General features: G+C 30.5%; 6 protein-coding genes and 2 pseudogenes across 6 annotated transcripts; 4 read left to right on the top strand and 4 right to left on the bottom strand.

The window, feature by feature from the left end:
- The first annotated feature begins 6,910 nt into the window (after positions 1-6,910).
- LOC131848373 (protein obstructor-E) lies at positions 6,911-9,417 on the top strand. Its single transcript, XM_059198195.1, has 4 exons — positions 6,911-6,946; positions 7,152-7,314; positions 7,698-7,892; positions 8,318-9,417. Exons 1-4 carry the CDS (start codon positions 6,911-6,913, stop codon positions 8,536-8,538), a joined length of 615 nt encoding a protein of 204 aa, XP_059054178.1. The 3' UTR covers positions 8,539-9,417.
- A 1,824-nt stretch (positions 9,418-11,241) lies between these two features.
- LOC131848347 (protein obstructor-E-like) lies at positions 11,242-27,363 on the bottom strand. The gene is made up of 6 exons (XM_059198164.1): positions 27,193-27,363; positions 23,109-23,271; positions 21,380-21,498; positions 17,979-18,179; positions 17,043-17,238; positions 11,242-11,431 (listed from the first exon to the last, which is right to left on the bottom strand). Exons 1-6 carry the CDS (start codon positions 27,233-27,235, stop codon positions 11,275-11,277), a joined length of 879 nt encoding a protein of 292 aa, XP_059054147.1. The 5' UTR covers positions 27,236-27,363; the 3' UTR covers positions 11,242-11,274.
- Positions 27,364-32,528: 5,165 nt separating this feature from the next.
- LOC131848357 (uncharacterized) lies at positions 32,529-42,979 on the top strand. The gene is made up of 6 exons (XM_059198178.1): positions 32,529-32,696; positions 37,195-37,319; positions 37,793-38,102; positions 39,518-39,648; positions 41,847-42,069; positions 42,773-42,979. Exons 1-6 carry the CDS (start codon positions 32,594-32,596, stop codon positions 42,850-42,852), a joined length of 972 nt encoding a protein of 323 aa, XP_059054161.1. The 5' UTR covers positions 32,529-32,593; the 3' UTR covers positions 42,853-42,979.
- Positions 42,980-44,657: 1,678 nt separating this feature from the next.
- LOC131848359 (protein obstructor-E) lies at positions 44,658-60,914 on the bottom strand. Its single transcript, XM_059198180.1, has 5 exons — positions 60,797-60,914; positions 49,635-49,844; positions 48,880-49,068; positions 48,150-48,360; positions 44,658-46,706 (listed from the first exon to the last, which is right to left on the bottom strand). Exons 1-5 carry the CDS (start codon positions 60,840-60,842, stop codon positions 46,574-46,576), a joined length of 789 nt encoding a protein of 262 aa, XP_059054163.1. The 5' UTR covers positions 60,843-60,914; the 3' UTR covers positions 44,658-46,573.
- Positions 60,915-71,222: 10,308 nt separating this feature from the next.
- LOC131848378 (lipase 3-like) lies at positions 71,223-72,503 on the top strand. The gene has a single exon (XM_059198201.1). The coding sequence runs from the start codon at positions 71,223-71,225 to the stop codon at positions 72,501-72,503; it is 1,281 nt and encodes a 426-aa protein (XP_059054184.1).
- Positions 72,504-94,223: 21,720 nt separating this feature from the next.
- Positions 94,224-98,115, bottom strand: LOC131848377 (uncharacterized). Its single transcript, XM_059198200.1, has 6 exons — positions 97,863-98,115; positions 97,599-97,757; positions 96,698-96,880; positions 95,990-96,119; positions 95,215-95,375; positions 94,224-94,519 (listed from the first exon to the last, which is right to left on the bottom strand). The coding sequence occupies exons 1-6, from the start codon at positions 98,113-98,115 to the stop codon at positions 94,224-94,226; spliced, it is 1,182 nt and encodes a 393-aa protein (XP_059054183.1).
- A 2,746-nt stretch (positions 98,116-100,861) lies between these two features.
- LOC131848369 (thioredoxin-like protein 1) lies at positions 100,862-103,221 on the top strand (annotated as a pseudogene).
- Positions 103,222-104,555: 1,334 nt separating this feature from the next.
- On the bottom strand, positions 104,556-109,252 carry LOC131848352 (U4/U6.U5 tri-snRNP-associated protein 2-like; annotated as a pseudogene).
- Positions 109,253-109,628: the final 376 nt, after the last annotated feature.

Below are 109,628 nucleotides of genomic sequence, written 5' to 3'. Positions count from 1 at the left end.
CAGATCAAGCATGAAATGCGCGTTAGTTTATAGGAGCATATAGCAATTCTTTTCCTGGATCTATATCTATTTTGGGGTGGTAAATAACTGAATTAAACAAACACCATCCGATTTTCGACTCTAATATCTAACTTGGTATAATATGTATATATCTTCGTCAGAATACACCGGACTACATTAGTTCCATTTTAAATTTATATGGTTTGATCCTGTATTGAATCTAAAGAAATATTTTCTGATTATTTTTGGTTGACGCTCGACATAACGCTGTAATTCTTTTCTAAATTGTTTTATAGTAATACTACTGGTATTTATAAAAAATATGTCAGTAATTATTCGATCGCTGATTATCAATAATCACCAAAATCCGCAATTATCAAATTTTTCATACCATACTCAATCAAAAGGTAGTATTATTCGGAAGCAGTAGATATATTTGCTTATGCCTGTACATACATGTTGAATAACAGTTATTAAGTACTACCACAATGCAATATGCTATTAAGAAGTAAAATCGTGAACAAGGTTGAATGTAATCATTTAATCTCTATTAGCATCGTTGTGATGATTACAAGGAACAACATCATCATCATTTGTTATAACTTTTTCTTGCATGGTTAAGGTGTGTTTTGTTTCTCTAGTAGCCTCTTACAATATTGAAGTTGACTAATTGTCTCTCTAACACTCTAAAACCTCTATCACTATACGTGATAGAGTAAGAACTACCATCACAATTAAAAATACATTTATATAACTAGCATATCCTATTTAGGTTTGTATTTATTATAAAGCTTTATATCACTTAATTCCGATGTTATCTAGTTGTTGCAAATGTATCTTATGATTACAATTATTATTAATTATTATAAAAATCGAAAATATATGTTTTGCAAATAATTAATGATTGTAAAATATATTAAAAATTGGCAAATTTTATGAAAGTAAGTTAGCAAATTGTATCTATTTTGTATTATCTTGTATTACTATTAAAAACTAAATTTCAAATTGCATTAACAATAAAATGTCAATGAATATATAAATAGATATTAATTGACAATTAATATATTAATACTAATTAATAATAAAGATACGATTTCTTTTAAGACTCGTCCAATTCATATGGATGTTATAAAATGAACATATCCATTCATTATAAGCTATTCAGCTGCAGAATATTAGATGAATCTCTGATTTCCTCGGTTCCATAATGCGATTGCAAAATAGCGGAAGACGAACTCGTTTACGACCATTTTGTCTTATATAACACCGACGACAAGAGCTGAGAAAATTGTCTGGAAACTTCAGTAATAATATACAACATATAAAATAAAAAAATATTACAATATTAATGAAACGAAATGCTGTATTGTTTAGATGTATGCCGTAATTAAGTTTTATGAAAATCTATCGTTAATATTAATTGAATACAGCCAATATTTAGTTGTATTTACAACACTTTAGGTAGTGTTGTAATAAATAATATTAATAAATTAGGTAATGAAGCTTTAAACCAAGGTTACGCTTGCAAACACCCTATTACTTCCTATTCTGGATTATGCAGATACTTGCTATCTAAACCTCACCGAAGCCCAGTTGAACAAACTTGAGCGTCTTCAAAACGTATTAGATTCATATTTGGTTTACGTAAATACGACCGCATTTCACAATTCCGTACTCAAGTGGCTCCCAGTTCGTTCTCGCCGAGATTGGCATACTCTCTCTTTACTCTATTCTATCCTTTTTAACCCTATTACTCCATTATACCTTAAAGAATCTTTCACATTTCTCGGTGAGGTGCAGAATAGTGGTCTGCGAAGTTAACCTCCTGTTAAAAACTCCCACCCATACCTCTAGTTACTATTCCAAATCCTTCTCTGTACAGGCTGTGCGCCTTTGGAACTCGCTACCGCCCTCCATACGTAATGCTCAATCCTCAGCCATCTTTAAGAACTTAGTTAAATCTCACTTTCTCTCCCCGTAAATACTCTTATGTTCACTTCTTTTCCACTTCTATTGCTTCTTACATTTAGTATAGTGTGTTATTTGTGTATTATTTATATGTAAGTATAATTTTTATGTGTATGTATAATATATATATATATTATATTTTGTTACCTTATTTCCACTCCACGTGCCGCCTACTTTATTTTTATTCATACTCTCTTTCATAAGGTTGTCTGGAAGAGATTGCGTTAGCGATAAGACCGCCTTCTATACCTTCTTCTTTCTTTAATGTATTGTCATATATTATTTTCTTTTTATGTATCTACTTTTAACATTGGTGCAATAAAGAATTATAAATAAATAAAAATAAATAAATAAACATATTTTCTAGGTATTTGCGTTGCGCATCTTGCGTTTTAGGTCTTTTCAATTAAGTATGTCGGTTAAACTTTAAATACATGAAATTGACTATGACAATTTGTAAGAACATTATTACAGTAGAAACACATGACAGAACTCTTCTCAATATAATAATACTAATAAAAGGGGGTCCTAATTGTCGAATATATACATTATATATGTTCGACAATTAGGACCCCCTTTTATTAATATTATTAAATTTATATATATTATATATATATATATAGTAGTAAAGACATAGTAATAATTAAAAGAAATATAAGTAAGATAATGAGTCCAAAAATAGTAATTATTTATTATAATAATTCCTTTATTACAGCTATGCTTTTAGATTTTTGTAGTAATTAATAATAATAGTAATTATTTATTATAATACTTAAACAAGCAGTACATACAGAAATACAGTTGGACTTAGACTCTTCTTCTTTAAGAATTCAGCTAAATGGTTGATGAATACTTAGTGATCATAGATGATGTAATACATACATGACAATGATTTAATCATAGCTATCATACATTTTAATAACAGCTATCAACTGACTGTATACTCGATGTTTAGATCTGTAATCAGTAATCTGGTGAACGCACACGGGTATGTGACCGTCGTAGCACCGCGTACGCATCAAGGTTGACTACTAGTTACTTTCGCTCTAGTATAGCTGATATAGTTTAAAAAAATAATTGGCAATATACCGCTGTTAACAAATTTTTATTTCGAAAAAAATATTGACATATAAACTAATGCATATACCTACATACATACTAACCAGTTCTATATTTAAAAATTATAAAATTCTCAAAATATGGTAATCATGGTATACAAAAATATACATAAAATAATAGAATCATAAGTACTCCAATAACTTCAGTGTTTAGCACTATACCGTGGCGCTGTTCGTAAATTTATAATGAAATATCCCATGTTCCTTAATATAGCAATAATCTCTTTGGTAAAATCAAATTTTATTCGAATACTACCAGTTTATTCATGATTAAGTAATAAATACCGAAACTTATAAACTTTCACATTTATATCATAACATTATTAAGCCATTGAAAAATGCTGAATAATGGTGAATTCTATAATATTGAATGTGACCATATAATTGAGTAAGTGACGGTAAATCCCAATTATTGAAACTGCCACATAATCACAAGTAGATTAATAATAATAAATTAATAAATTTATGCATGTAACATAAGCACATATTACACTTAAGTATATCGTATTGAGGTTTCTTACTACGATAAGGTCAAGAAAATACATTAAGTTCACGTAATCATAATAGGCTGAATACTTTTAAATAAATAGATTATAAACACATGCTTGTATTCAGCACAGGGACAAAAATGGATTGTCATTATCGTGACAACTTGTAAGTACTTTGGATCAAATATATCCAAATGTTGTTTTATAGTTTTTTTCCTATAGGTATGTGGAATGGAATTAGTAATGGAAATAATATTTTAGCAATAGTCTACACCGACGCAGACTATATAGTAAATACTCTAAATAGATAAAATCTGTAGGGGTTTCTGTCGGGTTATCCGCAGTGAAATAAATATAGTGAATTATAAAAGTAAAATAGAAGACAAAAATCACACTCTTTCTAAATATAAAATTCTAGTTATATTTTCTATTAACAAAGGCCAGATATAAATTTAACAATAAAGTGCTGGTAAAATCCGTTTCCATTTTTGAGACTATACTAGAATAGATACCGTGAAAATGTAACACTATTTATTTAAGCCACGTTTTTAAACTAACGACAAATGAGTGTCAAATTTCGCTGCTTAGCAATATCGTGATAAATCGTCATATGTCTCGATTTTCGTCTTGTATAAACCCACGGCCATCTTTGCGACGTTTATTGTGTTGTCGCAAAAGTAAAAGTGAACGAAGTTGTTGGTACGATGGCCGAGATTGCTTGTGCCGTGACGTTGCTAACTGCCGTACTCACATTAAGGAACTACTCTATACTACACGAACTGACAACAATAGTAATAATTTAGATTATTCCATTGATTTATTTTGTATGTTTGTATACGTAGGTGGCACTCTGAGTCAATTGCGGCGATACCACCGTACTTAAGTCATTGAAGCTATAAAATGACTAGTGTAGTTACATATTACGTCCATAAAAAGTTTATATGCATCAAATATGAATTGAAGTGGGTATTTATTAATTTAAGTTGTTTGTAAGTTTATGTTGACCAACTATGCTATCGGCATTCTCTGCTAGTTTATGTTACTTAATAGTAACTAGTAATCTAATCCACATAAATAATTTGTGAAGCATATACAATAGAATAAGTTTAATAAACTAACTCTATTTAATTGTTTATGATTTAATAAGATGTTTACTTTGTACGATTGTGCATCAATTTCTCTAGTACATTAAATAAAGTATAAATCTTATATAAAAAGATCAGAGGTTTGGGTTTATGGCAGAAAGTAAATAAGTCATAGTTTCGTTTACCGTTAGATAAAAGAAAGATCCTAAAGATTCTTACCATAGAGTCAGACAGATTTTTTTTCTTTTTTACAGCTATCTAGTCCCACAATAAGCACGATTGTGTTATGGGTACTAGACAACTGATATAAATACATACATAGAAAGCATCCAGACCGGTACAAATAATCATACTCTTGAATGCAAATGTTTGCGTGTGAGGAATCGAACCCGCGATCGTCGGAAGTAAAGCGGTGTACTTGACTACCGAAGCCGTCGATAATATAACAAATATAAATTTATATATATATATATATATATATTTGAAAGATGTTTAATTTGTTTCAATATCCAGATCTGAACGTACGACCTCTTGGGTGTAATTGAGGATAGTAAACCACTAAGCCCCAATGCTAGATTATGATAACTGATTAAGTATCTACCAGCATATGCACTATTTCTTATTTACAGACTCTATTATACTCGCATAAACTTTATTACAGACATATGAAACGCTGAAAGTTTCCAATAACACAATGAAACAATCGATGTCTAATTGCCGCCGTTGACCTCGTGTGTCGATTACTCAACGGTCACGCTTCACGTGTGATTACAGCCTAGGCTGAGGTACCTACTATTACTACGAAAGTGCAAAGCCTAACTGTAATAGGGTCATTCTTTGACAGCCTCAGTTGTAGTATTTGATGAGATTGTTTAGATGAGATTATACGTTTACCAATTACCATGTGGTGAGCAGTGAGGATGTCTGCCATTAGATTACAAAAAATATATATATTAGACTGCAAATTGAAAAGAGAGTTCGAGTAATTAGTGTACCCGAAGATCTGCACGAGAAAAATTATGAAATATTTATTTTTTATGTATATGTTTCCTTACGATTACTTTAAAAAACGTCGTCTACGTTGACACTTATAATTTATAGAGAGAAATAGAGAGCTCAGATGTTACAATAGATATCTCAGTCTTATATGAAGGTTTTATATGCATTATAAATCTTTTCAGTAATAATTATTATATTATACAATTTTAAGTATATCTATATTATTATTTAGTCAGATATATCAATATTATTACTGTTGATAATTATATTAATTTTTTAAAAATTTTTTACTGTATAAAAACATCTCTCACAGTGCACGGATTTTGTTGTAAATTTTTATACACATTATTCTACAATTTTGAAAATGCCCTATTTACGTGTGTCTCTGAGTTATATTCTTCAGTTTTTTTAAATAATTCAGGTGAATATTATATAAAGAAGAAACTTTTAAGATTCAATTTCTTAAAATACTGTCTACATGAGTCAATGGGACCCAGACCGCAAATTGCGCGAATGCATAAAAGAGCTTTGTTGATGTAAGTTGACTTCGAATAATTAAAACGTAATTCGTAAATGCATATTCCGTAAGCGTCTGAGAGCATACACGAATTTATTAAGTTTAGAGCACAAATGTAGAAAATATAAAAATTTGACCGCATTTTCTTTAGTTCCTACCAATAGTATTGTAATAATATAGATAAAATTATACAGATGATGTTTTTTTTTATTACAGTACGTTAAAATGCTGTGTCCTGAGTTATAATAATATTATTTTTGATCAATATGGTTCTTAAAAATATTATACTTCGATAATTAACGTAACTCATAAATGCATATGCAGGTCATTTTTTCCGTTCATGATGTTTTTATTATTGTAGAAATAATTGATAAAGAATTTTCCGTTCAGCTTATTTTCAGATAAAGAATGTTCTTGGTCAAAGTCTAATCATATTAATTCTAAAATTTATCAAAATTTGTTCTATTTTGTTTCTGCGTTTAAACACGCAAATTTGCAATGGATAAACAGACATCAAATATTTTATACTTTTAGTATATAGATGATCACTTGTATACAATCATTAGTATTCGTATAGCTATAGTTTACATTATGAGAGAGAGATAGTATTATTCAAGTGCTCGTCATGTATTTTGCATAACCTTTTATGTCCTTCTTATGGCAATCGGTTCTATTGTATGTTTTTGTTGTAGTCACCACTTATGACATTCTAAAACCATTCGTTTTTTTTCTAACATGTGGCTCTATTCAACAAAACGGTACTATTCATTGGTAATTAATTACATAGTTGTGTTGGTCTGTTGAGTAAAGTAGAACTTTCAACTAATTTATTGAGTAAGAAAACATATATGGAGCCAACAATTGAATTGCACGTGAGAGATTTTCAACAAAATTCGATAAATCGGCTAATTAGGTATCGAATTATGTGCAAATTATTTAGACATAGTTTTAACGGCTATCATATCTTACTTTCCAGGCATATCAACATCCTGAGCTGTGTGACCAGTTCTTCTTATGTACAAATGGTACATTGACAGTGGAGACGTGTGAAAATGGTTTACTGTTCGATGGCAAAGGTGCCGTCCACAACCACTGTAACTACCACTGGGCTGTGGACTGTGGCGAGAGAAACGCTGACTGTAAGTCAATTATTTTTTTTATTTTCTTATGTTACTGTAAATAATAATTATCAAATAACCTTATAAAATAAGACAATTCACACAGCGTCATATAGAGGACTTTATAACTAGCTTGGTAAAGCTCAGCAGATCTTTTGTTATGGGTACTAGACATATATAAATACTTAGATACACTTTTTTAAGTCATAGAAAATTACAGATTAATACAAATAATAATACTCATTGAATACAACTGTTTGCATCGTTGTAGAATTCGAACCCGCGACTTTCAACATATACATGCAGTTAGTTTTTTAGTCCATGCTTTATGGCTTTATGGAGGAAATAAATAAATATCCTTTACTGTTACTAATAAAATTTGTAAATATTATTTTCTTACGCAGTGACGCCTCTATCTACACCCGGCTGTGAATATCAATTCGGAATCTACCCGGACAGTAACGAGTGCTCTACCAGCTATGTCAAGTGCGCATTCGGTATCCCTAACCAGGAGCCATGCACCCCAGGTCTAGTATACGACGAACGTATTCATGGCTGCAATTGGCCCGATTTATTGCAACCGTTCTGCAATCCTGAAGGTAATTACTTTATATTTTTCTCAGAATAGTTATGGAATAAAAGTGGAAGCGATGAATGATGATGATACAAGGATAGAGTCAATGAAAGTCAGTTACCCCAATTCAGTCAATGCAACCAGGGATTAGGAATGTTTTAAATATGTGAAGGTTTGGAGATTTAGATTGTTCTTCTGGAACGTGTAGGAGACATATACTTTCTTAAGTTTAAATCATTATAAACTTAAATAATAAGAGCACGGACTCAATATCTGTGGAAAGAAAACAAAACATTATAAACGAACATAACTATGCTTATACAGCGTGAAAAGAAAAAGTTTTTAAAGTAATTAAGTAATTTGCAATGATTGCAATCGTATGTGATAACAGTTAGTACTTGTAATAAATAAATTACTCTGTAATTAAGTATTTAATAAAACTGTTCACAGCGGTCGTCGGCTTCAAGTGTCCCACCAAGGTACCTTCCAATTCTCAGTCAGCCAAGTTCTGGCCTTTCCCCCGATTCCCTGTGCCTGGTGATTGCCACAGACTGATCACATGTGTGGAGGGTCAGCCACGGCTAATCACCTGCGAAGAAGGCAAAGTCTTTGATGACCAGAATCTGACCTGCGAAGACCCAGAAATAGTTCCAGGCTGTGGACACGCGTGATTCACTGACGTCGGTATTACAAGGCGAAAATAAGAAACAAGTCTTCCTCTTTTAGTGTTCAAAAATAGTGATAGATTTCCAATTTGGAGGTACTACGTCATCAGGAATTAATGAATGACTTCTTTTTTTTTAAATACACGGCCGCGTAAAATATTTATGGATAATGAATATAATGGAGTCCAACTCGTTGACCAAACCCCTAACCACTTCATATGTATATCTATAAGCAACTATAGACATATAACACCGCATTTCCATTAATGATATGTAATTTTATTTTATTCTATAGTATTTATGCAACAAAAAATATACATTTTATACGTCAACCAATGGCTACAAGATTTGTTGTGCAATTCTAAAAATTAACAATATTATGTGTTCATATAATATAAAACAGAAATGCGGTATTAAATTGTAATTATTCTGATAAAATTTAAAACGGCCAACTTCAATTCCTATCTCAATTTTTTTCGCAATACATATTGCATAATAACGAGATTTTTGATTCGTTTTTTATACAATTTTTGCTATTATCTTGTATTGTAATATATCTACCGATTGTTTTCGTTTTGTAATGCTTTAATTTGTATGTAATTATGTTTTAATTTAATTGCATTGTAAAATATTTGGAATGCTGTTTCCATTGAATTTTATTTATTTCTTATATTATATTTCGTGATCAATTAACGAATTCCTGTTTATAAACCTAAGTTGCCAAATATACCATGATCCGTGCGTGATATTAGTTACCGTAGAAATATATAATATATACTTATATGAAATATATGTACCTACATTAAAGTCATTAAATGAAATAGTTATATATCCTAAATGTATGTAAATACTACGAAAGTGTAAATAGAAAATTATTTTATATAAAAGAACGAAATGAAAAATAAATAATAATAAATAATTATATAACTGTGTATTATTTTAGGTAACACTGTAATTTAAACGACGTTGCTGACATTCTGAGTTCCAAAAAAAAACCAATTACTTATTAGAAATTGCAAATGATGCGCATAATTCTAAAGTTGATTTTAACGTGTTTCTGAACCAGTATATTCTTATTATTTTTAACCTAAATTTATGGACTAGTGTCATTTAGAAGAACGTCATTCGTGAACAAACTTTATAACGTTTGTGAAAATATGGCGCAGTAAACCGGAGGTACACTGTAAAAACTTGTTTACATTGGTACCTCAGTCATAACTCATAACTATTTCAGCGGCCAACCAGCTAACTTTTTAAGGTGTGTTACGATTGTAGGGTCAGATTAGGTGGCCCGATATTTTAGTCCTCTGGAATAGCAACGCCTGCATGGTATCACGGATTTCATATGATAACGTGATATTGCTGACTCAAAATAGTGCTGTTCGTATATTTAGTTCATTACCATTGCGTATGTGTCATTACAATTACATAAAAAAAAATAGGAAAAAATATTTAATTGATTTCCTTATTTCGAACACTGCCTTAGTATATATATAGGTTGTATCGCCGGCTTGCTTTCAAAGGGCGATCGATAATACTGGCAATCAGTAAAAAGTTTTTTTTTTGGAATTATATAAACTAGGTGGAGGGCGTCGATATTCACAACGCAGTTTTATACTTCTCTGAATATCATCTGTTCTTCAGTAAATTAGTACACATGTTTTCTGTATTAAGTAAATAAATAAAAAAAATAAAAATAGGCCCATTTAAAATTTTATACGAATAAAAATAATTTAAAATTCGAACTGTTTCCAGAAGAACAAAGTGTTCTTTATTATTAAATATGTTATTATTTTAAATACGAAAATACTGCATTAATATAATTGTTTATTATAATTAAAAGAGTACATAGCTATTAAACTATGCTACACATCGGCCGTTCCTGAGCAAATGTTGTTACTTTGTGTTACATTGATGTACTTTGGGATATTCAGAGATGACGTTCTTCCTAGGCGTACCTAATTACTCCTTTGTTTTACATAAAATCTTTTCTTTTCTATAAAATACAGTCCGCTATAAATTGTTTTTATTTATACAGATTCGTAATCCAACAGATATCCTGATTTTTCTTTAGTAATAAGACTGAAGCAGAGATAATTCATATGGATAACAAATTGAAGATATATAATAAGATATCATATATCTATATTGTTAGCTTCAATACATAAAGAACACTCGGTTGACTAATTTTTACTGACATATCATTCATATAAAACCATAGTGAGTCACGTGATATTGGTGGCGTAATAGAGTACCAATAGTAATAGAGATAAAGAGGCCGAGAACAAGGAGGGAGCGGGCTGCTTACTCTTTGTTCGAGGCGACCGAGACGACCAGACGTGAATGTACAGCGACGCAATTTATGTGGAGTGTAATTTGAAAAAGGAATAAATTAAAAGTACTGCTGCATCGACGTATCATTTCTGAAACTTCCCAATAATATACATTTTTCTCTGATAGTGTGCTATAAAAATAATTATAAATTTAAATACAAAAAATAAGTCCAGAGGTCTTATTCCAAAACCTAAATTAAGATTGTTTTAAAGTTCACTTATTTCTATGTAGGTCCGATATGAGCATGGTTTTTTTATTATGTTCATATTTTTCTCGATATTAAATAATATCATAATTTATCGTTCTTATTCAATTCGGAAACATTCCAAGAGTAGAAATTCATATTAAAAATGAAACGAATACATATTACTTACAATTTATTTATTAACCTAACTATATACATAAATATTACTCGTCATCTTCGATGTGCACTGCCTTGCCCTTACCAGGGCGTTGTGGCTTACGGCGGGACGGCTGAGATCCTAAAGGTTTAGGTTTTACTGTGGGTGGGTTCTCCAACGCATCGAGTTCGGCATCAGTGAGTTGACCCTTGTACCAATCAGCGCTGGAAATAGACATAAAATATTATAATAATTATATGACTCTGAAGAAATTTTTTTTTTTTGTGGGTAGACATACATGCAAAAGTCATAAAATTTTTGAGCTCCTCAATTTTAATTAATAAAAAATACAATTTATCATATGAATTAAATTTTTTCTAACCTGCATTTGGTTGACTTCAGTTACTATCTTTCTAACTAACTTTTCATCACTAACTTTACAATGGACACCACAGCTGAGCAACTTTTAAAAAACATGGATGACTTATCAACCTTGTTCAACACCCGAATGGAAGAGTTTGAGAAGGGCATGCAGCAACAGGCTCCGTCTTCCTCAGGTACTACGGTGAAAGGATTATCCGCCGATTTTGCCTCATTTAAAGCGTTTGTCTGGAAGAGTTTTGGACTTATCAAGGCACAGGTGGAGATGCTTCAACAGTCTCAAGACCGTCTGGATACCCATTCCCGAAGGAAGGTCTTACTTTTTCATGGTGTGCCTGAGACTTCTGGCGAAGATACTTCTCAAGTAATCTTGGAGTTGCTCAACAACAAAATGAAATTAGACAGTAGTCCTGATGCCATCGAGTCATGTCATAGATTGGGAGCTAAAAGGGAGGCTGCTCGGCCTGTTCTTGTGCGGTTCACATCTTTACAATCCCGTTCAATGGTTTGGAACGCTAAAACTATATTAAAGGGCTCCAAAACATCCGTTTCCGAGTTCCTAACAAGATCAAGGCAGTATGTCTTTGTTGCGGCTCGTAACCATTTCGGCATGAAGAAATGTTGGTCAGCAGACGGTAATATAGTTGTTCTTCTCCCTAACAAAGAGCGTAAGAAAATAACATCTATGGGTGAGTTGAAAACACTCATCTTGCAGCACCCTAAAAACTCATAAACAGCTAGTTATGTGTTGGTGTTGTGATGCTATTTAATTCGGTCGGTTTATTGTCACTATTTAATTTTTATATTCACTCTGGTTTAGGGTATATTTATATAATTTATGAATGTCTTGATTTTTGTTAAATTACCGACTCACGTCTATTATTATATCAGTTCTTTGTAAGTACAAATTACAATTACAAATACAGTTCTGTTTGTTTTGATGAACTGTCATGTCAACTGCATATGTCAATGTCAACTGACATAATAATATCTGTACTGCGTTTTGTTAGTTCTAGTCACTACATACATTTATTTTATTTTTTATTTTTATGATGGATATAGTCACTTGGTTTTCCTACTGTAGTTTTTGTAAACAACTTTTTTTTTTTGTTTTATTTGTATACTTTTTTTTTTTTTTAAACTAATATATTGTTAGGTTAGTTTTATGTTAAGCTCTTCTAGTCAACCTAAGCAGTTAATGAGCCAGCTGTAATTGTTCTTTTTTATTACAATTTGTATTTTATTATTATTATAATTTTAATATTTATATATATTATTTGTATTTCTTGTATTCATATATATTTATGGATGTAAATGATGATTACTTTTCTTGCTCTTCTGATGATTTTGACACTGCATCGAGTTTTAATTCTTCTATGTCCGATAGTAATCACTATTTTTGCTGACCACTCCAAATACCTCTCCCTTGTGCATATTAATGCTCAGAGCTTATTAGCTCATTATTCCGATCTTCTCACATCTTTCAGCGCCGGCATAGTCGATTGTATTTTTATCTCTGAGACATGGCTTAAGCCATCTCTTCCCTCCACCTGCTGTGCTATACCGGGCTATAAACTTTTTCGTAATGACACTACCTCTGGGGGTGGCGGTGTGGGGATTTACCTTCGCAGCGATTGTTGTGCAGAAATAGTCTGTGCATCTCAACCACAAATAACCGCTTCATTGGAATATCTCTTCATCACTACAACAGTTCATCACAAAAAACTGTTACTGGGTGTTTTGTACAGTCCCAATGATAAAATAGATTATTTTAATTCATTGGAGACTGTTCTTGAAGCACTGATCCCTCGTTTTGATCACGTAATTGTTATGGGGGATCTAAATACCTGTCTCTTGAAGAATGATGTAAGAACTGGCAAGCTTATGGGTTTAACATCTGCGCTTAATCTTAATGTTTTGCCCATGGCGAAACCGACCCATTACTTTCACAACAGTAGACCTTCCCTTATTGATTTAATTATAGTTTCTCATCCCCATACTACTATCTCTCACGGACAAATGTGTTCTCCTTTTTCTCAACATGACTTAATTTATCTTTCATACAACTTGCGTCCTCCAAAAAATAGGGTAAGGTTCACTTACTTCGAGTTTTTCTGCATATGGATCTTGATCGTTTGAGAGAGGATATGAGAAGAGTGGACTGGTCTCCCTTATTACTTTCGGACGACATTGATTCAATGATAGATATATTTAACTGTGAGCTTATAAAAATCTTCGATACCTATGCTCCAGTCCGGCCAGTACGCGTTAAACATGCTCCTACTCCTGTTATCAAGAGAAATATGGCCAAGCGTGACAGAGCTAAAAGTCGGTATAAACAAGAGAGATCACAATTTAATTTTTATAAAAAGCTCTGCAACAGAATGATGTAGGGATGCTAAACGCCGATACATTCATTCAACTATACAAAACCTTAATCAGTCTCAAATTTGGAAATTTCTTCAATCACTAGGAGTGGGCAAGTTTCTTTTAAAAGTAACTATCTTTAAATAAGTATCTTAGCAATCTCACTAAAGCTAATTCTATTTCAACTCTTTCAAGTCTTGCTCCACTCGATTGCCCTTCATTTACTTTCAGTGCAATACCAGTAGATGCTGTTAAGAAAATCCTTCTATCTTTTTCCTCTAAAGCCATCGGTAGTGACAACATAAGCCTTGATATGATCCTTCCTGTGTTGGATGACATTTTGCCAGTGCTTACTCACATTATTAACTTTTCACTCAGCAACAATGTCTTTCCATCACAATGGAAAAAGGCTTATGTCATAAAACAAGTAATCCTATTTCGTCCCATTTCTATTCTTCCTTTACTCTCCAAAGCTCTTGAATCCGTTGTCCATAATCAACTTTATACATACCTCTCCACCAATAACCTGTTATGTCCTTTCCAGTCAGGCTTCCGTCCCTTCCACAGCACTACTGGGGCGCTTCTTAATATTACAGAGGATATACGGCAGGCTATGGATGACACCAAATTGACTGCCATTATTTTATTGGACTTCAGCAGTGCAATTTCGATATTCTCCTTGGTGCCCTCCGTGCCGTTAACATTTCAAATTCTGTTATAGAATGGTTCTCTTCTTTTCTTTTCGGTCGCCAGCAGTGTGTTAGAACCAGTGATGGTTCCTCAGACTGGATTTCTCTAACTGCTGGTGTACCTCAAGGCGGTGTACTCTCTCCTTTACTATTTTCAGTGTTTATTAACAATATTTCTCGAGTCATTACTTCTCCCTTCCATCTGTATGCAGATGATCTGCAGTTATACCGTCACTTCTCCTTGTCGGAAGTGACTCAAACAGTAGAAGCTTTAAACTGTGATCTCTTGAGTATTCAATCGTGGGCTAGATCTTTCGGTCTCATTATTAATCCGTCCAAATCCCAAGCCATGATTGTTGGTAGTAGCAGACTAAGGTGCAAGTTGGATTGGTCTTTGGTACCCCCAATAATATACAACAACATTGAGATAGCGTACACTGACAAGGTTAAAAATTTAGGACTTATTTTGGATTGTACTATGTCATGGATTTCCCATGTCAACGAAATTAGTAGAAGAATACACTTTTCATATCACTCTCTCAAACGTCTCCAATATTTTCTTCCCTTCAGCACCAAAATTATGCTCGCGCAATCCATTTTACTTCCCATTCTTGACTATGCCGACGTTTGCTTCTTAGATATGACTGAGGAGCTTTTAAATAAACTAGAGCGCTTACAAAATTTAGCTATAAGATTTATCTTCAGTTTACACAAATATGACCACGTTTCCGATTTCCGCGCTCGTTTAAAATGGCTCCCAATCCGTATTCGGCATAATGTGCATATCCTATCCATGCTCTATAATATTCTTAATAATCCTAATGCTCCCGCCTACCTTCGTTCCCGCTTTCAATTGTTATAAAACCACTCGAGGATCCTTAAACTTCCTAACAGTAGAACTCAGTTTATGGGTAACTCCTTTTCGTTTCGTGCTGCTCAGCTATGGAATAATCTCCCTTTGGAGATTCAAAAAAGTCCATCTAGTGGTTCTTTTAAGAAAAAGTTAAAATCATATTACCTTTCTACTGCTATGTGATTAGTGTCATCATTGTATATATATCTTTGTAGTATTTATTGTTTGATTTAGTATATATTTATGGTTATTATATATTTATTATAAATGTAATTTTATTTGTTTAGGTATTCAAGTACATATTATATATTAATATATATATTTTTTTTTTATCTTTATGTATATTGTATTAGTATCTGTATTTTGGACATTATATTTTTATGTTTAGTTTTAATTATTTTGACATTTTCATAAAAAATATAATTTGCACATTTAACCCACTCAACACTTCCTATGCCACGCTCTATTGGGTTGAAAGAGATCTCTTTTAGAGATAAGTCCTCCTTTGTTAACATTAGCTGTAATTAATTTACTTATAAATGTATTTAAGTGCAATAAAGAAATGGTATACTTTGCTAAACGATAACCAAGATTCTATATCTACATATCTGATTCTTACAACAGCCTTGGTAGTCCAGCAGTTTAGTACACCGATTTATTTCCGATGGTCGCGGGTTCGATACCCTGCACGGTACAGACATTTGTATTCATGTATATAAGGGATGGTTATCGCTTACCACAAGTTGGTTCCTCAGCTTGTTTGCCATTGGAATGACATATAAAGTATTAAAAAATCTAAGATCTTTGTCTGGTATTAATAATATAGGATGATTTAGCTTCAATACCGGACAATTAAATCCATAGTATAATTCATTTATAAACAAAGAATTTCAAGTATACCGTTAGTTAAGTTAAAACAAAACATAAGTGTGCAATGTCACTATGCTTTGTGCATATTATCAACTAAATTAACCGTTACAGTAGTAACACCTATTAAAATTCAGAACTGCCTTTGCTTGACTGACATGTTTAATCATCGCTCAAAGATTGATCAATCTATTTGTATGTAGGTTTTTCGTATGTTAAGTAGTTCTACATACTTACATATTATGTGCAAGATATAGAAAGACTAATTTTATTTTTTCTCTGAATAATGATTTAGGTGTATATGTACTACATTTATATCCATATATTTAAATCCGACTGTAAAAGAAGTAGGTTCTCAATTTAAAAATCTATCTATACAAGTTATTATCTTTAGGCCTTTACCACGAAAATAATATCTAAATAATATTCAATGATATAAGAAAGAACGTTATGTAAGAGAAGCAATGGCAGACAAACCTCAATGCTTTGTCAATCAAATGCACTTTGTTTTTTATATTATTTAATCATTGCATTCATTTAGTCGCCCTAGTTGTTGTATTAATAAGTAATAATAAACATAAAGTATATGGAGATAAAAACCTATGCAAATATATCGACACTCATCATTTAAGCAATTAAAAATATTAGTGTGGTATAACATCATGTTTAATTTCTTACCATTCTGGAACTTTCCGAGCCCATTCGCATCTTTTGTGGACGTCGTCGAAGGCCTGTCCCAGCTTGCAGCCGGAGCGTCGGGGAGTGTTACCATTGATACACACGTAGAAGAATTGGCAGTCTTCTGGGTCTGCGTAACGAGGGTGCGTCAGCCCGAAGGTCTCATTCACGGCGGGACAGTCGAATTGGAATACCTCTGTAATACATAAATATTACATTAGCTCTAGATGCTAGACTGCTCATAAAAGAGCTTTTAGCCTACTCTAACTGTTAACCATATAGTTGAGCATTAGGCTTTTTCGAGCTATTTAGATTAATCGGCTCATACTATGTGGATGGAATGCAAAGAATGTGACATGTTATATTTTTACACTGTCACCATATATAAATACAGATATTTGACCGAGGTATATGTTCGCGCCTAGAAATTATCCTCCAGCAATACTTTACATTTTTAAGTGTTGATTATTCACTTTATACAAAGGCAATAAATGAGGGGCAATAAGTGAAGTACAAAGTATTTCTTTAGAATCGAAGAGCAACGTCTATTACTTTAAAATATAGCGATTACCATACATTTGCACACATTTTTCTACATCAAGTTCTGTTGATGTATGGGGACAATTGCCGCTAACCATGAAGTAGGCATTTGCTCATTCCATTCACATAAAATATATTACACCTTGTGATACTATGGAAGTCACAGCCCATTTTGTGACAGCTGTGGTGTGTTTATAAGCAACTGTTATTATTACTTCGCATAAAGTGGATCATTTACTTCCTCGCTATTCCATCACATAAAAAAGTCCTAAATATTTTTTAGTAATGAGAACAATTAGAGAATTAACCTAAACACTTAATTTTCTTATAGTTAGGGGATCAAATTTGAAACCAAAGTGGTAAGTCCTAAGAACTAGTCTACAATATGTTACACACCAGCAGCTCCACATCCCTTCTTTTTAGCTTCATCAGGCCAAGTGCAGATGCCAGTCTTGTCATTGTACACCAGTCCATCCGGGCAGGTGATCATATTGAACTTGCCGTCCACACAATAATAGAACTTGCCACACTCCTTTGGATCCTCATGTGAGAAATATCCGTTTTGACGTGGGCAATGAAGCGCCGGAATAGGTGTCTCTGCAAAAGAATTTGTATTAAGTAAATAGAAGAAAGAAAAACCTAAAATATATAATCATATTCTAATTTGTAGCATATAAAAATCTTCATCTTCATTATCAAACTCCTCCAAAACGACACAAATTTTTGACAAAAACCTCTAGGTGATAAGGGTAGCCCAATCCAGAAATTTTCTTAACTAGAAATAATTTATACGGGACAACAACGTTCAGTCAAAGGGTCAGTTTGCAGGTATTTAATAATCTCAGGATATATCTATCAATAGCTAGATTTAAGTCTCTCTTTAATAGCTTCTTGCACGTGGAGGCTCTATTATCAAAGTCAAGTCGATTTGATTGATTACTGTTAGGTAGTTTTGATCGAAATTTGATAAATTAATTAGTAATTGTAGTATTGGGTATAAAGGAAAAAATATGTTCTACTTATTGCTAATAAACGAGCCAACAGAAATTAACTTGCTTTAATTTATATAATTTTTTACGACAGTATTCTATGCAATTTCATATTATCACAGAGAAACGGAGCATCGATATATCGATCTATCAATATATTAAAAGGTCATTCATTGCTTTCTCTATTTATTTACTCAACAACTGTAAAGAGAATTTGTATGATTACTATCGAACAGTGCAATAATTTGGAGCACGTAAAAATTGTAAACAAAATATCAGATCGAGTTCAAATAAATATATTCATTACATTTAAATGACAAATACCTACAATTTCTCGTTCACAACACCTATACACAATAAGTCGCTCTCGGGCAACTCAAGGCCGCGCTTCCCTTGAGATTGGAAAGTTGTTTCGATTGATGCTGTGGTATACAATTTGTGGCGATGGGGCGCTATACTTCACAATGACACGTATCTTGTTCCGGTTATTGTACGTATAGTATGCATGACCTTTAATAAGATTTACTGCTATTGGTGTTCCCTTAGTTGTATAATAGTGTATTGTATATGCTTAAATTACAGGAACATGATAGGAAATAGTAATTTCAATTATAATTATCCTAAGAACATTCATAATAAATAATTTACTTAATTACGTTACGTTTGACAGCTATTACATATAAAATACCTGATGATATTGTCTTTTAAAAGTTTAAAAATAATATTTTACTATGTGACTGAAGCATTCGAAGGTTTTGGACGACGAAAAATCATAAATATTTTAAAATTACGAAGAAGCTTATACCTACTCTTGTTAAATTCTTTTCAAGTTACGTGAATATTGTAAATTAACTGAATAGTACCTACACTATCTATCATTAGGTACGTGAATTAAAAAAATAACTAAATAATAAATACTACTAATATAATAAATACTAAATATTAAAAGATATATAGATATATATATAATTAAAAGATAAAGCCTTCTATAATTTTACATGTTTCTAATCTATCTATATCTAATTTGTATAGAACGGTTGTTAAGAAGCGAAGAATATTACTCATGTACACAGTTTTTCTCATTGAACTATATTGATAAAATATAATCCTTTTTACTATTAAATAAAAAGAAAAACATAATGAATAAGTATAAGTAGATTTTTTCTAAATGACACAGACGGAGTGGTTCGCTTAGTATTATACGCGCATAACTTGTAAAGTTCACATTTTCAAAGAGCAACTTTGCCTATCTTTTAGAAATAATTTAAAGAGATTCACTTAAAGGTGACACAGTAAGTAATATAATGAAAATAAAAGTAGAATCTGACAAACGTAGATAAAGAATTTAAATGCATTTAAAATACGATAAAGCAGTGATGAGACCACATATGGACCGGTTTGAATATCTATAAATAATAATCTCGTATTTGTGATAAAACTAACAATTTTATATGTCTGATATCATTTAATGAAATAATAACTAAACAAGCAATCAGTTTTTAATGTATAGGTCTTTAATAAGAATTAATGTAATAATTTGCTGTGGGAATATTGCTATGTTTATACAATATTATAATAAATAGTTAGAATTGATTGTACACTAATTTAATTGTGATGCGGAATGTTGGGGAAGAGGTAAAAATATGTATAAAAAGTAAAACAAAACAATATCAATGTTCCATTCGTAACGTTCCATATTAAAATTTTATTTTTATATGCATCATTTGGCTATTTGTGATTATTACCAATTTATTATATATTATACATCATCATCATCTGCTTCTTCCTTATCCCATTTATTTAGGGTCGGCGTAATATGTTTTTCGTTTCCATTCATTATTATATATTATACATAAACTATATATATATATATATCATAGCTGTCCCGGCAAACGTTGTTTTGCCTTATAAAATAATAACGCTAAAAAAAAATTGGGGTTGGTGATAGAAAATTGAAAATTTAGGCTTGTATGTATTTTTTAATGACACATAATAAAAAAATATAAATAAAATATTTTGCCCAAAAAATTAAAGAAATATGTCAGGGGTGGACAACCCTTATCTTACTTACTTAGAGGTATGAAAAATAGATAGTAACCCATTTTCAGATCTATTGAGATATAAAATTTCATTAATATCGGCCATTTCATCCTCTGAATGGTATGGTAACTAACATTGTGACACGAGAATTTTATGTAAGATTGTTGCTGATATTTTCAATCAACAGAAATGGCCGCTCCTTTTATTGTTATCAATTAGAGTATATTCATTTATAGAGATTTTCGTGAATAAGTATTTACTTGTGTATTGAAATACAAGTTTCATGAATTTTTGGAACTGAACGGTGTATCCCCACTACCCCCCTAGGTAGTGGGGGGAGTGCATTACATATGTATTGTATATGTATTTTATATATACAAAAGACCTTAAAAATAAAGCAAATACCTATCATTACATAATATGTACAGTGTATAATGTTTACAGTTGTTCCAGTACTAACCCTCTGTAAATAATGTATTAACGTACGCAATGCACTCATTATTTTAATTATATAGATGTAATACATACAAACATATTTTTAATTTATTTATTTTAAGAAAGATTAATAATTACTATTTTTATATTAAAAAAATTATAATCTAAGAAAAAAATAAATTAGGCAATCAATTTTAACCGTAATTTCAGCTATAATTATAGGTATTTAATATGCGCAGGCGCAGCGTTGTCGAGATTTATTTATGCAGTGAAACAACGATACTGCATCAAGGTAAACGGTCCAGTTATATACTAAGGATATTATATACTTACGTAGCTTGGGTCGTTGCGAACAGTCAAGGTTGAAAGGCAAATCACATTTCTCTTCATCAGCGCTGTAATCGTTGAACACCATGCCGTCAGGGCAGAGTTTCTCAGTTATTTCGCCGTCTCTGGAATAATCATTTTATGTAATCAACATTTTTTTAAAGAAAAACACTATAGCGCTATCTAAACTCTGAACTTTTAGTTTCTGTTCCGGATAGTTTCTCCGGTCAGTTAGTTCTCCGGTTCTCAACGTCTCCGGTTAAGTTCACAATCAGTAGATTATGAACCCTGTTTTGCAGAACAAGCATAAAAGAAGAGAGCTTCCTCTCTTTCTTTGGTATACGAGTTCGTATTATTATAATTATAAAATTGTATAAAAAAATATTGAAACATGTATTTTTTTGTTGTCTAAATTTATTATTACAGCATAAAAATCTTGGTTTCCAGAATGGAAGCATATAAGATGATGTAAAGTCCGTCGTGTTATTTACTGAAACAATTAGATACCATTTCCATTAGGTGGGCCATCAACTTATTTGTCATTCTAGTTACATAAAAAGATTTACTTGCTTTAGATTTCCCTTGTAGATTAATACGAAAGGGATCAGTTATGTAATTTTTATTTTAGTTTATGTTTTTAATAAACTCGAAAACGAAGAATAAAGTTCACAAACGACTATTCCTACATTACAAATAGCTTACACAACCTTTTCACATTTGTTGAAAATAAAAGATTACAGTAAAAAATCGAATCCATATTTTGTACTCTGTAAAATTATTTATATATATAAGTTATCTCATACCACAAGGCGAAGAAGATGTATCACCCGAATGGAATTTAAAAATAAATACGTTCTACAAAATTCATATCTGCAATCTGTAATATCAAAAAGCAAAGGACATTAAACCAAAGAGGAAAAATGATAATTGAATCTCAACGCAACTCAAACACGTTTTCTTTATGTTGTATAAAAAAAACGTGTTTGAGTGTAAGTTCACATATCTATACCTAACCTTTATATTTAGGTATATTCAGGGATAGTATTGTTTTACTAATTTGTTTTTACCTAAATTTAACTAGCAGCTTGGCCAGCTTGTTTCGTTGTGTATATTTTAATACTATACCTTTCTTTACATAATTCTGGTTTTAATCACCTTCACCTTTAGGAAGTAGTATGACATATATTTTTTAATCAATATTTAAATTTGTGTCCAAAAAAGAACTATCTACATAAATAATTCATGTCGAACTTCAAAACCAAAAACATCATTATATATTTTAATAACACATACATTTACATTGACGACCTCGGTGGTCTAGCGGTCTAGCACACCGCTTTACGTCCGATGGTCGCGGGTTCGATTCCTCGATAACTTGGGTCTAGATGGCGCTGTGTGAATTGTCCTGGCATTATTATTATATTTATTACTATTAATCAATCAAGTACTTTCAGTGTGGTCACAATTTATATAAATTTTATCAAGATCATACTTGTTGTTTTGAGTTAACTTGAATAATGAGGGCGTCAATTGAAGGCGGTAATTTCGTGGCCTGTACACGAATACCTAATTATATTAAAATGCAGTTTGTATATGACTATACTGTTGAAGATACCAATTTATTCTTGATGGGAATTATTATAGGGTATATAATATTAATAAAAAAAAAATGCGAAAAATCCGTCGCAATAGTAGATCCAAATTTACAACATCTCATAAAGCTAACAATGCTCACCTGCACTGGTAATACTTGTCACACTGTTCAGCATCAGCGAAGAACCCGTCATCAGGACAGGAGTTTGTGATTTCAGCGTCACGTTCGGCATCGGCTGCAGCGCGAGCGGGCGGGTTGGCCGGCTTTTTTCTCGCATTCTTTGGTACCGCTGATGATGCTAATACTGAAAACAAATGTATACAACAATTTAATCATTTATTTATTTAATGTATTGCCGTAATAATCATAATATAAGTCTAGTTCGAACACGAAACACTGTGTTTTAGGCAAACTACTGTGTTCCATAGGTTCTGGTTATTTTATGTAAATGATATGACAAACAAACTATCTCTTCATCTGATGGTAAGCAGAAACCATCACCAATATACAGGAACTGCACCACGGATATCAAGTGACGCCAGTGAATGCTCATACATCATCGTCCCGTGAACTGTAAAGGGCAGCTGCGGCCAACAACATTAGAGTAGTCCGAAAAAAAATCATCTCATACATTGTTATTTCGGTGGACGAAGATGTTATGCCTCTATATTCTGTAATTTCACTGCCTTATCTCAGCTATTCAATTGAAACTTTTATTACTTACTACTGTAGCTATAGCTTAAAGTCATGTTTAACATGCTGTTGCTACAGCATTTTATAATCAGCATAATAATAATATGAATAGTACAATTTAAATCGCATCAATATTAACTTATAAATATTTTTTTAAAGGTCATATAAGGTCATATATACGCGCCCTTTTTTAACCACTGGTAAAAAATATTATAAAAAGATAAATTAAATCTCTCGTCTCTTGATGGCCGGTATTTTTTAGCTTATATTAAATCTTATGACCTTAGTAATTTTATTCATTAAATTACGTTATGTAATTATTGACCGTAAATAGTTGTTGTAGGTCACATGTTCCTTTATTATAATATAGTAAAATATAAACTTGCTAGCATTGAGCTAGACTGCGAACTCCCTGGTGTAAGTTAAAGTTAATCTGACCCACGTTTTATAGCCTCTTATTTAATATATATATTTGTATATATATTACTTTATATAAATACTTATAAATTAATAATAATTCATTTGTAAATGGTAAATAATTGAACGAGTTCCTAAAATGACAACACCTAATTATTATTACATAGACTATGTTACATTAAAATTGAATTATAATTCTTATATTTTTATTACATTTGCTATTTATTACAGCTACGTAACTACTACTTAAAGTTACTTCAATATTTTTGCAAAATGACGCTGGCTGGTTAGAAATATTCTGTTGACATATTTGACCAAACAATATTTATTGGTTATTTAAATTTCGAACATTGGTTACAGGGTAATGTCCGCACAACGGTTCTGAACGTCAATAAATTTTACGTGCTTCTTTTGTTGATATTATAATGCTGTTAAATAAATACTGAGTACAGTTTCGCAGGTATCGTTTATTTTATTACACAACTGCTTTGCAAATCTTCAATTGTAGCCCATTAATTTTACATCGGCATAAGTTGGACTAATAGGTATAATTGCTCAAAATACTTCTGAATATCCTGATTTATGATTATATAATTATAAGCATCAATTAAAATTCTCAATGGCATTAACAGCAGCAGTAATATTTTGTCCATAAGTGATCCATTACAAAGGTTAAAATACCACATAGTCCTTTTGAGATACTTTATACTATATATTGCTAGATTGAAATATGTCATTATAATAATTATAAATGACATGAATGACATTATTTTATAATATTAATGATCTCAGATCAATTATCATAAACAGATTGGAAATCCCAATAAACGTTTATGATGACTGGGATATCAATATATTAGTAATATACAACAAAATAATTTAAAATACGTAAATACCTAATTTTCTTATATGTCTCTCTCTGTTAATGGATATGTGTAATGAGGAGATTAGTCTACTCATCATGATGAGGTCGAAGGTATTAAGTGCTAAGTGCGTGTATTTATTTATCTGATTACACTACTTAATATTACAGTTATTACATTTATACTATAGGTAACATTTCATTTGCAAATATCCACCGTACAAAAGGGGTGTAGCAACAACTTGCGCTGGTTTCTCTATGTTACATAACCATATTTGCTGTCGGAACGCTTGAGTTTTAATAAGTTAATTTTAAGCAAAACCATTTATCGATCTATCTCAAATCTAGACTGATGAATGAAATGCAATTATAATATGAAATTGTATTCTATTACATATATTACGCAAATTACGCAATTAGATTTATTACTTTCAAATGAAATTCACACAGCATTAGGCTACTATATATATTTTTTATAAATTTTAAATAATCATAACTCCACTTCACCTATAAAATATATTCGCAGTTCCTACCTCCACTAAGTAACCCAGCATGATAATAAGATAAGACTAATAACTATTTATATTTTTGCTTATAAAAGTTTTTTTTATAGGTACAAAATATAGTATGATACAATAAAGCTATTAAAGTGTTACGTGTACTTAATATATAATATTTTTTTTATTACCGACTAAACTGACCTTTCTAATTTAAAATTCTTTTATGTTTTGTTTTACCTTGATAATTACACAATCTCCGTTCTTGTATTTGTTCAATAAAATAGTATTGATTATTTGGGAAAGGGATAATGGGTATGGTGTAACTATTAGAGTCTAATAGAATATTGTAGGAAGGTAGGGCTTGTTAAGACTGGGGACTAGTATCCCCATTAAAAGTAATGTAAGTATATGTTTCGTTGTTAAGTATATGTTATTGGACATTGAGCAAACTGGCCCGACTTCAACCTCACCTCATTGTCCTCCACTGATGTCTGCACTGTTGATTTTGAATTCACCCGATTAAAAATAGTACGTAGTAGCAATAGTACGTAAAAAATAGTACCTACTTAGTTTTTTAGTTTCTATATTATATTGCCATTATATATTCACATCACACGGCGTACCGTTTGCCTCAATTCTGCCACAAATTTTGTCTGCTTTCTCCAGGATTCTTCGTATGTAGATACTCTCATTTCTTAATAAGGTTTGATACGTTATATATTGGTGATATTTTGATAATAAGTACTATAATATATTATATACCACATTTAGTGATTTATGTATGTCTTTAATATATATATTATATATTTCTCTTTTGTATTCCTTTTTGTATACATAGTGAGTAAGAATAGGATTCCCAGTTACCACTTCTTCTAAATGTCTAGGATAACTGTCTGTATTTAGTTCTTCTATCCGTTTATTTATCGATGCACGAGTAGTAAAATTAGGAATAAAATACTATTTCATAGTGGTTTCATTAGTCAAGTAAAACTATTTATGATACTTATAATATCAAGAATTGATGCATAACAAATATACTATTCATTTAGTCTTTACTTGCAAAACAAATTACATCAACGAATACCTAATTACTTAGGAATTTACTTGTATACAAAAAACATCGTAGCCACTTGCTCTACAGTTGCATTACCAAAACTATCTAATTGGCACTTAGCATGTTATAAATATACAATTAGCAGCTCGCTAATTCCTCGAAGAAGTTTGTGTAAATTATGTACGAAATTGTGTCAACAAACTAATTTTTATACTATTAAATTAAGCAATAGTATGCATTATGTTTACATAAATTATGTATTATGAAGTGTTATCTGTAATGAAATGTGTTCACGCTATTGTGTATTCCTATATCTATATAATCTGGCAAAATTTTCGAAATAGATATCCTACGTTGACTTTTATTATATTAATTCAAAACTTAATTATATAGAGATAATATTTTGTAACATTATAATTTATTGATATTAAAATCATTAAGAATAGTAGTAGCTATTGCGTAGTATTAAGTAGTATATAAAAGCTTTTGGAATGACATATTTGTAAACGTAAATAATGAATATATAGATAAACGTGCGTTATTTTCTTAATTAATTATTTTAAATATTTTTATGTTACTGAAACTTTTGAAGTATTTTATTATACTTGTATAAATTTATGATCAAATATCCACAGAAAGCCATAAAATCTCCATTAAGAAAAGGACACTGTTATTAAAATACAAAAAAGGTCAACTCACCTACTAAACATAGAAGAACGACTCCTACGCACCGAAACGCCATCTTGTGTTGTGTGAAAACACTACTTATCAGTCACTTAACTTAAATGTCACTACTATGTGACTTTTCTAACTTATTTTAGGCTTGAATGACGCCCGCACCGCACTCAATGGCGCACTGACTTTAACACTTTTTGTCATCCACTCTTAGCTGCTCAGCGGCTCAGAGAAAGGTTACAGTATATCAGCATCTCATTCGCACCTACCTTATGTTGTATACAACTGCACTCTTCATTCATGAGCTAAAACATATGATATACTTCGAATCCTGTTATTGTTTTACGTGCGCAGCAAGAATATTAGCTTCTGGAACTAGAACTTGATTTGATTAATATAATAATTACTTGGGGATTTAAATTTAATTTATTAAATAAATTAGTTTATAATTCTTGACAAGTTTTAAACTTACCTATGCTGCAAAATTACTTGGAAGTTACTTAAATATGTTAATGTGTAATAATGAAATCTTTATTGCTTAACAATGGAGTCAAGTTAGTAGATTAACATTTTCAATTACCACATTTTAATTTGATTACCAATTTTAAAGTTATTGAACAGGCTATATTGGTGTTGATTCATAAACTTTATGTATTTATATTTTGTATGTACCTATTATATTACATAGAAACAAATTACGCCGGGCCCAAATGATAAATAGATATATCTTTAACTATATTTTAAAAAGATATAAAAATATAATAAATAGTACCTAATATCGATGTAATTTTAAAAATGTATTCTTAGTAAATATGTACATCACTATCAATAAATAAATATTTTATTTTTATATTGAAAAAAGTTGATTATCAAGCACAGAATTAAACTAAAAACATTACATTACTATTATTAATATATTCCAGCAATTTATGCAATATATAATTTAGATAACTATGAATTTAATTTACATTAATGAATGATTTATGCATTATAATTAGTCGCAGCCGGGATGCATATTGAACTAAGTATATAAATGATTTGTAAGTTATCACAGGAAAATACTAAGAAATAGTAGCAAAATAATTGTAGCTACAGGTAAACCAGGACTTAGGTAGATGGAATGAATAGAACAGAATAAACAAACAGAAGTCTCTCTTGTTTGGTTTGGTTTGATCTTAACTAAGATGTCTTAGTATATAGTACATATATGTTAAATATACTTCAGCTAGAAAAAACTGTTAATTAAATATAAGTTTATCTTATAAGTAAAAAAAAAGTAAAATAAACATTAAAGTTGTTAGTATTCTAATTTCCAGTTTCCTATAGTATAAATGCAGTCTGCATTTAAAAATATTTCCTATAATACTACACTATAATTTCATACCAATATGCATATATATTTTATATTTCGAACTTAATTAAAATTCCTCAGCAATCACAACATGAAAATAAATATAGGACGCAATAGTCCATACACTAAAAAATATGCGACCGTTTCGACTTAGATTTATAACACAAAAGAAAGGTATCCACAAAGTGTCGCGTGCACATCTTTCTATCTTCACTTTCATGCGCTAGAAAGCGTATGTACATATGTTGCACAATTGACAGTTTCTCTTAGGTAAATTAAAAATAGGAATATAGGGATTATTTCGTGGACTTACTAACAAAGGGCCTTTACTTCCCTTACTTTGTTGACTTCTTCCAAAAAGGTAACAAATCAAGCTGACTCGGTAATCATTGTTTTGCTCAATCATATTCTAACCAAAGTAAAAAAAATTGCAGGTCACTTATAAACTCAAAAACTTGCCTTAAAAGATAGACCAAATTTTAGTGACAGACAGGGAGCCAAATTTATTTATCCAAATTTTCATAGAAATTGAACATGTAATTTCAGAATTTATCCATTACAAACATTGTGGCCTGATTTTATATGTTGTATGTTACAATTAATTTGCCTTATTAATATACCTTTATAAATTAACAGTATACTAAATGACAGTACATATAAGAATATTCTTGCACGATTAATATTTCATTCCACTATAATTTTATACCAACGATCAAAATTATTTAATTATATTTTTAATTTGGAGACCATCCTTAAATAAATAATAAAAAAATCATATTCTCATGCATTGCAACTATGTATTAACATAATATTTTTACTGGCTTTTATGACTAACTATATAATCATTTGATTAAAGTATAAGCAAGTTCCGAGATGCGTACCTTTATCAGTTGTTACATATCGTGCGGCCGACTCGTCTTCTGTCAAAGATACGCACTATAAATCTATCCGCATGTTGGAATAAGAAGACTGGCTGACTTTACATTTCAGAATATCTATGAGTTTATAAATATCTGAATATATTTATAACGTAAATATGCGGAATATCAATATATAATATTTTTCTTATTTTTTTAATGATTGTTATTGTAGTAATAATTGAAAAAAAAACATACCTAAACTGAGACTAAAATATAGCATTAAATTATAAAAATGAACATTACTTATCATTATAAATAATTATTAGAATTAACAAAACACAATTGTTATATGTGTGCATCTCAACAAACACCAACAATATAAATTTCTTAGTCACAAAAAAAATTCAGATAGAAATATAAATTGACATACAAGGTTTTTTGGTATGGAACAAATTTGAACTCACGACCTCTTGGCTATAAATCAGGATAGTAAACCACTAGGCCACGACGATCACAATTAATTAAATAAATAATATTATTTAGATAAAGGTAAGTTAATAGCGGTGAGCGTTGGCGTCCTCTTAATTAAACTAGATATGTAAAATAAGAGTAAGGGAATACGCAAACTTGACGCGGGAACATATGCCAACATTGTGCTAGAATGTCCGCACAAAATTATGGTATTAAACCAATAAACCATAATTTTATGTCATTTTAAATTTATGCAAAGTAAATTTATTAAAAGTAATTTTAGAGTTTAAAAAATATAAAGTAAATAAAGTATTATTATACTTTTTATTTACCTATCCAAATAGCCAGTAATCTATGTTATCATCTCTTTAATATAAACAATAATATAATAGTATAACATCTCTTTAATATTAAACAATTTATTGCATTAAAACAAAGTAATAAATTAATATTTATTGTATTACCTATAATTTAATATATTTCTTTTCTTTCAAAGCTCTATTACATTTAATTAAGAGACTAGATTCATCATGACACGCTTATATACCTCCCGAATGTTGTTAATCAGGAAATAACTAAAATAAAACATACACAATAACAAAGATATTTCACAATCGAGGTAATGAATTTGTGGTCTGTTTTTCTCAATTATTTACAATAAATTTTTAATATCACACGTTTTATGACAACGAACAAACAGGAATTGATATTACTGTTAACGCCATTGTGAAAATATTTATTGGTATATAAATTTAATTGTTATTTACATGATACTCTTGATATGTAACTAATATTAACACCCAGTCGCATTTCCTGTCAGCATTTATTCGAAAACCTTTTATTTTATATATCGCTATAAATACATTGTAATAAATAACCTTTTATATGTATACCGTAAACCGCCATCTAGTTGCAAACTATGAAAACTTATAGTTTCAATAGATATATGAAACATAGATTTAAAAATATATTCTGAGTAGATATGTATGTAATATACCAACACAAATAGTCATGATTAATAATAAAAACGTTTATATTCTACAGGCATAGAATCTGGGACTATGTTGTCTCTATGTGTTGTCTTCATGTTCTCTAAGCCAATGTATATGCTATACCTAATATTGGTTAAAGGCCTAATAGAATACTAGTAGCCATCTCTTGTTAATATCATGTGTTCCTACATAACAGACTATATAATATCACTAACAAGATAATACAATATATCATTTCTGCAAGGGGTAGGGAATTGTTAGTAACGTGGACTAAAAACTTAATTGTTATATAGCAATGCACCATGTCAGGTTTACCTCCAGGCGATTTCCCCTGGAAACCATCGTAGTATATTGACATTTGCCAAGATGGGCTGACTGACCTGATTTCATGCTCATTTTATCATCCTCTCCTGGAGCTCCGTCACGTAAACCATTAACAAAGGCGGAGAGCACCATCCCTTTATTAGCCTTAAAAACACATTTCTACATGACCGTCCTTATAAAACGTTAAGCGATTTTTTACAACGTTAGTGATAGCAGTGGAACTAATTTGCTTTTAATTTCAGAAAATAACATTGGAATATATTATTAGCTGATCCATTTTCAATATATCTGGAATCTTATTTATGTAATATCATTATTCAGACATAATCCTAGCAATTGCAAATACAAAGTGCCAGTAATCATCCGCAATGCAGTCTTAATCAAGATAAAGATTGAGTGATATGTGGATGTATAAACGGCGGGCGAGCCTGAGGCATTTATCAAGATCGAAGGGCTGCTTGCATAAACGCATTTAGATAATAGATAAATCTTTATTCACACGCACTTGGTTTAGAAGCATGGATTAAATGTGAAGCATTGTATCTTTCACTATTATGAATCACTATTTTACCTAATTTAAAAAATCTATACAGATAATATATCTAGTTGTGCCCACTGTTTCATCTGCGTAAAATTTTTAGTATATATGTTGTTACGATGTATAAACTATATTATTGTAAAGTATTTTTAAAATTTATTCTGTAGTTTTTGCGTGAAAAAGTAAAAAACATTAATCATTCAGTTCATCCATAACATTAGTTAATTAATAATATTAGTAAAATTATAAATATAGATGTTAGAAATTTATATCAAATCTTTGACATTTCTATACTATAATAAGACGATTTACGACGAATCTAAGATTATTTTTTATTTGTGAAGCGTTATTTTTAAATAGAATATGTTTTTTAAATGGTATAATTTTCATAAATGTTAATATTCAAGTTAAAGGTCTGAGTTTCCTGAAACTCTATCAAGTGTAATAATTATAAAATACAATATTAACTAAAAACTCATAAAATTCATATTTGTAAATAAGCTACTATTTACAATATCATACTTTTATAATAAAAGCTGACTCATCAAAAATTTAATAACTGACAAATATAGTGTCATATGATATTTAATACCTCTATTTTTCTACAAATCACGTATGGATGTATCTAAAAAGGACACAACAACGTACCTACAACTTCGTAAAACAGCAAGCAAAGGTAAGAAGTTATCGTTAATTTTATTGCTCATATTGTAGAACAAGCATATCCTTTTAGGATTCCTTTACATCCCGGCTAAAACTAGAACCCACGTATGTATATGTGAGTACTTGTTTCCATCGTCTGAGCCTATATAAGCTAGCCTTTGCAACTATCCCTGACATTGCCCTGCAGTACTGTCCTCGTACATTCACCGGTAAAGGATCATCGACAATGTACAAGATCAAGTTTATCATCCTGACAACTTTGGTAGTCGCTCTCTGTGGACGTGCCGATGGTTCCACATCAGAAACAAACCGACAGAAGAGGTTTTTATGTGAGTAACTTTATATTATTGTATAAAAAATATTCATTTGCAGGATAACTATAGGAAACTAAAATGTGAAATTTATAAAATTTATTTTACTTTTCTTATCCTTTAGTGCCCATATAATTGATTTTTTTTATCGATAAATTCAGTAAAATATGTAAGAATAATCTGTTATAAAATTATGAAAAAATATTATTTATTTAATAATTTAATAGCAAATATAATCGTAATTCGCTATATTTGGTAAAAACAGCATTGTTTAAAACAAAAATTAAATATTATTATATTATTTAGATTATTTGTCTTTTGCTCCAATTATTATATTATCACATATATAATGTTGCAAACAAGACGTAATACGCTGTGTAGCCATAAGAAGCCATTTTAGGAAAAACTGTAGTAAAACATTATTTTTATTATTACTAATTACTAATAATGTAATATTTAATTAATAACCATAATACAATAAAATTTAAGACAGAAAATAATCTCTATGAATATCTTTTAGTCTTTTTGAGAATATGCTAATGTACTTTTAAGTCTTCACAAAGTCCACACAGATATAATTGGACAGAAATATTGAATCCAAACAAAATTTTAATTAATAAATACTGTATTGATTGCAATTTTTCTGTGCTTTTGCATTTTTTTTATGTCATTAATCTCTTGGCATTAATTACTGCAATTAAAAAATTTCCTACCATTAAATAATAATGTTAATATTCTTTGTAATATCTATAAATAAATATATATACTTAATATGTATTTAATAATATATGGGTATGTTGTCGAATATTTTCTCTTTTTCAATCATTTATGTTCACAATCACATTATTCCTCGCTCGCACTTCGCAAAAAACTACTTGAATGTAATAAAAAACTAGTGAAATTTTATAAATTAATTAATTTATAAATCATAATTGTTATTTTCTTATAATCAATCGTTTTTTGAAATACACTGTGTCTCCATAAATTACCCATATTTTAGTAACACGCATGAGTTTCATTTTGAATATGATTTAATTTGTGGAAATTATTGTAAAAATAATTATTACCTTAAAGAAAAATTTCTTTTTCAATACTATTAACAAAATAAATCATTAAATCGTCCATCCTAAACTTCTCATTTCGACGGTAGATCTAGCTAAATCCTCATTACGCCCATATGTACTTACCCATTTAAGTTTAACATCAATTTACTATTTATGCAACTGTAGAACCTGTTACATACAGCAACATCATCTCGTAACGACTCCGATGTAATTACTAAAACTCGAATTATACGACTAAGTACAGACAGTGGTGTAGTTTTTACTTAATGTAGGCGACCGTGCTAACCAATATACAAATAAGTATGTAATTACTGGATCAATATAAGAATCAATAAGAATTAGACGTTAGACGTATGTATTTTAAATATGTTTAAAAAAGATTTTTAGTATGGGCTAAATTGCTAAAATACTATAATATAATATGATAATAAATTTTAATCTTATAATTAGACATTAATAATAATTTACATATTTATAAACCACTAACTTAATTATAGGTTATAATTAAGTTTAGTGGATTATAAATATAATGTACTTTTAATTAATTGCTTAAATTAATTTGTCAATTACTTTACATAACATATGAAAAAATTATTTTATTTTTGATATATGAACATGCATTTGTGTGTCTGTAAGCGATAACGGTAGATTCTGTAGGTGGGACACCAGTGGAAAGTAATGAAATCAGGTCTGTCATGAATCATGATGATCAGGAATTAAACACAATAGTTTGGTTTCTAAGGGGGACTTCGTGGAGGTTAACTGAACTAAACATGACATTGCTCGTTCAAAATACTAACAACGCCCTCTCCCCACACGTATTGTAGCAGACAATATGCATGTGTCAATGAAGTATATTGTGAACGAACCGTCTAATCAGTTTACTAAAATCTTGCAAACTTCATGCAAGGATTTTTATGACCATAATAAATTAAAGCAATCAATATAATTCCATTAATTGGTTTATCTTTAAACATCTATTTTATAAATGAATCCAACTATTGATTCAAAGATATTCTCTTAACTGAACATATTTATATATAGACATACATATTTATATATAGAAAAGATCCCCAGAACAACACAAAAAAGTAGTCATAAATACTGACATTTATATTGTTCGGGATTGAATCTACGACTTTGTGAACAAATCTTAACCTCTATAAAATCGAGATTCAACTAAACAATATTTTTAAAAAGTTCCCTCAGTAACAGAATGTTACACATTCTAGCTAGCGCAATGAGATAATTGTAAACCATTACTCCTAAGAATATCCCTCAATTCTTGTCCGTGACGGATCTAGGTATCGAACTCTGAAAAACGGAGAATACCTGACTGTAACCCAAACTCCTCAATAAAAAAATAATAGCGCAATAAATGACAGAATCTTATAAGAACATTATGCTTGCAAATATACGTAATATAAATCACGCCAATGTGTTTTTGTTTTGTTTGCGCGAGCGACAAATGGTGACTGGTTGAAATTGGTTGTATTCAACTGTCAATGTTTCTTCATGTTAAAACGATAGATTATTAACGAATTAAAAAAAATGCCATTGTATAAGTGCTTTGTTTTATTTTTGTAGCTTGATTTTAGTTAGTAGCGTCTATCGTCGTTTTGTATTCCTTTGTTTTTCTACTTCTAATATCTATGTATTACTAGTTTCCTTGATTTTTAATAACTTTTTTTTATCACTGGTCGCGTCTCATCAGTAATTATTTAAAAATAAGTTTGTATATGTAAAAGTTTGATAGCAAACCACCTGTGCTACATTTATAATCAAGTGAACTATGACACAGCAATATTCTTACTACTTTGTAGTTGCTTTTATGATTTTACATATACATACTTATAATTTTTATGGTACTTTAATTTGTGTGAAGAAAGAAAATGTTCTTGTCATTTGCAATATCGATCGGCGTCCTGTTAATCAAATGAAGCGGTCTATATTATATTATATGTAGTAAATAACAATATGTTTAAATAAAACTTTTATATTAACATTGATATATCTACATAAATTAAACCCTAATTTTTATTTTAATACAGATTATCGGTGATGTGATGGTAAGTTGTTATGATAATCATTTCAGGTCATTTTTCATTCCAATTATATAAAAATAAAAATAATTTGCGTTTTAAGTCATTTTTATTGGATAATGTGTAATCAAATGTTTTCCAGATGTATAATAATTGACTTAATTGGATCAAGACCATAATTATAGTGCGTTTAGCGGTTGTGGTTGGTGTAACAGTCAAATGAAATTATGCCTTAAGACAATGTTTAGTTTGATCAGAAATTGAAGTTTAAAGGTGCGTGCCATGCACCACAATCAGGGCACCGATCATGCTATTTTCAAATTAAAAACTTGTTCAGATTATACAAATGTCCCTTAATCCAAATGTTCTAATACTTGTGATAACACCGCCGCAATGCAATACAACCTCTTATTAGTTGGTCATTAATGTTGTAATAATGTATTTACTTCATCAAAATTTATTAATTTGCATACAAATGAATATATAAACAAATTTTAATGAATCATTATCCAAAGTGTCTTGCTTCCTTATCCTGTAATTTCACTGCCTTATCTCAGCCTCAGAACCGGATGAAAGAGATAAAAGTTGTTTACTTCTGCAGAAATAACTAATATACAGATGCCCACTCACTCAAATTCTGCCATTTAATGCTGCTATATTTCATAGCTGTCTATAATGCGACTGCTCTCAAAATGGCATCCTCATGAATAAATATTCTAGTGGCATTTATGCACTGCACTGATCCTTTAGCAACTATTAATCATTGCAACCGGTATGTGCCCTGTAACGAATTTCGTTTGTCATTTCTCATACCCGTCCGGCAGAATAGTACCTAATGTGCTTTATTACTACCACATCCTTATAAGGAACAGAGTTGATATGTTATGATAGAGAGGTTATTGATATACACAAACTATTATCAAAATAATTTTAACTTATTATGAGTTAAAATAGTCTATAAATTTTTAATAACAATTTAATTATGATTAATAATAATATAATAATAATAATAATCTCAGGACAATTCACACAGCACCATCTAGACCCAAGTTAAGCTTGTGTTATGGGTACTAGATGACTGATACATATATAAAGATATATATTTTTTTAAATAAATACATATTATAAATAGGAAACACCCAGACCGACACAAACAATCAGACTCATGAACGTTTGTGCCGTGCGAGGAATTGAACCTGCGACCATCGGTCGTAAAACGGTGGTCCTAGATGATTATTACTTATTATAAATTTATAAGATTATTATAAGACATCCTATTGGGCCTTCACTATAAAAAAAAGGTTGGAAATATAATGTTATACAAATATATTTATCTACTATCTAAGTTAGACTGATATCTATAAATTCTAATATTAAGTATATTAACTATAAATAAACCTTTCTTTTCAGTTTACGACGAAGATGGACACTTGGTGAATGCTTATGGAAATTCCTTATTGCGAAATCTCTTTCTCAACGCTGGAAACTTCCCTTTCTTCAGTGCACTTTTCAACCCCTTCTTTAATTACCTTCGGGTAAGTGAGATACTCAACAATAATATAATTAATTAAACCCAAACAATTCTGGAAATAATATAGATTTACCTTGTTTTTACAATTATTCCCAATAGATACAATTTCAAATGATAACATTAAATTCTGGGTTTCGGTTTAAATGTTCTTAAAAAACAGTGTAGTAACTGAAATCTGTATTACTAAATTCTGTTGAATTTTACCTTATGAAAGATATAACGATGACATATTGTTTATTGTACTTAAAATTCACGTATATAGGCGACGAGTATTTACGAATTTACATCAGGTAGATATGTTGTTGGTATACCGATTATAGAAAGAAGTATTTATTTTATTTATTTATTTTTATATTACACGTTCATCTCATAAATAAAAACTCTTAACTACGAATTTAATTGCCATCAGTTAAAAACTGAAGAGAAACTGTTCTCTAACTTTTTTATAAGGCTTAATTTTTCCAACGTACATTACAGCCATTAAATATTGGAGGTGTCCCAGCATGTTACATGATCCCCGTATCGGACAGAGTGATTCAAAACATAAACAAGAATCCCGCAAACCAGAACAAACTGATCATATCCCGAAATGAACCTATCATTGAGCCCAACGCATTCTGTGCTGGGAAGAGAGGTTCGTTCTCGTCTCCCAAGTCTTGTCGATCATTCTTGGACTGCTGGGACGGATGGGCTTTCCAGCAGGAGTGCCCTGAAGGTTTATTGTTCTCTAACGCTGGTTTATGTGACTACGCTGACAACGTGGATTGTAAAAATAGAATGATTCCATGTATGTTAATTCACTATTACTCTACTACTATTATACTCGTGATATGTATAGTGATAACTACACATACTTTCCCCATAAGAATAAACACTGTTTTAAAGTTTTTTACGAGTTTAAAGTTGTACACATAATAATAACGCTAGATAATTCGGCCCTATTACAAGTGACCAGGTCACAGGTCGACTAGAGATAGTAAATCTGTCTACTAACTTTCTTAGATTTTTTCTGAGTACACCTTGACCACTACTTCCGGAAAATACTTGATAGTCACGACAAAACATACTCTTCTATAAGTTCTAGTTTTTATCATATCTTGCCTTACCCTTGTTGTTAAGACCTACCTAACGCTATTGAAACTATCATCCGTATTGAAATTATGATATATTTAATTACAATGCCATTTAAATAATATAATCATGTAAAATATCCCATTAATGTGATGTGTACTACTACTGTAAGAATATCTGTCATAAAATGATTATTTAATAATTTTACTATTATTTTTTTTAAACAAATTCGAATACACAAAATGTTTTAAAATTATTTATGTCGTAAATTCCTATTTATTAAATACTTCACAATTTTAACTTAATTTTTCTATGTACATAGAATGTACTTTAAAGATGGCATGATCTACTATTCTTTCCAATGTGGAGGAATATTCTTTCTTCTTATTGTGATGCATATGGTGCATTTGTAAATTTAGATTGTTCTCTATACATTGTACACATTACCTAAATGATATTATGTCATTTATGTGTATAATCATCTTCCCCATAGCGCACACTAAACACATTCAAACAACGCTAAATGATATTATGCAAATGACATGTGTGATCATAGTGATGTCGACAGATGAAAATGTCAAGTGGATATTATGTAATGGCATCAGTTTGTAGTTACACAACTGCACAGTTTGTAACCTTTATAATTTATTCGTCATGTTCCAGTATGTAAAACATCCGCCTGTATTTCGGATTATCTATAAACTAAAATATATGTTAATCTGTTTTCATACTTCAGACTTCATAAGAGATTCTCAATTTAAGAATTTTATTGTGACATCTAAAATACTTAACAGTTTTATATTACTTTGTTTATTACATTAACTAATGAAATGGACTTCCGCAAAATAATACTAACTCAATAAAATACGTCTTGAATAATTCTGCACCGATTTCGAGATACATATACGTATGTATATGTGCATAAACATATACTACCTAAATCTACAATACTATTCACAACAGAAATCGTTTTTTTTACATAATCACATATTGTATTTATCATATTTATACCTTTTTCATTTCACATAGTTATTCAGTCATTGTTTTATTAAGTTTGCTTAACGCATAGTGCGTCAAAAGTACAATATGCATAAAAATATTTTTTAATATTTTTTACGCTTTTATTTTTAGCATCAGTACAAACTTCGTGCAATCGGGATTTCCAGTCTTACAGGAATCAATACAACTGTAATGAGTTTTTCGTGTGTGTTAGTAGGCAGCCGATTAAGTTCAAGTGTCCTGCGAACCTCGCCTATAATGAAGTAAGTAATAACTAAGTATAATATTTAAGTACATAATGTACAATTACAAAGTACAATTATTAATATCGATATTACTAGTCGATGGAGTAGTGACAATACGGGGATTCGATACATATTCATATAATACATTAAATCATTAAATCCCATAAAAATTATATTCTATTTTACAGTCAATATTTTTATTATCTCTTAGTTTTTTCTGTACATTAAAATAATCATCATCAGTGCGAGACTGAAGGACAAGAAAAACATTAGGCAGTATTGTCTTTAGAAATTAATATTGGCGATGGTATTCTACGGATTGAGGAATTAAAGTTGCCACTTGTTATATTTCTTAATCGCCCATTCAGGAATACCAAACAATTCATATGACTAACTGACCTCGAGTACAACGAGATAACCCTGTTTAACCATCCGCATTCTCCTTCCAATTATTTATGTGATAAATGAGAAAAAAATGTTTAAAATACAGGATAACTGTACTACTTACTGAATATTGTCTGTTGAAACGTTGATGAGAACTTAAAAATGTAGTAAGAATTATGTCTAGTTGGTAAATAAGTAAGAATACTTATTTGCCAACTAGGCATATCAAAATTATTAAACATAAGTTTCCTTCGAAATAACAAACAAACCTGAAATGTCGACCGGATGTTGCCTTGAATTAGTAAAACCTTAAATAAAGCATTTATTTTTTATTTACAACATATAGTTTCAATCATTGGCTAACGAAAATTATAATTTATTGGGTATCGAATCTGTCATATTTTTTCTTTAAGATGATAATAGAATAGTGCATCATTTGTGTATCCGTGGTAATGATATATGCTGTTAGGGTACCAGTGTAAGGATAATAAGACGAGTCTGATGTCGGGTCAGTTAGCCCATCGGTTTTTAGTACGTTATATTAGCTATGTTAGCATCATAGTTTTCATTAGAGACCGTTTGATATGGTCACTCCCTCATTATTATTATTAAAACATTAAAAGGAGGAATTTTTGTTCTTAACGGGTATAAATAAAACAAATATTTACCCGATTGTTATCATTCCTTCTAAAATAAAGCTACATTATCAGCATTAAAAAAAAAATATTTTTTATTGAATAAATATGTGATCTTTATCATATTTGCATTCCGATTCGCTCAGGTTTCGAGCGGATTTTTTATAGATAATAATTAATTTGTCTTAGTGGCAATGTTTTTGTAATATTTTGCTGTTGAAATATGTTCCCACTTTTTCTTACCAATCAACTACGTCATTTATTTATTAATACTAACTTATACTAAAAATAAATACAATAAAACTAGTTTGTTAACAGGTATTTTTTGAAGAGAATCAAGTTTAGTGGACATGTTTTCCTTAATTTTAACCTTGTATGTAATATTGATTCTCACTTTAACAATCAATAAATTCTCCTAATTGCGTTCAAAGTTTTGCAATTTCTTTATCTGTTAATAATCGTTAATTGATACTAAAGTGATTTGGTTTAAAGATTGCGTTATGATATTGAAATTGTTATGTATATACATGACAGCTTAGTTCATTAGGGTCTTTCCATGAAAATATTATGGACTCGTATTTTGTGACATGCTTTTACATAAAAGTAATTTCTTCCCATCAGCTTGGTTATTAACTCACCTTTCTAGACATATATTGTACAATCATGGTATAAAATTCGCTAAGTTCCTGCCCGATTACTTTGCAAGCTGTTCCAGTTTTAAGAATTAAATTTAGCGAGTTATAACAACATCGTCCTCAAGAATAGCAACATATAAGTGGTGCCTGGTTCATAATGCTGCTTCATATATTTACTCGACGATTGCTCACCATTAGTATTTTTAGTTTATTGCATATCTGTGTATTATTATTTTTTAAACGGATGATAATGGAATGTTGTACGCACCTGCTGTATTGGTGCTGGCGTGCTAACAATAAATGAAAATGATGAGTTAGGCCAGTTAGTTCGAATTCACCAAGAATTAACCACGATAGTATATAGCAATTGAGCCACAAGTCCTCATTAGCCCATCCCCTTCTCCCAAGTATTTGATTCACTACAGTACTAAGTTATCATTATAATATTTTTTCAAATATGTCTCGCTATATGATACTAATCAAGACAAATAACAAACTTATATCAATGAGGTACCTAAGTGTTATAAGTATAGTAACTGTTATTTGATGTATATAATTTCAGAGACTTGGAGTATGTGACTATGCAGACAATGTTAACTGCCGAATATACCAGGCTGATCTGCCAGTAGAACTGCCGGTAGATGCCACGCCGCCCGCCCTACCAGTCTCGCCAACAGTGCCTTCTAGCAACGTTGATCCAACAGTACCTGCTTTGCCTACGTTGGCGCCTAGCAAAGAAGTCGGGAACACGTTCATCATCAGGAATTCGATATTCAACAGTGAAAGTAAGTAGCAAACAAAATCAATAATAATAATAATCCAGGACAACTCACACAGTGCCATCTAGTCTCAAGTTAAGCAGATTTTACTTGGATACTAGACAACTGACGCGACTGTAGTATAGCTAGAAAATAGTCCAGACCAATACAAACAATCATATTTGTGAATACAAATGTTTTCACTGTGCGAGGGTTAGAACCCGCAATCATCGGAAGTAAAGCGGTATGCTAAACTGTTATCAAGATTATAGGGTTAGCAATTCAATAGTACTGACCAATTATGGTCTCAGATATATGTATGTTTATATAGATTTAAATACGTTGAAAACTGTTGAAACCAACAAAACTAACTGAGAAGAACTTTCAAACAGTTATTAGATACGTATAAATATTTTATTGCAAATACATATATAATACCGATACAGACAATACCATAACAATTTATTTGTTAATGAGTATAAATAATTGTATTATATTTATATTCATTAACAAATAAATTAAATTGTTGTGGTTCCTAATAATACGGGAAACAAACATTGCAAGCAAGCTAGTGTGCTAAATATTGTTAACTTGCTTTATAAAGTTAGGTAATTTACTTAAATGTTATATTTGGTTATATAATATGTTTCTCCACATTAAAATAGTAGCTATTTATAATTTATTCAAATTTTAGTGTTGATAGAACTAAGATATCTTATTAAAATTTCAGGCTTGATAGCTGGCCACGAAGCGTCATCTCGTGAAGATGCCATCCGTCAGCTGCTGTCTTTATTCACCAAAACTGAGTGATTACGTCGTGCCAATAGCACCTAGACAATCAAAACTGAATAACATACTCTGTACTGACACTATACTTTCAAATAATTATAATTTATATTGTAATTTATGTTAAGAAATAAAAGACTTTTTAAAATTAGTTTTTTCTTTATCTTTATGTTTCACGTCGAGTTCACTATAATGGAATGAAAATGTAGCTCTAACTTCATACACGTATTTTTTTTTTCTTTGTAAACCAGTTGGAATACAACAAACATTTTATTTTAAGTGAAGTTTTTACAATATATTATTGAAAACTGCACCCAAATTAGTTTAGCCCTTTTTGAGATTAGCACCCACAAACGTGTTCTATTATATTTAAAAAGTCCTCCAATAATACTTTATCTCATATATCTTCCATAGACAGACAGCGAACAGTTACATTCTTATTATGTATACTTTAAAAAAGGAAAATATATTATCTATATAAACAGTTACTGCTTTTTCTGAATAAATAGCTATTAGCCTAGAATAAATAGCCTGTACATAGTACCGTCCACCTATGCTGTTATACTCCTCTAGTTTGCCATTTCTTCATTTTTCTCGTCTGCAAAATGGTCCCAGTGTGATCACCTAGCATTGGGCTATAAAATTTTAAAAATGTAAACTATTTTTCAAATTCATTCTGGTAGTTTCAAAAATTGGCGCGTTCAAACAAACATACCTTATAGTTATACATATTAGTGTATAGATCATAATTGAAAACATTATATAAATGGACGGAACATTTACCATAATACTTAAGAGCTTAAAATATTTTATATCCGGTTTACATAAAATGAATTACACAATTCCACAGATTATAGTTTCCATTATAGCACTTATTACTTTCTCGTGATATAGGTACAAAGTAACTTTTCTTTACACTTCACTGAAAGCTTTCATTTAGTCAGGAAAATATAAAACTATAAACAAAGTTAATGTAGCTACCTACATCTGTATTAATATTACGAAGCATCAATAATTCACGGTCCGATGGATACATGAATTTGTGTCATAATACTATACGTTAACCAATAATCAATGACCATAATATAATATCTAGGTGCTTATCTAACTAAACTATCGTGTAACCCATAACTTGAGAAACCATTAATATATTATTCACAAATAATATTGCTGTATTCTGCGTCTTGCATCACTTTCCTGTAAAAGGTAGGTAGGTAGTCTAATTGTCCTATGTAATAAAAGTGGATATGATACATCTGTGCACCTAATGTTATTTAAATCCACATAACTATGATAGAATTACAGATATTCAAACATCAGAAAGGAGTATAATTGCTTCAATTCATTAGGTCAACCCAAATGCAGTCTCTTGCGAAACCATCCATTATTTTGCGATAACTTGGATCAATTCTGACCACATCCCCATCCTGTCGGCTTTTACTACAACCCGACTGGCGTTTACCGCTGACTCGGGTAGGTCGGATAAAAATGTGTCAACACTTTTAAAAAAACAAACAGGTTTTCATAACCCTTCATGTCAGGTTAGATACAGAAAACAGAGTCTAACATACACACACACTTATAATATTAGTGGAAAGTGCTTACTACATAAATATGTAATGTATACACTTTTACTTTTTTAACTTTTTTATAGTAAATATTAATGAAAATAACTTAGAACGGCGTATAAAATTTAGCTCCACGTTTAAACGTAAATACATATATTAAAAGGTTCGAATGTTTTGATTTTGTTTTCATATACATATATAAAAGTTATTTATCTAATACATATATCTAAAGAAATGACTAACCAAATAAGTACGCAAACAAAGAATACAAAAGTAATTTTATTTACATAAAACCGTATTAATGTACTATCTTAACTTAAATTTTACATTTATGACTAAATCAACATTAATTTCGACATAGCACCGACATATAAATGTTGGCACCATGTCAAGGTAATCTCTGAAAGCTCTTTTTGGCAACAGTAGCTCGACATATAATAATTTCGAAAGAAAAATTCCTAACTCAGTAGAAAATAAATATGCAAATAACTACCTACTATAGATGATAATATAGCACATTATGATTTCAACAATATCAGTTTATCTTCTCTTTTTCTGCAGCAGCCTTCTTTCAAAATAGTCGAAAGAAAATACCTATAACAGTTCCATTGCTGTTGAATTCTGTATATAAATGTGCCTATATTTTTTTATTTATAATCAAATTATTGTTATTGGCCATAAAATTTAAAGAATATGCTTTTTGACTGAAATAAGTTAAAAAAACTGTCGCAGACTTTCAACGCTAAAAGTCTAGGCAATAAATATGGTGCCGAGCGCCTCTTCAGACAGAATGAACCTCAATTTCAAATCCATTCTAGTATATAAGTAATTAGTATTAAGTTCACGATAATTTTAACAAAACCATATACAATAGACCTTGCACAGTAGACACTTTTGTGTACAAAACTGTTACTACCCAAATCATGTGGTTTAAAATCCTGTAATAATTATTTACCAAAATAATTACTCTGTATGATGACCCACGTTATTGTATGTTGGTAATGTATGTTTTTATGTATAACTAAAATTGTATCTGAAGAGGCATATTCATATCAAGTCATAAAGATTGAATTTCAGTCTGCCCTTGGAGCCGCTCCTTGTCATTCAGAATCCCAACTTCTTCAAGGCTTTCAGGTCGACGTCGCCATAGTAATCCTCGCTGCAAATCATGATAATAGTTCAAATACCGAGTAAGCTAGTAAAAGACAAAAAATACTTTACAATTTAAAAATAGAATAGAAAAAATCTTTTTTTATGTTTAAAAACCACATTTACTAACCAGTTACTTGATATTGTTATGTGTACAAGGTTTTAGTTAAGGAAAATTAAAAGAACATACCTGTAGATACCCAAAAGATGTCACAATAGACATATATATTGTTAGGTACAGATATTATCAGGTAATATAGTAGTCTCCAGACAAAGACATTATCTAAAGGAACCAAGACGATATTAAATGTTAATAGAAAGTGAATGCAATCAAAATGGAAACAGAGTGGGTGTGAAAGTAATTGTTAGACAGATTGTGCAATAGTGCAATACTACATACAGAATAAATACAACAATATAATATTTTATATTTTTTTATTAATATTATCACTAAGAATAAACTTAAGTATTACAGTTTCTATCAAACAACAACACTCAGTCGCAGCGAGACAATTCAGTACAAAAAATATTTACAAGGTCATGGTGTTGAATTAACGAAGGGATGATGGAAATGTGATTGCTCTCTGTTTTATACAGAACTACTTCTAAATGCAAACCTGATCTTAATCTTTACATACATAAAATTGTGTACTCATGACGGGCAAACTTACTACCGGTTTTGATATCTCTACGATATACACTATCAAAACTAATATACAATATAAAAATAAATATTTCTATCGCTGTATGATTTTATCTAATTTCCTAACCGGCTTCGTGAAACTGCATTAATATAAGCTACATCGTAAAAGTATTTGGCAACTAGAAACGAATACAAATACCCTCACTAAATTCGAATTTTAAATTTGAACCTGGAACAAAATATTCGCGAGCCACAAGCAAATTCCATCCAATTTATTTATTTGTATAGCCCGTATAATTTCAGTGGTTTTGCTGGTGGCGCGCGAGCATGTTTGGTTTATAATTCAAGATGTGAGTATTATATGATTAAGGTGGGGAAAAGAGTTTTAGTTCTCCTTTTGGGGGCGAGGTTTGAGCTGCTTGGGCTGGGTAACGCGGGTCTGGCCATCTTGCTGGAGTCCAGCCAGGAGCTCGCTCTTGCGGATCGCCTTCAGATCCAAATCACCGTAGTAGTCCTCGCTGAAAAGGTACGGGCAACTTACTGCCTGCCGCTTCTACGGTTACCTTAAAACTACGCTAACTGCCTATTTTACGACAACCGCTACCTCAATTTCCAGCAACATTTACTGTATTATTACATCTGACTAAGAATTGTGTAATAAAATCTTGTTTTTACATGGCAATACTGAGTGAATTGCCTTGAAATACTAACAAGAATTATATCCGTTCGCATTTCTCTGTAGCGTTATCTAACGTTTGTTTTCCCTTTAAAATTTACAACTATAGCGATTCGGTGTATACATTTATATGGTAAGTGGATTGGTCAATGTACAATGTGACAGTATTCTATCTAATGGTGAAATAATTAGTAATACATGTTATATATGTATCTATTATAAATTTTTACATAACTGTAATGGTTAAATTGTCGGACACCACTAAATGCGGTCACCATCAATGTACATGAACATTGTCACTAATATTTTTTTGTAATAATACCTCAAAATTATATCGCTCTAAAAATTTCAAATAGTCCATATTTGAGATGTTTTTAAATATTAGATACTGTGTCAAATGGACAATAACTAGGCATAACAGGTAATAGTATTGACAACTTATAGCGTTTATATAAGTACAGTTAAGGATCTAGCATGGTTGAGATATGTTTGCATAAAACAAACGGTCATTACCATATGAAGCCGTTACGCGCCGGTCGACAGTGACCACGAAGACCCGAACAAGTAAGACTCATATAATATCCGTTGAAATTTATCTTAAGTTATGTTAATTTCAGTGCTGACCTAAATATGTTGTAACCGCGCTCCGAACCACATTTGCTTCCAGGTATTTAGGTGGGCGAGCATTAAATCTTAAGCAGCCGACTGCGTCAATCTCTATACTATAAAATTTACACCTACTCATATGGTCGCTCATTATATGAAACAAGTGCTGCTAATCTGTGGTAACACTTTAAGAACGCGTGCAGAAGAATTGTTAGTCACATGGTTGTCATTGGTTGCTTGGAAGTGGTTACTGGGTTTCGATATTAAATATTTTAATATTGGGTTATCGCACTGATACACCAAATATTTACATAGATGCTATAATGCTCAAGAATTGTGAGTAAAATTTAGTACATTTCATAAATGTTTTTATATACATATATGCATCGAAAAAGAGATGGTGTGTCAGTCATTGTAGGATAGTGTTAACTATACCACGATAGATTTATCAAACACCACAGAGCCAGTGAGTTTGAAAAGATAATTGAGCGTTCAAGTTACGTAGTTCTACTTGAACAATAAAAACGCCTGATTTAATTCATATATTTTTACAAACTGCAGGGTATAAGCAAAAAGTGCAGTACTATATTCAAGTGACCTGATACAAATTAAGCTAGTGGTTGGGTCGATTAAATCAGACATCTAATTATGTTTAAGCGAAGAAAAATATAAAACTTACCATCCAGGGACCTCCTCGGGGTCTTCGCAGTTACCAGTACCGTCAGAGTCGCCGATCTTGAAGACGGTTCCGATGGGGCAACCGTACTCGCGGGCAACGCCTTCAAGGCAGATGTAGTACTTTCTGCAGTCCTCAGGGTGGGCGTGGCGACTGAAGGAGCCGGCATTGGAGACTTCACCAGGCGCAGGGCAAGAGAAACCGTTCGCTACTTCTGGGAAATACCAGAAAGGGTTACGTGAATGAAAAGTGCGGAAGGCGAAAATCAAATAGACGAGTAACAGCCGTGCAGAGTCGGAGGAAATTCGCTGAAAGAGATAGGTGCATTAAAGTGGTAGTGCTTATAGTAACATAAAAGTCGTGAACTATGAATAGAGATATATAGAAACAAAATAAAAACATATTATAAATGTTAATTAATGAATTTACAAATTGCTTATTTCGCAAAATTGTTTAGTTCGAAGTTTACTATGTTTTATTAAATATTATATTTTTGTAAGTACCTCGTAAATATTTGAAACAATATTCTACTGATAAATATGAATAAATAGGAAAATTTTTATGTGTCACTCTCTATGTGTATTTCCATACTCATTTATGTTTAAATAACTAAGGTAGGATTCGAATGAAATTTGGCATAAGTTTAAAACATAGCATACTTATTACCAGAATTCACGCTGCTAAAGCGTGTCAAAACTAATAAAATATAATAACTATGAAAACTGAAACGTACCCTCGTTTTTGCACTCTGGGACCTGGTCAGCCCACATGCACACACGAGATTCCCTGTCGTAGGCAAGTCCAGGACTGCACTGGTAGCGGGAGGCTTCACCATTCCAGCAGTTCCAGAATACGTCACACTTTGTAGCGTCAGCGAAGATACCGTATAACCTTTCGCAGTGAGGAGTTGAAATTGGAGGCTCTGTTGAATTAAAAAACATGGAATATTATGTTGCAACACCATGATCAAAAAAAGTTCTCGTGATTTCGATATCACGTTTCAAAGTAAAGGATGTTATTAATTGTGGTTTTGGTTTGATAAAAAATTGATGAACAGCCACAAAAAAGTCTCGATTTATTTATTATGTATAGTGAACAAAAAATAAGGAGTGGTTCTAGTTCAAGGTTAATAATTATTGTATCTTATTTATATTGTTGACATACATATGTGACAATATTATAACTGTGACACATAGCCAATGCGTAAATGTTTGAATGACCTTCTAACCATATCCTGGTTTTGTTGTAAAGATTTTTATATTATGCAAATTAAAGTAGATAACCTTGACCGCAAATGTTTTTAGATGAGAATCTTTTATGGATTCCCTGTTACTACGTTAAAGACATAAGAATACATTTCTGAAGACTTTACGTTAATATTCATAGATTATTATAGTGTCCATTCAAAAGAGAGAATATTAATAATATGATTTCTTGGTACTTTTAATTCGATACTTTTTTTTTTAAAGTAATGTAAAATTGTCGTACCAAGTTGCGTTCTTTCGCCACATTCGACGTTGTGCAGATAATCGCAGTTTTCTGTCAAGTATTTTGAGTCTGTGGCATCAAATGCTAAACCGTTTCCGCAAGTCTTCAATTCCGCGACACCATTGTCGCATTTCCAGTATTTGTCACAAGAAATGTGATGGGGGTAGAAGCCGAAATCATCTGGACATTTGAAGCTTTCTTGGGCGGCCGCTGTAAATGTAAAAATACGTTAATTACAGGTATTGTATTAAGATCGATGTTGTTATTTAAAAATATGAATTATCATTATCTATATATTAATATCATTAACGAGTGGAAGTACGTAAAAAAATAATTTGTACAATTGTAAGTACTCATATAAACAAAATAGCTTTTAGATTGTCTGTTTATACACTTTAATGCTTTTATACACTCTCCTACATCAGAAACAGCTTAAATCAGTTCAGATGATAGTTGAATGCGGTTTGCAATTGTATTGTAATAAGTTTTCTTTAACAGTTTTCTTTCGTTCCTTTTTCTTTCGATTCACGAACGACTAAATAAGTTAACCAATTATTATTCAAAATACCACGCATACAAAGTTGCGAGCGCAGCTAATAATATTTAGCAACGAAATCCAGTTTCTTGTTCCAGAAATTTCGAACACGCATTATTTAATTTCAAAATACGTTCTAATAATAACTCTGATCATTTCAAGCGACCTTGTCAATTAGTTTTCCAACATATCCATAATATTATAAATCGAATAGCCACACCGAGGTGCGTAACAAAATAAATTACCAATATAAAGTATAATGCGATATGAAGAAACGAAGACACGAGTCTTCTTGAATTTTAATTAAAATTACAAAATAAACCACCAAGGGGTTTGTTAAGCGGTAATGGCGCTCAGCTTATTTTGCAACATTCTGGTCTGGGGCAGGGCCGCTCTTTCTCTGTGGTATGCGACACGACAAACTCGTGTTATGCAATGCGGTGCAGTTGTCACCGCGCCTTGTTGGTACATTTGTTGTGGTTTTGACTAATTGTTTCTACTTACACACGCTATCTTTGTTTTGTTTTATAGAAAAACGAGTCCATAGACGAATCAAATATTAAATTAATATAATAATTTATATTGTTACAAATGTTCATAATTATTACATATACTTGTAACAAACATATGCAATAAACGTATGCATAAACTGTGGCAAGTAATATTCAGGAACATTCTTGCCTAATATGTATAATTCCTATTAGTCATATGTACTCCCAATAAATGTATTTTTTTAATTAATATTAATTAGTTTAATTAAAACACTATTTAATTAGATCAAGGCAATTTAGCTCATTTTTTAGAAACTGCTCTTTAAGACATGACGGTAATATTATTAATTGCTTTGCTGCGATTTAAAAGACTGTTATTAATCTATGACTCCGTCGTTGTTTGCTAATTAAGACAGTAATAAGTACTTATGTTGCATTGCATCACATATGCCAACAGCTGCCTACACTGGTTGACATTTGCACCGGCGACATCGAGGAAAGCAACCATCCGTGTGGTTTTGCAATGATGTCTCTTGGAATGTGCTTACATCTCCGTAAGACAACAAGATATGGTGTAAAACAGTATCTACTTATTGGTATTGTAATATCATATTCATAATTTATTAGAACTAGTTATTTTCTCAGGAAAAATTGGGTACTATCTACTTATTGGAAATATGATTCAAATATTTCTTTAATACCAGCGATAAGCACAATACAGAAACATGTCAATTACAACACATACGTTACTATGAAAATATCGCTAATTACTTTATGTAATCGGTATGGACTCATTGGTTTTGAGTTCATATCGATATTACTAAATTCAACCTCTACAAGAGTATGTAAATTTCACATAAGTGATCTAGATCGTTAGTATGGCTTCATACAGCACATAATATTAGGAAGGATATAATAATATAACAATGTCTAAGAGTACAGATTTTTTCGAAAAATTATTTAATTCTTGAATAATCCCAGGAAATAAAACGCTAATAAATTAATTAAAGTTGCACGGCGTTGATTATAATAAAAATGTAGATAAAATTAAAGTATTCCATAAAAAGAAGAAAAGAACTATAATATTATAACTTTTTTTTAATTTGTGTATTTTAATCTATACCCAATATAAATAAACATGATCACTTTATGATTTATTTATTTTTTATAAATATAAATAAATCTCTTTTATTATAAACTATATGATATTTTTATAGTTTATTACATTCTATATTAACATTGTTTTGTCATGACATGTATATTGATTGATTATTTATTATAATTGAGTTAAATTTTCATCAATTTCAACACGTTGGCCGCGCGAACAAACCATCTACATTTATAGTCTAGACAACCTTTCTTATTTTATCGAATAATCGAGGTGAGCTAGTGCCCACTGCATGCCTGAGATTCCTTACGAATGAGCGAACTTGTTATTTTATAAATAACAGAATGAATATTACTCTAAAATGAATGCAACACCTTCACGAAAACGGCTTCATGTTTTTAGATCATCCAATTGTAAATATATAACAAGCAAATAATCAATTCAATTATATACATTGTTAATTATATATAAAAGAAAAAAGTAAACTCCTACTGTAATTAGATAAAAACATACAAAAAAATTAATTTAATTGAGCCTTTTTAAAGTCAGTTAAAAACTTAGTTCGTTACTATAAATACAAAATATAATTCCAGTGGACATTGTGACTTAATTAAATCAAGTATTGATTAAACATAAAAAGTTACTGAAATCTGCATAGAAAGACATTTTCACATTAACTAAAACAACAGATTCATTCACTATTTTTAAACGAGAGAAACTATTTCTAGTATGACATTACAATCTCACAAGTCACTCATTACATCCGTATACTATGTTATACTTATGTCATGTGAGACCTGAACTGTTGACATACTATACTTCAGATTGTAGATCGGTGTCATCAGACCAGCTTTGAGATTGCGCAAGCGCGTTGTCACCAAAGCTCTGCCAGTGCGATCGAGTGCGTGTACGCACTTGTGTGACACATTATCGAATCTTACCGCCATGCCATAACGCGTGATATAATAAGTCGGTATTGGACATCTGATACCGTAGATATATACAAACGTGCCTTGTTTTCAATATTCTCATACCTCAGTTACTCGTAGTCAATTAGTTTCTATTTCGTATTCTGAGTTAGGTATACCGAGATTGCGTTGCCTTAATGTACTATGTTGTCTTTAATGTATCTATTTCTCATATATTTTGTATATTGAATTAAATATAAAATTCGAATATTTCTTAAAAGAAATTTTAATGTTTATTTATTTTTAAAAAAATATTTTATTATGTAATTATTGTATATTTCTGTATAAGAATTAGTAGTATAATATCAAAATGCATAAAGTTTAGAAGTTGTAACTGAAATAAAATACGTTAAAAAAATAAGTATGTCAAAAATAAATGGAATAAAGAAATATCCTATTTCTTTATTTATCATTTATTTCTGAGTCTTCAAAAGTTCGGAAGTGTGTTCCGAATTTCACGTGCAATCATAATATTATCTGTTACAAGTAACATTACATAAACATTATTTAACAGATAACAAAGGTCGTACGTTAAGTAATGTATGTGAGAACATAATTGTTGACCTACCAAACAGTCTCGAATGTGGGTGGAACTTTCGATTTCTTCAGCGCATTGATGCTCCCGCGCCTATACCCAAGCATTGAGCAATCAAACTCACGACTGACCTTTATCTGTGTTTTTTATATCTATCAATCGGATTGATTTTTTTATTTGCATAGAACTATCATTTAAAACAGATGACTACTATATTAAGAGGCCTATTACAAAATGATGCCGCTCAACTTTAGGTTTAATCGCATGGATTTACGCACACATACAGTAATACACGCACACAGACGCAAATAACCGTGTAGCTCAATCGGTGTGGATTTAGTATGAACCATTTTGATCCTTGTAATATTTTAATTAATAATGTGATATGTTTCTACTTAACTGAGTAACATAAACTACTTATTGGATTTTTTAAATAACGTGATTTATCTTAATTATCAAAGTGCTAATAATGGCCATATTTTTTTATTATATTATTCCTAGAGGGTTGATGTCAGGATGCTGGCCGATTGTACAACTAAAAGCCAAAACCTTAAGTAATATGAGTAACAAATAATTGGGATAAGGACAGGAAGATGAAATTACTATAACATAAATTTACTAATTAATTCTTCTTACATATTAATTCAGTTTATTTATTAATAGATACAATATAATTTATTATAAGAGTCGGATACATTATTGCCATATTCACTTGTTCTAAATATTATACTTAGCAAATAATTATTTTATTTATATATAATAGTTGTGTTTTCAAGGCTTTGTTTTGATTTAAAGGTCCCATCCTTATATGTATATTAGGTGTGTCCGCGACTTCGTCAGCGTGGTATAATGAAATTGACCAAATAAAGGAAATATATTTAGATTATAACCTAAAAAAGTTTCTTTGTTTCAATTAAACAATGACGATACTTTTATACAACCTTTCATCTCCGCTTTTAATCCCTTACAATACTTTTTTCGCACTATAAAGTAGTCTATGACCTTTCTCAGGGTGTACTATCTGTATATATGTATATCTATCTATATAGACTACCTGTGTATATATATGGTAGTGAATTTACAAGGTACAGGGGAATAACACCCGAGTTTTCAGGAATGGCAACGCATGAGGGAAACAATGTGCTGATATGAACATGGCAGGTATTGCTCATGTATATAGGCGACGGTTACCCCTTTCCATCAGGAGAGCCGTCAGCTTGTTTGCCATTCTAAGTTGTAAAAAAAAAGCTTCAACTGCTATCATTGCTGTTCCTGCATCATTGACGTCGCCGCATGATATTGGCTGATATTGCAGCTTCTCGTTCTTGGTTGGCCGATTCTTGATTCTTGATAAATAATTAATTGTTAATGTCAAACCTTTTTATAAATTATTATAAGACGCCTCATTGATTATATGTAATGAAATCACCATGAGCTATAGAGATTTTGGACAGAACCTTAAAAGACCTTAGAAACACCTCTGCTCTCATTGGCGGGATTACTTTTATACTTTTGCTGGAGATTTCTGAAAGACTCTCTGTGTCATTAACATCATCTCCCTTATGGACTTTAATTGAAAGTTTAAAACTACTGACAAATTTGAGAGCTCATTTTTATGGAAGCACAGATAGTGATTTCCCACACTAAATGCTCAAACTTGAGGAAGGAATTTCTCAAAAGCATGATCCAGTCATGAAATTTAAGCCCGCCGAACATGTGCAATGGCGTCCCATTGGATATATTGCTTACTAAAGAATTGAAAGACAATTTAATTGTAGACCATTATAACCGGTATGTTAGCTGGGCAACCAGCTTATATACCAAGAATACCGATGATTCCAACTGATCTGCAATACCATTTTAACGGCTTCAATTTCCGGTTAAAATATCATCTACACATGTAATAGATCTATGTATGTTTTGATCTTAAAAAACTACGCAGATTTTGATTCGTTGTTATTTAATAGACAGAATAGATAGACTCAAGAGGAAGGTTTATATATAACGTCCCAATACTGTACACGGATCTTTAAACGCGCGATAACCTATATATCCCATATTCACGCGGGCGAAGCCGCGAGCTAAAAGCTAGTCTCTAAATAAAAACATTTATAATGTTGTTGACTTTTCACCCAAACACGCATAATTATTTGACATAACTGTACAGTAATGAAAGTCCAACGAGTATAATAACAGAATAGCTGCAATTTAGAAATATCTATATTGTGTAAAATAAAATAAAATTGGATAAAATATCTCTAAACATTAAGGAATATAATTTATATATAATTTGGTAATTTATTTACAATCCACATTGCATACTAGATGATATACACTATTTAACACAAGACAAATGTACGTCAAAATAATAATGGTATTTTTATAAACAATAACCCTATTTTAATTCAGAAAAAAACTACAAAATAAACATAGAGTAAAATTAGTTTACATTTTCTTACATTTTTCTCTCAGATAAGCGTTATTTTTAAAAATACTAAAGTGTTATCTTTTTTAATTTTAACAATTAATTGCCATAAGTGTGACGAAATACCATGCTCTTGTGCTTGTCATAGTCCAGCAGGGTAGGTAGGTTTTATTTGTAGCATAACTGTACTTTTGTCTTGGCATGCTAAAATAAATATTATATATATATATATATATATATATATATATATATATATATATATATATATATATATATATATATATATATATATATTTAACAACAACTTTAAATTAATATTCGTAGAAATAAGTATATATTAGCAAAATTAATTAAATATTACTTAAATTATCAAAATGGTTTAGTCGCTCTATACTAATGTTCACTGACAAATGTCTTATCTTAGCGGTGTTGTAAAAAATGGCATAGGTCCTACCTCGACGAGCGCTAGCGCAGCACTGAGAATTTACTTTTGGCGCAACGGAATTTATACAACTTTCAATTATTATTATTGTTTATTTTTTTCTTAGAAACTTATTTTTTTTTCATATTTCTAATTTACAAGTATATTAACTTTATTATTATGTTTTTTTTATGCAAAAATTTCGTTGTATTTATGAGAAAATTAGAAATGATTATGGCAAAGTTTTGTTGAAATTTCGGGTTTAATTATGATCAATTTTTTAGATATTTAAGTTGAAAATGAAAAAAAGGACGATGCTGTCTCAATTTATGAAGTAATTATCAAGTTTTAGTACAGATATCATATCAATTTATGTTTGTTTATTAATGAACGACGACCCCAAACTTCTGTCATTTAGCGTTTTTGAATAAACTATTTTAGAAATTAGGAAGACTAACAAAGAGAAAATTAACATTTCAAAGATGTTGTTTTTAAGATTAGATATCTATCTATATAATTCAGGAATCAAAATGTATATCCGACTCTTAATTTCTTAGAACCAGAACCCCAAAGACACTGCTTTTAGGCCAAAAAATGTGAAAGGCCTCTTAAGCATACATTAATATTTAAGCTAATTTATGTTAATGTAATGCTTAATTGAGCATGATAAATCGAACTAATGCACGTGATGCAATTAAGTCATTTATGTTTGATGACAGTACAGATGGTATATGACTGTGCGCTAAAGATTTCACGTCTAATTGAGACAATCAATGTCAGCCCGCTAATATTACGATCGCTTTCGTTTACAGTCAACAAGCAGGCTGTCTGAGAAAGCCAATAAAAGAAGCGAACAACACGCAACGTCTTTCTCTCAGAGTAATTTCTTTAATTGTGATCTACAAGGTGCGATTACCTACACCTGACACGACTGGTCCACACTGACGTAACATTTAAAATAGTATTAGATAACTATTGTTGAACACACGCCGGTGAAAGTTCGTGAGCTCTCATTTTTATTTCTTTATGTGCACGATACATTTATAGTAACGACTTGATGATGCTGTTTTATCCAAGAGTCAGATTGTCAATAGTTTAATATAGTTTTAAAATATATTTAACAACTTTTTATTTTTTTTATATCAGTATTATTAGATAAATAATAATTATTTGTCTTAAAAAGAAATTCAGTTGGTGGTTTACAAAAAATGAAATAAACACAACATTATAATAAAATAAGATCTTGTTTCTCATTAAAATATATTTTTTAATTTAGAAGAGATGTTTTGGTATATTTTTGACAAAAACGTTTCTGATTGGTTAAAAACTACTACAAAATATAATTTTGTGCGCCCTTTTCTATTCGGTGTCGTTTTTAATCTCATCTTCCAATTTTAAATCTTCACTTTTCCAGTGAAAACCTGCCTAACATAATAAATATATGTAAAAATTCATTATGCAGGTGCCAAGCCAGTACGTAATAGTTACATAAAGTAATTCAATTTCATAGTGCCATTTCGGAACATCTGTTACTTTCATTGCATTATTTTTCTCGTAAATGTAAAGTACCTACTCTCTTGTATAACAATGCTTCTTACTCCAAACTGAGACATTTTTTTATATTATGTTCAAAATAGCAACCATTAATATTAATGTTTTAAACATATATTGCTCTTTTACAATTCAATATATTTTTATACCAATATAATAAGAGATAATGTCTACTATGTTTTAAAATGAAAGAAAAATGATACTTGATCAAATAAATTTTAAAAATGAAAAATTAACTATATCTAGTTTTACATATGTTTGCATTAATGCTGATATATTATTATATTGATAATCAATATACTTTTATTTATATTGTAAGGAACGAATATGACCCTGAAAATTATATTTATGTTCATATAATCGCATTGAAGTAATCATATAATACTGAAAGACATTGCAGAGGAAAAACCACAGAATGCCAGTAAAGGATGTATCTTAAAAAATACAATACAGAAGGGCTAACAAGAGGTTATTTATATCGTCTGGTTGAAGGACAGACAGTCACCGTTCCGTACAAAGTGCTGTCTTGAAACGAGTTTATGTGAGAAATACAATGTTGCTGTGTACTTAAGAGAAACACTGAGAAAATTGGAGAAAATCTATAATCGATTGTCTTTCGTATTCGATTATGTTATTAACTTTCTCGATTGTATTACCTATCTATACAATATTATATTGAACAATGCCATTTTGTTTGATGATTCTGTTAACGATCTATATGTTTTCTGATAGTTCATCTCGTGATACATTGTATTTATCTTGCGATGAGAATAGATGTGCTAGAATCAATGATGCATTGTTTGAGGCCTCAGAACTCAGACAGTGCCGTGAGATAGCATTGTTAAAAGAATTTTGCCATTTGGTTTCCGTTGTATTGTTCAAAAGCAAAATCTTTAATTACCTACATGTATGTTTCCGGTGGTTGTAACTGACCTCTTACATAATTAGTATAAGGAGGTCTTAATGTGACCTCAGAATGACATGCATTCGCATGCAGCAGCTGCAAATCAGTTGGATAGGTTCTTATTGTTAATTAAGATGTTACTACATAATTAACAAAATTTAATACGTATATATGTATCATTACTTTTCCCTAAATAATTGTTTACTGTTTTCTCATCTATTTTTATTCTTTATACATATAAATGTACATATTTAGATCAATCTAGCAATATAGATATGACACTATTAACATAATTTAAATATCAGTAAATACATTATCCTGTATACGTGTGTATATAAGATAGATTTTCTGGGTAATGATCACATAAACAATATTTTATGTTCCAAATTACTATCTTTTAATTTGATTTCTGTTTAAATCATTACATTATTTAAAAGGAACTAACATTACCTAAGGTGTATCAATTTTATATTTAACAATTCGTATCGTTATTTGTAGATAATAGAGACTCTATGTTATAGGTATATGCTTCTGAAATAGTTATAAAAATCAGTGTGATATGATCACTGAATCCATGCGCATTCAAGCTGAATCATTTTCACCTTGTTATCTTTTTTGTCGTGAAATTCGTGCACGCATCGCGAGCCTTTATAATTGAATAGTTTCACGCTCGCACTATGAATATTTCATTGCGTAGTAAATATCGTTTATAAACTATATGTGAATGGCAATACTGAGTAATACATTTAATTATTTATTAGAAAACATATTGGAAATATTAGAACTTGCTTAAGTGTCGTGTTCACTGCGCCTCTGAGAACTGGATACGTGTCGAAAATTCTAAACAACAACTACTATATTCATATCTATCCACAAAGTCAAGGCAGAACATCCTGTCAGACATTCTCTTAACATTTTAGTCAAGTCCGTGACGCTACAACACAACTGTGATGGATGCAACATTTTATTCCGGGTCATTGTCCGTGCAATGAGTATTTTCGATGATTATTTGGTACATCGATATTATATTGTAATATTTATGCCTATAATTAATCATTTTTCAAAGCAGCATTTATACGTTGCGATAGTTTTATATTTATTTTTATCTTCAAAATCTTAGGATAAGCGTTGTAATCTATGTAATATCTGCATATATCTAAATAGGTACACATATTACAACGCATTTTGTGTTCAAGATAATACTATCGTATATATGAATCTATGACTTGTCAATTATATAGAGTTTTAATAATACCTAATTTTCTATCTTGATATGTATCTATTAATAGTTACATTTTTACAATGGGTTCTCAATAAATCGATTACGTTGCAACAGGGGCATATGTGCCGTAACCTAGAATATTAAAGCCCAGGGCCATGTTAATGCTTGTTGCGAAAAACCATAGTAATCGTTGTGAAACCTGATTTGGTTTAATTTACATTAATACATTTATTACTCAACTCATTCATATTTCAGTTTAAAATGTCATATGGACTAATAAAATTAAATAATATTATAATTCAATTTATAAAACAGACAACAAAATTTTAATATCGACGTAGTATAATTTTGTTATTTATTGTCTATAATTTATGAATTGTTTATTAGCGAATCGATCTATATGACTCTTTAATTCCGCATTTTAAGTTTATAACCCAGAAGAGTTATAAACTATTATGAAATGTTATAGAATATTATGGAAACAGTTAAGCTTTCATTGATTTAAATTACAAAACGAAGTGAAAGTGTATAATGTAATGCAGACTCTTAAACACTTTCAGTTCAACATCGATATAAATATAATAATCCATATACAAATTCCACTCGTTATTGATATTATACAAACAACTTGGATGATAACAAGTTCTGAGAGAGTTTCGAAGGCCATATATACAATAGTGTAATAAAATATATATGCAACAAAAATGCTGAGATTTTCCGAGGTCAACGACATGTTGCAGAAATATCACAGTATGTTGAATAGTGTGGGATCGCACTAAAAAGTAAACGTTACACCACATCGATTGCAATTTCTCTATTCTCAACACTTTTGTTGCACAGTTGCGACGATTTTGTGTGGAAACTGTTATCGATCACACTGCAGCTCAGCGATCCGACGGGTGCAGTGATATCGGCTCATACAAGAGCAAGCACTGGTTTCGCTGATCACTTGTTCCGATCGGCTCGCGTCGCCGCACCCTAAATAGTTGGAATGCTACATACCCACGACGAGGGCGGCTGCGAACACTACTAAACACCGTGAATTCATGTTTGAACTATAAGTCCTTGCACAGGAGAAGTGGACACTGTTACGTTTGAGCACAGACTGCGGGCGGGTGAATGGGCGGCAGAGGCTTTTATATTGGGTAAGCGTACGCGCAGCAGCGGTGAAAAGCGGCGGCCGCGGAGGGTGCCGCTTGCGGGGTTGTGGCCCATCCCGTGACGAAACATACAAATTAGCACCTCAATCAGTTTCAATAGTTCTTATAGTAACTATACATTGGCTATGTAATCTACAGTATTTAATAGAAAAATGATTTTATAAACGAATCATGTTTTTTTATTTATTAGTAATTGTTCTAAAATATCTAATAATTATTATTGAAAAATAAAAAATAGTTTATATTTTGATGTATGTAAAAACTGTTTTTTGTAATTAGTATAGTATTACTTTGACGCAAAATGTCTTTTTTATAATAATTGTAAAAAAAATTTAAGTATAATTAAATTTAAATTTGATTCACAAAGTTCTATTCTGAATCAACATTATTTCTAATCTGTTAAAGCGAATATAAAATGATGATAGCAATGACTACACACGGTACCATACATATCTTATCTGTGATAACACGATATAGTCCTCCATTTCTGACAATGCTGCTCGTACCATACATTAGACATCAACGTCATTATATTGAACTGACATAGCAGTAGATTCATATTATTGATATAATATTTAAACTTTGTTGTATTAAAAATGTTAAATGGTATACAATATAGTGTGTATTAACCCCTTGGAACTTAAATCTATTCGCTTTTGACTACAGTTAAAAAATAAACTTTATTTAACAATTGTAATGTAACATAGTTTGCCACCATAGTTGTATATAAAAAAACATACAGGTAATAAATACCACATAGAGTTAAGATGAAAAAATCATAGTTCTTTTTTTTTGTGGTATTTAAATGTAAAAACTGCATTTTATTGTCAAACTATAATACTGTACTTGACATCCATAACATAAAATTATATACAATAGACTATTGGTACTAAAAAATTATTTAAAACTGTTAAAATTAATTAGTGTGAACGAACTTTGAGCGAACTCGCTTGTTCTTGCGATAGCGAAAGTAATCTCTAACTATTGCGATGACTCATAATTAGATAATAAACTATAACGCGATCAATCAGAAAATAGTGTCTTCGTGTGTTGAAAACATCCACTAATGACATACTCGTGGAATCTCGATCATATCCATAAAAAGGCATATGTAGAATCAAAATGATTTTATATTTCTGTTACCATTTCTCAAATAAACGGCTGAACGGATCTTAATCTACTTTGACGTAAAAATAGAGCGTTCATGAGATTTATCAAGGTGGTTTTCAGAAGAAACCCGTGGAGGTCAACCTGATATAGTACATAGCTAACAATGGGGTTATTAGTCCAAATTACTAACAACCCTCTTTCTCCCAGATCCTTAGAATTATTACAAACATGCAAAACATGGGAGAGCGGCTAATATTTATTACGTTGTACCTACTTGTCCAGAGCTCGCCATAACCGGAGGTTAAGGTAATAAGCGTGCAGAAAAACTAATGAATAGAACACCAGAGGTAATTTCTCATAAATGAGCAATTGTCTTCAACGTTATACAGCTTTTATCCAAGGCTAGATTCACAAGGCGAATACTATGTTGATAATGTATTACCCTTAATACATTATGCTGTCGTAACAATAATCATACTCTTGTAAACAATAGTGTCATACATGTATATAACATACTAACTTTTACTCGCCGACGTAGATTAAGACTAAGCAGACGTAGCTGCTTTTTTTGTCCAACCTCGTGAATCTTCTCGTCAAATACGTTTCACCGTTCAGTCGTGAAAAAGTAACAAATAGGTGTATATGTATTTACTGCATGATCATGACTTGGGTTAGATTTAAAATTTCATCTGATTAAGTGCTAATATAGACTAGTTTAGCACTACACTGGTTTCCCTCGAGACTGCTGTACTTTCGCATCTATAATATCATAATGGGATTATCTTATAAATAATAAAATACGTAGATGCATGCTATTAGCTGACCCACTTCCACCGGGTTAACCTATTTCCATTCTTATAAGTATTTTCAAAAAACATTTCTCAATGGATGTTTAATTCATTTAAAACGATTTTAAATGAGTGAATGAAATGAGAATCCGTTACGAAATTATTTTTGAAAATTCTTATGGTTAATATCTAATAATAGTTATATTGTTTTATTCTTATTCTGCATATGACGCATAAAGCGCTTCAATAAAAAGATGACAATACCCTATTGATTGCAATTTATGATGCTGTGTAATGATACTAGTGTCGTCACAGAATATACGTCGTATTTCACCTATTTGTGTAAAGCATTCAATATTACATTCAAGCAAAACTGTCTTAGAGTTTTTTACAATTGTATCACAACATAGTATAAAACAAAGTCGCTGTCGCTCTCTGTTCGTCCTTATGTATGCTTAAATCTTTAAAACTACGCAACGGATTTTGAAGCGGTTTTTTTGATAGATAGAGTGATTCAAGAGCAAGGTTTATATGTATAATACATGTACACCCGTGCAAAGTCGGAGTAGGTAGCTAGTATATTATGTACTGGATATTAATGCGTGATTCTAATATTTAGGATGCAGTGAGAATATTTGTCGTAAGTATAAACTTCTACTTTTCTTACTTCTTTAGTCACCAGGACATTTATGACAGTGTCGAAATATCGAGAGCTCATAAATAATATGAACATGGTAAATACCCGTTCATATAATGTGTACACATTCCATCAATGTTTATATTATTCAGTATGCGTGACAATCAGTCAATATTTTGTAATAATTCTTTGTAAATATTAAAAGACATCAATAATTATCATACTTACATGTAAGGACTGGATATAATTAATGTTGCCAATAAACAAGTAAATTAGATAATTAAATAAATTTAAAATGATACTATAGACTCCAATGGTACTCATAGTGTATGTTACTATAATAACTAGTTTTTTATAACTACTGACAAGAGAGATGTCTCTTTTCTCAGAGATCATTACACTTGTATCTACAAATGGGAAATGTAATGAAAATTCTTGACATAGTCACCGTAGTAAAGAACTAGTAAATCAAATAATAGATGTAAAATAGTAATGATAACATATTCTATGTAATTTATAAAAATATATATTATACTGTACCGTTGTTCTTTAATATTGTATTTTCTCTCCGCGGAACTTGATATAAATCAACCACAATAGTTTTTAGTTAGCATAGGTCCACTTCTCATTACTGATCGTAAATTATCCTCCGTCCAAATTTAGTAGACAGATAAATATGAGAATACATATATGTGTATGTACTTGGATAGAGGATGTCTAGAGTCGAAATGGATATTGTGCTGACTATATCTCATGTATATATATATACGTATATATATATAGTAATACAGTGTCAAAGTACGCAACCTCTAACATTTAAGAATATGGAAGTTAAACTGTAATGTTCCTTAACAATATATTAATATTTATAAGTATTATATTTGTCATTTCAAATACTTTATATATATGATCGACTGTTATGTTAAATAATAATTTATTCACTACACGGAAACAATAATGTGGCTTACCTTAATAATACGCGTACGTTTATAATAAATAATACTTCTCTATTTTAATATAATAAGAAGGTAAAGTTTGTTATGTTCCGGGTAATCTCCGGTAGTTATCTGATTATGAAAATTCTTTTTTTGATAGCCCGTTTATCAAGAAAGGCTCTAAGCAATATTATACCATGCTATATATATATTTCAACTATTGCAACTATATATATATATATATATATATATATATATATATATATATATAGTTGCAATAGTTGAAAATATAGCAGACATATGCGGCTCACCTCATTTGTTATAATTAATGCACAGAAATATATATATGAAATTATGAATAAGAAAGAAATGTATGAAAAAGTTTATATTGCCAATTTAAATAAAAATCTACAAGAAGAAGTAATTCATATACAGATAGATAAAAGGGTATATCTATTATTAAATAAGCCAGTTTTTTCTTCAATATTTAGTTATAATTGAATAGCAATAAATATTAACTAATACAAATAAGGAATCACAACAAAACATTGTCGTTGCTAGGGACATCAAAAATATAATAGTGAGAGTATAAATAAATATTGCAGCCTGATTGTCCATTTATTCGGTGGTATTGTAAATTACAGGTGCATTATCTTTAGAGGCCGTGATGTTAAGAATTTACCAAGTCGTCGACCGTCCACGCCCGACCCGAAGGTCTGCCGGTTTCGCATTTCGTCGCCAAACAACATGTAACTCCGGTCACGGAAATATCTTGAAGACCGTATAATCGTATAAGCTCAGTAATAAATAAAATATTATACTATTATAATTAAATTGATTTGTGTTGTTTGCATATTGATAACTAGAAAACCCATTCCAGGATTGCATGTGTAGAATCTCTTTTATTATGTATATTGCAGCTGAAGAATTTTCTTTGGTTTATTATATTTATCACAAATTCCTCGTCACAATATTAGTTTAAAAAACCTATCTATATTTGATAGTAATTTAAATTAAAAGTAATTACTTAATATCGAAATAATAAGCAACAAAAGGAATTTCTTAACCATGGACGTGTCATCTCTGTAAGGAGTTTAAGAGTAAATTGAAGTAGCCAGCTGTATGTGGGTCAACACTTTAAATATCTTAGATCAATTATTTATTCTTGTAGTAGATAAACAAGTAAGCGCAGGTTGAATGTTGTTGATTTATAAGGATTTTATTCAAAGTGTATCCTAATGGAAAATCAGACTACATTAGTATGAATTAAGAGTTGCCACCACTTAAGGTTACAATATAATATAACCAAAATGATCTTAGATAAATGAGTTATAAATAAATCTTGCATTGTACGATTTACGTAGATAGATCAATTATTTATCTATCTCTATTTTATATCGTCAGCAAGCATACAACAAAAGACAAAATAAATTATTATAACCAAATTAAAGACACCTATTTCATACTTCTATTTAATAATTATTATTCAACATTTTCTCATTTTCTTTTAGTTACATAATCTGTGTCAAGTCAATTGTCACCAAGATGTTTGCCTCATTGCGCCGGCGCAAGATGAAAATATGCGTAGCATGCGGAAGACATTTCATCCCAATGAATTTTATTCACAATCTAAAAATATTTAATGAATGGCATTCCTTTGTAAGTAAAAATAAATTTATTTATCACATGTGTATGACCAAAGTTACGTTTTAACAATGTTCTTTAATTATACACCTCTATATATGCTAATTTTACTTGAATTTAATGAATTAACAACTCGATGTAAAAATACAATAGTTAATTTGTTTCTTAAAATAAACTTAATTTTTGCTCTTTTCGAATCTTAAACGAGTTGAACAAAGTCACCTAAACATGGCTAAATAGCTATAATTTCATTCTTTATCTGTACTATGTTCGTATGACCTTACTTAAATATATTTAGATACAATATAATGAATATTAACTAAAGATTGTCTCTATAAATAAAAGTAATTAAAATTTTGAATGCAAAGTTCTTCCTCCTTTTTATTTATCATCTAGGTATTTCTATTTCTATGCTAAATTTGCCACTACAGCCTAATTGACTTGATTTTATAGTTATCCTACCAATTTCCACAACAGTTAGTCAGTCTAAAATTAAAACCGTTTATAACCAGCTTATAATTAAAAAATCTGTTACTAATATAATACCCATATCAGGATAATTTGGCATCCAGTCTTGTCTCCGTGGATTGTAATATATGCATATCACAGAAAAATATCTAAATCATCTAAATATCAAATATATATATATATATATATATATATATATCAATAATATGACGAAATCATCAGATCTAGGTCTAAAAGATAAAATCATCATTACATGTTGTATTTAAAGTGCCATCCATTTTAAATATGTGAAATATTTAAAATGGATGGCACTTTAAATACAACACACGCATTGGTATGGTTTGGTACAGACAGAGAAAAATAAGATACACCGTGTTATCTATCGAGATTTTTAGAAAATTATTTTATTTAAGTGAAATTAATCAATACTTACTATTTTTAAGCCACAGTAAGTACTTTAACTTTCTACTTTGCACTTACGTAGAACACATTATCTTTGTAATTACACATTAAATTACAGTATTAAGGTATAATTAACATATTTTAATTAGGACGAAATTATTGCAATTATTACAATTTCTTTTTCATTGTGTACATTTCTGAACGTTTTTTTTTAACGCGAAGTGGTCTTTGTCTTAAGAAAGAACAATAAGTAATAGTTCAACCTCAGTTAATGTTTTATATAGCATGCTAGTATTGCTATAAATATATTCAAATAATTCGAGTCAATCATTCAAGGTATCACGTCAAAAAAAGCAATAACGGACGGAATAAAAATTTATTAAAACATTTTAAGTAATATAAATTTTTTAATTATGTTTAAAATTCTCATCTATTAAACATATAGGTATTTTAAAATTAGTACTTCACCAAACTTAATTTGGCAATACAAAATAGAGTTAGAAAATAAAAATAGCAACAAATGTATATGTAATAAAAACATAATAGAAATAAGATGTACTGTCATTTAAGAATAACAAAGTGAATTTTGAACATAGTTATATTCAAACTTCAGTTTGTTACATTAGTTAATATTTGTTACTTTTAATTTATTATTTATTATCTAAGTCTGTCATTATGAAATTAATTTCTACTCCTAATAAATAATACTATACTACGTTAATAATTCAGACTAATATGTATATCCATATATGTAGATTTATGTAAACCACAGTAAAACTAAAATAAAGAGATAAACAGACAACATGTGGATTAAGAAAAAAAGAGTAATATATGTCTTGAATAAAATATATTCATACAAATACATTTAATTTTAATAGGTATAACAATGGAAAACATAATAGTTTATACATAAGTTTAATATGATGTAACGCATGCGACGATAAAGGAATCTTCCATCTGTATGATAATACCAACATAACACAACCCAATAATAACAATCCCAGTCTCACCAGCTTTCACTAGTGACATTTTACGTGGGTATTTTACATAGTTACTACCTGTTTACTTATCTAGATTAAAATTTATTATCAAAATTTACCAAGACTGTATATAAATAGTAGAAATTCAACAGTACACTGTAATAACTATGATTTAATAACAACCATACTTGCTAAAATGAGAAAGTGTATCTGTCTATTTATTTTATGTGATCTTAATCAAATTTTTCGTGAAGATAGATTACAATGTTTACAAAGAAGACGAGGCTTATGTATCTGAACTCAGACAGATTCGCGGATAATAGCTAGTCAGTTTTCTCGATTTAAACAATTTCATTATTATACATAGCTAACCACATAATATTAAAGTAAAAACCTACTTTAACTAATAGAGCGTTTTATTATTTTCTTAGTGAATAAAAAGGTTTAGAAATATATACAGTTTTAACAAGAAAGATTAAAATCTAAATTAAATAAATATGAATGTTTCCTCTGAAATTTTAAGATTCAAGGCCCAACGATTGTGACGACGATGAATCACGTAAGACAATTCTTTCTAAATGTATATTATTGTATATCCAAATGCCAAGACCGAATTATATGTGAATTCCATATAATTGAAATTCTAATTTAGGAATTCTAATTCACAAATTGTCGCGTTGACTTTATTTATTGAATTCTTACCCAAAATATCGTAATACCGTCAGCAGTAAGTGACAGAAACATTTACATATTGTCCAGTAATAACGCTTATTTATTTCTGTTCGTGAGATAAATATATAATTACACTTTAATAAATGTAATTCTGAATAATATATATAGTTCTTAATTATATGTAGTTCTTCTTTACTTGTGTTTATCACATAACTACTCCTACACAACTGAACAGATTTGGATAAAATTCGATGCATATATTTCAATTTTATTGAATGTTTTGGAAATACAATTAGACCTTTTTTTGAATTTATAAGATTAAAATTATAAAGCAGTATATAAAAGCAAAAAAAAAAATTTTAACATTGCTCTTAGTAATTAGTATTACATAGTAGACGCCAAACCATGCTCAGTCGCCTTAATTTCACCGGATAATTAACAATAGACATTACTCTAGAAATATACCTACTGTCGGTCGAAATTAAACAAATTGAAAATACTAAAGACAAATTTTATTATGTTTTTTTTTGCTGAATAGGCTCCAATACTACAAGACCAATTTGAAATATTTATTTTTCAATTAGAATCCATCATTTTCTTAGATAAATGTAGAGTATAAAAACTTCGATAATATACCACAACGTATGAAAAACATACGGAATATCAAAATCAATGTATATGTGTATGTGTGTTGAAAATATTGAATTTTATGTTAATTACCTGGAAGCCTGACTGGCTACTAGTAAACTATGTTTTATAACTATATTTAAAAATTATATACATACTTAAAGAATTTATCGACACTGAACTGTTTCTTTTATTATCCGTAACAACTTTCTACAAGTGTCACATTAATATTGTATACAAACATTTACTATAAACGCTTACTTTCTTAAAGTTTATGCATTTTTTATAGTCTCAGTAGAAATAAATAATAAATTATACGGTTTTAATAATATTACGATTCTTATTTCAAAATCTTCATAGATCTAATGATGTGTTTCGTTTCAGAATCAAACTTGCATCTAAAGAAAAAGTATGATAACGAACCATTTCATCAGTGTTCATCTTTATTGAAATGTACTGCTTACACTTAGTAATTACTCAATAATCTGACATTTTGAGGATGCGCTGCAGCGAAAGGTCGTTGATATCACGACTGTGCTGAACGGTTAGTGACCCAAAAGATATACCCGGATATTTAAACATGAAATTATTGGTATTTTGTAGACTTTAAGGTAAAATATAACGACTCTGCTGTGGTGATTGAACACGCTGCCTCATTTTCTGATAGTAGCGGGTTCGATCGCCGCATAATGTAGGAAACATTTGAATCCATGAACGTAACTGTTTGTATTAATAACAAACATAAACACACACCTATATTATTTTATACATTTTTAGACGGTTTGTTATCTGTAAACCAAGTTTTACTTTGTTGGAGACTAAATGATATTGTGTGTAATGTTCACAATTATTTATTAATAAATTTGAAGTAAAGATCAGACGGGTTACGCTGGATGCAATATCCGCTCAAATGACATTGAATTGCTATGTTTCGCACTTTTTTATACTGTACTTACTGAATTTAGGCGCTAGTAACGAATTAATTCTATATTTCGTGTACTATAAAAGAACTAACATCTTTATTTATTTGTTTAGTCTTGTTTACTTTGTAAACACAAAAATGAAGTAAATTGAATCGATATTAATATTATTTTTCTCTCCAATGCAGCTATAATAAAGTAAAAAGTTATTATAGCGATTATAGAACTTTGATATAGGGTTAATTATTTTATAACAATAAATTAGAAGAAATAAACGAATAACATTTGATAACTATGTATTTAAATTAAACTATTTTATGAAAGTAAGGACGTGCAGATTCATTTCATTTAATCACATATCAAATGCTAATTTCAAGGTACAGTACGTCTAAATAAATAATGAGGAACACGATACTAATATTTTGTATTGTAAACAAATATGCGGAAGTAGAATTGTATCCACTACCATGTGATTTTAGAAAAAATAATATAGAACGTTGTTTCTCGAGTTTCGTTCGACATATCTAACACTATTTTACAGCATAAGAAACATCAATCAACTACATATAAATAAGACACACGAGATTGTAACAAGAAAGAAGAGACACGGACTAAACTTATTTATAATTGGATTATTTATATCGTTACTATTTACTTAAAAATCATCATAAATGCTATAGTAATAGGAATATATATTTTCAAATTATGTTATATTTATATCAATTTTGAAGTATACAATTTGTGTATTTTGCCATCTATGTATGTTCCTATTGTCATATATAATGAATGAGCACCTTTCATTTAGTTTTCACTAATACAATACTTCAAAGAATCCATATCACTCATATATTTTCCATCATATAGTATGCCTATATGAATATGTATATCCCACTATGTTCATTACCATACAATATGATGTTTTACAACTTCTAAATTAGAAGTACATAAAATACATGTCCGTAATGTACAAAATGAGTTTCTATAGTTTTTATCGGATCTTAGTCTAAGGTCAAAATAATATTATAAAAGTGTTTACTAAGTCATGATTAGTTATTTATCCTTTTTGCCTTAAGTGATATTAGTCGATGGACATTCTTAAATACAATATATTACTGGTAATTGGCGGAGTATACTTAACATATCTTGTACAGCATGTATCCTCATTGCCGGCTAGTTCTGCCACAAGACGTAATAAACTTGCACCATACCCCACTTCGGATTTAAGGCCGTTCAAAAAAGCCTTAGGTTACCACGAAGATACATACCTAAACTTCACAGAATTGGCAACCAAACATGGATATCGAAGTGAAGAGCATACAGTAACAACTGAAGATGGTTACATTTTAACAGCATTCAGAATTTTAACAAACTGTCAAGAATCAAGTAAACGACACCCGGTGTTATTAATGCATGGAATTTTCGACAGCTCTGATGTATGGATAATTCCAGACAAAGATACAGCAATTGGATACATACTTGCCAAGAATTGCTACGACGTATGGGCGCATAACCACAGAGGAAATAGGTACTCCAGAAAACACGTTGAATATAATCCTGACACTGACATGGAGTACTGGAATTACTCATTCGACGAACATGGACATTTCGACGTTCCTGCTATAGTAGACTATATTCTTCGAGTAACTCAACGGCAAAAGATCAGTTATATAGGACATTCTCAAGGAACTACAGATTTCTTTGTGATGACTTCACTGAGGCCCGAATACAATGATAAGATTCACGTAGCCATCCATCTGGCTCCTGTCGCGTGGATGACAAATATTGCCAACCCTATATTGAAGGTTGTGTCGCAAGCAACGCAACTTCTCAAAATTTTCTTAGATTCCTCCGGTAATAGTGAATTGTTATCACATGATCAACCTATACACTTTATATTTGAAATATTATGCCAAGTGTTCTCGAATTCCTTTTGTAGTACTTCATTATATGCTGCCACAGGTTACGTAAATGGAACTATACCAAGTAAGACGTTAGAGATAGCATTTGGTCATCTACTTAGTGGTACTTCATCAAAAAGTCTGGCGCATTTCGGTCAATTAATAAATTCCAAGCATTTCCAGCGATACGACGAAGGTGTGGAAGGAAATGTGAAAAGATACGGAACGTCTATACCACCCCAATATAATGTGTCGCTAATAAGTTCACCAATAGTTTTAATTTGTGGTGAAAATGATTGGTTATCTTCGTTAAAAGATATAGACACGCTCAGTTCTGAATTACCAAATCTTGTAGAAAATTACGTAGTGCCAGAACCAAGCTGGAGTCATCATAATCATGTGTGGGGTGTAAAGGCGCCGAAATACGTGTTTCCAAAAATATTGGAATATTTGGAAAAATTTAATTGATACGCCGGTTTTACATTCATAAATATAGTTCTCATTAATCTAGCAAATATAAAAGATAACAAGAAATAGTAAATACAATTACCACGCAAAAATTTTATGTGCCTAAGGACATAAAAATAAATTTTTATTTAATTTAAAATTGTATGATAAGATGTTCGAATAATTTCGGAAGTATGTGATAATGTTTTTAATCGTGTATTGTGTGTGTGTATTTATTGAAAAATATGCAGAATATGTATCTAAAAATAATATATCACTTTGTATTGTCTTTATTCTAAATGACGCAACGGACTGCACAGTTTTCACTATAATTTCGAGATATAGGACCTCCGTCATATACACTGTATACCCGTGTGAAGCCGAGGTGATTGCTAGTACTCTATATAATATACAAATTACAAAATACGTATTTTAAATATGCAAATGTGAATCAAAGTTCAATGAGAATATTATAATTGTGCATCCGATTGCCAGTCAGCAATATATTTCTAATATTTAGTATTGGGTTCTGTACCAAAGAAGTAATAATATAATTTATAATAGATACAGTAGCTTTATTTATATTCTTCCAAAACAACATTGAAAGTCGTATTATGTTTCATAAAAGAAAGTTAATTCTATACTGTATTTACAAATAATATTTAGATTCACTTCCTCATAAGTTACATGGAATCAGAACCAGAAATATCAACGAAACTAGATCATTAATTTCGAGAAAAGATTGTATATATTGTATAAGTACTGGCATTCGTATTTATATTAAGTGCTAAATTTATTTCAATTAATTTCTTTACCTTGGCGCATGTCATTACTATTAAAGTTTATGATAAATATAGTATACGTGGAACGTATAGTTTCAGTATTGGTTTTGGTATCAAATTCTATATCACAGATGTATATAAAATTACGTTGCAATTCTATGCACGCTTTACTTACACAATTCAGTCTTACGTAACTACTTTTTTGTCTATAATTGTTAATGCACAGTTCATCGTATACTATTGCAATTGAAGCCATCCAACATCAATCCCCTGGCTGTAAATATCCTTAATAAATCTATGTGAAAAACGGAGATTTAAGAGAATGTTATAAAAAAATATTTTTTATGTCTAATGTATATAACACTGTCGATATTCAACCTCGAATTCATTATATATTAACAGCTGTCTATTTAATGAGTGATAATCCTTCGGTCACAAGTCTACCTTGAGAAGTGAATCTCGACTATCTTCACATCCAGTTACTTAAGAGTTACCTATTATGTAAGCGGAGTGCCAGAGAACAAATAACATTAAAGCATCGTGAACGTGTTGCTGATTTCATTAGATCAATTGCAGTTTATTCTATCAATCATTAAATTGTATATTATTATACAACTGCATTTAATAGGTACATTGTGAGCTATGTAGACCTCGTAAAAATTTGTCTGCGTGTCTACCTCGGTCTCACCTATTTCAATCGCCAATAAAGGTTGTAGGACTTATCGTACTTTTACTGATTCATCCTAACTAATCAGTAAAATTAGTAGTAAGATCTATAACAGGACATCGTCGACCAATAATTACCTGACATTGAGGGTGACGTAGCTGGAGCTTGATTCCACAACGCAAGCTTCAAAGCCTTCGGTTCGGCCAACATGCTGCCCACCTTTATGAAGGAAGTCTACTGAGCGAAGGAGGTGGTGTATCCGCGCTACCGTATCAGATTATTAAAGAATTTATTCAAACCAAAAACAAAATTATAACAATAACATGTTAAACGTATACAACTACACTAGTTTATAAAAACTGTGTTGCAGTTATTTGCGCCTGATTGCCGTCGTCAGTGCCGTGACCATAGAGACAAATTGAATTTTTATTTTATTATTCTTTTTTATGTATTAGTCTCTAAGGTATTTATAATATGGGCCTGAATTAAATTAAAAAAATAACATCTCAGTTCTCCGGAATTGCACTAGTGATATCAGCACGCATGAGTGATATCACGGGCGTCACGTGATCACGTGATAACTGTTCATGTATATAGGCGACAGTTACCACTTACCATCAGATGCATCAACAGCTTGTTTACCGTTCCGATTACATAAAAAAATGTTACGGCGAAGCAACACCGTCTCTGGGGGACACTACTCACGAACCCATTTTCTACGTTGTTTTGTAATTCTATTCAATTCAGTAATTGTTTATGTCATCATTCAAACTCTTGTAGGACTGTGTAATGTAGTAATTTCTCGTTTGTTTTCTACGTTGCGGTACAAGCTGAATGACTGCAAAAATCTGTTGATGAACCGGTAGCTCAACAGTAAGATCAGGATCTTACTTCGTTACGCTTCATGTCATTAGTAATGTATTTACGCTGCCCTCCATTACAATACAGATACTTATGCCTAATTGTTTATTTTTAAATAAAATAACAATTATATTTATTACATTTATTAGGAACGTATCTATTTTCTATCTATTTAGAATAATATCATCCACTTATATGGATCGATGAAATATTTATTTTACTATCTTTTTTATATGTCTTTTGCAGTTAATCTACGAAATTAAAGCCAGCAATATTAAAATTTAATTTTGAATTTCGTATTTTTAATCAAATTTTAAATGATTCTTGGTCCTTGTAATCCGAGGAGATAGAATTTTCACAGATTTATCGCACTAAAATGATAGTAGGTTCAAATAGTCAAAATTAACATGTTTAATTGTAAATGGAATATAATTGCGAAATTTATACAATACGAAAATACTACTATATGTTTAGAAATTCTAGATTTATATATAATATCTATCTACCTAACATATGCATTCTATTGGTAAATGTATTCAGTAAGCTACGGTACTGCGTGTTTACTATTACATGTTGTTATTTTTAGCTGACCGACTATTGTGATAGAGTATGTAAGTAGATTACAAAATTAATAATTTGTTGCTGAAAATTAAGTCTAACAATGCAGTTATTAATGTATGTATGTGATACCGTTTCCATTACATATGTATTCATAAGATATTAATAGTACCTTAAAGACTTTTATTACAGATGGGGTAGTCTTGGTTAGTATTACAGATGGGGTATTGTCTTTGCCTTGAACTTCACTAAACTGACATGTGATGAACGCAGCACTCAAAATGATGATATTTCGGTCAATAAAGAATCTAACATAATAGAAGCAAGCCTATCGCTGATTCTCGGATTAATAAAATTGTTATCGATGTTTCCTTGACTTGAAAAGTTATACAGAAATATAAATTATCATATTTTTTTGTATCGGGTAGATATGAACTCACAACCTTAAGTCCTAAAAGTCGGGATTGTAAATCACTGCATAGCAATCAATGCAGCAGATGATGAGTAGACTTCATCATCTGCTTAGAGTAAACTGAGGTTCAATTACGTATTTGAAATATACTCTTATTTATGGTTTAGTTTACATATGCTATGTCATGTATCCCTGGGTATTTATTATTACTATAAACTATTTTGGAGATCACTAAGAATCCATTTAAAAATGTTCCGAATCGCGCATTTAAAAATTCTGTTCTATTTGTATAAAATAGGTTTAATGCTGTAAACTTTCTATTTCATTTCCTAATGAAATAGAAAGTTTACCTATTAACAATTGTGTGTAATCTGTGGTAATAATCACTTACTTAATTAATTAACTATTAATATTTCACAATAATATTCCAGATTCGATAATAACCTTATTAGGGTAAAATCTATAGCAAAAAATGTACTTTATTGCGACTGTGTAACTCATTAACTGTCATCAAAATACATTCGATTAGCTAACGGTGCCCGGTCCGATGACACGGTGAATCAAATTACCATGGACCTTCGACTTACTTGCCTGTATATACTGTATGTCGTGACCAGATCGTATAATTAAAAATAAAATTGTCGACTGTTTCATAAATTTATGACAATTTTTTAAACTAACGTTTCGTATTGCAAATTTCAAAGAGAAACAAGCAAGTTTCTTGCGGCTTCTTTTTGTGATGAGAAAACGTTCCGAATGAGCGGTAGATTAAAAAAATAAGTGATGACTATTCAAAAGTGCTCTAATTCTAAGTTTATTAAATTAAATGATTTTTTATTCTAATCTATTCTGTGAAATATTATAATACATTATTTTGTAAAAAAAATCCATTCCACCTCGTTTGGTGATGTAAACAACTCAGCATAGCTATTCTATAATGATGGAGTTTATGACCAATATTTAAGGTTTATGGTTTATATTGAAATAGTTTCATTATTGCCCATTAACGGCGCTGATAGTATGTTATCTACCTAACATGTGAACATGTTGATTATGCAATAGATCATGGTCACGCTGAACTATATTAATTCTATTTATGAATAAAATAAATGTCTAGTCAAACTTTAACAAATACTTATGTTTTCTTGACACATTTATATTACGATTCTATTTAAGTAATATGGCAAAAGAAGAAATTAAACAATAAATGGTATAATAATATTCCCAGTAATAATATAAGTAGTATATAAATAGTATGCATGTCTCATGAAAAACTACTATCTTATACTAATATATCATCAATTCTATGATCAGGACACGACATATGATTGTATTTTCCAAAATAATACATTGCATATTAGTCCCTATTACATAACCTTTAAGTTTTAAAATTGATTAATGCCTCCATCACAGATTGCCTTAGTCGTCACCTGGTGTACATTTGTGAAATTGGGAGCGTCTTTTTGAATATTTATGCACTGTCCAAGGTCCTGTAAATTGTTCTACATATAAAGCAAAATGTTATGGAAAACAATGAGCCTGTGCCGTTAATTATACCGTTATGTATATTTATTGAAATAATCAAACAGGTTGCCGTTTTAGAATTCTATCGTTATTGCAATGCAAAAAAATATATATATATTGCTTTGTAAGTTATATCCGTTATACAGTGCTGATTAGGTAGTGAATTTACAGGATAAGAGGCTTGACATCTTAGTACCCTGAATAACACCACAGTGGCCCGGTATCACATGATAAAATATAATTTCCATAGTGCTGTTTATAGGCGACAATTACAACTTACCATAAATAAAAAACAAATTATTCTAATTTTTGCAATCACCATCAACTTATGTTAAGTTTGAAACCAGATTTTTAATAGTACTTAATTTCATTTATAGTCATAATAATCTAATCAACATTTTTCCAAATATCTTATTTGAAATAAGAATATTTAAATTTATAAAATATATTTTGCTTTGTCTACGTTAAAACTCTCGGAAATCTAAAGTTCTTTTATATACTACCTACATCTGTGATAGACAGGCTTACAACCCATCTGATTGTACATGTTCTTCGAAATCTCGGGTATTCGATTATAGATAAATGCAATGCACAAGCCATTTTACGTGTTCAGACCATATGTCAAGGTCGGAATTTGGAATACGTGGTAACTAGTAACTGAATTTTAAGTATTTGGCATACCTTCGCTGAATAGGAGTGCTAATATACATTTAGTTATCTGTTTATGTTTATGTATATATAAAAGGTAGATCCTTTTTGTACTAAAGTATTTTATTAGGTGACTGCATTTCTTTATCAATACATTTTTTCTCAGTTACGATTTCAAGCTCTATAACTAAAAAATAATAGATAACGTTAATCACCTATGACGCAAGAGTTGTATAATTATAACAATTAATTGTCTTCGTACAAATTAATTTATATTATATTTGATAATATTAGGGATTATGAAACTTCAAGCAGCTATAATATTTATTTCGACCAAGACTAAATAAAAAAAATATGTTGACATATTCGATATTCAAAATTATTGATTACTCAGTTCACGAAAGTATATCCACATATATATATTACATGTGCGTGTGACGTATTAAATCCCTAATAGCTCCATAGATGTCTATTTTACATTCAAAACGAATTTGATGTGATATATTTGATTTGAAAATAGAATATAAGTCAGTTTGTATTCTACAAAGTGACTTATACCTGATAATTCCATTTTCAAAATTCTTAACTATTTAGTAGACATACAGAATTGTACTTGCTGATGTGATATATTGCACCCGCTGCGAGCTCTATATACAAGATATAATCAAAAGGAATTTGATAGAATACCACTATGACAGAAGTTAAATATCGACATATTCGATTTTCAAAATTCTCATCTATACCTACATTATACAGAACTATTATTCACATAAGTGACCTATTGTACCCGCTGCGAGCTCCATAGATGGGTGTCCGTGTTACAGCTACGACCCACTAAGCTCGCCCTACTTCGGTCCCAATGGGCAAAAATGTCATAGTTATATCAGACTAGTGTAACGGAAGTGATATGTGTTCTGCGTTACAATGCTGTTCATTAGCCCCTATGTTGTACTTGACCTGCTATATGTAACTGTATTTTGCATTTCAATTCATAAATATACAATATTACAGGAAAATTAAAGTAGTAATCTATTGCTTTTTATGTTTACATTAATAATCACTCTGTTTAATTTTAAAGTAACAAATATGACAATTTTCTATCCTTTTGTTATTGTACTGGAATAGCAAGTAAAATAGCCTGTTTGAAGATAAGTAGCCACCATCCTCTATACCTGAACATTTTGCATTCTTGCGGGATCTTATTATTGTTACTTCATCTTAGAATTTGTCAAATAGGTGCCGTGATACGGAATTGAGTGCTTACAAATACACAATGATTTCGATGGTCTCGCGATATAGCACATCACATTTACTTTTGGTAGTTGCGGTTCAGTTTCTAGCATGATAAAAACATTTGTATTCATGTTTGTTTGTTGAATTCTATGTAATCTCATTTATAATTATACTTCTTTTTTTTGTAAATACATGCAGTATTTACAAAAAAAGAAGGTAATAATTATTTCTTTGATAGAAAGGCTTCAGTACCGATAGCTTGGGTGTCTGACTAAGGTGTGTGAATTATACTGGATAAATATTATACTAAAAAACACACAAAAAAATCTGTAATATTTTAAATGCAAATATGAATTATGTGCCTCATTGTGGCTAGTTCTGAATACTACTAATCTATACATCTATACATATAAATGAAATTGGAGTGTCTGTTTTTAATATTGAAATAACTGTCTTTTACTACATGCATGTGAATGTAAATACGGTACACCAAAATAACATTTTTTTTAATTTTTGTATGTCTGTCTGTTTGTTCCGGCTAATCTTTGAAATAGCTGGACCAAGTTTGAGGGGACTTTTTGTGGTAGGTAGCTAATATAATAAGGAGTAACTTAAGCTACTTATTTTATAAAAATAAAGTTAAATTCCACGCGGACGAAGTCGCGGGAACAGCTAGTGTTGTATAAATCTTTGATTGGCAAGTAGGTAATCTATCTTGTCACTTTGGAATCAACCCAACAGTTGGTAAATGCTAATACGAAATCAAATACTTCGTTTTATTGTGATTTTGCGTAATCATTGTGTTTGAAACTCAATGCCATGCCATATGTACATATATTATCACAACACTATCCACATAACATAATTATTAATAAATTGTGTCTATTTATAGATAATTCATGAAGTATATTATTTGGTAAGTTATATTATTTGGTTTTAATTGTGATTACAGCCGAGGGCTTTGGTGGTTTGACGATTTTACACTAGCTCTTACTTCTAGTGGTACTATTTCTAGCACAGTACAATCATTTGTATTCATTACTACGATTGTTTGTATTGGCAGACCAATACAAACAATCGTGCTTTCTATATATATTATGTATGTATTTACACAAATAATGTATTAAAGTATATAATTATCTTAACTGTGATTTAAGTGTAATATTTATTTATATCAGTTGTCCAGTACCCGCAACACAAGCTCTTCTTAGCGTGAAACTAGATGGCGCTGCGTGAATCGTCCCGCGTTATTATTATTATCTACAGACATACATTGACTAAGTAGTCTGGTGATGAAATTTTTATACAATTTATGATATATTACAATAATATATTACAATTTACAATTGACAATATCCCTACAACGCGGGACATTTCACACAGCGCCATCTAACCCCATACTATGTGGGTAGTAAGTGGGGGTTATTAGTAATTGGAACTACGTTAAACGACGAATGCTAAATTAGGGAAATATTTTGTTAATAATAGTCATTTCGAAACTTCTGTTCTAGGAATACGGTAATACGAGTATGTTTAACTAGTCAATGTGAGAGTGAGAACTATGCTACGACAGTAATAATAACTCAGAACAATAACTAAATCTAGGGGACAAAGAAGATTGTTGTTAATGGGGAATTGTGGCCTAGTAATGTAAAAAAGTAAATACAAAAAATGTTAATTCAATAAACAATAAATAAATAGGAATAATATACACATGCATGCATACATATGTATTATCCATATGTATGTATGTATATATATGAACATACATATACTTCAGGAAACAATCACGGTCAATTCGCGGCAGTGTGGTAATTGACAATAAAATTTCATTTAGAAATATATTTGAAGTGTACTATTTGTATTTGTTATAATAATATAATAATTGTTACATCCGCAATGGGGAAAGAAATTTCTGCGTAATCAATAAGAGCGTAGAAAGTCCCAAACAACAAATTACATAAATCGGTATACTCGCGAAATTCTGACACTGTACGTGCTGATTTAAATTCTATACAATTCCACAGAGATGCGTTTTGTTGCACAACATCTTGGCCCATCGTATTGGGAACCCGAATACGCATTTGTATTCCACGTAATGTCTCGTCTGCGATAGCATCTCACCCACGGAAACGCGACTTAAGTATTCCTAGACCTTTAATTAGTACATACGATACGTAAACGAAACGATTTCATTTTCATGTTCAGAAAACCACTTTTTTACCTAAAGAAGCAAGTTATTACTTATATAGGACATGCCAATGCAAAAAGTTATGTCTTCTTAAGTAAACACAATAAATTCGCTCTGATATAATAAATGTTACCCGAGCAATAGCTCCCTGACCACATTTCTTTTAATATCATGATTTTGTGTATTTCCCTAATAGTTTTCGTTATTACTAGAATTTTTAAATTTGAAACACTCACTAACAATTCACTCTACACTTCGCTATAATATTATTGAATATCTTTTTAAAACCATGCACACTACGTGTGGATAAATCTGATGGTGTAATAAATCTTATATCTAAATTCAACACTTAAATGAACATAAATCGTCGGTTGTAAAAGCAGTATTTCCCACTTGAACATAGAACTCGAATGCCGTCTCAATTCATATTTACTTGTTATCAATACTAGACCAGACTAAATGACATATGTACGTAATTAAAAGAGAGTGGTTTTATGGTTATCTGCTCTAAGCTTCGTGTATCTATTAGATACAGTGCAACAAAAAAAAATAATAAATAAGAAGTTTCATTACTACTTCTAGTAATAACAATAATGTATTAATCATGATTGATATGATAGTATGATATATTTTTAATTACTCGAACAAGCAATCAAACTCGCTAAAAAAACGCAAACTTTTATTACAAATACGACGTGTACCTCTACGCTTTGACAACATTACATTTTATATTGTTTTGTTTAGTACAATGTTTTCAATTTATAACACTCTAATTGCGATAGTGGGAAGAAGTGGGTTGCATGCTTTGTGCGGTGATTTCAATTAGTCATCATTATATTTTGCAACGTGTTTAGTCTCATAGCATCTATGTAGGTCTCTTTAGAAACATTCAACGTTGATTTATACACACATATGTATATGGTACATAATAAATAAATCTGGAGATGTCATAGAGAGCCTAGTAGTAGATCTAGTTTCAACCTAAGCAAGTTGCAAACTCTGCTTAGGCTGGATCTAGGCTGGTTCCATTGATTTGTTATTACTGTATAACAGTTTTTTTTGTTAAATATATGCGCGGCAATCATACAAACAGTAAATGAAACAATGTCCTAAATTCCTTTAACACTGAACTCATTAAATACTAAAATTAAATTAAAATAATAATATTATTGTATAACTTTTGCTTGTGCACTAAAATTTTGAATTCAAGAATGCTGGAGGATATAACTGGATGTTTTAATAAACAAAACAAACAATAAATACAAATAATAATAAAAAAGCAAGAATAAACACAATATAGACTTTTATTACTCTAGGAATTATATATACATATAGACAATGAATATAGCCAACGAAATACTTTTTTTCTTTAGCCACAACTTTTTGTTTTCATTACACTATGTGAGGATCTCTTAGTTATAAAACCTTGGTTATTGCTACATTCGGTGTTACCCAAACTTCATTAATGTAATATTTACCATCACTGTTTAACCTTTATGACAAATTATGATATGCAATACCGAAATTATTCATATAAATTTATGTATTGGAAATATTAATTTGAAATACAGTTTGTAGGTTAATAACATCTTTACAAACTCCACCACGACTAAAACTAGGCACACAAAATTGTTCAGTTAAACTGGCACCTAGATTTTTTTATAATTATTACCTACTTTAGATTAAATTTAGATATGATGGTAAACGTTAATTATTAATACCAAAAACAAATTTATTATTTTGTTGTGTAAATGTACACCAATTAGGTGTACAAGCGGACAGCCTGTGGCAGTAAATGGTGACCCTCGCGTATATAATTAACAACGCCATGGACATCTCGTCATCATGTAGCGCCTCTGGAACTTACAATTCTGGAGGATAAGATCTTCTCTTCTCAGCTATGTAGCTATAATGTGTAATTTTCCTGATGGCTTATATCACCGTTCAACCGAAATTGTTTTTAGGAAGCAAGCAGCATTGCCACAGAACTATATAAAACTAAGGTACCGTATATATATTAGTTGATATAAACGTATTGGAATAAGTAAAAAGTAGCTTGAACACTGAATTACAACCGTTTTCCTTTTGCCAGACAATTGACAAGCGCAATTTTGTTTGGCGCAATGTTTAATTTTAATATAGAAACATATCCTAACTGGAGGCAACGGTAACATCGCGCTCAGTTACATCTTTCACGTCAATTCGTCACTCGAGAATACAATACTTCGTGACAATAACTAGTGTGTCGATTTCACGGAGTTCGGTACATTGGACGACAAAAGATTCGGGTGCTCCTTGGAATCTGATGTTTGGCGAGAAAGCATTGTAGGCGGCATGCTAAAAAGCATTTTACGCAACCAAACACGCAATTGTATATAGAACAGTAAGAACAAGCAGTGGGTACCTATAGTATAGCCACTTCTTCCTCGAATACTCGAATGGGATCGCAATTTTGTTCAATCTGACCTTTTACGTATGATCCAGGTACTATATCCTACTGCTTACATTAAACAAAGTAAATAACAATGTAACGTTTGGTCTGTGGTGGTTATCCATTGACTAGTCTAATAGTAGTCCATTCAGATCTGAACATAAGTAATTTTAATATCAGAGGATATCTCCATACGTAGACATCAGTGCAATTAAATTATCGTTTCCGTCTGATTAACCGAGGTAAAGTTTGTACAAATATATGTGTGTGGTTACATCTGTCTCACTTATTTTGGTCACCATGCAGCTTGCTTTGTAAACTTTGTTTCATTTAGTAGATTAGAGTATGGAAGCGAAGTATGAATAAATACGGGAGAAGGTATGACATGCTTGGGTATCAGGGGCATAAAATGACGACATGAATCTCATTGTGCTAGCTGTCTCCATTGTGCTGTCGACGTATATAAACACTGGTAGCCACCATAAGATGGTTAACCGGCTTGTTTTCCATTCCAGTCACATAAAGAAATTAAATTAAAATTTGGACGCTCGCTGAGATATTTAATTTTAGTTGTTGTACAAAATCCTAAAGATATATGCAGTTGTATCTGTCAAACACAGACACACATTTGTAGTATCTTAAACCATGTAGGCCAACGATATTATCCGCCTTCGCAACAGATGATTCTACTTTCTGGTATTTAGACTCAGCATAACATTATAATTGTAGTTACTGTATTTATACTTATTTACACTCTTCTTCATCTACCCAGAGTTTTGCAGACACAGCGATATCTCGAATTTCTCTCCTATACAAAGTCATATCTCAATGAAATTGACACTTGCTACTTTTGTAATAAAAAGAAACAAAATTAATAAAAAAATTGTTATAACGCAACTATTTACTTAGAAAGAAGTCCCAACTTTTAACGCTGTAAGAAATGTAACAGGCATTCTTTAAGATGTCACAAACTTAATATGTACATAAAGAATTTATCGACACCATAAACCTCATTGCATTAATTATGAAATAGGCATGTGACTTAATTCATGCTCCAGTTGGTAATAGCCTAATCACTGGACAAACGGCTTCCTAGTGACGTCACCCACACAAGGCGAACCACATTGCACACCGATTAGTGAAGTATTTTAATCCAATGTGTTGTTACAGGCCTAGATAGGTACTGTCTCTATAAGCTGATGGCGAAATCCGTAACTAATATGATGCCAGATAAAAATTTGGACTAAATTTATAGGCTATGTATCGTGATTGAAATGATCAGTGAGCAAAATCACGAGCAATGTTATGTAAATACTTCAGTACTCTGTCGCAGTGACTTTATTGACTAATGGTAACATGTTTACATTATTGCTGCTACATTATTTTTGGTACATATTTTTGGATTAAGCTATATTAGTGTAAAGTTTCATCAACATCCCTTCTGTAGTTTTTCGTAAAAGAGTAACAAACATCCATACATCTATTTATTCATGCATACTTACAAACTTTCGCGTTTATAAAAATAGGGGTAGGTAATATTTGACTAGTGATTGGGATTCCCCTGGATCGCTACCTAGTTATTATGGGGTACAATGTGTTCGGCGCGGCGCCTAATTTCGCTATTAAATGATTCGATATTAAATGAGGGAGAACCCTCATTTAATATCTTTACATACAAACGTATAACTACTTATATATTACAGATATCTATATATACCGTGCAATATTTAGGTATACATTAATATGTGGATGTAGTACGCCCTTGCGAGTCCTCGTCATTAACTTACAGAAAGTGTCCGTGGGTGTCCAAACGCATTGTTCGCCAAACAATGGTGGCATCTGTGCAATATCCCAGATAATGTGCGTGCTAATGTATGCACGGGTTGCATCCAACTCAAGGATGCTGTTAGTCATTGCTGCTAGGCGGTGATAGCTTGGCATAGACAATCAGATAAGTGGCAGACATTAGTATACGAAACTATCTCTTTAGATGTAATACCTTACCGAGATAGACTCTAAGAAGACGTCTTCCTAACTATCTACCTCAGTCTTACCTATTTCCGCTCAATCATATAGTATAATAACAGCCGTAGTAACAGAGTATTCATAAGTTACATATGACGGTCTCGGTGGTCTAGCAGGTTAGCATACCGCCTCACTTGTAGTGGACGTGGGTTCGATTTCCCACGCGGTGCAAACATGTATTTATAAAAAAATATATTCAAGTGTTATTAGTTCTCTAGTACCCATAACATAAGCTCTGTTTAGCTTGGAACTAAAGCGCTGTGTAGATTGTGTAAAAAGGGAAGAAATTTATTTGTTTTTTTTTTGTTTTTTAAAAGGATGTCACAAGCGCTGTCTAAATATAAAAAAAAGACGTAAAATTATTTTACTCCAATTTTCCTCGTAAAACCCTTCAAGTTATGGGCTATCAGAGCAAATAATAAGTAAAAATAAATAATACAGAAATAAAAATAGTGTAGAACAACAGTAAAAATATTAAAAATGGCAGTCTTTGGCTGAAGAAATTCACTGAATTTGTCTCTTGGACGATGTCACTTCTTTTCAGCTATGGAAATTTTGTAAAATTGTCCAGGGTAATTTTTTTTTATTTATATTGCATGATACAATTGCCTACATCATCTAAGGTTCCATAAAGTTCTGCCATGAGTAATCGTTTAAAGTATTTTATTACCATGGCAAGTCGTAAATAACACTCTACTGATACGTCTAGACATCGCGATGAAATCTGTGTCAAGCGGGAGTCAATGCTCCAAACCGCTGTCTGAATTCTGACGAGTTGCTTGGTACTGTTCTATACTGAACGGAAGTGACGACATCAAGTAAAATAGTAAAAGAGCTATTTTCACTGCCCTATGCTCCATTAAATTCTTTCGTTTTAATTCTAGAAGACACGGCTAGTTAACAGGTTTAATGCTGCTACACCTAATATTGATTACAGTTAATTTAAAAAGCCATGAAGAAATGATGTTTATATAGATATCAGTCTTTCTCAAGGCTTAATAAATCAATATTACGGAAAGAGTACATTGATACCTGGGTAGAATAGTATAAGCCTAACAGGGTTGTTTTGATAGATTAATATATTTTTACAGTAATTTGACAGTCTATTTCTGGTAGCTATTATTTTACAGTTTAGAAGCCAATCATAAGTCACAGTTTTGTCCAAGTTTTCAACATATATCTATCAGATAAATGAGACAACGACAAATAAAAAAATATAATAACGAGCATAGCTACGTGTTTATGAAAATCAATTTTACTTCTTACATATTTTATTGTTACAAATAGTTATCTGTATAGTAACTTATTCGTATTATATTAATAATAATGAAAATGCCGCTCCGCGACAATTCTGTTGGTGTAATTCAGACCTGAAAGCACTCATGATATTATGCGTGCAACGTGTTAATATAATCAACATGAAGATGGACAACTGTATAACTAGCTTTATTACAATTCCACAAAGTTTATATCTGCTCTTCTCTTAAAATCATCTTTTGTAAACTTACTTCATGTAAAATAAGTTATTCAATAAGGGACACGGCGTAAGTAGGATTTGTTCAAATGATGTAATTCGTATCCATTATTACCTAACTTTTAGATTTCTTTAACCTTTAACTCTACTTTGAATTTGTAAATAGGTAAGCACCTATTTTACGTATTCACACATTTTCATACTGAGGTACATAAATAAAGCTCATCGAAATTAATATTCCTCTAATGGTATAATACATATTTTTTCACGTATTTGGAATGGCAGAGTAAGAGGCATGGCGGCCAACTAGACGGTAGGTGGTAACTATCGCCTATATACAAACATGAACAGTAGTAATATCACCATATTATCAATATCATTCTTCTTTCAATTGCATTTCTTTCAATTATGACATCCTCAATCCGCCTCACATTATACGTAGATAGATATGTCCCATATAAAATTCATATAATATTGTTATAGTTACAGTTTCCTTATTACAATATGTATAATTATTTTAACCGATACAGAGAATAGTATTCAAAATAAAGTGATATTACGTATATGTAGAAGGAACAAAGTAATACGGAGAGTATTAAAAACACCTTTATAGGTTATATCTACCATTATTACAAAACAACCTCCATTCTAATTATTAATTTAATGAACAAATTAAACTGAACGTTCACACAACATTCCATATATATTGAAACAACCTTCAATACAGTTTTGGTATATTTCCCTTGCCAGATGCATTTACGTAAAATTGACAAAAATATACTTACCTACCCTACTTACCTACTTAACAAAAATATTACCTTTGTGGGGCACAATAGTACTACTGTAATTGCGAAAGTGTGTATGTCCGTTCCTTTTTACAACTAAAGCTGAATGGACCTTAATGAAAAGTGACGTAAGATAAATAATATTATATATCAAGAGACCAACATAGGCTGTCTTTAATCTCAAAATAGCAAAGGAATCGAGAACAATAGCTATATTTATGTATTTAATTTAATATACTTATTTTTCAACTAAAAAATCTATTAATAATCTGTATATTATTTGTATCTGTATATGTTTGAGAACGCTATAAATACGAAAAGTTTTACTTCATGTCCGTTGTTAGTAGATAGACAAATAGTATTAGTATTCAATAAGTTTATACTCAATGATCGCTGTATATAACTTATTGACTCGCATATCCTGTAAATCACTTGAAGAACTTTTGATACCGGATAACAATTTGCATATAATAGTTTTTAAATACTCTATATAGTCGTAACCGGAACAATACAACGCACTGCCAATCTAATTGATGTTGATTGAAAAATGAAAAAAGATAGCTTTTTTCATTTATTTTTTAATCATATACAATACATAGATATGCACATGGGTATTTATTTAACATATTATTATTCCTATATTCTGAACCATTTTACCAGAGATTAACTTTGTAGAAACTTGTCGGACGTATTCTAAGGTGGTTCTTTGTAATCAATCATTTGGATGGAGAGTGATAAATGGCAATGAAATAATAGTCTATAAAGGAATAACATTTTAGTCCTCAGAAATGGTAACGAATGAAGACTATTATAGACGTTACTATATGACGTAACAACCGGGCGCTAAATACCAATATAGCAACGCTTATCACTTACCACCAACTGGCCTAAGTCAGTCAGTGCAATTACATAAAAAAAAACAACTGTAGAAAATCTGACATTTTTTTTTTGGTGATTTTAGAATTGTTAATAAATCATAATAACTTTAACTAGATTTCTTCAGAGTCGACATACCAACATCAAGCCGATTCATGTGCTCTATTATATTACAATCAAATCTCTTTAAACAACAACGGTGCTAAATTTGCAGTATGCTCGTTTGATACCTTATTCGTATATAATTAGGTAGTAGGGTTTTAAAGTTCAAGCAAGTACTTGAAATCAACTAGTTCTGACATGCCGAAATTTGGAACGTAGGGTCATTTACAGTAAAGTAAATTAGAATGCAAGAACATGATGCACGCGTAACGGGACCGTGCATGGCATCTAAAGAAGAATGGCTGGTGTTGGATGGTCCCGTAGGAACTCGGCTCGAATTTTAATTTGACCAACAAATTAGGCCAGTTATAGGCAGGTGACTATTCGGGAATTGATGGATATTGATTTATGATTTGGCGCGACATTATGTATGAGCGACATGTTATGTTAGTTGTACATACGAACATGAAAGAATAAATATCTATACATATTATATAAATAAAAAATTAAAACTTTTAGGTAATTTTTTAATTAAACGATTAGTGTTTAATAAATTAAATTTAAGAACCAATTCAATCCCGTCAGTTTTTAAACAAAAAACCTATCATAAGCAGTTCTATAAGACAATACCAGATACATTATACTTATAATGTCTGGGGTTAAAAACAATGTCCCTCCGCTAGGTATATTTGTCTGTACATATCTGTACATATGTTCACGATATTCTGAAAACTACTAAATGGATTTTTAATCAGGTTATAGCAAATAGATCTAAATTGATCAATTTTTTATCAATTAGTTCTATGGGAAGTTTAGGTGTACAATTTCTATAGGCTATATATAAATTATTTGAAATACTTGTGCAAAGTAGGGGTCGGTCAATAGTTAATAAACATTTACCATTTGCACTAGATATACACATATATAGTAAATAATTTATAAATATATCAGTTATATTCATATTATGCCAGGCACAACTTTTCCAACCCTTTTCATACATTTTTATTATTTATTGAACAATAATTACTACAAAAGGCAAGCGTGCCTTATGGAAATCTCTCCCAGCTAACCTTAAGGTGTATATTAAAAAAATCATTGTGGGGTAGTGATAGCGAGAATTATTCTTTTATGAATTATTGTTTTAGTTTTTGGACTTATTGTTCATAAAATTTCATTAAGAACTACCAGTTTTCTTTAGTAACAGTAATAATTCTTAATGAATATGTGGCTACATTTATTATCCTTTATTAATATGATCCTGCACTACTATGAAAAAAAACTGTTTAATTTATATAAGCAGTTTTTTTGCATAGGATTGATATAAATAAATTCTAGAAACACATAAACAAGAAACGATGTCAAAGTCAACAAGCTGGCTGCTGGCTATATAGAATCACAAGTAGTTAGGAAGAACATAACGTACTTACGTTTAGAATACCATATTAACTGCATTACATAAGTTGTAATTGCGTAACTTAGCAATTGCTGATTTACTTATTTACATCTACATATAGTTATAATAGTAGAAATGTAACTGATTGCTGTCTGTATATGGAAGATAATGAATGAAAAACTATTATTATTGGGGATTACGTTCGAATTTTTATATCTGTGTGTTTGTGTTTCTAACTGTGATCTATTTTTAAAGTAATTAAAATTACAGACTTGGTTGACCGAAAAAAAGTCTATTATTCATTATCAATTTTAAATACATTAAAAATAGATCACAATTATAAACACAAACACACAGATATAGAAACTAACATTGTGCATGGGTGCGGAATAAATAGTCTTTCCAAAATATACGTAAAAAAAAAAAGTAATGCATCTGACAAATGAAGAAAAACAATTGACTCTCAAATCGGCTCACCTGATTTGAATACAATACTTGTATTCACTTATATTTTGAGATAGTTTCACTTAAAAATTATTTCTGATCTGATCTGAAATTCCTACAAAATTTATTAAAATTTAGAATTCCTATCGGTTTACCACCAAAAAGTGGATACCTTTTTAGTGGTAAACCGATAGGAATTCTCCTGTAATTCCGTATACCATAGTTACGAAGTAATCAGTTCAACTAGCAGTTGTAGTAATATATAAATAGAAATGAATATGTCATCTTTATATCTATTTGTCACGTGTTCAATACACTACTTATTATATAATGTTAGGTATTTTTAAAACACATGTTGAAGAATTTAAAATAATAAAGAGAATGTTATGTAATTAAACAAAACACAGGCTTCACTATGACTAATTATTTTTCGTATGAATCGGTGTAACAAAAAGTACTTATATATAAATTCACTTTAAAGGGTTTGTCTGCAGACAATTGAATATATGTAACTTGCAATACTTCTACAAAAGAAATGTTTTCATACAATAATTCTTTTATTTCAGAGGTGGGCTTGCAAACCCGCCTCTGAAATAATCTTTTGTAGAAGTATTGCAAGTTGTTACATATATTCAATTGTCATAAGGGCAGTGTCAACTCATATTATATAAATTGTCCTCTTGATCTGCTCTTTCCTTATCGCATTTATTTGAGACGGCGTAGTACATTTATATCTTTCATTCATTCCTGTTCGCAGTCATCTCGTTATTTACTTCCCTTTCTTAGCATATCATCTTTAACACAGGGCATTCATCTTTTTTTCAGCCTTTATCTGCCCTTATCCACATTCATATGTAATATTGTATGTAGACTATAATTATAGTAATTTTTAAGTAACTTAATCAACGTTCATAACAATAATAACTTTGTCACGTCGTTGATTCATGGTGATTCATCATAACTCTATATTTAAAAAGAAACTAAATTTATATTTTTGTAATAGTGTTAATTGTTTTAATAACAGTGTTAAATTAATATAATATATTTTTTTAATGGAAAGCACTAAATAAAATTTATTCATCAATTGACGACGGCCTTACGACAATTATACATTGGTATTAAATAAGTATCTTTTTTTTAATTGATGACAATAACAAAATATACAGCGAAATTTGTTGAATTTTTAAAAATGTTTTATGCATATATACAAAACTATGTCTTTAAATGTGTTATTGTTGTATAGCAACAGTATATTTGATTTGAGAATAGCTGCCTGCTTTTTTGTTAATTTAATAAATGAATGTTATTGAACTTAAACGAACAACGTTCACACATACAAAGTGTAGAGACGCGTGATAACATTGTTAATCACCGAATAACACGTCACGTGATGAGATTTCGATCATCCGATAGTAAATGGAAGGGTATGTGGAATTTTACACATTTTCTCACTGTTCAAACTTATTGAGCATGCAACAATATGAATATTTTTACCACAGAGATAGACTTTGTAAAGTCATCTGCGTGGGTACTTCTACCAGTTCATCTGTTTTATTTCGGTCTACTCTAATGTTGTTGACCGCAGACGGCCTTTACAGCTTCACCAGACAATAAGAGGCGAGTGCAGATGACACTCCAAATCCGCAGATGGACTTATGGAGTGGCTGAAGGCCAATTCCCGCCTGACGGATACGACTTTAGTCCGAGGTGTGCCATCAGGGCTTCGAAACTCAGGCTAGCGGTTTGAACCTCGACTCAGGCCATCGTAATTTCGATCTTTGTTTGAATTAGACAGGGGATCAATCGAAGGGGCATTTCATCTGCCAAGTAGATTGCTTTATGTACCATACGTCAGGTTGTAGTGTTATACTACTTACAATCAAATGGGACATTAGTTTATTTGCCATTCCGTAAAAAAATACTTCCTAAAAATACTTTCGCATAGAACGATGGAGATCTATATATGTATAAAAGATACTTTTAGTGAAACACAAAGTATAGCATAAGAAACTAAGACATAATAAAGATATTAGAGCTACACATAAAAATTTCATTTCATTTCTTTTTTAATTTAATAAAATCCTACGATTAACTGAACCATTATCTATATTCTCTTCCTTTTAACGAAATATATCAATACGATACTTATTATACCGGCTATAATATGACATGCTTAACTTAGTGTAGGAATCAATGCTTACATGTGCATATTTATTTTTATAGCTGTAGGTAAATGTATACTGTAATGTACATTACATTACAGCTATATACATAGTACAATATATACTTATTTCTAAATATTACTTCCTAACTGTAATTACTGGCATACTGAAAATAAGGCAGCATTAAATTTGTCCTTAGCCTATTGTACTGGGATAGTTATAAAGAAAAATTATAAGTATTATACTTAGTATAGACAATATTTAGAAAGCACTATAATTTATTTTGTTTCATTTTACTTCTAAAAAGCTAAATCAAGTCACCTTTATTTTACTCGTATATACAAAATACTTAGCCCTCTTGCAAACCTATATGTTAGTGACTGTACAAATGCAGAATATTAATTACTTTTTCCTGTAACTACATATTGGCTAGCCTGCGTGGACGGACGGAAGTACCGGATGCGGCATTCATGGCGGTCACCGTTCCGGCTGACATTGGTATACACTCTATAAAACTATATGTGTAGCAAGGCCGACCAGATTTGTCACTTTCAATATAGAAAGACCTCAAATATGAGGAAGGAATAATATATTAATTAATGTTCGATTAAGTACCTAATATACAACAGAATACTATTGTGCCATTTACTTTATGTTTTTGTAGTATATGTAATATTATCTTATCTGTGGTATTAGTAAAGATACTCTGGGTGTACCTGAGACTATTTTTTCTGGTTCTAAACTAAAAGAAAAAAAAAACTGGGAATTGACACGACTCACAATATTAATTATTCTAATACCAAGGGGGTACCTAACAAAAAATCAAACGCATAATTTTACGATCTACACATTTCAGCTATAAATTTTGGAACCCCTATCGAATATTCAAACAGGAATAGTATTTACAATTTTTACAATACATGTACATTTATACAATTTAATTTATTTTATGGAAAATATATACTACTTCTTTTAAGTAAGAACTAAACAAATAACTTAAATATAACAATTTTAAATATATTTATTAAAAAAAAACATCTCTTCTCAAAACTTTTAATTTAACAATTTATACTTGACAATACTTAAATTTTTCTCTAAGCTTAGTTTTATAAGAACATTCATAAATTATATCGAAGTCTTAGATCATTGGCATGTAATTAATAAGTGATTGAATCAATAATATTCTAAGATGTATCTGATGGCGACTGATAAAGTTGCGGCTGCTGCTGCGGTCACGTGACCATTGCATAAACGTCCAATAATGTCGTGTTGCAAATGCTTGTCCAACTTCCATGTTTTTGTTCTTTTGTCGATTAATTCATCAGGGAAAAATTGATAATCGGAGTGTATTTGCATTGATCCATATTTTTTCATACCAAAACAACCGTATGGAGATTGAAAGTAAAGAAGATTCGATATCCACGAACTACGAAGAAATTTTGCATGACCATCCAATCCACATAAGGCAACTGAAACAAAATTAAAGAAGTAAATATGATGAGTGTTATCAGATGTCCCCTTTCTCTCGTTTGAGATAGCCATCTAATTCTAATGATGAATTTCTCTATGTATAATTAATAAATAATCTAGATTCTTAAAACCATCATGTCGTTGACTATCATAGTTTAGATACCAAAAATTAAGAGTTCGAATCAGTTATAGTCTATGGAAATTTTGAATATAATTTCTTATATTAATTACGTTGATAGAAATACCCACAGAACAGGGATTCCCTGTTGGATGGAGATACTGTTAAGAAACAAAAATTAATCATAGAGATGGTGCCGACCTCACCATCTGACATGCTGTATTCGAGTACACTCAGCGAAATTTAGGCATATTAAGTATTGCGTTCACACAATCTCGGCAGTCAATAATGCCTCTAATTATACCATTTGAGACGGCCAGAGACTCGTCTCAAATGGTATAGTCAGAGGCGAGGTTTGAACCTCGGTTCAAACCCCTATGCCCTCAGACTAAAGTCGTATCCGTTAGGCGGCAGTTGGCCTTCATCCGCTCTAAATCCTTCCGCGGGTTTGAAGTGCTATATACATTCACCCCCTACCGTCCGGTAAGGCTATAACGGCCAACTATAGTATTAGAATAGTCGGAAAAAAAATCATTTGGCATAAGGTTTTGTGAAGATATATTATTATATACGTACTCTGTTCCATGATTAAGTCATTCACACGATAACCTTGCATGGCAATATATTGTGCTTCATCGTAAGCTGTGCTACAGATCCTTCGCCTCATCTCTCTATCTTCAACTGGATTTAATATGTAACATCTTCTTGCAAATTTGGCATGCAATAATAAAAGTAACCTGAAAATCACATCTAAATCAACCAGAAACACATTAATAAATAATTCGGTTACCATTAATATTAAATAGACTACTTTTCTATTCAATATTAATGGTATGTTCGAACGATTGTCATTAATTTACGATACCCACATTATTTTGGAAATAAAATAAAGGGACATATTCATATACATATTCTGGTAATACATATATATAGGTAGAAATAATTTCATAGGTAAGTTATGTAATCGTTTCATTTCATATAAATAAAAAAAAACATATGATTATAATAATTGATCAATATGATATAACTTATCTAGACTAAATAATCTAAAAATAAAATGCAGAACGTCATGAGCAGATAGTCTACAAGACGAAAAGAGAAAATCGATGCCCGTATATACACGAATGGCATCCCGGTCTTAGAAAACGTTCTGAAGTCCATGTACCTGTATGGTACTATACCATTGTGTCTCAACTCTAGTCTAATGTGTTATGCCTTAGTACCTACCTACCCTTCGCATGGGAACACTGATCGCAAAGCAAACTGCTTACAGCAAAATATCCCCACACTTCCACTCTGTCCAATCATCTTGACATTTCTTGGTATTAAAATAAAAACATTACATACTTACCTATGGAGCAAAGCGTATCCAAAATCTGTTCCATTAACCACCATATCTCGACACACATTAGGAATCTCACATTTTGGCGTATATTTAGAATAACTAATTGTATTTGAAGCAAGTGATACCAGGCATGCGTCTAAAAAAATACAGGCATCTTTAGATACTGTTCTGCTGTATCATTATAATATCTACAATTTACAGAATAATACTACAATTTAAAGAGATCATTAAAATCGCATGCTAAATATAATGTCATGAATTCCTTTCGGCCCGAAAATTATATTTGTTTTTAAATATGTGATGAATCATTAAGTATATGACATCATTAAGTAATAATTTAAAAAAAGGTATATTGTTAATGCTTTTTTAAATTATTACTTAATGATGGATATATTGATTGCAAACTTAGAGCTGAGGGAGAGGGAGATCTCTGCTTATTATTTTTTTTTAATTATAGATAGCCGCATTGTGAGCAAATGATATATAAATATTCACCATGTAAACTGTAAACGCCAAAAGTCAAAGAAATATGTCTATCTAACCCTTTAGTCTAACAGACATAGTCATAATAATATGTTTATATAAAGAATTGTTACGTTGTGTAGATTTTTTTATCTGAAGGTAAACAAGGATCTAATATTGTGTAGAGATAATGAATAAGATCTGTAATTATTTATAACATCTAATAAAATATAATGTACAAATTTTAATTACCTGATAACTTTGGATTTGGTGTCCCATTATCCAGATCATCAACTTTGTTCTCGTAATTATCTCGCGTTGAATACAATTCCTCAAGTTCATGATCAGATTTTAACCTTATTTGTTTCAAAATTCTTATATCAAAGCCACGTAATTCTGATATCCACTGAGATTCGTTTAAAAATAGAGACGTTACTAAAATTTAAATTAATTCAATATTCAAAATTGTTGTCTTCAAGTAAAGCACTATTTTCGAAATATACATACGTTTTTATTTTATTGTACTTTAATATTATATATATTTTAGGATAACATATTACACTTATCTTAACGGCATGTCCCTTATACCATTATGGGTTAAATAAATATAACTCTTTATTTAACCCATAATGGTAATATGTTTACCACGGCTTTATCTTTTTCATGCTTCTAAACACAACTGTTTCGGCTCTGCATTGATAAATTGGTTATGATTATAGACATTTTCAAGCTTCGTCCGCTTTCATCCCTCGTATAACTAATAATATGTCAGGGGGAGAGGATTATTAGTCACCTCATTACGGTGCCTCCAGATAATCATCGTTAATTCCTCGCTGAATCCTTGCTTACCTGACCAGCCAGCATACAGCTGGCTGGTCAATGATAGATGCACAGGTGGGTGAACAATTCAGTAACCATAAAAACAAACAGCATATCTGTAGCATACCTATATGTGCCGAGGCCTATGCTTGTTAGCATACGACTGTGTTATTATTATTATGCAACGTGAACTACGTAGTATTTAAATCCTACATGGCTTCGATATGCCCAAACCGAAGCTCTGGAGTATAGTTTTCTCATTCCATATTATATTCAATATAATACCATACCCAAAACAGTACAGGAATTGGGAGGAATTGTACCAGATACTCACATATTTTATTTCTCCGGTCCTCAGGATTTTGATCACGATTAACCATCTCCCTAAAAAAATCAATCACTTCGTCGTTTTTCTTCAATATTAATTCTAAATATTTTATTACAGAAAGTGGCAATTCATTTCGCTTTTCTTCGAGAATATTTTTCAAATTCACTGCAAAGAAATCATTATGATATATCTGAACGAATAACAATTTTAAAAATACTGGCTGATAATTGGTAACAGGCCATTAAGACATGCATAATTAAAAAATCTTACCATTCACTAGAAATAATCCGAATTCAAAATTCATATCGACGTCATATTTGAAGTCATATGCAAAATAAATAATGTGTCTTAATGATCGTAAATATTTAACCAAGTCCCGTTTGGAAGAGATATCGCCATTTATCTTTATATGTTTATTGTTTACGTGTTTTTCATTTAATGACTTTATTTCATTGAAATGTTGACAAAATACGATTACATTAATGAATATACTTAAAAATATTAAAGTCAAATACGAACACATAATAATTCAACAAGCACTTTGTGCTATTTTAAATCTATATGTACTTATATATATCATTCAAACTGAAAATTATATCCGTTATCCTTCCTACTTAGAACAGACACTTGATGGTGTCCGAATTCAAATGAATACTGTAGATTTCCCTTGCGACGATCTCGGTTTTATCGGTCGGTCGGATTACAGTGAAAAATGTACCAAGATTTGTCGTAGGAAGGTACACAAAATTAAATTGATATTATAAATAAATGAACAGATAATGAAGAACATGAATAAATAACAGAATTAAAAATCACTACATACCTAACTATCTGAATGTAATTTTTGTCGATAATTCAAACAATCATTCATGATAAGAAACTGAAATGTTTATTTATAATGACGAATAACACAGTTGCATGAAATTAAATTAGTTGGCTAAGCTAGATAATGGAAATTAATAATTGGTATTTCTCATAACAAACAATTTATATTCGCAAAGGTGTGATAGAAATCCACCTGTCCTTTAAAATATTGTTTTGATTTTTTCCTTAATTTTAATCTACATATAGGTAGCTAAACAGTTAACTGAAAATAATCAAATTAATATTATTTATTTTTATATAATATTTTTCGTAATTGAAGAGTTAGTCGATGAAGTTTTTGCTGTGCCATTCCTATAGTTAAGTTAAAAATTTTAGGTCTATAAATTATTGATTAGACTATTAAACCGCTACTATAACAATTTTGTTCTATGTTCATAACATAAATATTAATTATTAGCGTTATAATAGTAATGAAATAACACTAAGCGTGACATGAAAATTACATAGATATTTTTAACTACTCTTAACTATACTTTAGGTAGATATGCCAAATTAATTTACTTGTTTACATTTATAACGGTCTGTGTTACAGTGATTGTAAATATATAATAGAATATTTTACTGTTAAGTTATTGTGTTTTAGGATGTAATAGTTTGTTAAGATCTAGTTTTTGCGGAATTATAATAATAATAATAAAACTCTTTATTGTGTACACATAAAATAATGAGAAAATACAGTAAATAGTAAAATAATAACAAAAGGCGGTCTTATCGCTAAATGCAATCTCTTACTGACAACCTAGAAGAGAGGACTTATGTACATAGAATAGGGTAGGTGACACACATAAGACACTATTTATTATACTACTGGATATACATACTTACATTAGGGATAAATATATAAACCTACATATATACATACATATATACTACATATTGGAAGAAATAAGAAAAAAAAATAAAATAAAAAAAATGTACTATGAAGAGAGATAATGAGATCTTAGTCTATTATTAAATGATGCATGTGTTTGAGCTGATCGAATGGAGAGTGGTAGAGAGAATTATATATGTATTTGCTTCGAACGTTCGCGACAAATTACAGTAAAAAGAATTTGCGTGTTATTTCTAACAGGCGTTTTTTGTCGAATTAAATATTAATACAGAAAGGGGTTATAGGGACCAGTATTTTTCAATTCGTTTGGTCTAATTTGTTAGATGTACATATAATACATACTTATCCATGTTGTTACCTTTATACAGAACAAATTCCTAATTTTTGCATCCCCTGTAGGTAGGTGATTATTGAATATATATCGTATGTATTCAATATCTGAGTTATGAGTAGGTACATAAATATATGCTTATTTGCCACCATCGTAGTATAAAGAAAATATTTTACAAATTGTTATAAGGTCTTTCTATCATGTTTATCTGTCCGATAATTTTTGTATTTCAACGATGAAACGACTGAATATATCTTAACGAAATTTGATCTTACGGTAGATGGCACAGGTCGGGCTGAGAAACTAGTTCTTAGTTTCTCAGAAAGTATATTGTATTCTATACACACAAATGAAATACCTACTATGTTATTTGATACACTCTGATCCGAGTTTATTAAAATGGATCGCAGTGATTTGGAAAGCTTCCAGTAAATTATTGCGAGGATAAACCTCGCCACAGGCGGTTTGCCGCGCTCCCATCACTGTATACTGTAATATCTTGTCGACCGCTATAAATTATTATTAAGTAAGCTTTGAAATAAATCTAGCAATCTAATTTTACTGCTAAGATAAGATATTAAAAAATATATAATAAAACAGTTTCTTTTTTAGAAAGCGAAAATAAATAATATATTTCATTTTTATGGTATTAGGAACTAGTGTTTTCAAGTCAGCGTAATTTGTAATTTCCACGCGGACGAAGTTGCAGGTACAGCTAGTTTAAAATAAGAATTTTAAACGACCGTTTTACTAAAATGACGTGCGTCACAGAGTTCATTTCATCCACACCCAGAGAGAAGGTTGGGGTTTCGGGGTAACCTCTTTGCCTTGGCATCTGCTCTGGTAACAACGTCTCCTCCAACTGAGTTGTGAGACTGTTAATTTTAATATTAGTGCCATACTTGGGAATTATATTTTTCTATACATTTTTAGTTTGTTTTATATGTAAAACTATGACACTTTTGCAATTACACTTGCCAAATGTTACCTATCGAAATTAAGATAGATAATGCAAGAAACTTTTGTCACTTGTAGATTGTACGCTTTTGTACTGCAATTGTTAAGTAATTCATACATTTTCATGCTACTTCTAATGATAATTGATTGGCTTGCGTATAAAACCTTAGAAGAACGCATTGATTACAATGCCGAAGTAATTTCATTCTAGCAACACTAACTTCGCGGCTGTCAGCTAGTTTGACATATTCAACAAAGTGTCAAGGCAGTCTACCATTTTGACTTGTCATCTTTCGTACCTAATCTGATACTGAAGTATTAACTTTTAATTTTAATAGAATATAGTAAATAAAATGGTTTTAGCTACAGTTATTGAAAATGAAGCTCATTTCCAGTCGGAAATGACAAATGCCGGCACCAAATTAGTCGTTGTAGACTACACTGCCAGTTGGTAAGTTAACCTTTTCCCATTCAAAATCCCAAGTCATCGTCCTACATTTTTTGTTAGTATAAAATTCTTATTTACTTTTAAAGGTGTCCACCGTGCCAACGAATCGCTCCGTTCTTTGAACAACTACCAAATAAGTTTCCGAGGGCTTTGTTCTTAAAAGTGGACGTAAATAGATGTACTGAAACTGCCAGCGCCCAGGGTATCTCGGCAACACCAACATTTGTTTTCTACAGAAACAGAGTAAGTGACTACTTATTTTTTCTGTGTATGATATAAAGGCTGCTCCCACCTGCGCTAACGCGATACTGCTATTTATCAGCGAAAAATTATGAGAAAGAAGGCAAGGCCCATCATATTGAAATTACCACAATTATTTCCTATGGGATCATGTGAATGTCACCTGAACTATAAACATATTGTCAATTGAGCCCCCCTCTCACAGCGAAGATAATTTTATACTATTTTATTTGTCCAAAGCTTTGAGACAAAGGTAACTTATAATAACACTGAAATGTAATGTTTCATTGTTTATAATTTAAAGACTTATTTATTTGCATATACTTTCATGGTTAAGAATGGTAAAATATAAATTCATTAGTTATGATTATATACATTATTTGTATGTAAATGAGGAATGGAAAAGAAGCTGATGGTCAACCTCATGATAAGTGGCAATCACCAAATATATAGAGACGAACAGTAATTTTAATGACGCATTGCAGTTATAATCTGATATCCATGGATATACCACTCCTCAGCATTTTTTATAATTGTAAATTATAAAAAATGCTGAGAATGTAATTATTACCCTACAACTAAAATACAGACAAAGCAATCGGGTCAAATTATAACTTTTTAAAATATATAATTATTCCTATTATGTATTTTAAAATGTTGGTCTAGTTGTGGGTTGTATTACTTAGAATGATAGAAAGATTATGATTTTTTGTATGTATGTTTGAATATCTATGTATTTATATAATTTATCTAGACATAATACAGGCTATGCTTAGCTTGCGATTAGACAACAGTGAATTGTCTTGGTGTTATTATATTGTTACTTATTCTAGACGCGGATTGATCGCCTACAAGGTGCTGATCCTGCTACCTTAGAGAATAAGGTCAGACAATACTATGGCACAGAGGAGTCCAACGATGAAGACAATTCTGTTGCAGGCCATGTTAGTATATATTTTATTTAATCTGTTAATTACATACTACTTATATATACTTAGATATATTTAAAAAATGTGAGAAGTTTACATGTTAAATTAATACTATAAATAATTAAAATATTTACTTACATAAATTAACAATTCTCTGATATAAGAGATAGAAACTTTTTATATGAAATTGATTAAATTTATTGATTATTTTTCTTAGAATATATGTTTTTTAAATATTTCATTAATGTATAACTGTTGGTTACAGATGGATCTGGCCACATTCATCACAAAGAGTGAATGTGAGTGCTTAAATGAGGCTGATGATCATCCTCTGGCACATTGCCTTACCAGCGGCGGTGGATACTTAGCTAGTGATTGTGATGAACAACTCATCATCAACATAGCCTTCAACCAGGTAAATAGAATTTACTATAATGTAATAAAAATATATTGTCTATAGAGAATATTAAACTTAATACACACATTATTACTTTGTACAAAATATGTGTCTGAATTTAAATATAATACATAATAATTTCAGTTGGTGAAATTGCATTCAGTAAAAATCAAGGGACCCGCAGATAAGGGGCCCAAATGTGTAAAACTGTTCATCAACCAGCCAAGAACACTTGTTTTGATCAGGCTTCCTGGTAATGCATCTATTCAAGAATTGGAGTAAGTATTTAAATTAGTGGGTTAGTTTGTTTACTATCACTAGTATGTATTCATTCCTGAAGTCTGTAACTTAACCTCAGTATTGCAACCATCTGGACATAATAACAATAATATTTTATTTCAGAGTAACTCCAAGTGACCTGGAAGGCAATCCTATTCCATTGAAATTTGTGAAATTCCAAAGTGTTCAAAATATTCAATTATTCATAAAGACAACCAGTCTGGAGATGATGTGACCCAAATTGATCATCTTGCTTTCTGGATCTGCAATCTCTACAACCAATATGGGAGAATTCAAGCGTGTGGCAGGTAAAAAGGGTGAGAGTCACTAGCGTTTACTTACACTGTGCAGGCGTACACAAATATAAGGATGGTTCAGTTCAGTGTATTATAGAAACTGATAAACCATACAGTGTATCTTGCAATAGGTTGGAAAATGAAATGGACATTGTTGTGTTACTTATAGTATTGCTGTCTATTTATCGAAATATCAATAAGGATTTTGAAAAATTGCCCATACATGGAAATGGACATTATTGTTAACTATAGTATTGTTGTCTATTTATCGAAATATTAATAAAGGATTTTTGAAAATTGCCCATATAGAATACCAATAAAGTGTATTTATAAAAGTTTTCAATAATGTAAAATATGGGCAATTTCAAATTTGTATGCAAATATAGATCTGCAGGAGAACTTTTGACGAAATCAAATGAGGGATCAAATCACATGAGTATATGACATATTCAACGTAATATTCTCTTTTATAGTTTTGTTTCATACAAATCATTAAATGCTATATTACAAGCACTGTAATACTGGTGAAAAGAGAACCCGGTTTAGAAATATAAATATTGCGGGTAAATTTGAGTTTCGTTAATTTATTTTATAAAGGTATTATCTGAGATTTGTACATTACATGGTGTATAGACTGACAGTTGAATTTCAATAGACCATATAAATATCATTTCATTTCGATTCCATTAATCAAAAGTTAGCCTGCTGTATCGCATACCTAGGCATTGTAATAATCGAATTTGAAATAAGCTTGACTGTTAATAGATATTCGCCTTTTCACATATATGCATTGCTGTACTGTACTATATTATACGAATTTTAAAGCATGTCTATAACTAATGTTTATCTGCAGAACAGCATTTCTCTTGGCAAGTTATTACATTATCAAATATTTATTGTCTGCTAAAATATTTTGTAAATTTATTTCATTTTAGTTTCAAGTCCCTGTATTTAGAACTCAGAAATGTGCATACTATTTATTTGATATAATAATAACCTCTACAATAGCGATGACAGATGGTCTCATGTTTATCATAGTAATAGCTAATAATATTTGTCAATGGGTAAATTATGTTATTTAAGTAAAACTGTAGAACATTATTTTCATCTGGATGTTTTGGACTTTATAATTATGTTATTAATTTGGGTTTCTCGCAAGAATTTATACTAAAAATGTAACTGAACTGTTTGCGGCATTTTATTTGTTAATTTAATGTTATTATAAAGTGGGATCATTTTCAAACTGTGTCAAAACATAGTTAATGTGATTTTTTTATATATATGTATATTTCATATGTATTATGAAATGATATGACATAATTATAAGTGTAAGGTCATTCCGTAGTCATAAAGTTTGTTAAATGGAATCTTAAGAATATCCAGGAATTTGTATATTCAATAAATAAAAAAGATAATGTAAGAACTTATTAGTTTTAATATTTAGCTTAATATTAATCTGTTTCAATTCATATATCTGAATGTATGCTTCAGTCAGTGTGATCATCTGTGGCAGTATGCTGGTTACATGGAGATCTTGCATTTCATACCTAAAACCAAAATTTATATGGTTTCATATGCTATAAAAATGGAATTTTCATTTCAATTATTATAAAAGTAAGACAATAAAATATTTGTCTAAAAAATAAAAAAAAATATGTTAGGGGTATGAAAAACAGATATAGTAATGGAAGTTCTCTGACCTAATGAATATGCATTTGAAATTTCATAAAAATTGGTTAAGTCATTTGGCAGCAGTATGTTAACTAACATTTGTGACAGGAGCATTTTATTTATAAGAAGTTGATAAAATTACATAATACGTTAAAACAAACAACTGTTTTATAAATATACATAATAAATATATAAAGCCTTACCATTGCTGAGTTGGTTTATATAAAATGTGCTCTGTAGGTTCCCTTCTCTTGGTGTACCGTCATGAACCATGTTCCACACCAGTTCATATATTGTTTTACCATTATGTTTTGCTTTCACTTCCGGAGTGAGATATCCAAAGTCTACATTCCTGAAGTAAAAAAAATAAAAAATATTTTTACAATTACTGTTATGCAGTAACCTCATGACCCAAAAAAGAGTATAAGCAAAACCTAATTACAAAGTAGTTGCCATTGCAGTGAAGGTGTCGTGGACCTGTGTTTTTATATCTACCCAGTTTAGACTATTCAAATCAAATTTCTATTTACGACTGACTCTTCGGCGATGGAAACACCAATAAAAAACCAAACCAGGCAAGAGAGGAGACAATAAAAATTATAATAACAGTTGGCATTATTAACGTGCGTATTCACATGACGTCGACACATGATATCTGTGACTACCCTTACTCTAAGATAACAGTCGTGATGGTATATTTATAGAATGCATTATTTTATTTTCCATTGCTCTAAGAATATGTAAATCAGGATATATTGTCAAATTGTGTAAAAAGGTGGTGTCAAAATCTGCATTAATAGTATAAAGTAACAAATAATCTACACAACCACTGTAAACACAGCATTCTCTCTATTAAGTTATTATATAAAACCTCAACGTTTCATTGAGGTATATATTTACATATATTAGAATGATAACATAAATAGCACTTACTTGACTGGAAAGTTTACAACTGTGGGATTCTTTTCAACGAAAAATGTATTTTTAGTGAATCTTTTAATGTACAATATTAGATATGGCGGGAGTTGTGTTATTTCAAACCTTTTCATAAAGTTCTCTTTGTATGTTTTATATTCTTTTGATGCCTGTCCATTAAACTTTGATAATAATTGGTAGAGATTTACCTGAAAATACCAAAATATAATTAAACATTTATTAAGATATTATAAAAAAAGTGTCAGTTATTTGTACTTATCAGTTAATTGTTTATTAACTAATATTTTTATGCGTCTTCAGAAATGGTAGATACATTTGTGAAGACACATCTAATACGTAAAATTCTCATGTCACAGGTTTCGTGTTTATGCCTCCGAAACGGTATTTGACTCAATTTTGACAATTTTATGTATATCTTCAGAAGTCTAGAGAAGTTAGATTATGAATGAATTTTTTACAATGATTGCGACTTTATGGTAAAACAACATGAGTTATAATTCATACATGAAATAACGGAATCTAAATTTGGAAATAGTAATGAATATAAAAACATAAAAGAAAATCATACCTGTGGGATGATGTTTTCTCTAAACCCATCTATAACAATGCAGGTGGTAAATCATATCGTCAAAAATAGAAATGGCGATTCATCATCTCATTGTATTCTTTCTATCATGAGGTTCATACCTTAGCTGCCGCCCATCTGGTGTTAAACTTCCAAAATTGATTAACCATTTCATAACAGAATTTTCAATAAACTACCAATTATAATCATTAGTTTGAAAAACAATGTGAAGTGTTGTTCTGGTTGATTTCACAAATTAGAAGACCAGTGGACCAAGCAATTCGGTACATATTTTTTAATTAAATATCAAAGTATGTCCAAATATAAATTGTTAATAACAGAATTTATTAAATTTATTTTCAATTGAATTATTTATTGAATTGAATAGATTTGCTATACAAAAGAATTATTTTAAAATTGTACCTACTTTTTAAATGACTTACTTACCTTAAATCAATGGTTAAAACATCACAATAACAGAAAAATAGAATAATGTTACCTTGTATATATTCTCATGTGTCCTAGAAATGACTTGTAGATAATTGAACTGTTAGGTTTTCTTGGTCCATTAAGTGCCATATGCAAGGAGTTGAGGAAACCACAAAAAGTCAATGGGATCACCTGTAATCATGGATGGTATAGTATTAAATGGTGATGGTATAATACCTAAATAGTAAAAAGTAGAATATAAATTTAATATATAATATAAATAGTAAAAGTATAAAATAGCAGTGTTAGACTTGTGATTCTTAAATTCAAAATATATTATAAATACATAAATACACAACATAATCAGTAGTTAATATAAACTTTCAAACAAAAGAAGACTGTTAAATAATAAAGCAAAAATTAACCATTACTATAGTGGGATACAGGTGCTATTTGTGTTGGTGTAATCCAGATGGGATGAAATTACCCACTTTGTCGATAAATTGAATCTCTTTAGACCATTACAGTACAATAGCCAGCCATCCGTGGGATATACATCTTTGTGCTTCCAGGATTCACATTCTGCGAGTAAGTCACCAACCGTTGTACCAATAAGAATGATTAATCACCTGCGTCTTTTTTTGTATTAGTATGTTTTCCACGTGTACACTACAGTGGCCTCACTCAGAGAAAATTGAAAAATATTAAAATCTTGCTTTTAAGATATTTTATTAATGAAAGGTCACACTGGATAAATTATGATGAAGTCAGATTACGTGCAATAGCCACCTTCAAAATTTTAAACCTATCATGTCATCGTTAAAATATAGTAGGAAGAAGGGTAATTATGGGTACATCTTAGTTATCCAGAATGTACTCATATGCTAACATATTAATATCACTATACTACTGAAATAATTAAATGCTGAAGTCACAGCCAGTAAAATCTCATGAATGCTTCCCCAAGACTTAGTAAATGCTAATGTTAAAATCCTACCATTCAAATTCACGGCAGCTATATAAAGAAGAACAAAGAATACAATGGGTCGAGAAAATGGGCCATGTAAGAGGTGATCCACATCTTAGGTAGCTTGTTTGTTTATTCAGTGTCATAGATAAAGAAATTTAAAGAAAACATATTACCTGCAATATAAGATTAATAATAACTATTAGCCTAATGTTGTTAAGACCCATAATTCAGGGTATATATATTAAAATGAACAATATTTTATACATTTTTGTATCTGAGTCCAACTGCTTTTGGACCAATTATAGTAACATAGGGTTCAGAACATACTGACATTATTTTGAGAAAGAACTGTAAAATGTGAAAATATTACTCAAATATTTTCCAAAATGTTTTATTCCTAATATTGTACCAGAACTACAAAACAGAAAAATGGAAGCTGACATTTAATTCTTAAAGCATTCTATATAATATCAGTATTAGTTAAAAATAAATAGGAATTGAGTTCAGTCTATTGAATAAGAATCAAAGATTTTGGATCTTCTAAATTTTACTGTTAATTAAATTTAATATTCTGTTATACTCATAATAAAGAATTATTATGTTATGTGTAAACAAATGTTTAAAGTATTATAAATGACTTAATTCTTTCCTTTTGGATACACTTACACACTGAATATCTGATTGGGAATATTTACTTTACAAAAATTACAACAAATAGTGGCATATGACCTATAACTAGTAATTATCAGGCAGACAGTAGAAGACTTTAAAGTATGCGGGTTCAGGAATACATGATGACCAAAAATATTACAGAATGGGTATAAGCATGTGTATTGGTACCACGGCCTTGAATATTAAAACAATTTAAATGTATTTTTAAACTTACAATAAATAGTTTAAATTTCGTTAAATTCAGCTCATTCAAATGCAGAAATGAATCCTGATGTGTGTTACAGGTGAATTGAGAAGACTTATGTATAACATTCTGACACTGTATTTTACAAATATAAAAATATTTTAATTTTAATTAAACATCACTTAAAGTATCCTTATGCTAGGTACGTTAATCCTTGTAACTTCTACTCCAGGGCAAATATGTACTTCTTTGTAACACCAGTTTCAATGGAAACCTCAATAGTAAAAATAAACACGATAATAAATTTATTTTTAATATCTCATGTTCATTGATCTTTAATTTTAAGTCATATGAATGACAAACGAAGATACTTCCCACAGACCAAGCGAGCGTAAACATTGATACAGTTAAAAGAGCTGGGTGTATTGTTCTCGAAATCAAATCCAATACCTGTTGATGGTATCCAAATAAGGGCACTGAATATGTATGCAATTTTGGACGCTGGTTCTGAAATAATATTTTTATTGAATTCAAAAAAGTGTAAATGTATTTTAACTTCATAGGTTAGAATACGGAATATTACTTACCCAGAACTTTCCAATACCATTTTTCTTCGGACAACTTCCGTTTCTGCGACATTATTTCATATGCGTAAAAGCTTTTAAGTCATGTGTTTTTATTAAGTTAAGATAAGATATGTTTCATTAAAACAAACATTAATTTTCTGTAAAAGTACAGAATACGTACCATTCGGTTCTATGCTGTTTACAGTTTTAATGCCTACAACGCATAGAACGCAAATGATAAATTGTCACAGAGCAATTAATATTACTTTTGTAAGCACTCCTATTGTGTCCTTGTGTTAATTGCGTCATATACGTTTGAACAATTTTTTTTTTCTGAAAAACATTATAAACACGGTTTATACAAAAATATTTTGTTATTATACATCACAAAAAATTTGAGTTGACAGTGACACTAACGGTGACATTTGCAGGGTAATTTATTTATAGCT

The sequence above is a fragment of the Achroia grisella genome, unplaced genomic scaffold, assembly GCF_030625045.1.
Source record: "Achroia grisella isolate CSIRO2021 unplaced genomic scaffold, CSIRO_AGI_Agris_v1 utg551, whole genome shotgun sequence".
NCBI classification, from domain to species: domain Eukaryota; kingdom Metazoa; phylum Arthropoda; class Insecta; order Lepidoptera; family Pyralidae; genus Achroia; species Achroia grisella.
The sequence above is the reverse complement of the archived record's forward strand: the minus strand, read 5'-3'. Positions and strand labels throughout refer to the sequence as shown.

Coding starts and splice junctions, on each gene's coding strand:
- LOC131848373 (XM_059198195.1), top strand. CDS start 6,911: ATGTGGCTCTATTCAACAAAACGGTACTATTCATTG. Junction 6,947..7,151: donor CAAAACGGTACTATTCATTG/GTAATTAATTAC, acceptor CTTACTTTCCAG/GCATATCAACATCCTGAGCT. Junction 7,893..8,317: donor ACCGTTCTGCAATCCTGAAG/GTAATTACTTTA, acceptor AACTGTTCACAG/CGGTCGTCGGCTTCAAGTGT.
- LOC131848357 (XM_059198178.1), top strand. CDS start 32,594: ATGTACAAGATCAAGTTTATCATCCTGACAACTTTGGTAGTCGCTCTC. Junction 38,103..39,517: donor TAAAAATAGAATGATTCCAT/GTATGTTAATTC, acceptor TTTTATTTTTAG/CATCAGTACAAACTTCGTGC. Junction 39,649..41,846: donor CGAACCTCGCCTATAATGAA/GTAAGTAATAAC, acceptor ATATAATTTCAG/AGACTTGGAGTATGTGACTA.
- LOC131848377 (XM_059198200.1), bottom strand. CDS start 98,115: ATGTGTTCGTATTTGACTTTAATATTTTTAAGTATATTCATTAATGTA. Junction 96,120..96,697: donor ACCAAATCCAAAGTTATCAG/GTAATTAAAATT, acceptor GTATTTTTTTAG/ACGCATGCCTGGTATCACTT. Junction 94,520..95,214: donor TGACTTAATCATGGAACAGA/GTACGTATATAA, acceptor ATTTTGTTTCAG/TTGCCTTATGTGGATTGGAT.
- LOC131848359 (XM_059198180.1), bottom strand. CDS start 60,842: ATGAATTCACGGTGTTTAGTAGTGTTCGCAGCCGCCCTCGTCGTGG. Junction 49,069..49,634: donor TGGCGAAAGAACGCAACTTG/GTACGACAATTT, acceptor TTAATTCAACAG/AGCCTCCAATTTCAACTCCT. Junction 46,707..48,149: donor CCCGAGGAGGTCCCTGGATG/GTAAGTTTTATA, acceptor GTACCTTTTCAG/CGAGGACTACTACGGTGATT.
- LOC131848347 (XM_059198164.1), bottom strand. CDS start 27,235: ATGGCGTTTCGGTGCGTAGGAGTCGTTCTTCTATGTTTAGTAG. Junction 23,272..27,192: donor CGTTCTTCTATGTTTAGTAG/GTGAGTTGACCT, acceptor ATTTGTTTTCAG/TATTAGCATCATCAGCGGTA. Junction 18,180..21,379: donor TTCGCAACGACCCAAGCTAC/GTAAGTATATAA, acceptor ATTCTTTTGCAG/AGACACCTATTCCGGCGCTT.
- LOC131848378 (XM_059198201.1), top strand. CDS start 71,223: ATGGACATTCTTAAATACAATATATTACTGGTAATTGGCGGAGTATAC.